Genomic DNA, 144,179 nt, shown 5'->3' on the forward strand with positions numbered 1-144,179 from the left:
TCATTCATTTAGTGACCATTCAGAGCAGAGGTGGGTTTCAGCAGGTTCTGACCAGTTCTGGAGAACCAGTAGCAGAAATTTTGAGTAGTTCGGAGAACCGGTAGTAAAAATTCTGACTGGCCCCGCCCCCATCTATTCTCTGCCTCCCAAGTTCCAGCTGATAAGGAGGGAATGGAGATTTTACAGTATCCTTCGCCTGCCACGCCCATCAAGCCACATCCACAGAACCGGTAGTAAAAAAATTTGAAACCCACCACTGATTCAGAGTTTCAACAGCACTGAAACAGTGACTTACAACCAGTCCTCCCATTTAAGACTCTCATAATATCCCGATGGGTACGTGATCAAAATTCGGCTGCTTGGCAACTGGCATATATTTATGATGGTGGCAGCGTCCTGGGATCATGTGATCACCATTTGCAACCTTCCCAGCAGGTTGCTAACAGCAGGAAATTTTATATTGAAGAGAAACTGGAAGGTATTAGCAACTGGCCACTTCTCATTTGAAAAAAAAAAAGAGAGAGGAACTTTTACATTTGAAAAAAGATATATTGGAGAAATTTAAAAGCATGCATAGAGACCACAGCTGCGATATAAGCATATCTGCAAGAGGGACCTAAAGGCCCTGGGAATGAACATTAACAACTGGGAAATCTTGACCTCCGATCGTTCAGCTTGGAGGCTAAAGATGCAGCATGGCCTTCTCCAATTTGAAGAGACACTTGTTAGGCAGGCTGAGGCAAAGTGGCAGTCCCGGAACCAGCGAAATCTGGGGGCTGGGCAGGGGACAGAACGTATCTGCCCTCAGGGTGGAAGGGATTGCCACTCTCGAATTGGCCTTTTTAGTCACACTAGATGCTGTTTTAGGACCTCTTTCCAGAATATGATACCATAGTCTCTTGAGACTGAAGGATTCCAATGACAGCAGAGAAAGTTCCAATTAAGAAGCAAAAGTAGATTTTTAAATACCATTAACTTCCTCCTCAAAGCTACATTTTATTCCTACTTTAAAAAAAATCAGAATAATGCATTATATACATAGAGTTTTGAAAATTCTGAGAAATACATTCTGAGACAAAAATACCAACTGACTGCTTGTTAATGTGTTCAGAAGCACTAAACTATTATTCTTTAAAAATGCTTCAGAACGTTTTTTGACATTTTAAAATAATCAACCGAATAATATTTATTTAATGTGTTATCTTGCTTCCATCTCAGAGATTCTAGACTGCATACGAGAGCCATGCAGACACAGCCAATGCAATGTTCAAATAAATTCAATAAAGTCAAAAAGATAACCTTATATAATAATGATAATAACATTTCCACTGTTTGGAAGATAATCACAATGTCCATGGTTATGAAGTTAATTTTATCAGCCTAAACATTTTTATTTTTTCATTTCATTAGAATTTTAGCCTTTTGGGGCAAATGTTGATTTGTTTTCTAACTTCTTCAAAAGATTGTTCTATGAATAAATTATAGGAATGAATTCAGATCTTTCTGAGAAAACGTATTTATAGCTAGCCTCAGTTCCTTCCAGGAAATAAACCAAATGTACAGAAGTGCAATAATAGGTACATTTGCTCTTGTTTAGGCAGCTCGGAGGCAATATATACAAAGGATCCATAGTTCGGGGTTCATTAATTGATTTTGTGAAGCTCTTCTTGCTTCGTTTTTTTCAGGCTGAGTTGAACTGCATATTGTATTTTTTAAGATACTGTTGTGTAGAATATGGAGAACAGTTTCTTCCAAAAATTTCAGGCTAGATTCAGGCAAGCCATTTTACTGATTTATTGTTCTAAATTTCCTGACAGTTAGAACATACAGGAAATCAGTGGAACGTGGTTTGTCTTCAGAAGTTGTGGGTCCTCCATCACTGGAGTTTTGTCACCACACTATAAAAAAGATGTTGAGACTCTAGAAAAAGTGCAGAGAAGAGTAACCAAGATGATTAGGGGACTGGAGGCTAAAGCATACGATGAACAGTTACAGGAACTGGGCATGGCTAGTCTAGTGAAGAGAAGGACCAGGGGAGACATGATAGTAGTACTCAAATATTTGAGGGGCTGCCCACAGAGAGGAGCGGGTCAAGCTATTTTCCAAAGCACCTGAAGGCCAGACAGGGAATAATGGATAGAAACTGAACAAGGAGAGATTCAACCTGAAAATAAGGAGAAATTTTCTGACGATGAGAACAATCAACCAATGGAACAGCTTGCCTTTGGAAGTTGTTGGAGCTTCATCACTGGAGGCTTTCAAGAAGAGATTGGACAGCCATTTGTCAGAAATGGTGCAGGGACTCCTGCTTGGGCAGGGGGTTGGACTAGATGACCTACAAGAATCTTTCCAACTTTTGTTATTCTATTATTCTCTTAGATGGTCTTAAAGGTTCTTTGAAAATATTCTTAGTGATACCATTTTGCATTGTTATTCAAAGCTTTCCATATCCCTCTTTCACAGCTTTATTTAACAACCTCCCAAACAATTTTCTACTTTTCTAAGTGAGCATGTTACCTTAATTTGAAAATCAAGACCATGATGACCATGAGAAAATTTCAACTTCACACCATTATTAAGCTACAGTGTAGAAAAAAGTGGAACTAGGCAAGATCTCCAGATCAGATATTATAAAACACAAGCAATGATGCAAGGGGAAAAAAAACCAGATTAATTTGAAAGTTATGAGAGGCTGAACTTGATAGGTGTTGGAAAAGAGATGATGTAAAACATAAAACTGTAAAAATCTGGAGAAATAGGTCATAAAAGAACAGTAATTCTTTTCCATCCACTTATTTCACAAAAATAGTTGAGAATGTTTCCTGCCTTCATTCTAAGTAGACCACCATGATGCCAGACAATTTTATATTGTAAAATCAAAGGAAATGTAGGTCCATCTTTTTTCATTGGTCTTGCTTCTAGAAGTTAGGAAAAGTAAGCAAGAATAATGACAGCTTTGGTGAAAAGCCCCCTCTCCTTTGGCACAGCATTGATCATCTATAAATATTAGTTTTATAGAACTTTATTTCTTTGGAGACACACAGCTATTGAATCTTTATGCTTTGTTCTCTACCTTGGGTAAAATCATCCCTTTAAATTACCTTCTTTTGACGTGATAAACAATAACCAGAGAAGGTTGCAACAGGATGTAGCAAAGTGAACATCGTATGCCAACACAAAGCTTTTGAACCATTCTGGTTCTCTGGAGAGAGTAAGCGGTAGCGAAAGATGCTTATAAAGCGCAACCATTCCATAGTTGGCACAAGTCAGACACATCAGAAGACAGATAATCCTGAAATCTGTTTTAAAGAAAGGCTTCACAGCTTTGAGGAGATCCAAGTATTGCTACATAGGACATTCGCCACCACGTTTCAGCAATTGAAGCCATTCATGATAGGAAATTCTGGGAATTACAGTCCCAAAACATTTGGAGGACATCCAGTTTGGAAAACAGAACTACAGCAATATATGAAGTGTTTCATCTCAATAGAACCTCTAGGAAAGTCCAAAAAAGATGAAAAGCTCACTCTTAGCTAGTACTGAAATCAGTGGTGGGATTCAAATTTTTTACTACCAGTTCTGTGGGCGTGGCATGGCTTGGTGGGCGTGGCAGGGGAAGGTTACTGCAAAATCCCCATTTCTTCCTGATCAGCTGGGAGTCGGGAGGCAGAGAATAGATGGGAGCGGGGCCAGTCAGAGGTGGTATTTACCGGTTCTCCAAACTACTCAAAATTTCTGCTATCGGTTTTCCAGAACTGGTCAGAACCTGCTGAATACCACCTCTGACAGAAATGTGCTTGAAGTCATGTTTTAAGTTAATTTGGAATCTTGCACTTGGATTAAATATTAGGAATTTAATCGTGGTGATCTCAGAAGATAAAAGGAAACCAGCTCCAAAGAATGAAGTCGGTGAACCAACCAGATTGACTTTTTCACTGTACTTTAATTTAAAAATAGATCTGTAATGAGCAAAAATTGTGACTAAATATTGCAGCAGGTTTTGTCAGACACTGTACATTATTACTTTTGCTTACTCTTAAAAAACAATTATTAGCAAATAGATTATTATTTTTTTGCTGTAAAGGTTTCTGACAAATTGAAGGATTGTGCAATATCTTGAATGGGATTCAATACCAATTTAGTGAGTGCAGCCTCAAGCTTCTATATGTCTTGAGATGAGACTCGAGACAGCAATGGATTGTAAGAGATGAGTGTTTACATCTGAAACCTGAAATTGTTTTCAGAGTAGGCAAGGGATCAAGGTATTCATATATCCAGGGGTGGGCTTCAAAAATTTTAGCAAGGGGTTCTCTGCCTGGTTGCTGGCTGGGCATGGCCATGGTGGGCATGGCCTAGTTGTCCTCCTGTATCATGGTGGGGAGAGCGTTTTTGCCCTCCACGTGCTCCGGAGGCTTTTCTCCAGGAGGCCCTCTGGAGGCAGGAAACGGGCCTGTTTCCGGCCTTCCTGAACTTCCGGTAGGCCCGTTTTTCACCCTCCCCGAGCCTCCACGCGTGCCCTGCACTTACTTGCATCCAAAATGGGCTGTGTGGGGACTCCTGGGAGGGGCAGGGTGGGGTGGGCGGGGCCAGCCAGGAGTGGGATTTGGGGGTTCTCCAAACTGCACAGAATCTTAGCTAGAGGTTCTCCCGGACCCCTGTGAACCCCCAGCAGCCCATCCCTGCATATATCAGATGTTCATATCTTCTGAGCTACTTTTCTTCCCCGAGCTCCAACGAAACATCAGCAATCAGGCATTATTCAATAAAATTAATATTGGCTAATGCCATCATTTAATACAATCTTTTTTACTTTGTCATTTATATTTTGTTTGAAGTAGTGATTTCCCATTGCAAGAAATGAGTCAGCCTTGTTGTTCAGCATACCCTCTGATCTCTGCTTTATCTGAAAGCAAACAGAGTATTTTAAGAAAAAGCTTTGTTGTCCTCTCAGCATCCTCTCAGCATCTACTCCAAAAAGATAAGTAGGAAATTATACCTCTCACGAATTCAGGCTTAATAGACTGAACAGGAACATGGGAGGTTGAACAGAAGAACAGAACTTTCTGTCTCTACTTTAGAAGAGTAGTACTTTGAGTAATAATGATAATGATTGTTTTCTGGAAAAAAAAATTCTATGGAAAGATTAAAAAAAAGATTAATATGGATTTAATCCAAATATTTAAACTCGTAGACTACCTACCTAGTATCTTCTAAGTGCCTACTATTCAGGCCAAAAAACATTTTGCTCCATACAATTGATTCTTTGCTCCTTGTAGCAATGTGAATCACCTTGCTGAGATACTTCAAGTTACCTCAATCCAGAAATTCCAGTAGCCATAGCAATTTTTTTTTTCCATTTAGGTTTCACAAAAGCTGAATCTTCTTCCATCTTTTACACTAGCTGAAATGAAGCGCTCAGAACGAGATGTGGTAAAGCAGTATGGGCATCTCATTTTTAGAAGTTTAAGGGACAGAATATGTTGCTTCAGGAAGAAGCTTCAGAAGGTTGATTGGCCCAAACTGTCAGCAAAACAGTTTCAAGTTTTAAACAGACCTAATTGTAATTCTGGCTGGCAATTTTAGTTATTGAAATCCCAGCATATTTGAAGAATGTTGTAAATGGGGGGAAAAAAAGAATAAACATCACAATTCTGTGAATGCCATATGTATCAAAATGACTGTCAGCTCTTCTCCCCCAGCAGCTCTTTTATGAATAATTTTATGGATCTGTATTACATTAGAAAAGAATAGAATAACAGAGTTGGAAGGGACCTTGGAGGTCTTCTTAACATCTCCAACATCTTCTTAAAAACTTCCACTGTTGGAGCATTCACAACTTCTGGAGGCAAGTTGTTCCACTGATTAATTGTTCTAACTGTCAGGAAATTTCTCCTTAGTTCTAAGTTGCTTCTCTTCTTGACTAGTTTCCACCCATTGCTTCTTGCCCTACCCTCAGGTGCTTTGAAGAATAGCTTGACTCCCTCTTCTTTGTGGCAGCCCCTGAGATATTGGAACATTGCTATCATGTCCAGTGGTGGATTTCAAATTTTTTTAATACTGGTTCTGTGGGTGTGGCTTGGTGGGCGTGGCATGGTTTGGTGGGCAGGCTTTGTGGGCGTGGCAGGGGAAGGATACTGAAAAATCTTCATTCCCACCCCACTCCAGGGGAAGGTTACTGCAAAATCCCCATTTCCTCCTGATCAGCTGGGACTTGGGAGGCAGAGAATAGATGGGGGCAGGGCCTGTCAGAATTTTTACTACCAATTCTCCGAACTACTCAAAATTTCCGCTACCGGAAATTTTGTTCTTATTGATAAGAACTCATAAGAATTGATAAGAAGAACTGAGTTCTTCTGGAACTGATAATGATGCCTTTTATCACAAACTCCAAGAGTGGCAAATATTTAATAAACATTAAAAGTAAGATTAGGTTCATACAATCACTAGAGAATATAGTGTAGTTTTTATTTTACTAATCAAGAGTTCTGAGAAATTCATTTTTGGAGTTAACAGTTTCCTATACTTGCCGTGCTGCATTGAATGTCTGAACAATTTCTGCTCAATTCAAACCGAGTAGACTACTTAAGCTACGTAAATTTCTAGCCACATATGCTCTAGTTAACTGGATACATAGAGCTGCAGACTACACTATTTCATGTAGAAGACATAAAGAGATATGCTCTAGTTAACTGGATACATAGAGCTGCAGACTACACTATCTCATGTGGAAGACATAAAGAGATAGCCATAGCCATAGCACTTAGACTTATATACCACTTCATAGTGCTTTACAGCCAGTGGTGGGATTCAGCCGCTTCAGGCCGCTTCAGACTATTTTCCTACCCAAAAACTAAGCTGCGTCTTATACTCTGGTGTGTCTTATACTCTGAAAAATATGGTAAGTAAATCGCCATTGACTTTACTTGTCAGAAGGTCACAAAAGTTAAATTGCTGGCTGGCCCCTCCCCTCCCCGCCCCTTCCAGGAGTCCCCATGCACCCCATTTTGGCTCCCAGGTAAGTGCAGGGAGGCCTCCTAGGCCCAAAAGGGGTGCAGGGGGTGCAGTGCGACCCCCCTGGCCCATTTTCACTCACAGGAGTCTGTAGGGTGGCCTACTAGCCCCAAATTGGGGCACAAGACGGCAGCGCATCCCCCCCGCAGCCCGTTTTTGCTCCCAGAGGGGTGCAGGAGGCCGAGTGCTGTCTGTCACATGCCCTAACCATCTGGTCATTAGGGCAGGGAACCGGTTGTTAAATTATTTGAATCCTACCACTGTTTACAGCCTACTCTAAGAGTCAGCATATTGCCTCCAACCATCTGGGTCCTCATTTTACTGACCTCAGAAGGATGGAAGGCTGAGTCAACCTTGAGCCTTGAACTTAATAACCGTGGTGGTCATACCTTTAACCATAATTGCTTACTTTAAATTATACTTGCTGACAAGGATGAAATCAAGTTCTTTAAATGTGGTCTCCGGAGTCCTTATTGGATATGATTTTTTTTAAAATTCAGTATTGATTTTCCTGATTCTGTTGGTTCATCTTCTTATATTTCAGAATCCAGACTATTTCTCCTGACTGGAATCCTAGAAAATCTAAGAAACCACCACGAGATGGCCAGCTCTGCAAATCTTCCTTCACATTATCCCTCACATTGATATTTATCTAGGAATCCTGATTTGGGACCATTACTCACCTCACTGATGAGCCAGCCTGTACATTGCATCATCAGATTGATTGTACCAGCATATCCAACTTCACTTGCCATGTCACCGCTTTACCAAGGGTCATGTTGTCTAGAAAGACACAATAATTGGCCTCTCTCTCTCGTCACAAGAAAAGCTGATTGCTTCCTTTGTTTACAGAAAATTGAGGATGGCAGAAACAATGCTTCACAGCCAAGAGATCCACTTGGGCAGCAGATGGTAGATATCCAGCTCAATCAAACCTACGGCAGGAGTATCGGTCCCCAGGGAAGATGTTTGGCAAAAAAGAATCCATACAGAGACTTCATCTCATATCAGACCATTTCGATTTTACCTTCTGGAAATAATTTCTTTTGATGTAACCTAGACCAGCAGCTGTGGCAGTTAAACCTTTCTATTTTTCTAACTGGGATTCTGAAACGTTAAATGAAAACAATTATTTCCCCTTCACTCCCAGCCATTACAAAAGTCCAACTGAAGAACTTTTATAGTGGGAAATAATTGTCTCCTACTGGATTCCGGATGACTGCAGGGGAAGGCAAGATAAAAAAAGAAGAAGAAGAAGCAGCTTTTAATTTTTCATTACTGAGCTAAATACAGGTAGGCCTTGAATTATGACCATAGTTGATCCCCAAATTTCTGTTGCTAACTGAGACAATCAAGTGAGTTTTGCTCCATTTTACAACCTTTCTTGCCACAGGTGAATCACTGCTGTTGTTAAATTAGTAACATAGTTATTACCATATTTTTTGGAGTATAAGATGCACTTTTTTCCCTCCTAAAAGAGGCTGAAAATTTGGGTGTGTCTTATACACTGAATGTAGTTTTCTCGAAGCTTTTTTCAGCCGTAATGAGGTGCTAATGATCTTCCAGGCTTTGCCTGCTCCCTCTGACTCTCAGCTATTCTTTAGAAGCTTTTTTTCAGTGAAGCTCTTGCCTGCTCCCTCCGACTCTCAGCTGGAGCTTTTCAGCTGGACTCTGAAGCTTTTTTCAGCCCTAACAAGGCGCTAGCGATCTTCCAGGCTTTGCCTGCTCCCTCCGAATCTCAGCTGTGAAGTTTTTTTTCAGCCCAACGAGGCGCTAGCGAGTGAAGCCGTCTCCGTGGTTTGCCTGCTTTTCTCACTGCTTCTCTCTCCAAAGATCAGTTGTGCTTTAGAAGCAGTTTTTTATCCCCAATCAGGGGATAAAACTAATGTGCTGAAGGCGACCAGACTAAGGACACTAGCCAGATGAATATCTGGTAGACAGACTTTTTTTTTTCCTATTTTCCTACCCAAAAACTAAGCTGCGTCTTATACTCCGGTGCATCTTATACTCTGAAAAATACGGTAACTAAATCCCCATTGACCTTACTTGTCAGAAGGTCACAAAAGGTGATCACATGACCCCAGGATGCTGCAACTGGCATAAATATGAAGCAGTTGCCAAGGGTCCAAATTTTGATCACGTGACCATGGGGATGCTGCAAACAGTCATAAGTGTGAAAACTACTTTTTTCTGTGCCATTTTAACTTTGAAAGATCACTAAAGAAATTTATTTATTTATTTATTTATTTATTTATTTATTTATTTATTTGTTTGTTTGTTTGTTTGTTTATTTATTTATTTATTTATTTATTTATTCAATTTATGTGCCACCCCTCTCCGAAGACCCAGGGCGGCTCACAATACACTCAAAAAATCACTATAAAAACACTTAAAAATCAAAAGCATTAAAGACATTAAAACCCATTCACATCATTCATGGCCGGATCTGAATGGTTATAAGTCAAGGGCTGTCTGTCATCAACATTTTTACTCTTTGCATGAATGCTTCCCTTCAACCCCTCAACTTCCAAATAGGATTTTGGACCATATACTGTATGGATTTATTTGATGCATTCTGTATTATTAACAAAATCAAGGAAAACAACTTGCTCATATTTATGATAGGGATTTCTCTAAATAAAAATCACAGCAAATGCAATTTGATAGGTGTAAATACAATGCACTGAATCCAAACTCCACGCCAAATTCTCTAACTTCATACAGTTAACTCTTAATTCCTGGGATTATTCCCAATACCTGGGATTGGCAAAAAGGTCCCAGATATGACTTGGTTGATTAGAATCTTTACTGCAGATAAAACCGCAGTCCCAAACACTACTGTTGGTATTACCACCACAGTCTAGAAAAATCAGAGATTTTATACATTTGCAGTGTGTTCCAGAGCTTCAGTTGAAAGTTTCTTTTTCCTGATACTCGATTTAAAATTAATGGATATTTGCTGGAATGATTGGTAACTCTGAGATGGCTATTCTCTCATCCCCTGGAGCTTTAAACCCTCCAGAAACTACTCTCTTGTGGTCTCCACAAAAGAGTAACTCCTTGTCCAGAGTTGGCTTTTAACAGAGCCAACTTCATCGTTTCTTCCCTGAAAGTTCAGGGGGCATAAAAACATAATAATAATAATAATAATAATAATAATAATAATAATAATAATAATAATAATAATAATAATATTTACCAAGAGCAGAGGGTGGTCGAGGACTCCTACAAGTAAAGCAGACTGTGGAAGAAGAAAAATGCAGCTTGAATGATTACATCCAGAAAAGTGAAGAACCAATGATTAAGGAAGTAAATAAAGGAGGCCTTTTAAAGACAACTAAAACAAAAGCAGAATATAAGAAAGAAGTAATTGAACAGTGAGCTGAAAATTGGAAACACAAAGCTCTGCATGGCCAATACTTGAAAAGTATTGAAGGCAAAGCTGACCAGAAACTAACTTGGAACTGGTTAAGATCAGGAGTACTGAAAAAAGAAACAGAAAGCTTTATTTGGCAGCTCAAGAACAAGCCCTAGCCACAAACTGCATGAAGGCAAAAATTCAACATGTTACCACCAACAGCAAATGCCACCTCTGCAATGAGAAAGATGAGACAGTCGACCACCTGATCAGTGGGTGCAGCAAAATTTCACAAACTGACTACCTACAACGCCATGACCGTGTTGCTAAGATCATTCACTGGAAATTGTGCCAGAAGTTTGGATTTGAGTACAGCAAAACCCACTGGGAACATCAGGTTGAGAAAGTTTTAGAGAATGAGAAACTCAAGATCTTGTGGGACTTTAGGATTCAGACTGACAGGCACTTGGTCCACAACACACCTCACATAACAATAGTTGAAAAGAAAAAAGTATGGTTCATTGACATTGCAATACCTGGTGATGCACGGATTGAAGATAAGCAGCAAGAAAAAATCACAAAGGACTTGCAAATTGAAGTTGAGCGACTGTGGAAAAAGAAATTGTGTGTTGTCCCGATTGTAATTGGAGCCCTTGGAGCAATACCCAAAGGGCTACCCCGTTATTTAGAAATTCTAAATTTGCCGGACTTGAACATTTTGACTCTACAAAAAACCACCTTACTCGGAACAGCTTATATCCTCCGACGATACCTTAACAGTTCCTAGTTCCTTGGTTAGGACTCGAGCTGCTGAGCTATTAACCAGCCTCAAAGGCTGTGAATCTCACTAAAGATTAAATAATAATAATAATAATAATAATAATAATAATAATAATAATAGCTATGTACAATGGCTTAACTGCTGCTCTTAGATTGGTATTATGGTCTAAATCAAGATAATAAAAATAATAACTTTGCAACGACAAAGTCGAAACTGTTTCACATTTAATATGTGAATGCAGCAAAATTGCACTAACTGATTACAAAGCTAGACATGACCGAGTTGCTAAATTAATCCACTGGTCATTATGTTAAAAATATGACTTACTTGTATCCAAAAAGTCATGGGAACATAAAGTGGAAAAAGTTATTGAAAATGAGAAGGTGAAGATCCTGTGTGACTTTTGAATACACACGTATCGTCATTTGGAACACGCCAGATATCACAGTTGTCGAAAGCCAAAACGTACAATTATTGACATTGGGGTATCAGGAGTTGCCAAAGTTGGAGAAAAAGAACTGAAAAAAAAAATCATGAAATATCGCAACCTGGCCATCAAAACTACACAGCTATGGATGAAACATGTAACAGTGATACCCATTGTCATCGGGACACCTGGTACCATGTCCAAGAATTTTATAAGATACATCAAGAAATTGCAGCTTCCTGCAATAACACCAGCAGAACTGCAAAAAACTGGGCTACTTGGAACATCGTACATCTTAAGAAGGTACTTGATTGATACCTAGGATGCTGGCAGCAACCCGTATCAACCATTAGCACCAGTCAATGGTATTTGTGATGCATTTTTGAATGTTCAGTTGACTGAGTTTCATGTTTAATGAATAAAGTAAATAACAACAACAACAATAACAACAACAACAGCACTGGAAGGAGAAACTGCAGATAGGGATAAACATTGAAATCTGTAGGTGCATTCTTTTTTTTAAAAAAAAATGTGTAAACCACAGCTGGGTTTAGATAGAAATTTCAAACACAGGCCTGCCCTGGGATTCTGTGACTCTCTGAAATCGGATTGCATTTGACATTTTTGCTTTAATAATTTTCAGAATGCAGGGGATATACTGAAATCTCACCAAATGAGCCCAGGCAGATTAAGATTCTAAACTACTGAGAAAACTCTTCCAGCGGTGTCTAATATATTGTTATCTGCATGACTTTTTTTTTTTAAAAAATGAAAGCTAGTGAAATTGCTGTCAAAAGAGCAGGCCATGCACATGGTAATAAACATTTTGCTCAAGGTTTGTTTGTTTGTTTGTTTTTTTTGAAAAGGGGAGCTTAATTTTTGGTAAGCTCTCCTATTTTCTTCATTACAGACAAAAGCATTTCCTAGGTAACTATGTGCTAGTTGACTGATTATACTTATCCTTTTAAGCACTGAAAAGGTTTATGTGCTTTACCTAGCCTTCCCTTGATATTTCTACTAAAGCTCCATTATGTAAATATAAATAAATAAAACTGATGAGTGTTCTTATAGGGGATCATTTGCCATGGACTCAGTATTTTCAAAGATTTGTCTCAGTGTAGGAGTTAATATTAAGCAGGTCCTCATACAAAATACAGATTTGGATCTTTTTTTATGATTCTACAATGGCTTGGTTGCTGCTCTTAGACTAGTATTATGGTCTAAATCAAGAGAAATTCTTCTAAAGTGGAAGCAGAGACCCAGAAATTTTTTCTAGTGGTTAAATGCATTCCCTGATTTTTCTTCAGGTGCTCAAGACGTTGTACAGCCTCTTCTTAATCCCCTTCCCCCAATAATAACCCTGGATGGTAGTTTGGATTAGCCTGAAGACTCCCAGCTACATTCTGTGGATGAGGCTGAACTTCAACTCAAGTCTTTCTTGAGCCATGCCAGCCTCTTAAGCATTACACTATGCTGGCTGTCTTACAAATGCCCATTAATCTCAGTGCTTCTGTAGGGCAGATAAATGACTGGGTATTTCTGGTGAGAAGGTAGTAGCACCAATGTCATTAGGGTGTAGTTGGCCAATGTTGGAAGCCAAATTCAGGTAGTTACATTACTAGGGTGTTAGGAAATAAGACCAGATTTAGAATACTGCATCCAGTTTTGGTCACCACACTATAAAAAGATGTTGAGACTCTAGAAAGAGTGCAGAGAAGAGCAACCAAGATGATTAGGGGACTGGAGGCTAAAGCATACGATGAACGGTTGCAGGAACTGGGCATGGCTAGTCTAGTGAAGAGAAGGACCAGGGGAGAAATGATAGCAATGTTCCAATATTTGAGGGACTGCCACAGAGAGGAGGGGGTCAAGCTATGTTTCAAAGCACCTGAAGGCCAGACAAGGAATAATGGATGGAAACTGAAAAAGAAGAGATTCAACCTACAAATAAGGAGAAATTTAATCTATAAAGTCTAAGTGACCAAACATAGCATTCTCAGAAGTATTTTATATCTCTGTGCAGAATCATCTAGACCAGCGGCACTAAGGCATAGATGAGATATTGAAACCCAAAGGAATATTTAGATTGATAGACACTGATTAGGGAATCTTCTGGGATAAGCTGAACCTACAGTACAGAAAGAAACAACAGTAACAGAGCCAAGATGCCTGTGCGGTATCAAAAAAGGAGCAGGACAGTTTTTGAAATTGATCCTTGGGGCAGTGCCAGCAGGTGCTGAGTTTGATGGACGGTAGACATTTCCGAAAATGCTATAAGAGATAAGGATAATGTTGGAAGCAGGTTATTGGAGAAATGTGACAGAATGAAAGGCTATGGAAAAAGTTCATGCCAAAGGGACATGATGGATAAACTTGATATTTCCATGACAATATCTATGGAGATTCTCGGTCATCCAGGTCATACTTGTCTCAAAGGTACTGACAATGCTAACCACCAAGCGAAAGTGGAAGGATTTGCAGTGACTGATTACAGCAATGTAGATAGAATCAAGAGAACAAAACTGTGAAGGATGGAAAGCCTCAGTGGCACCCATCATTTCTGGATATAGGCTCTATAGAATAAACAGAAGAAAGCACATTGTGGGAAGTATTGCTCTGGATGTCAAAGGTATGATATCTAATCAGTGCTATTTAGATAGATAGATAGATAGATAGATAGATAGATAGATAGATAGATAGATAGATAATTTTATTTCTATACCGCCACTCTCCCGAAGGACTGGGGGCGGAGCACAGCCAAGTAAAAAACACAATACAAATCCCAATTAAATTTAAAAATTATTAAAATTATTACATTTACGGCCAAGATTCGTTAAAACCCAAAAATTTAAAACTCCGAATTTAAAATTCCTTTACAAAGATAACCCTGCCTGTCGGAAGAGCAGGGTCTTGAGGGCACAGCGAAAAACTCGGAGGTCAGAGATTGTGCGTATTTCCGGGGGCAGTTCGTTCCAAAGGGCAGGAGCTCCCACAGAGAAGGCTCTCCCCCTGGGTGTCGCCAGCCGACATAGTTTGCAGGACAAACAAGCAGGGACCAGATTGGTGAAAATGAGCATTGGGATTCATGATGGAAGCCTCAATCCTTTTTTATGTGTTTCATAATATTGCAAACATGACCCTAAAGGGGTGGGGTTTGCAAGGTGATGCCAGGATTCTGTTTGTTTGTAGGATTCATTCTGCAACAGGATCTTGTAGACAGCCCTGGATGCTGGAATATACCGGAAGACTGGATTCCTGCACAAAATCACAAGGGACAGAACATTAAGACTAGGATGATGCCACTTACTGCTCTTTTGATCAAAATGATCTTGAAATGGTGTAAGAAATCAGGCAGCCATTCAAAGGAGGACTTCAATTATCCAGACTTGATGTGTTAAGGCCCATACGATCAGGGACTGGAAATCTAGGCAATATATAGCAATCTAGGAACTAGCGGAAGCTGGATGAATGTTAACACCTTAATTTTGCTTCATGAAAAATCATCTGAGTTGTGCTGCTTTTGGTTAGCTTTGTTTTATTTTGTTCCCTCTGTCTCTGTCTCATTTTCTTGTTCTGTGTTGATAGGCTTAGCTGGAGAAGTAGCCACTGAAATACAGGTAGTCCTTGCTTAATGACATTCAAAATAACAATGGACCTACAAAATGGAACTTATGACCTGATTCTGAAGTTTCAATGGCTGCATACATGCATGGGGACACACACACACACACACACACACACACACACACACACACACACACCAGTAGTGGGTTGCCCCCGGTTCAGACTGGTTCGCAAGAACCGGTAGTAAAACCGGCGGGAGGCTCCGCCCACTGACCCGGATGTCATCATAGGTGATCTGTGCATACAGAGCGCATGCGTGTGCGTGATGCAAACCAGTAGTAAAGGTAAGTAGAACCTATCCCTAACACACACACACACACACACACACACACACACACACACGATAGATTTTGAATGTTTGACAACTGGCTCCCATTTAAGGCTGTTTGCAGCATCCCATGATGAGGTGACTGCCCTGCAATTTTTGGTGATTTTTACCAATTTTTGGCATTTATTTCCAGTTTGTGGCAAACAATGCTATTTTAGGGACCATGGTCTTCATTTAATGACTGTAGCATTTGATTAACAAATACTGCAAAAAAAAAAAAAAAAGGTGCAAAATCAGGTGCTTTGGAGAATAGACTAGACTAGACTGAGCTGGAAGGGACTTTGAAGGTCTTCTAGTCCAGCCTTCCGCTCAAGCAGGAGTACCTATTTCAGATAAGTGACTGTCTAGAGCCGTGATGGCGAACCTATGGCACAAGTGCCACAGATGGCACGCAAAGCCATATGGGTGGGCACGCAAGCGTTGCCCTAGGTCAGCTCTGGCGGGCATGCGTGTGCCAGCCAGCTGATTTTCAGGCCTTCCGGAAGTTGGCAAATGGGCCATTTCTGGCCACCAGAGGGCATCTGGGGGATGGGGAAGTCCGTTTTTGCCCTCCCCAGGCTCCTAGGAAGGCTCTGGAGCCTGGGGAGAGTGAAAAACGGGCCTTCCGGTCCCACCGTACCATTGTATGCCAAAAGCTGGGGGAGTGCAGGGGGGTCATGCGCGCATGTGCAGTGAGGGGGGTGAGGCGCATTGAATTATGGGTGCAGGCACACATGTGCATGACACACACACACCCGTGCTCCCCCCGTTTTTGGCACACAATGGCAAAAAGGTTAGCCATCACTGGTCTAGAGACTCTGGACTCTTCTTAAAAACCTCCAGTGATGGAGAGCCAATAGATCGACTTGCTCTTCTTTGTGGCAGACCCTTAGATATTGGAATACTGCTATTCTGTCACTCCTAATCCTTCTTTTCATTAAACTAGACATACCCAATTCCAGCAACTATTCTTTATATGTTTTAACTTCCAGTCCCCTAATCATCTTTGTTGTTCTTTTCTGTGCTCTTCTTGATGGACAAGTCTGATTTAAAAATAAAATCAGTGTGGTAGGATTAAGGATCCAAATATGATGGAGAGAAATAAGATTCCCAGGGTTCTGTATATGATTTTAATGCCACCTGGACAAGTTCCTGGAACAGTGACAATATTTGAACAGTATTTCTGTTGAGCACCAAGAAAACCTGGGGGAATGAGGATCAAGATGATTAAAATTACACTCTTTCCCTTCCCAATCCTTCTGGGAAATTAATAACTTTGGAAGTAAGCATTGCATTGCATATTTTTGAACAATCAATCAAATACATGTCCTTTCCATATCCATCTTTTGACGCCTCATTAAAATGCAACGTCAAAAGTCTCTTGTTAATTTTAAATTGTGAGTGCTGGTTGACTTCCTGCCACTATTGTAGATTCATGCTACCTCAGATAAGGAGACAAGTGGAATCATGGTACAAGAGAAAGAATTGATTCCTATACTACAGAGGCAGGGAGTGATGGCCTTTTTATGATTCGTGGACTTCAACTCCCAGAATTGAATTGAAAATTGGGAGTTGAAGTCCACAAGTCATAAAGGGCCCATTGTTCCCCACCTCTACTATACTATATCCTTTAATTTTAAGATTTAACTAGAATTAAAAAGATTTTTATGCAGATGATACCACTTTAATGGTAGAAAGTGAAAAGGAACTAAAGAGCCTCTTGATGCGGGTGAAGGAGGAGAGTGCAAAAATTGGCTTGAAACTCAATATTAAGAAAACTGAACTGGTAGCATTTCACCCTTGTTTACCTCCTGTACTAAGAAACCTCACTATGTTTTACTAGAGCTGCCCTGCTTCTTTTTCTTTCGACTTGTACTGTGATTTCTAAACTATCCCCTAACCTAAATGCTCTTTATTTCTTGTCACTTGAGGTTTTTGTGTAATTTTTTCCATTTCATTTTTCGCATTTTCCTTCACGAAATACAATGGGGGGGGGGACTCCTGTTGCTTTGTTTGTAAATGTGGGATGAGTGAATTGGCCTAATTTTGCAGCAATCCTGCTGGCTTCATAATTACTGTTTTTAAGCATGATTATATTTTACCCCTTCTTTCACTTAAAATATTAGCAGTATTACAGGTTGTTATGTATTGTCTGATGGGTCTGTTCAAAGTTCATTCTCTCCTTTAGAGAGTAAGCTTCATACTTCAGCTAGTTTATGGACCAGCTTGGCCTGACTGAAATGTCATCTTTGGACATTTCCAAAGGTAAGGTAGCAAATTATGATGATAATGAAAAGCTGCAGCCTGTTGCTACGTTACCAACCACTCAGGACTGAGACGGGGATTCTGATTTGAGAGTTTTCTATCCCTGATCGAGCATCTCCCACTACAGAAGCTAATTAAACAAATAAAATCCTTCTGTATGCTGATGACCTTTGATTGTTATAGAATAATCATATCGAACAGTTCCTAAACTGATGGCTTTAAAAGAAACTTTTTGAAAGATTTCAGGTTATGGTGAACATCTATAGCTACACCTTAGGAACTCTTCTCATTTACTTTATGGTCTGGGCACGATTTTCTATGTAATCCCTGGCATATATTAAACATCTTATTTGGGAGTTTTAATTTACTGAAGAGTTTCTCAGTTGATTCAGGCATTTTATCCATTTATTTGATTTGTATTTTAATACTGTGTTTAAGATATCAGATGATGTAAGCCAAGTGGAAATAATTTTGGTCAGTGCAGTTGGGAAGCTAGGCATGAGTGACTGTCTATAAGAGCTTCCTGATCCAGGGAGGTGCACACCTGGAAACAATATCATAGAATATAAAATAATAAGAGTTGGAAGGGAAGAGTTGAAAATTATCTAATCCAATCAGATCAGATGCCAAGCAGGAGTTGTGAGTTCAAGAAGACCCCTAAATAGATCACTCTTGAATGGGGAAGAACAACCCTATCCAAGATAAAAGATGGAAAATTCCTGGATCTGGGGAGTCCTAATATTCACAACCACTCAGTCTTTGTAGGATTAAGTCAAAATTGGTTTTTCACCATCCAGATCACTCAGCCTCCAGGAATTGAGACAGGACATTGAAAGCATACTGTATTTTTCAGATGCATCTTTTCCCCCCAAAAAAGAGGGTGAAAATCTGGGTGCGTCTTATACTCTGAATGTAGCCCCACCCACCTTCTCAAACGGAGGTTTTAGAGGCTGAAAAAAGCATCAGAAATGAAGCTTCAGAAAAGAAACCCCCAAACAGAGCTTCAGAAAAGAAGCCTCCAAACAGAGTTTCAGAGGCTTTTTTTCTGAAACTCTGTTTCAGAAGTTTCAGAGGCAGAAAAAAAAGCAAAAAAAAGCAAGGCACAGAGCTCACAACCAAGGAACCTGTTGCTAAAATTCACCTCTGGGAACAGCTGATTGTGGGTATTCCGGGAGGCCGATCCACCTGCGTCTTATACTCTAAAAAAATACAGTAACTTTTAAAAATGATTTTCTGGACTTCTCATCCTTCATCCATGCATCCATGTTTAATTATTAGATTTATATTCAGCATTTTGTTCAAAAGTTCACTTTTGGACATTTATGTAGCACTCCTATTTTTTTTTTTTTACCCACAACTATTTTTTTAAATAACTATTATTTAAGGTAAGATGGACTAGGAGATAATGGCTAAGATTGGACTAGAACCGGAGTCTTTCTGCTCCTTGTCTAATATTGTAATCACACTACCATATTTTTATGGGGGGAAATGAATATCAAAACTGGGATTGAAAGAAATTTGTTTAAACTTGGTCCAGTGGTGGCTTGCCCCAGTTCGGACCGGTTCTATTGAACCGGTAGTAAAACCGGAGGGAGGCTCCGCCCACCGACCCTGACATCATCAGAACGCTTCTGCGCATGCGCGGCCCTGTTGCAAACTGGTAGTAAAGGTGAGTAGAACCCATCCCTGTAACAATGTCTTGGTCCTGTAACAATGGTACTGTCAGGTATTGAAAGCAAGCATTTTAACAGATCTGACAATCTTAGAAATGAATTGGCTTTTTCAAAAACAGCATTCTGGCAATCAAAAGACTGTATCATGGAAATGTTTAGGCAGATGCTCTGGCAAGCAGTTTTTAAAACCACTAAAATAATTCTCTTGAGTCCTCCAGCTTTCATATGTGTGTATAGAACATGAGGCAAAAACATCAACTTCAGATGAGCTTTGTGTCAAGTGGGCATCTAAGCAAGAGATTCAGTTACAGGAACACATGGGGAAAATATTTTTGAAATTGCAAATGGACATCTTTGGACATGAATGGAATTTATCAATATAATATTAATACATTTTTCACCTATTCCAAAATCTGTGGCTCACATATCCCTCATTTTCCACGTGCTTTTCCAAGTTCTATTTAGGCTTCCAATTTGTTGGTTCTCACCACTAGCAAATAATGAAATTTCTAGCAGTACCATTATCTGAAATAACCTGAATTGGTATGCTTAAATCCAGCTATTTGATGTTGCTTTCAGCATTCGCTATTCAATGATGGAAATCAGCTAGAAGAAATTGTATCTTCAAAGTCCCTTCATGATTATCAAATACACAAATAGTTTTATTTTGATTGAAGACCTTGAAGAAGTGAGCTATGGATGGGTATTCAAAGTAAGTGGGAGAAGCAAGAACAAATATGAATTTTGACAAAGCACTTCAGTTCCCTGGCTCACTACCAGAACCACATTTATTCTAGGACCTTCCTATCATCAACTGATGTCTGAAGAAAGCTGGTAGGACCAAGTGATCTGTTCTCCTTCCAGGTTATTGACTCCAAAGATCGAAAAACATTTTGGTGACTGAGAAACTGCAGATGTTTTGGAAAGATCAGATAATGGGAGAACTAAATCTTCAGCTTGATACTGGATAGAAAATAGCATAGAAGGAAATGTTAAAGGACCCCTTAGGATTCAAGTATCATCTTCAGGGGCTTGCTGGGATCCTGATTCTTGGCTTACAACTCTGGTTAGGCTAGAGCTGTGATGGCGAACCTATGGTACACATGCCACAGCGCCCTCTCTCTGAGCACGCGAGCCAGTTCAGCTGTGCCATGCATACATGCGTGCCTGCCATGGGTGCATGCATGCAGGCCTGCCAGCTGGTCGTCAGCTCTCTGCTGATCATGCTTGGGGGGCAGGATGCATGTGGGGGACATGTGGGCATATGTGTGGGGGGTGTGGGGTGTGTGTGGCACATGCGTGGGGGCAGGGCATGTGCAGGGGACATGCACACATGTATGGGGCTGCACATGCATGTGCAGGGGTGGGGCACATGCACAGGGGCCGCACACACATTGCATTTTGGGAATTCGGGTGCGCACTTGGTCTGGAAAAGGTTAACCATCACTGAGCTAGAGCCTAGTTAAGAAAAAGATCAGCATTGCATTCAAAAACCATTTAAGATTATTTTATATTCTGTCCAAATGCACAGACAATTTATTTGGCACATCGCGCTGCTTTGCCTATCATTGTATTACAGAAAAGGAGATCCAACATTTTAAAAATGTCTCTCTTTTTCTTCTCTTCAGTCTTGAGTCCTGGAGACTGCCTGGACAAGTCCCCATTTTCTTGGCAATGTTTTGAGATGTGTCTTGCTATTGCCTTCTTGCTAGGATTGTAGGGAACCACAGAGAGCTAAAGCCTGGGCGTCAGCAAACGCATGAAAAAGATGCTCAGACAAACTTTCAAAATTCGACAACTATAGCCTATATCAGTGATAGCTAACCTTTTTGCCGTCGGGTGCCAAAAGCGAGGGGAGCACAGGGGTCGTGTGCGTGTGTGCCCACACCCATAATTCAATGCCCCCCGTGCATGCACACATGACACCCTCATGCTCCCCCCGCTTTTGGCACACGATGGCAAAAAGGTTACCGGTGGGCCCAGTAGGCCTGTTTTTCGCCCTCCCCAAGCTCCAGAGGCTTTCTAGGAGCCTGGGGAGGGCGAAAACGGCCTTCCCCACTCCCATGGAGGCCCTCTGGAGGCCGGAAATGGCTTGTTTCCCAACGTCCGGTGGGCCCAGAATGCCTGAAAATCAGCTGGCTGGCGTGCACATGCGTGCTGGTTCTGAGCTAGGGCAACGCTCGCGTGCCCACAGATATGGTTCCGCGTCCCACCTGTGGCATGCGTGCCATAGGTTTGCCATCATGGGCCTATATCCAATCAAATGTGTGTAGGATGTTTTCTGACCTGATCTATTGTGAAAGGGCTGAGAGAATGACTTGCCCAAAATCACCCAGCTGGCTTGACGCCGAAGTCAGGACTAAAACTCACTCTCTCCTAGCCTTCTAGCCTGGTGCCTTAAACCACTAAATCAAATTTGCTCAACAAGTTTTATTTTGTAGTATGATCATTGCATTGCAGATTTCCTAAAAAATAAAGCATGTTGTAGCACTTCACCCATCAGGCTACCTTAAAAACAACTAATATTTCCCAGTCAGAGAATAGATACAGTATGTATTAGAATTATGCTTGATGCTGTTTTTATTACAGCATCATTATCACAGATTTTCATCTTATCAGTCTTCCTTAATGACATTTTAACTACAATTTAAAGATTTCAGGGGAACAATCTCTGAAACGAGATTGACACAGATTTGCATGAGAAACCTATAAGATACCGTTAAGAAGTGTTGTGACTCCTGTTGATGTATTTGAAGGTTGCCTCAAACCCCTTGGATAATTTGTTAGCAAGGCCATTCTTTTTTTAAAAAATGAGCCAAGTGATTTGATTTTCTTATTGAATGTCAAGTTTAGATGTAACCCATGAAGGATAGGTCTCTTTTTGTTGCTGTTGTTGTTCAAACACCATATTTAGTCTTATCTGGTGCAGATGATGATGATATCCAGTCAGTCATGTCCAACTCTTGATGATTCTATGGTCTAGGTCTCTCCACACCTATATACTGTATACTGCATGAGTCAAAAAGATGCCTGTGAAAATATCTACAGACTTCTCACATCCTGGACATAAATTGTTTCAACTTCTACCCTCAAAACAATGCTATAGGGCACTGCACACCAGAACAACTAGACACAAGAACAGTTTTTTCCTGAACGCCATCACTCTGCTAAACAATCAATTTCCACAACACTGTCAAATTATTTACTAACTGTATTACTATTATTCTAGTCATCCGTCCTATTACCTACCATGTTTCCCAGAAAATAAGATCATGTCTTATATTTTTTTGAACCCCAAAATAAGTGCTTGGACTTATTTTTGGGGACGTCTTATTATTTTGGGGTGCATGGAGGAAACCAGAGGAAATGGTGGGGACCAGCTGCGCATGTGTTTAAATATTTTTGGGAAGGGCTTATTTTCAGGGGGGCTTATTTTAGGGCATGTGCTCAAAAGCCCAATTGGGCTTATTATCAGAGGATGTCTTATTTTCAGGGAAACATGGTATCTCCTCCCACTTATGACTATAACCAGGGGTAAAATGCACTTACCTTTCCTACTGGCTCATTAATGTGCACACACCATGCACACGGACGCTGCACTCGTGCACATGCTGTCGTCAGCATATGTGCTCACTTCACTCAAGAGAGTGCTGTCATCTGCGCATGCACAAAGCCTCCTGCACATGCGCAGAAGGTCAAAACCAGGATGTGATGATGTACCCAGTTTTGAGGGGTGGAGCCTCCTGCTACCGGCTCACCGAACCACCTGCTGCCAGCACTACCATCTCACACGAGCCGGATAGAGCCGGCTGCATTTCACCACTGACTATAACCTTGTTGCTTGTATCTCTACAATTCATATAGTTTTATTTGTTTCCTAGTATGATTTGATTGCTTATTAGTAAGCTATGACTATCACTAAATGTCGTATCTTATGATTCTTGATGAATGTATTTTTTTTCTTTTTTTTCTTTTTTTTAATTTGATTTATATGCCGGAGACTCAGGGCGGCTTACAATGTGCTAAGCAATAGCCTTCATCCTTTTTGCATATTTATACAAAGTCAGCTTATTGCCCCCACAACTGGGTCCTCAATTTACCTACCTTAGAAAGGATGGAAGGCTGAGTCAACCTTGAGCCTTGGCGAGATTCGAACCTGCAGTAAATTGCAGGCAGCTGTGTTAATAACAGGGTGCTTAGACCACTGTACTACCAAGGCTCTGTACTTTTATGTACACTGACAGCATATGCACCAAGGACAAATTCCTTGTGTGTCCAATGACACTTGGCCAATAAAGAATTCTATTCTATTCTATTTTCCAACTTTCCATTGCTTCTTTGAGTTTTTTTATGCTTCGGCTGAAGGTGGAGCATGTGATTTTATGCTCCATCTTCAGCTTTGAAGGTGTCCAGCCACCAAGTTCTTTGGCAGCCTGGTTTGCATTAGTGCTCACTCTTCCAAACATAAACCCTTTCTTCAGTGAATTTTCCCACATCCAATAAGACCATCTGAAACACAGGAAGGAAAATTTGCAAAATCTCAATCTACTGCTTAACTGATGAAATGTGGCATCCCCTTGAAAGGTCAAATGCTACCCATTTCAAGGCCTTTCCTGTGTTTCATAGGCATGCATGGACATGCACAAAAGACATTGGCAAAACAATTTATATTAAAGTGAAGTCCTAAAGTAAACTGAATTAAAGTTCAAAACTACTAAGAGTTTCAGAAAGTCTTAGTAGCAACATCTGAACCTAGAGGACAGAAAAACATTTTGAAGTCAAGTTGTTCTCAGGATGTCAGAGGATCTCTTCTGACACACTTAGAATGATACATTGGCAAATGAGTCAATGTTTTGACTTAGAAATGTTTGTCACACTTGTATTCAAAATGAGTAATAGAGCTTTTAATGCACATACATATATGCTCAGGCAGTGCCTGCTTCAAAAATTATTTAGAAAAATTACTTCAGAAGGAAATACGTAAGATCTTCGACCTCCGGGTGTTTCGCTGCGCACTGAAGACCCTGTTGTTCCGCCAGGCTGGGCTATCAACATAATAATTTTAAATTGGGGTATTTTAAATTTGTGGGGTTTTAAATTGAGCCAAATTTATTTAATTATTTTAAATTTTTAATCAATGTTTTGTCTTGTGTTTTTAAATAGGCTGTACACCGCCCTGAGTCCTTCAGGAGAAGGGCGGTATAGAAATAAAATAATAATAATAATAATAATAATAATAATAATAATAATAATAATAATAATTAAGGCACGTGTGGTCTTTACCACTAAGTAATCAATTTTTTTCATGAACCTACAAAATAGATAGGGCTGCTTTAAAGAGTCAATTAATCTAACTCTCAAAAAAACCTATATATGTTTTCAGGCTTTATGAATTAATACTAAAGAAATGCTGTGCTCATGCATACTGTATATGAGCTCTGAAGCACTTCTGAGAAATCATTTTTGAAGCATGCATACCTCTAATATGCGTTTACATGGAGTTGTGGTTGTGTGTGGCATATTCCTTGTGCTTTGTGGAGAGACCTGGTGGCTCATTGCTTAAAGGGCAGCATTGCACACAAATTCTGCCCACAACCTGGAGTTTGATTCTGATGGGGCTTAAGGTTGACTCAGCCTTCCATCCTTCTGAGATCAGTAAAATGAGGACCTAGTTTGTTGGGGGCAATATGCAAATAATACTTCTACATTGCAAACTGCTCAGAGAGTGCTGTAAAGCACTATGGGGTAGTATATAAACCTAAAATCCAAATTTCTTTTGTTTTTCACATTAGAATCGTGAGAAAAAAAATGATATTTTTCCTTTAGCAGCCAATGCACAAAATATCAATTTTGCCTTTTTATTGTAGGAGGAAAATATGAAATTACTGGAAGCCTGAAAGTTAGAAATGTCAGTTGCAAGTTGAAATTTATAATAAGGTAAAAGTAAAGGTTCCCCTCGCACATATGTGCTAGTTGTTCCTGACTCTAGGGGGCAGTGGTCATCTCCGTTTCAAAACCGAAGAACCAGCGCTGTCCAAAGACATCTCTGTGGTCATGTGGCCAGCATGACTAAATGCCAAAGGCACACGGAACGCTGTTACCTTCCCTACAAAAATGGTCCCTATTTTTTGACTTGCATTTTTTATGTGCTTTTGAATTGCTAGGTTGGCAGAAGCTGGGACAAGTAACAGGAATGACAAGTTGGCAGTTCAGCGGTTCAAATCCGAAATTTATAATACAGACTGTCTAATATCCATGATTGGTGTTCAATCTTTTACACAGAAAAATGGGGTAGGGCAATTATGTGAATACATACAAACACACACACTCACCTACCAAATTTTCCTGAAAATAAACCCTCCCCCAAAAATAAGCCCTCCCTTGAAAATAAGCCCTCCCCTGAAAATAAGCCCTCCCCTGAAAATAAACCCTCCCCCGAAAATAAACCCTCCCCTGAAAATAAGCCCTCCCCTGAAAATAAGCCCTCCCCTGAAAATAAACCCTCTCCTGAAAATAAACCCTCCCCCGAAAATAAACCCTCCCCCGAAAATAAGCCCTCCCCTGAAAATAAGCCCTCCCCGAAAATATTTAAATGCATGGGCAGCTGGTCCCACCATTTTCTCTGGTTAGGGTTAGGGAGACAGAGCTGGAAATCAGGTAAGATGGCAAGAAGAGCCCCATCTTGCTCCACGTGCCACAAAATAATAAGACCTCCCCGAAAATAAGACCAAACGTTTATTTCAGGGTTCAAAAATATAAGACAGGGTCTTATTTTCAGGGAAACATGGTAGATATGATTTTTATGTATGTCCTGGCTTATTTTGAGATGCAGCCATGATAAACGGGACAAACACTTTGCATCTTTGTTTATTTCAGTGCTTCCTTAACTATTCCTTTTCGTATAATGGCTATTTTAATTTAGAATTTTTAGACAAAAAAAAACAACAGCAGAAATATACCTTTTGAACAAATGGATTGCACCCAAAGGTGATTTGGGATGTTTAACAATTTTTTTTACTTAAATGAGGGCATGTCTCTCTGTCTCTCCCTCTCTGTCTGTCTGTCTCTCTCTCCCTCCCCCTCTCTCTTTCTGTCTCTTTCTCTGTCTCTCTCTGTCTCTCTGTCTCTCTCTCTCAGAGAGAGAGAGAGATACATTAACATTTAAACTTGCTATCACATATCCCAGGCAGATGTTACTCTTTCATGCATGACACTAGCATTGTAAAATAATGAAAGGCTCCAAATATAACATTTCTATAAAGATTTCACACTGAGTGGGTGGATCTATGGTAGACAGCTGTTCTGGCTTCTGGACTGCAGCTTTTAAGAGAAAACCCCCTATTAGTTACAGTGCATATAAAGTCTTTTCAAGAAAGTCCCACTGAGTTCAGTGGGGATTATTTCCCAGACATTCAAGGTAGGATTTCAGTTTATAATCACATTTACATATTAGGGATTATTTCTATTTAATATGCAAAAGAGCATGCTACTAAATTCTTAAATACTGAGAAAACAGATTTTACAGTTATGGGTTAGAACCTTTTATTGTTCTGTATCAGATCATAATTTGCTTTCTTTCTTTATAACTTGTGCTATATAATTTTAGCTGAAGTAGAATATTCAATAATCATCCGGCTTTCTGCAGAATACATTATATCCTAAATGAGATATTAGTTATTAATTATTACAAATCTAGTGCTATACAATTTTAACAGAAACAAAATACTCAATAATCATCTGGCTTTCTGCAGAATATATCCTGAATGAGATATTAGTCAGCATGCCAATCCATAAATCATTAGCAAACTAATGAGTCATCATCGTAACACAGAGAAGCAAAAATAGAACAAAAAACATTAGTATGTACGCTGCAGTTTGGCAGTTCAATTTTCACCAGGCTCAAGGTTGACTCAGCCTCCCATCCTTCCGAGGTGGGTAAAATGAGGACCCAGATTATTGGGGGCAATTTGCTGACTCTGTAAACTGCTTAGAGAGGGCTGTAAAAGCACTATGAAGCGGTATATAAGTCTAAGTGCTATTGCTATTATATGTTTTTATGTCTAATACTAAATAATTAAGTATTTAAGGAATTCTAATCATTCTATTTGATGAAAAGTGATTCTTCTATTGGGAATTGGTCACTTATTATTAAGCTACTACTCTACTACCAGGTATGAAATCATATTGAATCCTATTAGTTGTTTCCTGACCTCTTCAAGTAGCCACTTTATTGTACTTGGGACAACTCGCCACAGCAAACTCACTGCAGCCAATTCATCAAAGCCAATTCGCTACAGACTTCATACCTGACTGAGTCCCCGCAGGTGTTATGCCTGCTTCCCGCCCTACCAGGTCCCACATCTCATGCCTCCTACCCCTCCCCCCCACCTGCCTTCACTTACCTTTTCTGCAGAATACCTTCCAAAAGGAGAACTGGCTATAGACAGAGGCCACCTGGTGCTGACCAGGAATTGGGAGTCATTTTAGGAACAGTTGCAATTCTCAGATTTCTCCCTCCGTTCAATCACTGCCATCATCTGACAGGTTTCTTAAGGTTCAGACAGGTCCATGACAAAAGCAGAAACTTCTCCGAAAATTAGGCATTGAACCATTTAAAGTTATTTAAGCCAACATTTTAAAATGAGCCCTGAAATAAACCAGAGAAGAGCCTTGGTAGTACAGTGGTTTAATGCACCCTGTTATTAACACAGCTGCCTGCAATTTCTGCAGGTTCGAATCTTACCAGGCTCAAGGTCGACTCAGCCTTCCATCCTTTCTAAGGTAGGTTAAATGAGGACCCAGTTTGTGGGGGCAATAAGCTGACTTTGTATAAATATACAAAAGTATGAAGGCTATTGCTTAACGCATTGTAAGCCACCCTGAGTCTCCGGAGAAGGGCGGCATATAAATCAAATTAAAAAAAAAAAATTAGCGAGCATAACATTTTCAGGGGATAAGGTGATGTAACCCCCTCAGTCCAATATGCTGCCGCACCATAGTGTTAATGTTGTGGTTTTTGAGAAAGGAAGTAAAAAAAAAAGAGGAATAGGGCAAAAAAGAATAATTAAAAGGAATGAATAACAAAGGAATTTACAAACACCACAGAATTAAATAATGTAAGACTAAATTTATTATATAAAGATTTTCATGTTTCGTTAATTAAGTTTATGTAGTTGAATATCTTATATTCTTAAAAACTGCAGAGTTTGGTTAAAATCCAATTTATCAATAGCAATAATCAATACACTATAAATAAAAAAATAAAGAAATACGGTAATTTCTCATTAATCATGTGAGACAGGTTTATATTTAACAGATTGCTTATAACAATCTTAGAATATTAAGATTTTATGTTAAGAGAAACTCAAATTTTGAATGTGGTACAAACTTTTATAAGGAATTATAACCCTAAAATTAATGGGATTTACTCTGTGGGCTATGTTCTTAGAATCAAGTCTTAATGTCAGTTCTATTAGATTTAGTAATTCATATTAGAGTAGGAGGGGGATGAAGGTAACCAATTATGCTAAAATTAAGACCTATTATTAATTAAGATACAAACATATTTACAGTCATAATTGCTTGGTATTATCACAACAATTTATATCAGTTTGGGCAAAATTGGATTCATTAAATCACTGATTCAGTGCAGAAATATAAAATATTATATATTACAATCAAAAACTTATTTAAGGAATTGTTATGATTCTTATCTCATTGGAGGCCTCCCAAGCATACAGTATGCTGAAATTATTCCTTTATGAAATAATTAGCACATAAGCAAGATAAGGGGGAATAGTTTTTTGTGTATTGCATTAATTATGCAAATGGTAAATTATGCAAGTGGTAAAAATCTAAGTTACTATGTGATTATGGGAGACATTGCTAACTGATTGGTTTCAAATGAATTCATAGTGTTAGAATTAAAGATAGAGAGCAACAATGATGCATTGGAACATCTGTAAGAAATAACACTTGCCTACACCAAGAACTAGTGAGACCACAAAACAGGCAAAATAATAAAAAATGAAGATATCCCCATTCTCTTCCTCTACTTGGAGACAAAAAAAATGGTTGGATTTTTCAAAACTACAGAGAACTTAGATGGAAACCTGGAGTGCTGAGCTTGAAAAAGGAGCGGGGTTTACTATCTCCTCAGCAGCCTATAATTGAGGTGCAATCTTCCCTCAAATGCTGGAGGAAGTCTATTAAATGGAGTAGATGAAATATTTGTTTCTGGAATCTTCCAATTCTGTTGCTGTCTAGCCAGAAATACTGCTCTAGGTTTGATTTATTTTCTATGTGATTCTGACGTCTCATTGTCTCATGTTATTACTTCTCTGTCCAAGTTAGGACATTGCTTTTATTTCATACAGTACTTCAGGCTGCTCGTGAAGACCTCACATCTTTGTAAAATCTTCCTGTAATTGGTCATATCCACTTGGAACTCTCTGTCTCATCTTATTATGGAGCAAAACAGCACAATCGTAAGGTGTAGGAAGTTAGCACTCACCCCTCTCCTAGGAAAATGAAATACACTGCTCAAAAAAATAAAGGGAACACAAGCAGAAGACACCCGAGATCTGAATGAACAAAATACCCTTATTAAATACTTTGTTCGTTACATAGAGTAGTTTTGTGTTCCCTTTAGTTGTTTGAGCAATGTATAAACTACTCTATGTAAAGAACAAAGTATTTAATAAGGCTATTTCATTCATTCAGATCTCGGATGTCTTCTGCTTGTGTTCCCTTTATTTTTTTGAGCAGTATATTTTAGGAAATATTAAAAGAGCAGAATATTTCCCCTAAAAGGGAGACAGAAACTCACCCCCACACCTTTGTCAATGGGCCATAAGGCCTGGGCCAGTCTAGTCTACATAAAAAAGATCTACCTTCTTCTGGCACAGCCATAATAGGAATACCAAAGCCCTTTCTTTACATCATCACCCAGCAAGAGTCAACCAAGCCTGGGACACCGGACAGCCTACAGAGTTACCCCTGCATGGCCCCATGGGAGTCTGACAACCAATCAGAATACAAGCTCAAATTCAAAAGCCCAGAGAGGGCATAAAACCGGGGCACTCTCAGCATCTCTTCCCTTTCCCCCCCCCAGGACCTCAAGCCATGTGGTCCTGTCCACCATTAAAAACCATCTTTCCGAACAACTTCCATGAATCCAATGTCTTGTTCTTCACTTGGAAACGAACCAAGATGGATATTTCTTCTGGCAATGGTCTGCTGGAACATATTTTCTTTGATTTATGCTTTTAATGTTTTATGTTTTAAATCATTGATAAGCAGCTCATCACAACTGGGCAGCTAGGTATTTTTTTTTTCCCCAAGCACTGGATGGGTTTTAATAGGTAAAGTATGGTTTTTGTTAATCTCTTTTGAGAGTATTTCCCAAGGAGAGATAGAAGCAGGGATGAGTTCTACTTACCTTTACTACCGGTTCGCAATGGGATCGCGCAGAAGCTTCTGTGCATGCACAGATGACGATATCCGAGGTGGTGGGCAGAGCCTCCCATCAGTTGTACTACCGGTTCTTGCGAACCGGTCCGAACCGGGGGCAACCCACCACTGGATAGAAGGGGTGATGATACCTTGCCAAGATGTAATATTATTGAAATTATTTCAGTTTTTGTTCTTTGACTTGTAATGGCAAAGAAAGGCATCATAAGGAATGGAGAATCCAATGTCGCTTTCACACTGGGGTTAAGAATGAGGGGCCCTGTGAGACACTCCCTAGAAGCCATAATTATTAACTATCTTAAAGCAGGAAGTAAGGCCAGAGTGTGAAGTTCTAATGAGTTTCTGGTGAGAAACATATCTACCCTTTGAACATATGGGCTCAGCCATTTGCTATACCAATGTATTCCTTATATAGATTGTTCAAGTTTTTATCTAAAAAAATAGCAGTTTGAATTAATTCTTTTATAATGGCCTTAGGACAAATAAACAAATTATTTAAGCCTCAAGCTGTAAGAAATAATTTGGCTACTGGAACTCTTATTTTCCTCTGCAGCTCATCTCTTCAGACCAGTGTTTCTTAACCTTAACAACTTTAAAATGTGTGAACTTCAACTCCTGGTATTCTGGCTGGGGAATTCTGGGAATTGAAGGCCACACATCTTCAAGTGGCCAAGTTTGAAAAATACTGCATTGGCAGAGTCATGTGGTCCTGTCCAATCTATAATTTCTCCTATAATGCATCTTTCTGTGCATTAATATGTTAGAACTGAAAATGGAATGGAATAACAACCCCCCCCCAAAATGTGTTTGTTATCAAGAATTGTGATATAGTCTGCTTAGGCAATTGACGAATATGTGTTGGCACTTGTGTAATGTAAAGGTTTCCCCGCACATGTGTGCTCATCGTTCCCAACTCTAGGGGGCGGTGCTCATCTCCGTTTTGAAGCTGATGAGCCAGCGCTGTCTGAAGACGTCTCCATGGTCATGTGACCAGCATGACTAAAGGCCAAAGGCGCACGGAATGCTGCTACCTTCCCACCAAAGGTGTTACCTATTTTTCTACTTGAATTTTTTATGTGCTTTCAAACTGCTAGGTTGGCAGAAGCTGGGACAAGTAATAGGAGCTCACTCCGTTATGCAGCACTAGGGATTTGAACCGCTGAACTGCCAACCTTCTGATTGACAAGCTCAGCGTCTTAGCCACTGAGCCACTGCGTCCCTTGGCACTTGTGTATAGGTTGGTTAACAAAATTTGTTGATTCTCAGCTTTGGAATTAGCTCTTTACCAGCAGAGAGAACATTAATCAACATGATTTTATGTGATTAAAGTTTAACTTTTATAACCTGTGAGTGCCCAGAGTCGCCTTATATGAGAGATGGGCAGCATAAAAATGTAATCAATACATTTAATAAATAAACTTTGTTAAGAATTATGTTGTTATAACTTTTATAGAGCTGTAATAATTACAGTGGTATTATAATAATGTAAAATAATTAACTTTTTTCTTCTTTATAACCACACTAGTTAATTTATTAGGATTGTTACATTTTATTTTATCCATGTTTTGAACAGTATTAATATCTGTTTTCTATATTGATTTTTGTAGTTGGATCCTTGCATACTTATTTTCTGTAAATGTTTATTTAAGTGGTAATTTTTCCATAGAGAGTTAGTTAATTTACAATAACTTAAAGGACATGAACTAAATAGTGTTTTTTCTTCTTCTCAAATGTCAATGAAGAACTATAATAAGGAAATTCTGGGCTGGAAAGTAGTTCAGAAGTTTCAGGAGAAGAATCCAGAAGAGTTTCCTACGGAATGTTTTCAGGAGGACTTTGCATAAGTATTTGTTTTTAAGTAAATAAGTAAAGTATTTGTTCAAAATACTTTAGTGATCAAAGTAACTGTTGAGTTATTATCCTTCTAAGTTAAAACAAGTAACTTAGTAACTGAAGTAAACTGTCATAAAAAAAGAAAAGGCTTTTCTTAAACTGTGACTAAATTCCTAATTGGATTATAAAGACACACAAAATTACAAAGTTAAAAAGAGCTACAAATGTTCTTACTGTACCTTAGAAAAGCTATTCAATTAGTTTAAGAAGAAAAACAGCGCCATCTAATGTCTTCAATCCAAAATATCAGCATATAACTTGTTTTAAGAGAAGTCTGGTACTTCTTGAGGAAAATATTCAGATGTACTTTTATATGCGGTATACATTATATATTTCTAATATACATTAGAAATTGGCATCTTTATGCAGTGCACTGAATTATGAATTATGCAGTGGATATACTGGAACACAATGGCTTGAATCCATGCAGTGCACTTTCCTAGTACTTAACTGAGAAGCTCAGTGGATTGGACTCCAAGGACACTTTCAGAACCTATTTACAGAATTACTACAACAAAAATAAGGATGAAAACACTGAATGAAACTTGGAAACTTCAATGCCTGATATTTGTGGAATATCAGGCATTGATATTTTTTTTAAAAAAAATTATGATGAATTACCCAGAAATGGAACTAGAACCAGAAGTGGATTGTTTGAAAGCATTTCTTTAGTTTTCTTTTCTTTTTTAAAGTTCAATACATATTTTTTTTTACAGAATTGTAATTTTCAAACAGTTTCTCTTTATCCCTATCACCCTACTAAATAAAAGAAACGTGAAATAAAAAATCAACTAACGTGGATGTGAGGTGCCATCTTGTGTTCATTTCATAGAATGCATTTATACGGAGTATACAAAATTAATGTATTTTCTATTGCTACGCTAGAATTATTTCTCATTTTCCTTGACTGGCTAGGTCAGTTATACATGTATAATAACCTGTGTAATTAAAGTGTAATTAAATTAATTATTAAACTCTTATTTTTTCTTAATCTTTACTTAGAATAAAATGTAATCAAATATGCATTTTATATCAAGTAAAAATTAATTTTAAGATTAAGAAAAAATGTAATGATGATTTGATTTCAAAGCAATTTGGTTTCAGGAAAAAATTTGTCATGTAATCTGCAACTCATACATTGTAAAAACATTTGGACCTCTCAACTCGACCATGGTAAAACAATAGATGCAATCTACATAGACTTCTGCAAAGCCTTTGATTCAGTGGTACATGACAAACTTCTGTTAAAACTAAGTTCTTACATCATTTCTGGATCTTTGCACAAGTGGATAGCTACATCCCTATCAAACAGGCAACAAGTAGTTAAAATTGGAAACGCTATATCAAAGTCTGCACCAGTTAACAGTGGTGTTCCCAGGGGTGGGTTCTAATTTTTTTTACTACCGTTTCTGTGGGAGTGGCTTATTTTGTGGGTGTGGCTTGGAGGTCATGTGACTAAGTGGGCATGGCTAGCTGGTCAGTCATTTCTGGAAGGTCCTCGCACTTACGACCAGTCCTCGCACTTACAACCTGACTCATTTGTTTGCTTTTAACACTGATCAGCTGTAGGACGGCCCTTTGAAGCCCCGCGGCAAGAGTTTAAACAGTTTTTTTCCCTCTAGTCATCAGCTGGGACTCAGGAGGCAGCAATAGATTGGCGGTGGGACCAAATAAAAGGTAAGAATAACGTGGGGGTGGGGTGGGGGGGTGGGAGGGCGGGGGGGAGAACCGGTTCGGTGACATCATATCGTCACCGCTACTGGCTCGGCCGAACCGGACCGAACCGGGAGGACCCACCACTGGGTGTTCCCCAAGGCAGCGTTCTAGGACCAACACTCTTCCTGCTTTATATAAACGACCTTTGTGTTCATATTATAAGCAGCTGCGTCCTCTTTGCCGACGATGTAAAACTATTTAACACCACAGACAATTCTACTACCCTACAAAATGACCTAGATTATGTATCTGAATGGTCAAACAATTGGCAACTCCAAATCTCTGCTAACAAATGCTCAGTCCTGCATATTGGCAATAAAAATCAGAACATCAAATACAAGCTGGGCGGAAACAATCTAAAAAATGACCCACACTCAGTCAAGGACCTAGGAGTACTCATTTCAAAAGATCTAAGCCCCAGAGCTCACTGTAACAACATTGTTAAAAAGGCATTAAGAGTTGTCAACCTTATTTTACCATGTTTTCTCTCTGGTAACGCTATACGTCTAACTAGGTGTGGGAATGCAGTGGCCATAGTACATGTATAGACCAGTTTAGCTGGTTGGACACGTGTATGGAACTTAGCACCGAACTATGAAAAGCGGGTTCAGTTGGATACTCTCTGAAGGGCCCTATTCGTTCTCTCTTTGTTCATAACATAGGCTGTGCCTGCATAGCAGAGACATCTCCTTGTAGAACATTCCTGACAACTGAGAAAGATCTCTGGTAACGGGGCCTCTCGGTTGGCAGGTGATGGATGCTGGGAACGAAGCCAAATATGATAACATAGCCAGAGTTAAGTTTTGTTTTTACCTTAAGTATCGCTTTCCTAGAATCCACGTGATTTACTGTAATATGGTAGGATGTGAAAGTTATGTCCAGATATGGAGAAAATCCTTTGTATCACAGATGTAGTATGAGAATGTATAGCTGTAATCATGCCTTCTGATATGCCCTATACCCTTGTATAATAAAAGAGGGTCACGGTGTCAGCTCTGGGCTCTCTCATCCTGAGAAACACTTGCCCTGTGTTTTTTCTAAACTGGACCCCTCATGAGAAGCCCACCAGGATGATCGCAACACTAGGGCATACAAAAACCTTTTCCAGACCTATCCTAGAATACTGCTCACCTACTTGGAACCCACACTGTATTTCGGACATTAATACATTAGAGAGGGTCCAGAGGTATTTTACAAGAAGAGTACTCAACTCCTCTGCTCGCAATAAAATTCCTTATGCCACCAGGCTTGAAATTTTAGGCCCGGATAACCTTGAACTACGCCGTCTACATTCCAACCTAAGCTTAGTACACAAGATTATCTACCATAACGTCCTATTTGTTAATGACTACTTTAACTTCAACCGCAAAAGCACAAGGGCTGTCAATAGATATGAACTAAACGTAATCCGCTCTAATCTTGATTGCAGAAAATACGACTACAGCAATAGAGTAGTAAATGTCTGGAACACTCTACGTGATCCTGTTGTTAGTTTCTCTAACCCCCATACCTTTTACCTTAAACTGTCTACTGTGGACCTTACACGTTTCTTAAGAGGTCCCTAAGAGGGTGTGCATAAGCGCACCAGTGCGCCTACCGTCCCTGTCCTACTGTCCCCATTTATATGTACTCATTTTATGTGTTTATGGGTATGTTTTGCTTATTTATATCCATTTATTTGTGCCATTTTTTTCATGTGTCCATGTCTATGTCTATACTGATACTTGTTTCCTTGTATTTGTTGACAAAATAAATAAATAAATAAATAAATAAATAAATGATATAGCAGAACAAATGACTCAACTTTTTTCTTTTCTTAACAGAATTGGCATTATTTTCCTGAACATTCGAGACTGATGTAACATATTACAGAATCTCAATGTCTTTAAATTTCTTTCATTTGATAGTTCATCTCTTAAGTATGTCGTGCTCTGTTCAAAACATGAACATTTTTAAGGCTCAGGTATCTGTTCTGGATCAACTCAAACCACATGCACCAAGACAAATTCCTTGTGTGTCCAATCACACTTGGCCAATAAAGAATTGAATTGAATTGAATTCTCTTCTCTTCTCTTCTTTACTACTACTACTACTACTAATAATAAAGATAACAATAATACAGTTTATTGATATCGCTGTAGGAGGAGATGCCAGAATCGAAGAAAAAGAACTGGAAAAAAATCATGAAATATCATGACCTGGCCATCAAAACTACATGGCTATGGATGAAACATGTAACAGTGATACCCATTGTCATCGGGCACTTGGTACCATGTCCATGAATTTTACAAAACACATCAAGGAATTGCAGCTTCCTGCAATACCACCAGCAGAACCGCAAAAAACTGCGCTACTTGGAACATCGTACATTTTAAGAAGGTACTTGGTTGATACTTAGGACACTGGCAGCAACCCTTATTAACTATTAGCACCAGTTAATGGTATTTGTGATGCATTTTTGAATGTTCAGTTGACTGAGTTTCATATTTTAACAATAACAACAACAACAACAATAATAATAATAACAATAATAATAATAATAATTTGGGAAGGCTGGTGGGCAGATCAATGGTGCTTACTCTCTGTTAAACAGGAAAACAGGATTATTTCATTTCATTTCATTTTATTAGATTTCTATACCGCCCTACTCCCGAAGGACTCAGGGCGGTGCACAGCCAAACATATACAATACAAAATTTAAAAATAGAATAAAATCGAATTAAATAATTTTGGCCCCGACAAATTTAAAACCCCAAACTTTTAAAACCAATTTAAAATTGAATATATAAAATACTAAAAGATATTTAAAATTTTAAAAATCTTTTATAAAAGAGGGGGAAAATATTATTATACCAGAATTGTTATTATTCCTATATGAAACTGATTTGGATTCAATTTCTTTTTAACTTTTTCATTAGATGTTTTTTACTGTTGTGAGCTGCCCTGAGTCCGGCTGGAGATAGGGCGGCATATAAATCACATTAATAAATATATATTTGACTAATCTTCAGGATTTCGATCAAACCTATAGCCATTTCTCAAGTATTGCTATATTCGACAGGGCTTTCCAACACAGTTCCTTGCACACTAAGCTTCCTTTTAGCTGTTTTATTTCTCCACTGACATCAGGGGGAATCAAACACGATCGCCTTGAGTGACATGACGCCTGAGCCTTCTCTATTTCCCAATTTGCACCCTGAGCAAATTCTCCATCAATCGCTCCACGGCAGGAGCGGCGGCCGCTTCCGAATACATTGCAATATATAACGCCGCCCTCCCGCCCCCCAAAGCCAACAGCGTCTTTAGCTTGCCCTCGGAAGGGAGGGCAACCTGAAACGGGGCAAAAAAAAAAAAAAAGGAAGGGAAGGAAATAGGTATTGGAAAAGGGAGGAGCCCATCAAGCCATTCGGCCAATGCGAGAGGCGAACGCAGTAAGGAAGGCGGGGATCCGGAAGAGAGAGAAAAAAAAGTAATCAGCTGTAAATCTTCCCTTCCGCTTGGAAGGGACGGGGAGTGACAGCTGGCAACCATGTTTCAGTTTTTGGTAAGACTTTGGCAAAGGGTGGGACGGCCCGGCTGAGGGGAGCGATGCAAAAAGGATAATTTTTAGGTGGCGATGCCCGGCCGAGTTTGGGTGGTTTGGAAAAGCTATGCAGGGTCAAGTCTCAGTAGCTCTCGAACGGGAATGCTCCAGGGACTGGAACTTAAAAAAAAAAAAAAAAAGCACAAAAACTTTCCCGAAGGAAGGCTTTTTTTGGGGGGGGGGCGGGGGTATCTGCCCCCCCAAAAAAAAACCACCCGAGAGAGTCGGTGCAATTTATTTAAATATAGCCTCCCACCTTCCAGTTTTAGAAGTACAGATAGTTCCTCGCGTTACTAGTCTTTCTTGTCAGATGTAATTAAGCCAACCTCCTAAAAATCGGAAAATGCGCTTTAGGGATGTTGGACTTTAAATCCTATAAGCTTTGTGCTGTTTCTTGAGCTTAACTTCCATGCGAATCTTAACTGTGGAGCTTCTTTCCAAGGATGGGTTGTAAACTTAGGTTGTAAGCATCCCTGCCCATGAAAATAATTTGTCGCTTTCCCCCCTAACCACACCTTCACTTCCTCTATATTCTGTATATGTTCCTACTTTTTGAAGAATAGAATAGAATAGAGTAGAGTAGAGTAGAGTAGAGTAGAGTAGAATAGAATACAATAGAGTAGAGTAGAGTAGAGTAGAGTAGAGTAGAGTAGAATAGAATAGAATAGAATAGAATAGAATAGAATAGAATAGAATAGAATAGAATAGAATAGAATAGAATAACAGAGTTGGAAGGGACTTTGGAGGTCTTCTAGTCCAACCCCCTGCTTAGGGATAAAACCCTACACCACTTCAGACAAATGGTTATCCAATCTCTTCTTAAAAACTTCCAGTGTTGGAGCATTCACAACTTCTGGAGGCAAGTTGTTCCACTGATTAATTGTTCTAACTGTCAGGAAATTTCTCCTTAGTTCTAAGTTGCTTCTCTCCTTGATTAGTTTCCACCCATTGCTTCTTGTTCTACCCTCAGGTGCTTTGGAGAATAGTTTGACTCCTTCTTCTTTGTGGCAACCCCTGAGATATTGGAACACTGCTATCATTTTTCCCCTAGTCCTTCTTTTCATTAAACTAGACATACCCAGTTCCTGCAACCGTTCTTCATATGTTTTAGCCTCCAGTTCCCTAATCATCTTTGTTGCTCTTCTCTGCACTCTTTCTAGAGTCTCCACATCTTTTTCACATCTTGGCGACCAAAACTGGATGCAGTATTCCAAGTGTGGCCTTACCAAGGCATTATAAAGTGGTATTAACACTTCACGTGATCTTGATTCTATCCCTCTGTTTATGCAGCCTAGAACTGTGTTGGCTTTTTTGGCAGCTGCTGCACACTGCTGGCTCATATCTAAATGGTTGTCCACTAGGACTCCCAAGATCCCTCTCACAGTTATTACTATTGAGCAAGGTACCACATATACTGTACCTGTGCATTTTGTTTTTCTTGCCTAAATGTAGAACCTTACTAGAAAAAGTGCAATCCTCATACAAACTTTTCCCAACCTTTTCTTGGAAATCTCCAGTGATGGAGCAACCACAATTTCAGGAAGTGGGCTGTTGCACTGCTTAATAGCTTGCACAGTCGGGAAATTCATCCTTCTTTCAAATTTGGGTCTCTTTCTGTTAAGCTTCCATCCATTGGTTCTTGTCTTAGTCTTAGAGAGGGAATCAACACTTATTATTCTGTGACATCCCTTCATGTACTAGAAGATTGCTGTCATCTCTCTCAGCCTTTTCTTCTCTAGATTAAACTAATCATTCATCATAGAATTTAGTCTCCAAGCTCTTTACTTTGTTTGTTGCTCTTCTCTACACTTACAGTTCTTCAGTATCCTCGTATTAAGGTGACCACAACTAGATATAGTGGTTTGGGTGTGGCCTGACCAGTATAACACAGAGCGGTATAGTAATCATAACACCAGTTTTGTGGATGCAGCCCAAAACTTTGTTGAGCTGCAACACATTGCTGGCTCATTTTCATCTCAGATCCTTTTTGGTAGTACTATTGCTAAATCCAGGTACCACTTATTCATGCATCTGGTTTTTCCTGCCCAAGTTTAGAATAACTTAGAAGCCTGGGCAGGAAAACTTCTACCATCATCCTGCAAAATCGGTGGTTCTTGATGTTCTGTAAAAAAATCATATTTGCATCTTTTTAAAAGGCTTTTGATTCTATGAAATTCAGATTCTATGAAACTTAATGTGCTAAACTCTGGTTTGTTTAAAGTACAACGACTGGATCTATATGCAGTAGTAAGTCATTATAATTGCTTATATTTTAATATATAGAATTTCTATATATAGAATTTCTATATATAGAATATATAGAATTGTTTATATTTTAATATATAGTATTTCTAATATAGAAATACAACAAATAAATAAGACTACATTTTCCAAAAGATCATAATCAGATCAGATTCTTGTAGAAACTATTGAGATCTACATATAAGGCTGATGTAAACGAATATCGTAATAGTATTTTTAATCTGCCTTTTTAATATGAATTCTTATTTTAAGAAGTGTGGAGTTAATCAGGATTGTGGCTAATATTTCTTTTCTCTATTTCCCTGGGGATGATATAATTAAGACTAGCTTTTGAAATAAATGCTATACAATTCCGCTGGATTTATTTTTAATAATATGTATATAAGATATGAATTGGACATAAAATCCACATCAAAATACAATTAGAATTAGATTACACAATGCCAACTGCACTGCAGTTTCCCTGGGGCAAAGTCTACATATGTGAACTTTAGTTCCCAGAATTCCCCAGAATTGAATTTCATGCATCTGGAAAATGCCCATGTTGTAAAACACGGGAGTAGAACATTTTATTTTTATAATTTTAAAAGAAGAGATTGAACAACCACTTGTCTGAAATGGTATAGAGCAGGGGTGTCAAACTCGATTTCATTGAGGGTCGCATCAGGGTTGTGTTTGACCTCGGGGGGGCAGGGTGTGTGTGGCCAGGGTGGGCGTGGCCAGCTCAACATCATTCATGTCGGGGGAGCCTGTGGTGGTCCGAGCGCTCTGCCAGCAAAAATGGACTCCGAGCTCTGTTTTTGGCTGCAACGGCCTCCTGCAACCCTCTGACAGCGAAAATGTGAGGGTTGCTCGTGGTCCTCCCGAGCTCCATTTTCATTGGCAGAGGCACTGCGGGCTGGTCCTTTGCTGTTTCCAGGGCAGCCCCACGGGCCAGATCTAAGCACCCCACAGGCTGGATCCGGGTCCCGGGCCTTGAGTTTGACTGATATCCCTGGTATCCAGTCTCCTGCTTGAGCAGAGGGTTAGACTAGAAGACCTCCAAGATCCCTCCTAACTCTGATATTCTGTTATCATCAGTGTCTGTAAAGTTTTGGAGACTCTAGTCTATAATCAAATTTCCCAGCTAGCTCTGGAATTTTAGCATTGAGAATAGTTTGTCTTTCCATTCCCAAGAAGCCAGCCAAACTGGGACAAACTTTGAAGAGCTGAAAGAAGCTGAACTATTTCATGATAAATGAATAGAAAGGGGGAGTGTGAAATTATATGGCAGAATAATAGAAATAAATAGGAAGTGGGAATACAGATCAGAGACAAAGAAGAAAATTCTTGTATCTTCAGAGTACAATGGATATAAGAATGTGTGTCTCATTGTCAGAGCCAATTAAATAGAAGGCCCTGTTGTTCTCATATGGAATTTTGAGGTCTGTCTTGCATTTTTGTGTAAAAACTGATTCCATTGCAAATTCCAGAAAGCATGTCAAAAAAATACGAGTGCAGTCAAGTTTTCCATCCACCACTTGGTGGAACAATTCCAGTGTGTATTTTATACTTTCAACCTTGAAACAAGAGAGCCAAGTTTGCTGTAACAGGAACAAACTGGACTTCTTGGAGAAGTAAAATACTTATCTCTAGAAAAGTAAACGTTTCAGTATCCATCCTGAAAACAATAGTATGGTATTATGTGATGATGATGAATGGTTAGTGTTGAGTTTCAGAGAGAAAGATGAGAAGTCTCAAAACCAAGCATGTTTTTGTAGAAGAGGCTGCCACTGCAAAACTCTGTGGTTGCATGTTCTTTGCATGTCCAAAAAAAAAAAAAAAGGCAGAAAATGTTTCTCATTTAATTAGTCTATAAATTATTCAAAGTGTATCTTTTCCCCCCTCTGGCTGGAAGAAGGTGGTGATTCTATCTGATTCCCTGAGATTCTGCTCAGACGTTCCCATTGCTATGAATATTTCAGAATAATAGAATTCTTTATTGGCCAAGTGTGATTGAAATTTGTCTTTGGTGTATATGCTCTCAGTGTACATAAGGAGAATAAAATACATTCATCAAGAATAAAAAGATACAACACTTAGTGATAGTCAAGGTTACTAATAAGCTATCAAATTGTACTAGGAAACAAATAAAAACAATATAAATTGAAAGATACAGGCGGCGTGGTTATAGTAATAAGTGGGAAGAGATAGATACTAGTAAGGAAGAGAAGAATAATAGTAATACAGTCTTAGTAAATTATTTGACAGTTTTGTGGGAATTAGTTGTTAAGCAGAGTCGTGGGAGTTGTAGTCCAACATGTCTAGATGGTTTATTGTTGGGGAAGGCTAAATTAAATGAAGAATAAAAATTCAGGGTTACTGCTTCTCCAGATGAGGTTATGAAAATTAATATCACATTGTACATTATTTTAAATGGGTTTTCTTCACTTTTTTTTGATCACCACATCTACTATATTGTACAGGAAATGAGATGTGAATGGCATAAAATGGCAGACTTTTGAAAACAATCATAATTTTAATGCTCATATTTTTAATAGCTTTTTCTATTCTTGGTTGTCAGTAAAACCTGCAGTTCATTCATGGCTGAGGCTGAGATTCTCAAGTGCTAAAAGCAATTAACCTCCAGACATCGGAATGTTATATTAATGTTTCACTACTCTTTCAGTGTTATGAGATTTGAAGACTTCATTACCCAGATGGAAACCATTTAAGAAGTGCACATCTAAATTAGTCCAAAACTCTTGTTTTTGGAAAACAGATGAATACAATTGGATAAATCTGTATGCGCAGGAATAAGCCACCACAAATTAACAATAGTATGTCGTACTGGACTGCACTACGAAGCTATGTTAAGCAAAGTTTTTTTATGTGATTCAGAGTTTAGTATGGATGGTCATTCACCAACATTTAATCTGTTAGTCTGACTACTCTCCCATTTGATTTTCCATGGAGGCATCTTTGAAATGCCCATGAATGTACTTAGTGAAACTCCTGCTGTGTTTCTTTGGACATAATTCCTGTAATTATTATTATTTTTTCATCTAGGGATTTAGTTACCTATGTATTATTAAGCTAGGGTTTATATGCTGCTCCAATTAGAGTGGCCCAGTATGCATCAATATAAAAGGGAATGTATATACTTTGGAGGGGATCGCGGTGGCTCAGTGGCTAAAATGCTGAGCTTGTCGATTGAAAGATCGGCAGTTCAGCAGTTCGAATCCCTAGTGTGTAACGGGGTGAGCTCCCATTACTTCTCCCCTATTCTGCTAACCAAGCAGTTCGAAAGCACGTAAAAAATGCAAGTAGAAAAATAGGGACCACCTTTGGTGGGAAGGTAACAGCGTTCCATGTGCCTTTGACATTTAGTCATGCTGGCCACATGACCACGGAGACATCTTCGGACAGCGCTGGCTCATCAGCTTTGAAACGGAGATGAGCACCGTCTCCTAGAGTCGGGAACGACTAGCACATATGTGCGAGGGGAACCTTTACCTTTTTATATACTTTGGAAGCAATTGATTTCTTTCTAATACTCCCTTGATCATGCTATGGCATGATTTTTTTATATAGAATCATGGAATCATAGGGCTGGAAAGGACTGTGGAAGTCTTCTAGCCCAATCCTCTGTGGTGACCCACCAGGACACTTAGCTCCCTCTGATAGATACTGCTGTTGAGCCAGGTACCACCTACTCTGCACCTGTGCATTTGGTTTCTCCTGCCTTTGTGCAGATCTTATTTTTCTTATCACTGAACTGCATCTTTTGGATAGGGCCCAATGCTCAAGTCTGTCAGGATCCTTCTGACTCCTGAGTCTCTCTTACAAAGTGTTAGCATTTCCCACTACCCAGTTTGGTGTCATCTGCAAATTTGATGAGTGCTACTTCAGTCCCCTCATCTAGGTCATTCATGAAGATGTTGAAGAGCGTTGGGCCCCAGGCAAAACCTTGAAGTACCCAGCTGCATGCTTCCCTCCACCTAGAAGTATGTTGGTGGGAGGGGAGCAAAATCAAGGTGCAAAACAGGTGTATTGCCTCTGCAGTGTAGTTTTTTTGCCCTTTTAAAATCTTACAGCCCCGCCCCCCGGCCATTGACATTCCTTCTGTGGCTCTGAGAGGTCCCAGTGTCTTTTAAAGCATGGTCCCTAACCCATTAACGGCCCTGGCCTAGCAATAGCAATAGCACTTAGACTTATATACCGCTTCATAGTGCTTTTACAGCCCTCTCTAAGTGGTTTACAGAGTCAGCATATTGCCCCCAAACAATCAGGGGTCCTCATTTTACTCACCTCGGAAGGATGGAAGGCTGAGTCAACCTTGAGCCGATGAGATTTGAACTGCTGAACTGCAGCTAGCAGTCAGCTGAAATAGCCTGCAGTACTGCTCTCTAACCACTGTGCCACTTCAGTCTATTCGGAACAAGGCTGTACGAAAGGTGAGCTGATGTGCATGTGCTTGCGCAGCTCAACTCATGCGAGCAGCAGGTATGTGCAGGTATGTGCATATACATGTGCGGGTATGTGCATGCTTATGTGCGCTGACCCATCATTTGCATGAGTTCAGCTGAGCACACATGTGTTCACCACCCCACGCTCGTGCGGCCAGTTCCCCTTTTTCTACCCTAGGCGGGCCACCAAGCCTCAAAGGTTGGGGGCGCTGTTTTAAAGGAAGTGTATGTTCTAGGCCACAAAAAACTTACCCAGTTATGACATCCCTCCATGGTTTGTCATTTTGGTATTATCAAGTAGAGAAGTAGAAACAGTCATGAGAAAGTGCTGACAGCTAAATAAGTGGCAATTATGCCAGTGAAAAAGGAATTTCCCTTCCCTTGTCTTTTTCTCTCACACCTGCTACTAGGAATATGCTATCTGAGATCTTCCCAAATCCTGGCCTGGTTGTTTGCACAATTCCAGTGTTTAAATTGCAAATGGTGAATAGAGGAATTATTTGTATGTAGGTTTACATGGAATTCAACCAAACCGTTTGGCAAAAACATTAGCTAAAAACACGATAAACACTTTAATGAAAATCAGGTTTTGGCCTGAAATTGGCAAAACATTTGTTTTAAAAGATAGAATGGAAAACGAATTGCATTTTTAAATTACATTTCATGTGTGGTGAGAAAGAAAAGTAAAATCCTCAGTGTTATCCTTTTTGTTCTTTCTCCAGCTCGGTTTTGCAGTTGGCAATGTAGTTGGAATGTATTTGGCCCAGAATTATGATGTAAGTATTTTTGCTGCTTTTGAAATTATGTTAAGACTTGGAATTTGTGAGCATTGCAAAGCCTGTCAAACACCAGATGATTCTGAACTCCAGTTCCCATTTTTTTTCTAGAATGCAACAGCAATAGCATTTAGACTTATATACCACTTCACAGTGCTTTACAGCCCTCTCTAAGCAGTTTACAGAGTCAGCATATTGTTCCAACAATCTGGGTCCTCATTTTATCAACCTCGGAAGGAATGGAAGGTTGAGTCAACCTTGAGCCTGGTGAGATTTGAACTGACAAATTGCAGGCAGGCAGCAGGCAGCAGAAATAGCCTGCAGTATTGCCTTCTAACCACTATTCCACCACGGCTATGCAGTGGTCAAAAGTATCAAAGATGATGGGACTTGCAATATCTGAAAGGCTATTGATTTCCTATTTTTCTACATAACCACAATCCAGCAGCTTCAGATTTGTGTAATGAAGAGAGTCCAGATCAGTTTTACATTCCTTCATCCATTCCTTCATTTCATTCTGTTTCCACATTAATCTCCTCTTACTTACATGCATGAAATAATTGTGATATATTTTGACACTTTTCCATTGAAACCTGCATTACAAGTTTTAGAATGCTATTTTTTTCTTAAGCGTTTGTCCCAGAAGGCACCAAAATTTGTCTATTGTTCCACGGTTACTAATTCTAACAGCAAAGCCTGAAATACAGAAATTAAATTAATCAATTTGTGGTCAGTCTTGCAAAGACACTAGAGTATGGTGCAGACTAGAATATAGAAGAAGATTCTTTCCTGTATATATCATGGATCCAGAGATTATCTTGAATTGACTCTGTAAACTTCCTTTATATGTTTATAGGTTCCGAACATTGCAAAGAAGATTGAAGACATCAAGAAAGACGTAGAAGCTAAGAAGAAGCCTCCAAATGATAAATGATGCTGATTTAGGCATCCTACTATTCAACATGGATGGTATATTTTAACCATCCAGGTGTCAAAACTTTATTGGCTTTAATGAATGCTTCCAGGCCTAACCTCAGAAGGCCTTAAAAAGCATTCAGGCTTAGTGTTACTATATCCATTTGGCCTCCTTGCACTTGACTTTATTCAAAAGAAAAAAAAATCCCATATCTATCTATCTTCTATCTATCTATCTATCTATCTATCTATCCATCCATCCATCCATCCATCCATCCATCCATCCATCCACACACACACACACATACACAAACTGGACTTTTGTTCTCAGTGTATTGTTTCAGTAATACTTTATATTTAGTAATAACAAGAGTCAGGAACAGAATGAAGATATGCCATTAACTATTCTGATCTAAAAAAAGATCTAACTCTACAAATATTGGTATCTATTTGTAAGATACAAAATGTCTGATAAAAATTCCCATCTTGTTGCTGAAATATGACCTTTCTATTTTATTGTTGGGCATTCCTGCAACATGTATAGTCTGCATATAGTCAGTAAATTGAATGTCAAAATGTTGAGCAGTTCATAGAGATATGATAGCCAATATGCTTCATCCATTGTTTGTAAAAATTGTAAAAAATTTTTAAAAAATTTGAACAACTTAAATGAATTGCTGCAATGTATCAACAAAAATGTACTCATCTTCTGATTCTTAGTCGGTATTTTTGTTTATAATGTTTTTAAGGGTTTACCATTCTGGTATAACTAGGAATTGATGGAGTCCTGCACTTGCATTCTGATGATGAAAATATGAATCAAACTTTGCAAATTTACTGGCTTGAATTTTTACTGTCTTGTATCTGTTGTAGCCCTTTCTTGAAACAAAGAAAGATGCATGTATTTAAAGATGGTAACTATCATTATAAATGTTTAAGAAGAGGCTGGACAATCATTGCAGATATTACATGGCCTATGTAGAGGTGAGCATACCTATTGTAGGCCCCCTCTAAATGTTTTTGTATCCTACTCTGACCGATCACTCTATTAAATGTTGTTGACAGAAATGCTGAAAATTGGCAGTATGAAACAGGGTTAGTGTGATTTTAAAACAATCTATCCCAAATTCAGGTCTCTTACTCTACTGAAACCCTTCCTTACCACAAATATCAAAATTCAAGTTTTAGCTTCCCAAGGAACCTAGAATTCTAGTTTTGTGTCCTATGCTAAATGGATTACTATATATTTACATGAAAATTACTTGAATTTGTTGTTTTCTTCATTTGTTAAACAATGCTCCAATACTATGTTGAATATGGCTTTATGGATTACCATGTGCATTCAGAAATGTGTGTATTATGACAATAAATAAATACTAAACCATTGTGAGAAATGTCAGCTTTTAAAAGATGTCCAATTGACAGTGATGTCATTGAGAACCTTTTCCCCTTGATTTGACTTTTAGTTCTCTATGTGGAATTATATTCATCATATCAAACTTGATGGGACTTTTAGGATCGCAAGAACAAAGATTCTCTTTGTATTATCATTAGTGAGACTTTGACCATCACATATAGATGCAGTGTTAGGGCATCCTTTCAATTGCCTTTTCTACAAAATACAAAGTATTTGGGTAAAATTGCTTGATTTCCCGACCAATCTAATTTTATCAGAACTTTTTTCTTTGTCTCTTTCAGAATCTTGTTTATATGGGTAGAGGGAAAAGTGGACTGTTGTCCCAATTAATGCAAATTTTCAGAAAGGAAGACTTTGAAAGATCAGTGCTAATTTTACAATAAACAGCATGAAATTGTTTCTCTAGATTGCGTATTTGTTACCATTAAATCAATGGAACTATTGCCTTATGTCATGGTCTGCAGAGCTCAGCTTTATAATTCTGGCCATCTTCTGAAATTTACAAAAGGAATTTTGAAGAATTGCAAAATTCTTTCTCATGTTTGCAAAATACGAAGGTTCAAACAGTACACATGACGGTACAAAATAAAATCTGGTTATTCACTTCCACTGAGAGTTGCCAGTTTTTCTTTGAATTACATTCTTTCAATCCCACTTAGCCAACACAAGTTCTAGGACAGTTTTCCTGTGCAATTTACGGAAGAGATACAACAGACTTGAATACTAGGAGTTTTAGAATAAAAGTATGGATTGCACATGAAATATCTTCATAAATTAGTGTGTTACCTATCAGTATACTTTGTGAAAAGTACATAGATTATATTATAAAAAAAGATGAAGTAGATCAATGTTTTTCAACCTCAGCAACTTTTAAGATATGTGGATTTCAACTCCCAGAATTCCCCTCCCAGCATGCGAGGTTGAGAAACACTGAAATAAATAAACAGAAGTCTTGTTTTATGCAAGGAAGTAATCATGGTGCATATTTTATATCCATCTGACTATCTACCTGTCTGTCCAGGAAGAAGCATAAGTAAACTTCGTAAATACATGTGGAGTTTATGGAATAAAGGAATTCAACTTAGAGTAGCGGTTGATTAATTTCACACCTGTTAAACCATAATGTTTGTGTCTTTAAATTATGAATTTTAAGGTAAGAAGGAACAAGGATTCAGCTGTTCTGGATTATATGCAGACTTATTGTTATTTGATGTGATTGTTTGGAACTAGAAAATTCACATATTTTGGGCATGTGATACAAGAAGATAAATATATTTAGGAATATTGAGGGAAGGGGAAGAAAGAGAAGGTAACAAATAACATGGATTGATGATATCAAAATTACCGTATTTTTCAGAGTGTAAGACATACCAGAGTATAAGATGCAGCTTAGCTTTTGGGGAGGAAAATAGGGGAAAAAAATCTGCCTACCAGGTATTCATCTGGCTAGCATCCTTAGTCTGGCCAGCTTCAGCACATTAGTTTGCTGGTTTTTTTATCCCCCACTTGGGGATAAAAAACAGCTTTTAAGGCACAGCTGAGAGGAAGCAGCAATGAGAAAAGCAGGCAAAGCACGGAGAGATCGCTTCACTTGGCTAGCGCCTAGTTAGGGCTGAAAAAAAGCTTCTAAAGAACAGCTGAGAGTTGAAGCAAAGCATAGAGATTGCTTCACTCACTAGCCCCTCATTAAAGCACAGCAGAGAGTCAAGGGAGCAGGCAAAGCTGGGAAGATCACATCACTCGCTGGCACCTCGTTAGCACCCTGTTAGGGCTGGAAAAAAGCTTTGAAAAAGCTACATTCGGAGTATAAGACGCACCCAAATTTTCAGCCTCTTTTAGGGGGGAAAAAGGTATGACTTATACTCTGAAAAATACGGTACTGCTATGTCCTTAGGAAAAAAACAGAATTCTCACTGGACAAAGGTCAAAGTGGCAATTCATGCTATCAAAGGCGATGAACGTCAGTTGATCATATCAAAATAATTTAATACTCATAGGACCTTAAAACAATCAAATACCATAGCATGTATAGATAATCCTTTTAATAGCAAAAAAGAAAAAGAAAAAAAAGATTTTCCTTATAAGAGTTAATATATGTGGACACAAATATTGGCATTTGTTTATGCATCTGTTGCTATAGTCTTGTCTACCAAATTTTAATTTGGGAAATTTAAACTGGTATCTATCCATATAATTTTTCAGTAATCAAATCAAGTGTTCTAATTATGCAAGAACGTTTTATTTTGTTCCGTTTTTATTTGCAAATTGTTTCCATTATGAAACTTATTTATTTCTAATCACTCATTGTAATAACCATCAGTTTTTTTTTCTTCTCTATTATTTCCAAGTAATATGCAATACAGCTCTTGTGTGTATGATGACTGGGTTTATGCAATATCCTGAACAATGTTCTGCTTAATCATATTTTGTTAAATTGGCTGGGTCCGTGCATCATGTATTATTTCAATTTATGATGGACATAATAAAGGAAATACTAACCAAGTCTATATTGAATACATGTGTTGAAAAGGATACACCACTGGCTTCCATATCACTCAGCTTAGCAGGGGAGTTGTTTTGTTGCTGTTGTTTAACTATTGTTATTACTCTGATTAGTTCTCATTTTGGGATAAAGGACAGGCCATAATAATGTTACCAATAGTATTATTTTTCTCAGCCCTGACCCATTTTTTATCTATAGTGAAGGAAATTTTAAATAGGATATACGTATAAATTAGTGATATTCTTTGCCTACATTCAGGTCTTCAGTAAAGTTAACATTTTTAAAAAATTCTTATTATTAGAGAATGAACAGCCTTTTCATGTTAGAGAATGTTGTGGGAACTCTACAGCCCAACAACACACATATATTTTAGATTCATTCATAAATTAGATTTGATGGGAGTCATGATTTTTTCAAGTTCTTTCCTATATCCAGCAAATCAAATACATAATCAGGGTGTAAGGATAGGCAAAGTTTGTCAAATTTACTTGTACCTGTTGTCACTGGAGAAAGTTGAAGAAAGAATGGATCCTATGTTATATCTAGCCATGCCCTATTATGTGTGATGCAGATTGATTTCTTGCCTCTTCCTCCTTTTCCTTCAAATTACCAAATCCAAATTACCAATTACCAAATTACCAAATCCTTACAAGAAATGACCTTGAAAACTAGGGGCTTGCACAATTCATCTAAAGAAATGCATGGCTGATGGGGATCTGAATTTGTATCTTGCCAACATTTGGCCAATCTTCCAAACAGTGCAGGTCATGTTGTTGGGAGTTGTGTGAGGAACAATTCAGAAGTGGGTTTCAGCAGGTTCTGACTAGTTCTAGAGAACCGGTAGGGGAAATTTTGAGTAGTTTGGAGAACCGGTAAATACCACCTCTGATTGGCCCCGCCCCCATCTATTCTTTGCCTCCTGAGTCCTACCTTATCAGGAGGAAATGGGGATTTTGCAGTAACCTTCCCCTGGATTGGTGAGGGAATGGAGATTTTACAGTATCCTTCCCCTGGTGGCCGTGGTGGCTTCCCCACGGCCACCAAGCCATGGCCACCAAGCCACACCCACAGAACCGGTAGTAAAAAAATTTGAAACCCACCACTGAAGTAATTACAGATACTAGCTCAGGTGTTACTGCAGTAAAGAGTCAAATATACTTTTATGCATTTCAATGAGCCCCTCAGATCTATACCTGGAAGATACTGATATACATTTAATTAATATAGTAAATAATACCTATTGTTCAGCAGAAGCCACTGAAGTCCATGTGGAAGGTTCTATCAGAAAAGCTGGCAATCAACTTTTGGTGGGGGCAAGACACTTTTTATAGTTACAGATTTAATTTAATTTAGTTTAATTAATTCAATTTATATGCCGCCCCTCTCCGAAGACTCAGGGCAAATTTCAACTTTGAAGGTTGTAGGGAAATTGTTTGGTGACAAGAAAGAAAGAAAGGGTTGAGAAATGGTATCCTTTTCTTTTTTTTCATGGTGAGAGAAAATTTATTTTTAAGGGCAAAATGGATGTTTTGATCTGGACAAAGGTTTCTCACATGAGTTTTGTAACTTTATTGTGCAAAATAAAAGCAGAGCATTTATTTATAGGTGGGTTTTGCCACCTATCTGAGGGTAGCGATGGCTCAGGGGCTAAGATGCTGAGCTTGTCAATCGAAAAGTCAGCAGTTCAGCAGTTCGAAACCCTAGCGCCGCATAATGGGGTAAGCTCTTGTTACTTGTCGCAGCTTCTGCCAATCTAGCAGTTCGAAAGCATGTAAAAAATGCAAGTAGAAAAATAGGGACCATCTTTGGTGGGAAGGTAACAGCATTCTGTGCGCCTTTGGCATTTAGTCATGCCGGCCACATGACTACGGAGATGTCTTTGGACAGTGCTGGCTCTTCGGCTTAGAAACGGAGATGAGCACCATCCCCTAGAGTCAGGAAAAACTAGCACATATGTGCGAGGGGAACCTTTACCTTTACCTTTGCCACCTATATGGGGATCGTCTTCCTTCTGGTGGAAACACCTAGGAGTGTAAGAGGACCTTTGCTTAGCCAGCCAAATTAAACCTATCAGTCAGACTGGTGACAGATGTAACCAGATAACCCTCATATCCCTAGAGAAAAAGCCTTTTGCCATTCTGTTCCTCGTAGGAAGAGTGTGGCTACCTTAAAAAAACAAGCAGACAAAAAGAAAAAGGGGAAAATATGTTTGGACATCCCCATTACAATTTCTACATACCACAAGAATATTAACAGTTTTTAGACTTTGCTTTATTACCAAGCAATTTCTGCAACAGAAACATTTGCAATGGGAAACAAAAGATGGTTATTACTTTTCTTAATGGGGAAAAAAACATAACAAAGGCAATCAGGATATAATTATTACAAGTTATGTATCATCTGTAATAGAATAAGAATACAGAAGCATTATGAAAATAGTAAATCTATTGTGAAGGCACTTAGTTACAGAATAAATCTGTAGGAATCCGAGCTGTCCCGTCACAGGATCTTTCAAGGGGAACATGCCTGATCCTTCCGGAACTCAGCAAAGTCACCCTGGCATATTTGTGTGAATCTGTAATTCCAGCAAGTAAAAACAATACTTCCAGCAAAAAGTGTTTCCATGAGGCAGCCACAATCTTTCTGAAGACTTGTTACCCTGAAAGGTTTCTTCATGGGGCATCATTTAGATTTAGAATGAATCAGCTGGAAGGGACCTTGGAGGTCTTCTAGTCCAGCCCCCTGCTCAAACAGGAGACCCTATACTATTTCAGATAAGTGACTGTCTAGAATCTTCTTAAAAACCTCCAGTGATGGAGGGCCCATGATTTGTGAAGGCCAGCTGTTCCACTGGTTAATTGTCCTCACTGTTAGGAAGTTTCTCCTTAATTCCAGGTTGCTTCTTTCTTTGATTAATTTTCAACCATTGTTTCTTGTCTTGCCCTCTGGTGCTTTGGACAATAATTTTCTGCACAACAGTTTCCCCCTGTTCTTGTGCTAAACTGTATGCAGAATTCCATGGAAAGGTAAAACTGCAGGACATCTGCTTTTATTAGGAGTTCTCTGAAAGTTATTCTAGATTCTTAAATTGAGGCCAGTGCTAACAATGCCTCCTTCTCTTTAAGCTATTTCTCAGAGCTACATGAGGATTAAGGAATTTAAGTGCTTGTATTTACAGCTAACCATAAATGCAGATGCTTTAAAATCCTTCTTACACTTATTAGTGGCATATTTTAGCCCAGGAAAGATTCCTATTCCCCCCCTCCTTCCAAATTGCAATTCCGAAGCTGTTTTATCATTGCAAAAGTAATTCAGGGAGACCTCTGTATATGGATTAAATTAGAAACCAAGCAAATGTTTTCAGTAAGAGAAAAAAAAATCATTAAAATGAGTTAGTTTATTTTTATGAAATGTTTAATTGTTTGATAATGATAATAGTGCAATACAAAAACACATTATCAAACACAGGGGTGTCAAACTCAAGGCGTTCAGGCTGGATCTGGCCCGCGGGGTGCTTAGATCTGGTCCATGGGGCTGCCCTAGAAACAGCGAAGGACCGGCCTGCAGTGCCTCTGCCAGCAAAAATGGAGCTTGGGCAGGCTGGGCTCCATTTTCGGCCATGACGGTCTCCTGCAGCCCTCTGCCAGTGAAAACAAAGCTCAGGGAGGCCGCGTGTGGGCTCCATGGCCTCCGTTTTCACTGGCAGAGAGCTGCAGGAGGCCGTTGCAGCCAAAAATGGAGCCTCAACTAGTGATGTCAAGCTGGCCACCCCCTGGCCATGCCCCCCTGGTACCCCAAGGTCAAATACAACCCTGATGTGGTTCTCAATGAAATTGAGTTTGACACCCCTGATCAAACAGAAAGGATATCTATCAGGGGTGAAATGCTCCCGGATCAAACCGGATCGCCCAATCCGGTAGCGATTTTTCCCTGTGGTTCGGTGATCCAGTAGTGATAGCTGCCCGGATGTCATTACTTCCTGGTTTTAACCAGGAAACGTGCACGCACGTGTGGTGAATGCACTTCTGAACCGGTAAGGAAGGTAAGTAGATTTCACCCCTGACATCTATCCAGTAGTTTTTGTGGAGTTTTCTTCAAGTATGTTATGTTGAACATTTTTTGTGTGCTTTCAAGTCAGTCTTGATTACTGGCAATTGCCTGGACAAGTCGATGCAGTTTTCTTGGCCAGATTTTGGAAATGGTTTGGAAACAACATTGCTTATTTCCTAAGGCTCAGTGGGAATAAATAGGCTAAGGCACCCAGTTGGCTTTATATGTAAGGTAGGACTAGAACTCACAGTCTCCTGATTTCTATCCTGATGCCTTAAGTATTAAACCAAACTGGCTTTCTTAATCAAACTTAGCAAAAGAAAATAAATAAGGGCGAGAGATGGAGAGGGAACAGTAGAAAAGCAACACGAGCAAGACAGCATTTACTGAATAGTAGAACATCCAATTTAAACATTTAAAAATAAAAGTTTAGAGACTCAAGAGACTGCATGTATAGGATGGCTTTATGCTATGAATATGAATAGAGCCCGCATTTCCACCGAGACCATCAAAATAATGTTAAGGATCCTTTATAAGAATCCTTATAAAGTAGCTTCTATGTACAGCTTTCTGCACAAACATTTACAAAGCTAACCCTTAATCTTTAATTTTATACTAGAGTACCGTGAGCTACATACATCCCATCAAATAAAAATGGAATTCCCCCCTCCCCAGTTTTCATTTAACACCTAGATGTAATATTTGACAGAACTTCAATTAAGTTATACCTTATTTTATTCCCGTTCCTGGCATAATATATAGTCAAGTCTCCTTTTTAATATATATGTACAATCATGTTGGTCCACTTTCTGGGATTTGGCAAATTTTGCCAATGTTGTCTATGATGGGCCAGTAATATTATTACTGGCTTGGGCCCAATCAGGAAATATGTCCAGTTGAAAGAGTCTAATTCCCCAAGTATTTATGGCCAATGTAACAATCACTAATCCAATGATATTGACACCAAAGCCAGCTTTGATCTACAAATAAAAAGAAAAACCAAAATAATGAGTATCAGTTTGAATAAGGGTTTACAGTTCAAGCACACCAGATCTGGATAGCTTCTGACATTTATTTTTTTTTCATAGACCAAATCCAGGGAGCATATAGATCAGCTACTTAATTGGATTAAATCATTTCCTTCTATTTCCAGATGTGTCCTCATGTTCACTTTGCCAAACCACAGCCAACAAGGCACTAACTGGGTTGAAATAACTCGAGCTCTGTCTCTGATCTATCTATGTCAGTGTTTTCAACCTTGGCATTTTTAAAATGTTATGGATACATAAAGTCTTAAAGTTGCCAAGGTTGAGAAGCACTAATCTGTATTTTCTGTCTGAGATTTCCTTAATTCTAATCAAGACTTTTTCTCAACTATTTTTGCCTTTATAGCATTTTTGACACCATTCTTTGAGAGTTGGGCTAGTGGCAATAATAGTGGTGATGGAAACCACAATTTCAAACCTATCTTGAATATCATTTGTACATTACAAATAACGTATATCTACGGTGACCACATTGCAACATTCATTGTAGTGCTTCATTGTTTTTGAAATTTATTTGATTTAATTGTGGATACTTAATACATACCATATCTTTGATTTGACAGTGCCCATAAGTGAAGACAATGGCATTTGGAGGATTGCCTACTGGTAGCATTACCGCAAAAGAGATGCACATAGTGACAGGGATCAGGGTGTATAGTGGGTTGATTTGGAGGCTTTCAGACTATAAAGAGAAGGAGGAAGACTAATTCTTTTGGTAATATGCATAACAAAACTGGAGAAACAATATTATTAGATCTAGGGTCCTGGCTTAGTATTAGACTAACATACAGATTATCTGGATTCACATTTTCTTTCAAGCATAAACGTAGAGTGCAAGACATTGGATAAATATACTGCACTGGTGGTGATAAAATTGAAATCTATGTGTATTCAAATGAGAATTCATGTAGACAATATAAGAAAGAGGTCTACCAACTATAACCAATTGTCATGTATTTTAGCATCCAAGATTGGCTATAGGCTTGGCTTGTCTCCTACCTAGATTTTCTACCTTGATAAGTAATAGGCAACATGGTTCTTGCATTATCTCTGCAAACTGCAATGCTGCTAAAGTGACAATGATTTTACAGAGATGCCATCACACAATTGTCCCCATTGCGTACTTGTGTTCCTAGGTTTGATGCAAGTATATAAATTACAGCATTGATGAGATGATAGCAACAGGATTGTGACACCATTTTTCTCCTTCTTTGGTGGCATCTTGAACTTCCTATCTCAGATGACTTTAATTTTCTTTTTTATGCTTTTTATTGAGCATTAAATGAGAAAGTGGCATACGACCTTTTAGCATCAAGTACATCAACAATAATGCTTTCGGTTCTTGCAGAGATTACAACACATTCTTCCAAACATGAAAACGGTGACAAGTCTCCAGTCCACTGCTTTGTGTAGATATGTCCTTACTGCCTCAGAAAAACTGGCCAGAGTAATAAAAAGTTCTTGATGCTCTCTCAGCTTAACTGGTTTTTTTTTGCAAACATTTCATTACCCAAACTAAGTAACATCATCAATGCTAGTAGGGAGTGGGGTTTGCTCTCATTTTTATATTCTAATGCAGGGGTGTCAAACTCACATCATCATGGTGTCATCACGTGACATTTCGTGACTCCCCCCTCCCCTTCGCTAAACTGGGCGTGGGCGTGGACAGTGCGTGATACATCTGGCCTGCGGGCTGCGAGTTTGACAGCCCTGTTCTGGTGGATTGTCTTGTCAGTGTTGGTGGGAATGGTTTTGGTTGTTCTTGGGTTGGGCTGTTTACGGTTAGCTTGTTTAGCAGTTCCTTAATTGCAATATTGCTTACTTCTTGGTCATTGGTCTCATGTTAATCTTGGAGTTAATCTATGCTGATCTGAGTGTTGATTGCTGGTGAGGAGATGTTTTGGATTTTTTTTTTTGTTTCCTTTTGAACTTGATTGTCTCTTTTGAATTGTCTGTAGATATCAAGGGCCTTCTCTGCAGAGTTTCTCTGTAGAGTGGGGAGGCAAGGAATATTGTGGATCCCATCCCCTAAGGAGATACATCTGGCAGGACCCAGAAGAAGACTCTCTGTGGTGGCCTCACTCCCTCTGGAACATTATTCCTCCAGAAACGGCCCCCACTCTGACACTTTTTCACAAGGCCCTCAAAACATGGTTTTCCTGGGGAACCCAGAGTGGGGTGGGATTTGAGGATTTGTTTTATATTTGCTAGTCCTTCCTGACTCTAGGGAGAGGTGCTCATCTCTGTTTCAAAGCTGAAGAGCCAGTGCTGTTCGAAGACGTCTCCATGGTCATGTGGCTGGCATGACTAAACGCCAAAGGCGCACGGAAGGCTGTTACCTTCCCACCAAAGGTGGTCCCTATTTTTCTACTTGCATTTTTTTACATGCTTTCGAACGTCTAGGTTGGCAGAAGCTGGGACAAGTAACGGGAGCTCACCCTGTTATGCGGCACTAGGGATTCGAACCACTGAACTGCCGACCTTTCGATCAACAAGCTCAGCATCTTAGCCACTGAGCCACCGCGTCCCTCTAAGGGGGGGAGGGTTAGGGGGTCATTATTTTTTACTTTTTATTACTTTTATTTTTTCTATAGCGTGTTTTTATTATCTGTAAACTGCCTAGAGTCACTGTGAGCAAGTTGTTGGCTATATAATTTTTCATAAATAAATAAATAAATAAATAAATAAATAAATAAATAAATAAATAAATAAATAAATAAATAAATCCAAGCTCAGAGAGCACCAAGGACCCCTCAATTCAATTCTGAGCTACTAATATTCTCCTCTATTGGTAACCAAGGTAAACTTGATAATATAATTTATTCTGGGAAGGCAGGAGGGGTAGTGGGAATAACTCAGTGGTGAAATGCTCCCGGTTTGGACCGGATTGCCCGATCCTGTAGTGATGGTGGCGGGTGGTTCGGAGAACCGGTAGCAAAAATCCCTGCTCCCCCCCATGCACAGCTGAGCCGCGTAATCATCAGAGGCTTTTTTAAAAAAAATTTAAAAGCATTTTTTGTGCAACCTCTTCGGCCGAAAAAATGTTTTTAAAATTTAAAAAAAGGCCTCTGATGATCGTGTGGCTCAGCAGGGATCATCAGAAGCTTTTAAAAGGTCGAAGAGGTTGTAGAAAAAATTGTTTTAAAAGTAAAAAAAAAATGGCCATGCCCACCCAGTCACATTACCCTCACCACCACCAAGCCACGCCCACAGAACTGGTAGTAACAAATTTTTGGAATAACCTTGTCTGTTTACTTTCTGATGTCTATGTATCTTGTGACTAGTCCATGTGAAAAAGAAAACTGCCCTCTCCAGCTGGAAATGTGCCCCTTATCTTTAAAGGATTGCCTAACCTTGTTTTAACAAATCCTAATCGGTACTCACCATGCCACATAGAATTGGGAGGAAGATTGTTATGGTTGCAGGATTGCTAACAAACTCCGTTACAATGGACACCAGCAGGCAGGCCAGCAGACTGACAGCCCAGGATGGAAGGCTACTCAGGGATAACATTTGCCTCCCAATCCATGTCGAAAGTCCAGAGGTCTGAGGGTCAAAGAAAAGATAGGTAGGAAAAACAAACAGATTCTAGTTCTTGTAGTAGCTGTTCCAAGCATTAACCCCAGTTCTGAAGGAATAAAAAAGTGGTTTTAATGCTTCCACATATTGGCAGTTAGGTAGATGAGCATCTACCCTCATTTATTGTCTTCCCTTAAGATTCTGTTAAAAAGAAGTCTAGGAAAGACTTTATGAGGAAGTGAATCAAACATGTTTCTGTCTGCTTTATCTCTCCATCATGGCGCAGTGGTTAGTATGCAGTATTGCAGGCTAACTCTGCCCACTGCCAGGAGTTCGATCCTGACTGGCTCAAGATCGACTCAGCATTCCATCCTTCTGATAAAATGAGGACGGTAAAATGAGAACCCAGTTTGTTAGGGACAATATGCCGACTTTGTAAACCACTTAGTGCTGTAAAGCACTATGAAGCGGTATATAAGTCTAAGTGCTATTGCTATTGTTAAAGAGAAGCAATTGAGAAAGGAGATGGGGTAAGCAATCATAGGGAAGAAGGATACACCAGTGACTGGGAAGAATTGTACTTAATAGGAAATGATAGCACCATTTCTTACTAGAAAACATAAAATAAGCAGCTTTCCGCACAGTCCAAACTCATCCGAAGACAAAGAACAAACTACAGTCACAATCACAATCATAAGCATCCTTTCAAATAAAAGAGATGAATTCTGTCTCTATTGCATATTTCTCAAAAGTATGTTTATCAGTGGAAATCTGGCAGACAGATTAGTTAGCGGTAAGGATAAATGTTAATAATGCAGCTATTTTAATTCCTCCAGTTCTGAAACAGGTAAGCCTGCAACTTACGACCATAATTGACTTCCAAAATGTCTGTTGCTAAGCGAGACAGTTGTGAGTTTTGTCCCATCTTAAAACCTTTCTTGCCACAGTCGTTAAGTGAATCGCTGCACTTGTTAAGTTAGTTACATGGTTGTTAAGTGAATCTGGCTTCCCCATTGACTTTGTTGATCAGAGCTTCGCAAACAGTGATCACATGATGCCGGAACATTGCAACCAGAGGTGGGATTCACATACTGTAGCAACCAGTTCGCCCAGTATCGGAAATGTGAGTGCACATGCGTGCGCTGTCACAAAACATAGCAATTCGCTCGTGTGTGCCGTCCGCACATACGTGAGACACAATGGTGGGTTTCAGCAGGTTCTGACCAGTTCTGGAGAACCGGTAGTGGAAATTTTGAGTAGTTCAGAGAACCAGTAGTAAAAATTCTGACTGGCCCCGCCCCCATCTATTCTCTGTCTCCCGAGTCCCAGCTGATCGGGAGGAAATGGAGATTTTGCAGTATCCTTCCCCTGGAGTGGGGTGGGAATGGAGATTTTACAGTATCCTTCCCCTACCATGCCCACCATATATATCCCAACATATATATATGTTTTCTCAGGTTTTCGCGGGTGTTTGTATGTAGGTCTTTGGTTATTCGGGTCTTCTCCCACATAAAATTGGAAGTGTCTTGGCGACGTTTCGATGAAGTCTAATTCGTCATCTTCAGGCTGGTGTTCTCGGCTTCATGCTTCCTGGAAGCACTTCGTCGAAACGTCGCCAAGACACTTCCAATTTTACGTGGGAGAAGACCCGAATAACCAAAGACCTACATACATATATACATACATACATACATACATACATACATACATACATATATATATATATATATATATATATATATATATATATATATATGGAAAGTCAACAGGGAAAAGGAAAAATAGTGGAGTAATAAAGAATTCATATCTATGAGTGACCTGTTGTAGTCTCCTGTCTCATTTCAAAAGCTTTTTGCATGTGATTATTTCAGATCCCTGGATGGATTCCATTCTCTGGTGGTCACCGGGCAAAGAATATGGAAAGGGAAAAATTGAATTGATAAGGAGAAGTGGGTGGATCCCTAGTATAGGTCTCCTGCGTGAGCAGGGGGCTGGACTAGATGACCTCCAAGGTCCCTTCCAACTCTGTTACTGTTACATGTTCCAATTCTGTTAATGTTACACCTTCTTTTGGATTAGGCTTTCACCTTGTTAACTTGCTTTCACCATGCATCAAGGAATAAAGCTACTGAAAGGGAAAAAGTCCCTCACACTGGAAGCATTTTAGTTTTGTAAGCAATGTAACGCGTCATCACACCGAGCAGTGTGTCTTAACCTTGGCAGTTTGAAAATGTGTGGCCTTTAACCCCCAGAATTCTGGTTGGCTGGGGAATTCTGGGACTTGAAGTCCACACATCTTCAAGCTGCCAAGATTGAGAAAAACACTGACATAGAGTATTACAATGGGTGAATATCCTGAAGTTAACTATCTTACCTTGCATCCAGCGGCTAAAGCATAACCTCCTCCAACCAGAACTACTATCTCCCACGGCATTGTTTTCTCAAAGTCCTTCCAGGTGATTATGGACTCTCCTGAGTTAACATCCGTGGACTTATTAACTTGACCTATGACAAAATAAAATACACTTGCTTTGTTTATAGATTCTTTTTGACAGATAGTAATCGCACTGTCTAAGAAGAAATATCCCAAAGGCGTTTTTTTCAGGAGGCCACTGGGATTTCTTGGGTTTTTTTACTTTTGAAGGCATTTCGCTTCTCATCCTGCCATTCTCCACTATCCTATCAGAGCTGAAGAAGCTTCTTGGATGAGAAGCGAAACGTCTTCAAAAGAAAAAAAAACAAACAAGAAAGTTCTGTTGCCTCCTGAAAAAAGCACCTTTGGGACAACCCTGACCTGGATGACTGAGAATCTCTACAGACTTCTACAAAGAAATACTTTCTCAGCAGAATGTGGAAAGCGGCAATGTCTAAGGTAAAATCTGGCGCCTATTAGAGATATTAGACGAATAAAACCAATGTAACTGGAAGGTATCAGGCTAAGCAAATGTAGTCTAAAGTAATAGATTGAAAAAAAAAGAAGAGGTTTCTGTCACAGAAGGTCATGATGTTTGGGGTACTGACTGCTAATATTGTTGTGGCCCGTCAGCGGCCTGTGCAGTTAGTAGCTGATTCAGACAGCGAGGAGGCTGGTGTGGTGCTGCGCCAGCAGCCTGGGCAGCTGGCACTTGAGTCAGACAATGAGGAGGCTGGAGAAGATGTGGTGCCAGAGGTGGGGATTCAGCCAGGGCCTTCAGAACCTCCAGAAGCTCCCTTAAGTGAAGAGGACAAAGAGGAGGAGTCTCTTCTCGATGCACGGGCGCACAGAGCTGCCAAAACGCAGGAGTGGCTCCTCAGGAGGAGGAGGTCTCCTCGAGAGTAAGGCTTGGGGCTAATTGGCACTCCCTTAGCCTATTTAAGGAGGAACGCCGACTGAAGTAATTTGCAGGGAACAACTTCGTTCACATACCTTCGTGTCTTGTCTTGATTATCTTATCAGCTTCCTGCAAATTGCTTCTGGGCATTCTGCCAACCACAGTAAGCTTTCAATATTATTCTTTGAATTCTTGGCGGCTGTTAATGCAGTTAATTAACAGCCGTTGTTGTAAAAAACTGGTTTATTTAGTAACTTGGTACCTTCTAGATATATTATAAGACCTGACGGGTTTGACATGCTTCAGGTCTCATCACTGTCATAGCACTAAGATTTGAACAGACTTTGTGTGTGCTGCGTTCTTTGGAGTCCGTAGCTGGGGCAGAACAAATATTTAGATCTGGCAATTCAATTCAATCTATTGCGGTCATAGACCAGTAGGTCAGAATTAAAATAGCTGTGTGAAAGCTGCAGTTTCCTCATCCTGCTTTTTGCCCTTAGCACTCGTAAGCTAAAATCAATCAGAATATCTATAATTCCTGGCCTATGGCAAATTGTAATTTGGTCTGCTGTCCAAATAAACATCCACCCTAAGGAGACTATCTGGGAAATAACGGTATAATGGTGACCAACAATTGTGATGTGAATAAGTGAACTGAGTTTTGGATACTGACACCAACTGAAATAAAACAATGTCAAACGTTGCTCCATATATAAGCCTTCATACCTTTCGCTTTTTTCCCAAAGCATGGCTTCTTTGCTGGAATCAAAAAGAGGAGAAAACCAAGGAAAACAGACACGGTGGCATCTGTCCGATAGCCTTTCCTAGGAAAACCATGAAACAGTTTTACAACAGACACTGGCTATAATCAGCAGATAGATTCATTTTCTGACGCATGTCCTTTTTTCCCCTTACTGGCTCCATGCACATGTACCGTATTTTTCAGAGTATAAGACGCATCGTAGTATAAGATACACCTTAGTTTTTTGGGGAGGAAAATAAGAAAAAAGCTGATTGGCAGGTGGATCAGCCTCCTGGAATACCCCCAATCAGCTGTTCCCAGAGATGAATTTTAGCAATAGGTTTCTTGGTTGTGAGCTCTGTGCCTTGCTTTTTTTATTTTTTTTTCCCTGCCTCTGAAACTTCTGAAACTCTGTTTCAGAAAAAACTTTTTTTCCTGCCTCTGAAAGCCTCCAAAACAGAGCTTCAGAAAAAAAGTCTCTGAAGCTCTGTTTGGGGGTTCTTTTCTGAAGCTCTGTTTGGAGACTTCTTTTCTGAAGCTTTGTTTCTGATGCTTTTTTCAGCCTCTGAAACCTCAGTTTGAGAAGCTGGGCGGGGCTACATTCGGAGTATAAGACGCACCCAGATTTTCACCCTCTTTTTTGGGGGAAAAAGGTGCGTCTTATACGCCGAAAAATACGGGTAATTTATTTTATGAATCATGGTTTGTGAAACAAGCCATGGCATCCTGGTTTTCACATAATTCCATGCTATAATGCCTGGATCCTCATTGTAACACAACCGAGTCAAGCTATGTCTTAGCACTGTGTGCAAAGATTTGCAAGAACGTTCTGTAATACTTACCGACTCAGGCAATTTTATCTTGCATGGTACAGAAATTATTTAAGGAACAAGAAAACAGATAAGGTAAGTGGAGGAATACTGATATTGTTCTGTATTATTGCCTCCACAACCAATGAGAAAGTGTGGATGGTGGCTTCTAGAAGCAGACTACAGATCTTTCAAAGAATATGTAGTAGTAGAGATGATAACTTAATTACCCCCAAAATCTGGTGGAAGACACATTCAGCTTTGTATGATTCTTCCAGGAAATTCCTAACTTGTGCTGCTGTTGATTTTCTCATTCAAAAGGTGGAGAAATAAACAAGAAGATCCAAGGTTTATAACAGTATAGCTGGTCCTTGACATATGACCACAATTGATCCCAACATTTTTGTTGGTAAGTGACACAGTTGTTAAGTGAATTTTACCCCATTTTACGACCTTTCTTGCCACAGCTGTTAAGTGAATCCCTATGGTTTGTTAAGTTAGTAACATGGTTGTTAATTGAATCTGGCTTCCCCACTGACTTTGCTTGTGAGAAACTCACAAAAGGTGATCACGTTTTCTCGGGACGCAGCAACCGTCATAAATATGAATCAATTCCCAAATTTTGATTACATAACCATGGGGATGCTGCAATGGTCATAAGTGTGAAAAATAGTCATGAGTTACTTTTTTCAGTGATGTAACTGTGAATGATCGCTAAATCCAAGAGCCTTGGTGGCGCAGCAGACTAAAGCACTGTTAAGTAACACCAGCTGCCAGCAATTACTGCAAGTTCAAATCTCACCAGGCTCAAGGTTGACTCAGCCTTTCCATCCTTTTGAGGTACGTAAAATGAGGACCCGGTTTGTGGGGGCAATAAGCTGACTTTGTATAAAAAAGAACACCGCTTGGGGGGGCCCGAAAGCCCTAATAAGCAGGTATATACAAAAGTATGAAAGCTATTGCTTAACACATTGTAAGCTGCCCTGAGTCTCCGGAAAAGGGCGGCATATAAATCGAACAAACAAACAAACAAACAAACAAACAAACAAACAAACAAACAGTTGTGAGCTATGGTTACCTATATTGTGGTTATCCTGTTGTTAGTCTCTCAAATCCTCATACCTTTTACCTTAAACTGTCTACTGTGGACCTTTCATGTTTTTTAAGAGGTCCCTAAGGGAGCATGTATAAGCGCACCAGCGTGCCTACCATCCCTATCCTAAAGTTTCCATTTATGTGTACTCATTTTATGTGTTTATGGCTGTTTTGCTGATTTATTTTCTTTTATTTGTGCCAATTTTTTTTCATGTGTCCATGTCTACGTCTATACTGTTACTTGTTTCCTTGTACTTGTTGACAAATAAATAAATAAATAAATAAATAAATAAATATTAATCTTATAGGAGGAAATTCAGCTGACAAATCGGGGCATCAGAAATATTGGGGATTATAGTTATTGTTTATTATATTGTTATGTGATCTTGTAATGGAGGAGTTGTGAAACTGAATCTAAACACAACCTCATGCACGCATCCTCACACACACCTCAGAGCAATGATGAGTAGGATTGCTGTAAATTTATTATTCTACCGTGTCTACATGTTACACAACTACTACGTCAGGAGAAGTTAACAAGAAAAAGATCTCAAAACTAGAATCCCTAAAAAAAATGTAAACTTAAAAATATTCCAATAAGAAAAGAAATAAAAAACAGTAGAAGACATTATTCCAGTTACAGGGGGGAAAAAAACTTTGAAGATCTGAACACACAGAAGGACATGTACAGAAGGTGAAAAGAGAGAGAGAGAGGTTATCAGACCTCTGGAATCATCCTTTTCATGCTCTACTCTGTGATGGATGATCCTAAACATTAATTTGCTAACACATGAAATGATAGCAAAGGTCAGGTTTTTGCCTGTCAGTAGTACACTGAAAAACATATAAATATGAGAAAGTTTCTGAATATGTGCTGTTTTGGAGAAAATACATGATAAATAGGCTTCAGTAATGTCATTTTGTATAAATACAGAATTGAAGATTGGTTGATGAATACAATAAAAGTTGTAGTATATGGCGGAAATAGAACATGTACGAGAATAAATAGGATGGTTCAGCACTGAGCAAGAAGTATGGTATCCCATTGTCATTTAATCTATTGTTGGACTAAAAGACCTCTAAGGCAGTGGTGGGTTTCAATTTTTTTTACTACCAGTTCTGTGGGCATGGCTTGGTGGGCGTGGCATGGCTTGGTGGGCCTGGCAGGGGAAGGATACGGTAAAATCTCCATTCCTTCCCCAATCCAGGGGAAGGTTACTGCAAAATCCCCATTTCCTCTCGATCAACTGGGACTCGGGAGGCAGAGAATAGATGGGGGCGGGGCCAGTCAGAGGTGGTATTTACCGGTTCTCCAAACTACTCAAAATTTCCACTACTGGTTCTCCAGAACTGGTCAGAACCTGCTTGAAATCCACCTCTGGTATGGATGCATAAAGATTGCTTGTAGTAACATTACATTTATGTTGGTTGGGCTGAGAGAGAGTGACTGACCCGCTTTCAGGCCTAAAATGGGGCTAGAATTCACAGACTTCTGTTTTCCATCCTGGTACCTTAGCATATTTAATTTTTGGCTTACTATTTCATATTTATTGAGAGCCAATTTGGTGTCATGGTTAAGGCCACTTCGTTTCAGAAGGAGTCAATGGCAAAACCATTTCTGGATCAACTTGACAAGAAAATTGCAGGCAGACCGCAGGAGTCAAGACTGATTAAAACACACTCCCCCTCAACCACCCCACACCCATTCATATTAACTTTTTGTGCTTTGCATAACATTGCCTACCCGGTTGTTTGGCAGTGAAGGACAAAAAATAATGGGCTGCAATTATAGGATAATTAAATTGGTTATATTTAAATCGATTTAAACTGATTAAATTTTGAAAACAAAGACTTCATAATGGTAGGGACAGTCAGATACTGGTCTAATCTAGCTAAGAATCTTCTGTTAAGTCTAGCTAATGGTCAGACTAAGCCATTATATAACGAGTTCTCTGATTTACAGTTGAGTTCTGGTCAGGAAGCCTGACATTGTGCTTCTAAGTACCGGTAGATACTTACTGTTCAAAAAAAGATGACCAGCCTGGAACAAACCCAGGCTCTCTTGTAAACCAGAGTAAAGCCATCAAGATGAAGAAGAATGCAGTCATCATCTCAGGATAGCTAGAAAAGAAATATTTATGTATATTTTAAAAGAAGCATTTAAAATAGAATCTCACAACAACTTTGTTGATTAGTTCTATTCAGAATGTAGAAGACAGCTCCTCCAATGTTGACTTCATCCATGCTGTTTCTTGGATCTTGGTCCACTGATATATACTGTAATTGAGTTGTCTTTCTCAATCTGGCACTTCCAATTATACTGAAACAGCAATAGCTGGAACTTTTGTCCAGCTATCGTGTGTGGCAATCATAGAAGTTCTAATATGTCTTGAAAATGACAGGTGTTCAGTGTAATACAATATGAAAACTGGGTACCCACAGACTTCAGACAATAATTAGAATTGCAGAAAAAACAATCGCTACCAACCTGCCTTCCATTGAGGACCTGTATAATGCACGAGTCAAAAAGAGGGCTGTGAAAATATTTACAGACCCCTCACATCCTGGACATAAACTGTTTCAACTCCTACCCTCAAAACGACGCTATAGAGCACTGCACACCAGAACAACTAGACACAAGAACAGTTTTTTCCCGAACGCCATCCCTCTGCTGAACAAATAATTCCCTCAGCACTGTCAAACTGTTTACTAAGTCTGCACTACTATTAATCTTTTCATCGTTCCCACCACCCATCTCCTTCCATTATGACTATCATTAAGTGTTGTACCTTATGATTCTTGATGAACATATATTTTCTTTTATGTACACTGAGAGCATATGCACCAAAGACAAATTCCTTGTGTGTCCAATCATACTTGGCCAATAAAAAGTTCTATTCTATTCTATTCTATTCTATTCTATTCTATTCTATTCTATTCTATTCTATTCTATTCTATTCTATTCTATTCTATTCTTACCTAAGATTTCCCAGCTTCTCATATTCTTCTTGGATTCTCTTCTCAGACATTTCTTCCCTCTTGGTCTTCTTCTTCTTGCTTATTGAGCAGGTTTCTTTGAAACTGAAAATAAATAGGAGATGGGAAAACAGAAGGAAATTAGAGTATGGAACTGCAGCAAGATTTGCAGCAAATCCATATTGGCTTTGACAACCACACTCTGGGGAGAGCTGAATTAATGCCAGGAAAAAAAAAGTTTCCCAAATGAGTTTGTTACTCAGTACTCATAAATAGGAACAGAAGGAGGTCCTTCTGTGTAGATTTAGTCATAAAGTATTTAAAGTCCTTTGTGGATTTTTCCCTAAATGAAATAGATTCATACTATAATTCATTTTGGAATTGGTGTTTCTAAGCACAACAACTGAAGAAGAGTTTTTTTTCTGAATCAGATCACAGGAGTATATAAGCCAGCATCTGACCCACATTAGTTACCATCAGCACAATTAAACAATATATACATATCTTAAATTTATTTCAATTTAACCAAAATGTGAAAGTCAAAACCAAACAACGATGATTTACATCTCAGTTTGAACTTGCATCCGATCAAGCTTTTTTGATGCAAAATTAAGCATTTTGTTTTAACTGAAGTGGTTTAAAATTTTTACTTCACTTTCCAATTCTTTTTGCTTTGAGTTTGCATTTTACATCATACCAAAAGATATGGGCAATGGCACTAACAGCTCTAACGATCCAATTATGAAAACGTCTGAAGCATGGGAAAGGAAATTCTACTGACTTGGGACAGTCTCCTTTAATAAGAATTGGGTTTTTGCTTAACTTCTGTTCTTTGAGCTACCTTATCCCATCTCTTTCAGCTTCTGGCTTCCTACTGTTATATTTTTCCCATTACTTGGAACAGACAACATAGCTTTAGGCTTCTTTAAAACTCCAATTTTTGGATTATTGCTATGTCACATTTTCAATATAATACATTCTTGAATACATTGCAGTAAACAGAATTTCAGATTAATAAACCACAAAATGTACATTTTGCAATGAAAAACATTTGAAGTTGGCAGTGCCAACAGAATGTAACTGTTCATTGTGCAAAAATCATGTTCAGACCTGTTGCAAGAGTATACATTATTTCTGATTTATTATATCTTATTTTTATTAGGAAACAAAATGTCTCAAGAGATTGATTGGAGCCCTTCCAGATAAGGCCAATGGCAGCTTGAGGTCATTGCCAGCTTCCAGCTATTTGTGTACTAGTATGAAAACAATTTCTTTCTTTATAATAATCCTCAGGGTTGCAAAACAGGCTCCTTTTTAAAAGATTAACCAAAACAAAGGATACAAAATCTAAAACAGTTGAAAACAAAACCTGCTATTAGAAACGGAAGAATACAAGAACCATTCAAGTTACCAGAACTGGGCTACAAAAATCCCAACCACTAAATTGTTTCTATATTCTGTGCCCTGATCTACTGGTTATCTGGATGTTTACAGCCCAATTCTTGTAACTATAACTGTGAATATATTATCTGTTATTTGCTGATGCTAGTCCTTGGCCTCCATTTCATAGCTTTGATGTTCCATAGTGGACACTGGGACATTTTTGGTGTAATACCAGCATGATGTGGCACTCTTACTATAGATTGGGAATGTCGATAGCAGGGGTGGAATTCACTTACTTTCCCTACCGGTTTGCAAAATATGAGCGTGCGGTCATCCGCGCATGTGCATTTGCGCCTTCCGTGCATGCGCCCGGCCTCAAAAACATGCCTAAATAGGATGGCATAGAGCCGGGGCAGGTAGGCAGTCCACCCCCACCCGCGATTTCCGCTACCGGTTCAGGTGAACCAGTCCGAACCCGTTGAATACCACCTCTGGTCGATAGATAGGGCAGGTTTCTGTCGGACCCAAAAATGAAGAATAACATGTGGTGATTCTTCCAAGCCAAATTCGTTATTGTTTCCATACCTATAGACAGAATCTTGCCAGACGAAGCACTTTATTATCTGCATCTCCCATATACTCTGGGAACTATTAAGGAAGGGCTGCCTTCAGTCTCTTTCTGCTACACATAATATCTGGACTGAGTTGTCTCTTATTCCTCTGGAATGCCCCCTCCCTCTCCTGCCTGAGAATCCAGCCTAGTACATTTCATCACTGTTTCACTTACTTGCAACCAAGGAAAAGCCAATGCATCCAGAACCAGGTTAATACCAGCATAATGAGCGAGATCGGTAAACTGAATAAGAACCAGGTTCCAAAATTCACCACATCCGAATTTGGGTAATGGCTGTAAAGAAGTTAAAAGAAATGAATAGAATAGAATAACAGAGTTGGAAGGGACCTTGGAGGTCTTCTAGTCCAACCCCCTGCTTAGGCAGGAAACCCTACACCACTTCAGACAAATGTATTCACAATTTATTTAAAGCTTCCTCGAGCATCGCCAATTCACTACCACTCTTACTCTACCTTAGTGTGGAAAGATATACAGTTTTTACAGTAATTCAATTACAACTTTATCTCTCATTCATTGAGGAAAAGAACCAAGCTCAGAGAAAACCAAGAACCTATTTGTCAGATATATCCATTCTATACCATTGTGAATTGTCTAATCAAAGGCTTATAGAGCTTCGGGCCTTTGTGAGAATATGATTACTCACAGCTCTGAGGTGACCATAGTTTATGAACAGTAATACAAGCATCTAAATTTTGCATGCTACATTCATGACAACCCTACCTGGAACTCTATGAAAGTAGGGAAGACTATAAAACAGACTAAGAAGAGAACACAAACATTCATTTCACAGGTTTCTTGGCTCCTCAAGTACTGTACTCTCTTATCTTCCATCAAACTCATGGTCTTAGATGTGAACTTTTCTATGTAGATGAACTTCATTTGGTACTTTCTAACCATTTGCAGAAAAGAATTTGAAGCAATTGTATTGAATCCAACTTTTTGCTCAATGCAAGATTCCAGATTAAAGCACTGGCAACCAATGACTGTCTAATCTCTCTCTGAACATATCCAGCAACACAGAGCTTGTCAATTCTCTTATCATTGGTTCCACTGCCAGACTGTTATCTTTAGGATTGTTTTCCCTATCATTCAGATAGAATGTGCCATTTTGTAACTTACAGCTATTGTTTTAACTCCTGCACTTTAAGATAATATGCACTAAGAAAAAAAAAATATCTCAGCCCTTTTCTAGGCAGCATTCTTTCAAGCATTGGTAGTAAAGAGCCTTGGTAGTACAGTGGTCTAAAGCACCCTGTTATTAAGACCAGCTGCCTGCAATTACTGCAGGTTCGAATCTCGCCAGGCTCAAGGTTGACTCAGCCTTCCATCCTTTCTAAGGTAGGTAAATTGAGGACCCAGTTGTGGGGGCAATAAGCTGACTTTGTATAAATATACAAAAGGATGAAGGCTATTGCTTAGCGCATAGTCAGCCGCCCTGAGTCTCCGGAGAAGGGCGGCATATAAATCAATTTTTTTTTAAAAAAAAAAAGCATGAATGGAGTGGTGCAGTGACCTAGAGATGGAGCTCTCACCTCACAATCGAGAGGCTGTGTTCGATCCTAGGTAGAGGCAGATATTTCTCTCTCTGGGCACTCTGAGAATATATCTGCTGAACAAAACTTCGCAATGGTGACAGGAAGGGCATCCGGCCATTAAAACACTCTGCTAGCTCCATTCCAGTGGTGGTATTCAGCCGGTTCGGACCATTTCAGGTGAACCGTTAATGGCGACCATGGGTGGCCCCGCCCACCTGCCTCGGTGCTATCCCGTCCTATTTAGCCATGTTTTCTAAGCTGCGCATGTGAGCAAAGTGCATGCATGGAAGGCCGGGTGCATGCACGGGAGGCACGCACGCTCTCACATTTTTGGTGCGTGGCGGACTGGTGGTAAAAATATGTGAAACCCACCTCTGCTCCATTCAATTGCCCAGACTCCACCCCACAAGGGATCGTTATGGGGAGTGGTGGGTTGCCCCCAGTTCAGACCGGTTCACAAGAACCGGTAGTAAAACTGGCAGGAGCCTCCGCCCACCACCCCGGATGTCATCATCGGCGATCTGTGCATGCACATTCCATGCGATCCTGTTGTGAACCGATAGTAAAGGTAAGTAGAACCCACCCCTGGTTATGGGGGACATTAAATGATGATGATGATTCTTTCAAGTGTGAATATATCCCCCTTCAATTTTCTCTTCTTGAGACTAAACACACCAGTTTCCTCAAATTCTCCTTTTGGATATAATTTCCAGATCATTATGTGAATGAAATCTCTTTAGCCATAATGGGGAGAACATCATGCCTGCCTGTTTCCTTAGTTTATAGTAAATATCTTGTGAAACTAATGGATAAGAAAAAAAATATGCCTGGGATCAGGATAAACACATATGCTTTCACATCAGCTTCAGTCAGAGTTTATTAATACTTACTTGTTGAAATATTCTAGGAAGATGAGGTTGGTGGAAGTACCAATGATGGTAGTGAGTCCACCAATAGTTGCTGCATAGGAAATGCTCAGTGAGAGGCATTTGCAGACCATATGATCATGCTTGGATGGATACTGCTGTTTGCTATTTTGGTCCAAATTTTGAGGTTGGGATGGCAGAACAAGTATTTGAGCCTGGGGAAAAAAGTAACACATCATTTGTGTTTGTCCATTTATTTGCTTTAAAAAAATAAACATAGAAACAAATCTTCATCCTTCTAGATCAACATTCTCCAACCCAGGGTCATGAAGAAACGTTGAGACTGCAATTCTCAGAATTTCTGGTCAGCCTGGAAATGTTGCTCTTGCTGTCTCAAATTCTGATAGCTGAAGTCACAACAAATTTGCGGAAGGCCAAGTTGGGACAAATTATCATAAAAAACTTCAAACTGAAATCACACAACTGCAATAATATTCATCAATAAAAACCAATTGTAAAACAGATTTACAAGCTTTATTTACTAATTGTCAGGGAAAAAAACCAGTGGTATAAGACTGATGTACAGTCTTTTTGTACTTAGAAAAGGAGATGCCCTAGTTCAAATTGTTCCTCAATTGTGCAATCCAGGGTGACATTATGAACAAACACCATGCCCAGCCTCAGAGATTGGTTATTGTCAGGCTAAATTGAAGAAAAGCTTTAGGTCAGGGATTAAATGTGAAATTTGTTACTGCTGGTTCTGTGGGCATGGCTTGGGGGGTGGGGTTAATGTGACTGGGTGGGCGTGGCCAACTTTTTTTAAAAAAACTTTTCAAAGCATTTTTTCTAATGCTTTGAAAAGCCTCTCTGCCGATCAGGCAACTCAGATGGGATTGTCAGAGACTTTTCAAAGCATATTTTTTTACCACCTCTTTGGCCAAGAGGTTGCAGAAAAAAATGCTTTGAAAAGCCTCTGACAATCCCAGCTGAGCTGCGCGATCATCAGAGGCTTTTTAAAAAAAACTTTTAAAAGCATTTTTTTGTCGGAAGAGGTTGTAGAAAAAATGCTTTTAAACATTAAAAAAAAAAGCCTCTGATGATCGTGCAGCTCAGCTGGGCATGGTGTGTGCGTGTGTGTGTGGGGGGGGCGGCGCAGGGATTTTTGCTACGGGTTCTCCGAACCACCCTCTGCCATCGCTACCGGATCGGGTGATCCGGTCCGAACCAGGAGCATTTCACCCCTGCTTTAGGTGCTCATACTATGCTCTCAGAGGAAAGCTGAATCATAAATGTAGTACTGGGCAAATAATATACATCAGATTGACTGCCATGTAATTTAGAATACTGGATTAGATAGGTCTTGACTTCAGAATGGGACATCTCACTACCACCACCTCTCCTCCACCACCTCACTGCTGCAACCTTGTCAAGGAACACCTATCCCTGGCCAACTCTCTCTGGAGACAACACATCACCACAACCTTGGTCCTTCCAGTTTGGTTTCCAAAATTGCTCCCCCCCCAAAGTAGCTTTAGCAACTACACATTGATTCTCTTATTGGAGTCACTTGAACATTTCTTCAAAGAGGAATGTGGCATTTGTAGCCCACTAAGTATTAGTAAACTTTAAATTCCCAAAGTCCATCAGAGCATGATCAATTAAGAGAGATGCTGGAAGTTGTAGTTCATCAACATCTGGAAGGCCACAAGCATGCAGGCATGGATTCTACCTATGAGCAGGAAATAGAATATCCTATATAAACTGATTATATAAACTATATAATCCTCCAGGGAAAGATTGAAGGCAAACGAGGTCCAGACAGAAGAACATCATGCCTTCAAAACCAAAGGACTGGTTTGGACAAAACTCAGCAGCACTTTTTCATGCGGCTATTGGCAAAAATAGGATTGCCAACCTGATTGCCAATGTCTGATGACGGATATGGCACAAGAACAACAACAAGAAGAATATAAACTAACAGTTGTCTTCACTTGTATTTACTACTTCAGTGTGTCCTGCTTGAACTTTTGATGCTTATGTTGTTTTGTTGTTCAAGGTGATTTTTTAAAACTCAGTGAATGCTGTTTCTTTCTTTGTATATTTTTGTGTTATATCTTTAACAGAGAGACAAGCAAAATATCTAACAGACAGAAGAGAAGAATGGATAAATATGATTGCTGTTGTTCTATGAAAGGAAAGGATTATTTTTTCCCTTGTTTATGAAGAAAATATTTAAATACAAAATTGAAAAGTTGAAAGCTGAAACTACATTTTGTTCTGGCCTTGCAAACTGGCTAACAGCTCATTGAATACGCTCTGATTAGAAACTTTAAAAACATGTTTATCTTCAATCGGTCTATTTGTTCTTCAAGCGACTGAGTTCCTTGCTCCATTTTTTGCTTATAAGACAATTAATCTAGAGCTACACTGCCTAGTCAATAGACAGCACAGTAGCCAACTGCACTGAAACAAGAAATCTAGTTTGCTATAAGAATTAACATCTGGAGATGATTATCTTACCATACATAGGAAATTATTGTGGTTAACCATGAAATTGCAGCATGATGGAATCTGATCCTTTTCCTGGAGCAGGCCAAATTTAATTCCATTTTTAGCTAGCTGGAGTCATAGCAGAGGTGGGTTCTACTTACCTTTACTAACAGTTTGCATCATACCCGCGCGCTCTTCTGCACATGCGCAGATTACCTATGATAACATCCGGGTCAGTGGGAGGAGCCTCCCGCCGGTTTTACTACCAGTTCTTGCGAACCGGTCCAAACCGGGGACAACCCACCACTGAGCCATAGTATACCAAAAATAAGCTATGATGTGACTAGCTAATTTCTGAAACTAAATTTTATAGGATGAAGAGTAAATGAACCTGGACTAAATGTTTGTCTCCACACAAAATAAGGTCCTCACCTGGGGTAGATGTTGCCCATTTGTTCTGGAATTCATTGATCCGATCGTGTTGGCTATCATGTGTACCCCATTCATGTTCTGAGGGACCAAAAATATTTTATTAGAAAACATCACTTTTTATCTTCTTCAATCACACACACACCTGCCCCCAAAATAAGTTTTTCTAGGAATATTTCCACAAGTTAAATTGTTTGGCAACTTGGTTAAAATAATTATTCTACTAAGAATAAGTTTTAATCTAAGGAAGGTATTTTTCTGGAAAATCAGCATATGCTTCATGACCATTTCCTTTTGTTACTTTCTTCTGAATAATGAAATTTAGAAGAACAGAGATTGCTAGTTAATAGTAGTTAACAGTATCCATGGGCGTGGGAATTCATTTTCCTATCCATTCTCATTTTAGTAAGAAGGATTTTGATTCAAAAAATGTTTTGCAAAGAAGAAGAAATTTCCTATTAACTCAGAATAAGTCTTGTTTGTTGGGGGAGGTGGTTGTATAAATATCTGGGAGTCAAGTCACATGAATTGAAATAGGCAGCAGTGATCATATACAGGTTGCTGACCCCTGCCATAGAGTTTAGTTTCTTGTCCTCCAATCATCCTCCCCACTCTTCACTGAACCTCTTCCAGCTTGTCTGAATCCTTTTAAAAATGTAGCACCCAGAACTGAACACAATTCTCAAAGTGGGGTCAGACCAATATTATTATCTAGATTACTTTAATGAAATGGGGCATGTTATTAATCAAGGAAGTGTAGGAAGTTAGCACCCATCCCTTTCCTAGAAGAATGAAATATTTTAGGAAATATTAAAAAGGCAGAATAGTATGTTTCCCTGGTTGAGAAATGGAGAAACATGTTTTAAAGACAAAGCAACTCCCACCTTCCTGCCTCCCCCCCTTTGTTAATGGGCCAGAGGCAGAAACTCAATCTTTGACAATAGGACCCATCTGCAACACAATAGCAACAGAAACTCACCACATGGCACCTGGGAAGATTACATCAGCCAGCAAGGCTAGCTAAGACCCCCACCCCCTAGGAGTCTGACAACCAATCAGGATACTCTTTGGGGGCCCCAGGAAGTTCAAAGCCAGAGAGTGCATAAAACCCAGGGACTCGCTGTATCTCGGCCCTTTTTTTCTGTTCAGGAACTCAAACCATATGATCCTGTCCACCATTAAACCATCTTTCCAAGCAGTCTCCATGTTTCCAGTGTCTTTTTCCCCACTTGGAACAGAACCCAGAAGGATATTTCTTCCTACAGAAGCAACCTCTAGCATCATTTTAAATTGCAAGAATGTTCTGTGAGTGTCCTCCATTTTGTAGGATGCCTAGGAATCTAAAATGGAGAATGCCTGTCATTCAGTGGTTTTTCAAAGGGGTGAAAATATGCCCACTTCTCCAGAATAAAGACAAATGAGAGATGTTAGAAGACATACTGTGGGCTTCCTGGATTATTTTATAACTTCCATATCTGACATGGTTCCGTTCTATGAGATTGTGTTTTCATCTGTGCTCACAAAACCCAAAATGTGGCTTAGTTTTGGACAGCAAAGTGAGGCGGGAGGAGGATTGTTCCATCATTATTTTACTATCCTGGGATAGTCCTTGGGAAAGATGTAGAGAGTTATTGAAGCACAAATTCATGCTCTAAAAATACCTTGGACTGCATCAGAGAGCTGAAATCAGCAGTTGTAGCACTACAGATAACAAAGGGGAATAAAAAAAGGACAAACATTAATAATGAATCATAGGTGTGCCATAGCATATATTCCCAGGAAATCATGGTGCTCTATATCCAATTCTATTATTCCAGCACTCCTGCAACAAACAATAAGCTAATGCTCAAATTCATGCAAGTGATGTAAGAAGGTCAAACAGGTGTTTTGTATGCCTGCCTGAGAGAACAAAAGGTGAGACCAGAGCAGTTTTGTTTACAGCTTCTTGTCTTTCTTTTCTCCAGCTCACAAAAAGTGGAAGGCTGGCTTGGCGAAGAGCTGTGCTGTTTGCACCTGTCCAATAAGCAGCTGTTACTTCCCACGTCATTGCAGTGCTGGAAGAGAACACTCAGGCTTTACAGAAATCTCTTTGTAAATTCGCTTTTTAAAAACGCACCTCAACTTTGACTCATTTTACAGAGAGGTCATTGGAGATTTGCATCCCAATGCAATTCTGTGCTTGATCTAGTTCTAGGTTTACTTCTGAGCTATGCGGAAGGAATTCAAGATGGTGGAAGCATGACAGGGACAAAGAAAGAAGGGATAATTTCCCTTGGGGTGGGAAATTATCAAGATGATTTTCTTTTCCATTGGTGATAATTCTAGAGAGAATTTGGGGGGAGGGAGGAGTATCTGAATATTAAATTGAATATTTAATATTCAATTTAAGTATTTAAGAATATGCAATGTAACAAAGTATGCCTGACTTTATCCTCATCCCTTGAGGAAAAATTCCTTCCTTCCTTCCTTCCTTCCTTCCTGCCTTCCTTCCTTCCTTCCTTCCTTCCTTCCTTCCTTCCTTCCTTCCTTCCTTCCATAAACATTAAAACAACACATGTAATTCTTTCCTCTCTTAAACCTGTTCAATCTCTAAATCTCTCTTGATATGATATAATATCTCATTTTCTGCTCCTGGTATGTTATCTCATTGTGACCTGAAAGGGTTCAAATGTCCATTAGAGCTGGACAGGCTTCATTCTTACTCCTTGTTGATGAAAATGAGCTCCAGGGAGCCTTGACCATGTTTGTCACCGAGACCTAAAATAAAAGAGACAAGAAAAGGAGGCAGGATTAAGACTGGTCTCAAGCATTGCTCAATTAGCCTGAAAAGCCTCTGGGCCCCACATGGACCTCAGAGATATTCTCAAAAAATAAAACGATGGTTGAAAATCACTTTTAGAGAGGGCCTCTAATATGCTTCCAAAATTCCAAATGTGTCCACTGATCTCCACAAATTGATTAAAGCTAAAAGGTAAAGGTTCCCCTTGCACATATGTGCTAGTCGTTCCCGACTCTAGGGGGCGGTGCTCATCTCGGTTTCAAAGCCGAAGAGCCAGCGCTGTCCGAAGACGTCTCTGTGGTCAGGTGGCCGGCATGACTGAACGCCAAAGGCACACGGAATGCTGTTACCTTCCCACCAAAGGTGGTCCCTATTTTTCTTCTTGCATTTTTTACGTGTTTTGAACTGCTAGGTTGGCAGAAGCTGAGACAAGTAACAGGAGCTCACCCCAGCACTAGGGATTCGAACCACTGAACTGCAGACCTTTCGATTGACAAGCTCAGTGTCTTAGCCACTGAGCCACCACGTCCCTTGATTAAAGCTCCTGATAAGCTATTAATAACCTTCTATTCCATCATAATTAAGGGGGATCATTAAAGATCTTGTAATTGTGGAGCATTGATTTGTTTTCCTTCAATCTGTTACTAATTTGTGAAACAACTGAAATCAGCTGCTCATCAGATATGCTTCATTTATCTGATTTGCTTCCTCTTATTTGGGTCCTGGGGAGCCAGGACTGAACCAGACAACCTCTTCCAGGCAGTTTAGTCCTGTTTATGTATTCAGCTGTGAATTAAAATTGGGCATGTATTATTTCCTCTGGCCAATTGACCATGTTTCCTGCTGGAAAGCCGAAGAGAAGCTGAGCTTGCCTTTCTTGGAATGCAAGTTTAGGTCTTTGCACATTCTGGAGTTTGGTTTGCTAGGCCTCTAGATCAAATTCAAGCCACCTTTGTACCTGGAGATTTTCAAGAATAGACTGCCCAACCTTTTGACTGGCAGGATATAAGGCAGAGGTGGGTTTCAGCAGGTTCTGACCAGTTCTGGAGAACCGGTAGCGGAAATTTTGAGTAGTTCGGAGAACCGGTAAATGCCACCTCTGACTGGCCCCTCCCCCACGTATTCTCTGCCTCCCGAGTCCCAGCTGATCGGGAGGAAATGGGGATTTTGCAGTAGCCTTCCCCTGGATTGGGGAGGGAATGGAGATTTTACAGTATCCTTCCCCTGGATTGGGGAGGGAATGGAGATTTTACAGTATCCTTCTCCTGGAGTGGGGTGGGAATGGAGATTTTAGAGTATCCTGCCTCTGTAATGGGGTGGGAATGGAGATTTTACAGTATTCTTCTGCTGCCACGCCCACCAAGCCACGCCCACCAACCCATGCCATGCCCACCAAGCCACACCCACAGAACCGGTAGTAAAAAATAATTGAAACCCACCACTGGGTTGAGGAGTGGATTGGACTAGAAAATATCTTCTAGCCCTATGATAATAAGAAAAGTCCCTTTCAGGTTTTTAGGTGAAGGCAGAGGGCATGAGTAGGCATGAGTTGCCATAGCAACTTGGACTATGTTCATCTCTCTCTCAAAGAATTTTTAAAAAAAGCAATGAGGATGATCACATACTTATTGTCTCTTTCTCTTCCCGGATGGTGCTTCCTGCAGTGCCATTCATCTCATGATCTTCCTCAGACTTCACAAGCTCCTGAAGAACTGCCTCTACAATGGGCATCACCATAGCTGTGGTGGATGTGTTGGAAAGCCACATGGATAAGGTAGTGGTGCAACACATGAAGCAAAGAAGCAGCCTAGAGTTCAAGAAAGAAGAATCAATTGGGTGTCAGTTAAAAACTCATAGTCCACATTTTTATAATTTGACTTTTTTTTGGGGGGGTGTTAAATCATGTTTTCTACTTCTTGCTATGCCACAATGGAGATTCAATTTGTATCGTCTGTGCTGAAGATGAAGGGAATTTCCATATGTACATTACTTATAATAAAATCAACAAACTTTGGTAGCCTCTGCAAAAGTAAAACAGAAGCATCAGAGTAAACAGACAAGAGACATTAAGAGAATAGGTAGGAAGAGAAAGATGAGACTGATTTCTAAACTTATTTTACTGTAATGGACTTATTCATACAGATAGTCCTTAACTGAACAACAGTTCAGTCATCTCAGAAAGCTCAAACTGCCCAAGGAGCTGCTGATCCAGTTCTACAGAGGAATTATTGAGTCTGTCATCTGCATCTCTATAACTGTCTGGTTTGGCTCTGCAACCCAACAAGACAGACACAAGACATCAGAGGATAATTAGAACTGCAGAAAAAGCAATTGCTACCAACCTGCCTTCCATTGAGGACCTGAGTCAAAAAGAGGGCTGTGAAAATATTTACAGACCCCTTGCATCCTGAACATAAACTGTTTCAACTCCTACCCTCAGAATGATCCTCTAGAGCACTGCACACCAGAACAACTAGACACAAGAACAGTTTTTTCCCGAACGCCATCACTCTCCTAAACAAATAATTCCCTCAACACTGTCAAACTATTTACTAAGTCTGCACTATTATTAATCTTCTCATCGTTCCCACCTCCTCCCACTTATGACTTATGACTGTAATTTTGTTACTTGTATCCTTATGGTTTATATTGATATTGTTTCCTGATTGCTTATTTGTACCCTATGGCTATCATTAAATGTTGTACCTTATGATTCTTGATGAACATATCTTTTCTTTTATGTACACTGAGAGCGTATGCATCAAGACAAATTCCTTGTGTGTCCAATCACACTTGGCCAATAAAAAAAATTCTATTCTATTCTATTCTACTCATTTAGTGACCGTTCAAAGTTACAACAGCACTGAAAAAAGTGACTTATGCTCTTTTTTCACACTTACAGCCAATTTAGCATCCTTACGGTCACATGATCAACACTCAGACAATAGGCAACTGACTCATAGCTATGACGGTTGCAGTGTCCCGGGGTCCTGTCATCATCTTTTGTGACTTTTTTTTATTTATTTATATGCCGCCCTTCTCCGGAGACTCAGGGCGGTTTACAATGCGTTAAGCAATAGCCTTCATACTTTTGTATATTTTATACAAAGTCAGCTTATTGCCCCCCAATCTGGGTCCTCATTTTACCTACCTTAGAAAGGATGGAAGGCTGAGTCAACCTTCTGACAAGCAATGTGGAAGCCAGAGTCACTTAACAACCATGTTACTAACTTAACAACTGCAGTGATTCACTGAACAACTGTGTCAAGAAAGTTCATAAAACGGAGCAAAACTCACTTAACAAATGTCTCGCCAAGCAAGAGAAATGTCGAGCTCAATTGTGTGGTCGTAAGTCGAGGACTACCTGTATCTTTAAAATGTCCTTATTATGCACTTATCAAATGTTTATTGCACATTTTATCAGTTGGTTATTCTCTTGTTGCAGACCACTGACTGGCTAAAGACCATCTGTTGTGGCCCACCAGCGGCCAGCGGAGCTGGTGGCAGACTCAGACAGTGAGGAGGTTAGGGAAGAACACAGGCCAGTCCTGGAGTCTGGGGAAAGCTCTGATGAGTGCTCTGAGTAGGAGGCAGAAATGGGGCCAGGGCCATCTGAAGTTATCAGCTGCCTTTGGAGTAGAATATCAGTGGGGCAGAAGAACAGCTGGAGCCTGTTCCTGATGTGCGCGTGTGCAGAACTGCCAGGAGAGGGAAACAGCTAAGGAACAAGGACCGACTTGGGAGTAAAGGCACAGGTGGACGGTGAATGAGCGTCCCATAGGGAATAAAGAGGAACGAGGGGGAGGAGAGTTTGCAGGACACAATTAGTTCAATTCATTAGGGTGAAGATCTGTTCCTGACTTCTTGCCAAGTACTGTCTGCTACAGAGTGGCATTTGGAAGATATCAGCCTGGCCACTCTCCAAGCCTGATAAAGGTCTGTAGTTGTGAAAGACTGTTTGCTGGGACTTTGCTGGAGAGAAATTCCCTTTAATCTAAATTAAAGAGGTTTTATCGGGAGGAGGAGTCTGCTTCATGACCTTGAGAGGCCTAGGTTAGAACACCATCACCAAAGAAAGCTGATTCACTCACATGCCTGGTTTTGCTCCAGCCATCATAACCATGCGCAAGGCAATCCGTTTGTGCAAATTCCACTTTTCAACAGAAGCTGCCACACAGATAACCCCAATGAGAAGCAAGGTGGTGTTCTTGACATACTCAGCAGCTACCTATGGGACAATTGAAGTCGGTGGGTAGACAGAGTAAATGAGGTACATATTATTTACAGTCACCTAGAAATTGGGTCTATTTAATTTCCATATTTCGATGCATTCCTGGGGAAGAACACTGAATCCCCACTTCTAACTATGTCTGTGAGCACCAGAGATTCGCTCCTGAAACCGTATCATGATCCTGGTTCAAATCTTAAATCTTGTTTTTTATTGGAGAAGACCAATGATGTTAAGGAAATGGCACCACGTAATTTGCTTCTCTCAAATTACGAAAAACACCGTTGCTCTTCTCCAATAAAAAAAAAAAAGATTTATTTATCTATTTATTTTATTAAATTTTTATACCGCCCTTCTCCTGCTGGACTGAGGGTGGTGCACAACCTAGAATAAAAAACACCCCAATACAAAATTTAAAATTTTAAAAGAATTAAACAAATTTTGGCCCAAAATTTAAAACCTCCCAACTAAAATCCATTTACAATTAAAAATATCTAAAGTGTGTGTGTGTGTGGGGGGGGGGGTTACGCCAGCCCAGCTTGATGAAATAGGAAAGTTTTGAGGGCACGGTGAAAAGCACGGAGATCTGGTATCCTAGGTATCTCCGGGGGCAGGTCGTTTCAGAGAGCAGGTGCTTCCACAGAGAAGGCCTTCCCCCTGGGGGTCGCCAGCTGACATTGCCTGGCTGACAGCACCCTGAGGAGTCCCTCTCTGTGGGAGCGAACTTTGAGATTCCCAGAGACTCATATAAAATAACATTTGGTTGAAGTTTATGTGCAGAGCATGGAATAGATCTTTCTTAGTGTCTGTCTACCTGTCTATTAAATTTATTTGCCATCCATGTCATTTTGAAACAACTAGTACATCCATCCACTATGAAATTCCCTTTATTTATAGGTCCAATCCTGTTGTAGATTTTATTAACGTTATACCAGATTTTGAAATATTTATTTTATTTTGAAAGCTTTGAAGAGGAAATGGTTTTTAAATCTGATATCTAATTTTAACATTTTTAAATATTTTAGCTTGGGTTCTCCTTGGAGCAGGGGTGGTATTTACTTACCTTTACTACCGTTTTGCAAATGTGAGCGCACGTGCTTGCTTCACTTGCATGCACCACTTCTGTGCATGCACAGGACCTTCTGCACACGTGCAAAACATCAAAAACGGGACACGATGATGCCTGGGTGGGTGGGCGGAGCATCGTCCCGCCGCCGCCGCTACTGATTCGCCCGAACCGGATAGAACCAGCTCAATACCACCACTGCCTTGGAGGTTCTAGCAAGATTCCAGTCTTAAGATAAATAGCCAAGTCTCCTTATTTGCTAAATAACTCCCAATGGATGTTTCCAAAGTTCCACTCAACTATCTTGGTTAAACTTTTCTTTGTTGTTGCTTATTTCCATTAGTCCTTTTTCCTTTCCTTAAGTCCCAGCTCTTGCCCTGCACTTCACAGTAATCCATGCAGATTTTTTTTTAAGTGGAAGAATTCAATTTAAGAATAGAAAAGAAAGTCCCTTAACAGCACAAAACCTTGCTTATTCCATTTTATCCCTTCAGAGGGTGGCTGAAACAAAGGCTCATATTCTTAAAAACCAAAGACCCTGTGTGGAAATGTCAGCAGGTTTTGCCCTACTGGGGAGAAAAAATACAGTATGGTTTCAAAGAAGATTTAGAAAGCACTTTGAAAAGATCTGAAGATTTGTTTTGCAGACTGCAGGGTTCGCTAGATGAGGTTAGGTAAATCGTTGTTTTTACCTGGCCTTGATTATAAACTGCCTGGAGTCCTTTGTTAAAGTGGGCCTATAAATAATTGCATAAATAAATGTGCCAGAGTAACTTAACTCTGTTCCTCTTAAACCAGGGACATCCTAGTGTTACTAATTTGATTTGGGAAGAGTTAGTACAAAGATAAATATATACTCAAGCTAAAGGCTAATTTATATTTCACCAGCAGTGACATGTGGAGCTGCAGTACTATAATGTGACAGTTCCTATATCACTTTAGATGATTTCCCTACTCCCTAAAGCAACGCCTGCATTTCATTCTGAGAAATATGAGAAGCAACGTTGGAGGTGTCACAAGGCAGTATTTCTTACACCATTGCTGGTAATGGGTGAACTATCTCTGCTGCAGCCATTCAAATACATCTATGTTGAGGGAATTTGAAAGACATGTTATTCTGTCACACTGCTATCAATTGTCAAGCTGGTTTCTCAACAGTATTTTCTCTTTCTCCTGTCAGGCGGCTTGCTCAACAGTTTCCAGCTGGTCAGGGTATAAGAACCACCATTTTGAAGGTGCTTTCTTTCTTCAAAAGACAGCTGGAATGGTTTTTTTCCCCCCTTTGAGGAGGAAGAAAACGTTTTTGTTGCAATATTTTCAGGATCAGACTCAATAAAGATAATAGAAGCTAAAGCTTTAAATATATTTCTTTTTAATTATGATAGGCATTCTATATTCACTGAATATTCAAGGTAGAAGCGACGAGAATGGTGAGGGTGGCTCCTTATATATACAAGGGGTGGAGCTAGGAATGGGAGTGGTAAGTTATGAATACATTAAAGTCCAAAGAATAAGTTAACCTCTGATGTTCCATATATACATTATTTACACATTGGAGAATAAGGCATTTACATCTGACAAATCCCCCTCTAAATGCCGGTTCGTTACACAACACCAATTACATTCTGATTCAGGACAATATAATACATATAATTTAGAAGTTAAATATTTGTGTTGTTTAGAAGGTAAGGGTTTTGTTAATATGTCAGCTAATTGTTCAGAAGTATCGCAATGTATTGCTTTAATGAATCCGTCTTGAGACAGTTGTCTCACATGCTTAAATTTTATATCAATATGCCTGGACCTTTGTCCAATTGCATCGGATCTGGATATTTCAATGGCCGCTTTATTGTCTTCATGCATAATAAATGGTAAGGTGGGTTTCTTCCAAACATCAGTGATCAGATCATTGAACCATACAAGGTTATTTGCAGCTTTGGACAAACAAACATATTCCGCTTCTGTAGTAGAAGTGGCTACTAGTTCTTGTTTACCAGTATACCAGTAAACTGGACAATCATTCAATAGAAAAACATAACCAGAAGTACTCTTTCTGCATGATGTATCACCAGCCCAATCTGCATCAGCATAACAAGTAATTTTTGGTTCTCTGTCATTATTGGGTTCCAACATTAAACAAAAATCTAATGTACCCTTCAGATATCTTAGAATTCTTTTGACAGCTTCCCAATGATACAAGGTTGGTTTACTAACATATCTTGACAATAGATTGAGAGGTAATGCAATATCTGGCCTAGTCCAATTAGATATATAAAGGAGTGAACCTATAACTGATCTGTAAAATGTGTTGTCTTTAAATTCAGGGGAAGATTCATCAGTGTTTCTAAGAAAATCAGTTTGCATAGGGGTGTCACAGGTTTTAGCATTATTTAAGTTACATTTGTTTAGGAGTTCGATGATTTTATCTTTCTGTGTAAGTTTGAATCCCCTTTTAGTTTTGTTAATTTGCACACCAAGGTATTTATTCACTTTACCCAGAGATTTCAGTGAGAAGTGTTCATTTAACTTATTTACAAAGATTTCCCTGCTCTCTTTATGCTTTCCAATGTATAAAATATCGTCCACGTAAATTAATACAAATTCAATATGATCATTACTCTTTTTTACAAAGAAACAGTTATCAGCAGTGGTGGCGTTGAAATCCATGGTCTTAAGTACTTTTACCAAGCAGTCGTACCATCTTTTGCCGGATTGCTTTAATCCGTACAGACTCTTATTTAATAACCAAATTTCGTTCTTATTAGTGTATTGACTGTGTGGTGCTCTTACATATATTTCCTTATCTAATTTTGCATGTAAGTATGCGGTCTGTATGTCATATTGGAATACGTCCAGATTGAGTGCAGATGCTACTACAAGGGCTGTTTTGACACTCTCAGTTCTCACTGTGGGTGAATATGTATCAGTATAGTCTTCTGGGTATTTTTGTGCATAGCCTTGTGCAACTAGTCTAGCCTTGTATAAGGTATTGCCTCCTTCTAAGTTCTTAATTTTATAAATCCACCTGGTACCTATAATTGTTTTATCCTTAGGTGCGATCGCAGGTGTGAATACATTTAATCCTTGTAAACTTTCCATCTCTTTTTCCATAGCTAGTTCCCATTTTTCTCTTTCTTTATGTGGAAGTTTCAATACTTCTTCATATGTATTAGGTGTTATTTGTTCTCCATTCATATGCATTATGTAATCTTTGTATTTATTTGGTATTTGGTTTCTATTGTTTCTAATAGTTCTTTCAGGCTTGCTATGGTTATCATGCAAATATCTAGCTTCCTTTTTTGTTAATGTGTCTGTCTTTATTTTATGCTGACTATTAGTCCAAGTTTTGGTTTTGTTCTTACTTTTGTTAATATTTTGATTTTCTGTTGTTCCTTCCTCGCAAGATATCGTATCTTTACATTTATTAGGAAATATTTCATTAAGGTGCAATTTTGACCAATTGGCCTGTTCATGGAACACAGCTGTTCTGGATACTATAAATTTGTTATTACTATCAATAAATCTGTACCCTTTGGTTCCAGTTTCGTATCCCATGAATCTTAATCTCCTGGATACGTTTTCTCCCTTTCTCCTCAATTGTTTAGGTATGTGTACGTCTGCAGTGACTCCAAATATGTGCATGTGTGATAATTTGGGTTTTCTATTGTACATCACCTCATATGGTGTCTTATTCACAATACTGGACCAGGTTCTATTTTGAGTGTAATTCGAATAATGTAATGCCTCTGACCAAAATTGTTTGCCTAAACCAGCATCCTCTAATGTGCACCTAATCATGGTTTGTAGTGTGGAATTTTTCCTCTCTGCAACTCCATTTTGAAATGCAGAAAAAGGATTGGACGTGAAATGTAACATTCCTCTATCCTTTAACCATTGGGAGAATTCTTTAGACATGAACTCACATCCCCTATCTGTCATAATTTGCTTTATTCTGATATTATGTTGTGTTTCTATACGTTTGTAGAATTCCTTAAATTTCTGAAATGTTTCATCCTTGTGCTTTAATGTGTAAACAAAACCATATCGGCTGTAGTCATCCACTATAGTTAGGAAGTAACGTTTTCTATAGGTAATTGAGGGACTTAATGGACCAACTAAGTCCATATGTACCAAATCAAAAATATTGTTAGTTGATCTGTTAGATTTTTTTGGTCTGGGACTGGTTTTTAGTTTGGTGGACTTACATACTGAGCATTCCAAATAATTTTCACAATTTTTTATTTTGACACCTTCTGCGTGTTCAGTCATTTTTTGTACTACAGGAAAGCTTGCATGTCCTAACTTCCTGTGTAAGATGTGAGCACACTCATCATGAATTGGTTTACCTATTTTTGGTTTCTTTTCCTTGTATGTATTTTTGTGATCATGAGTTATTCTACACTCATCATTGTCACTGTTACTGACATTTTCATCATCTGCTTCAATACAATCTTCCATATTTGAATCAATGTTATGTAAACATCTTTCTTTAGTTATCAGATATGGTAGACCTCCTTTTATCATTACAGTACCTACATTTGTTTTGTTCTTTTCTATAGTTGCTTTCCCCTTTGAGAAAACTATATTGATATCAGATTCTCTGCTTAATTTTATGGCACTTAGTATGTTGTGAGGTATTTCTGGGATTAATAATACCCCCTCTATTTTCCCTAGACCAGGCAAGGTCACATTTCCTTTGCCTAGTACTTGAACCTTTTCTTGATTAGCTACCTTTATCACAAACTTATCTTCTATAAATGAAGATAATATACTTTTGTTGTTGGTGGTGTGATTTGTTGCACCAGAATCAATAAGCCAATTGTTATTCTCATCCTGCTGTGTTCTGGTGCTGTCTTGTTTATTTAGCCCATTCAGTGACCCAGATTTCCTCTCTTTTGAATTTTCTCTACCCCCTCTACCTTCTTTGTAATTTGGTGGGCTTCTATATTTGTGTCTATCTGTGGAAGATTGTCTGTAATTATATTTGCTCCTATATTCTGGTCTATGTCTCTCTCTTGAGACTTTGGGGCAGTCTCTTCTACTATGTTCCCTGGATCCACAATTGTAGCATCTAAAGGCCTCATTATGTTTATCTTGAAAGACTACTTTCCTAAAAGGTTTGTGGTCTGTTTGGTTACTGGATCGATTTTTTTTTGAATTGTCTTCTGCTATCAATTTGTTAGATAGACTTTCTATGGATAAATATCCCAGATTAATGGTATCTAAGTGTGACATAAAGCTATCCCATGATGGATCAAGTGAATTGATAATAACACTTTTCATTGTTTGATCTGAAATCACTTCCCCCCTCAATTGTAGCTCAGCTCTTATTTTGTTTAGATTTATCAAATGCTCACTTATAGAAACCCCTGGTTTTACTCTAGAGGAAAAGAAATCCTTAGACATTCTTGTGGTTGTAGCTACGCTATCGCTGTGAAATAGATTAAACATGCATTGAATTATTTCTGATACAGTTAGGTTTGGTTTGATGCTATGATACATTGCAGGAGACACGCTAGATATTATTATGAAAAATGCTCTATGATGTAAACAATCTATTTTTAAAGTCCAAGGTCTTCTTGGAGGGCTAGTTATAAAGAATAGTAAATTTTCTTTCATGAAAATAACCTGAAGCTGTTGATACCACTCTTGTAAATTAATGCCATCAATTCTAAGTTTTGGGAAGTCACTGGGTAAGTTACCTACATTATTCTGTCCATTACTTACAACCTGGGGCAGTCCGTGATCTCTCAAGTGCAGGAAATTACAGAACGGCATTGGGATGCTTGCAATGAGTCTGCGCGGTTCTCTGGCCAGTTCAAGTCCTTCTGGGTCGCCTACGTAGTTTCGCACATGCGCGTTGTTCATTTCTTCTTTGATGGCGTCGTGGAAGGTTCTATCCCTTTCAGCTCTCTCGATCCGCTCCTCCTCAGATGAGTCGGTCTCTGGCTCGGTTTTTGGGGTTCTGGTGGTGGTGACGGTTCTTTTCTTCTTTTTGTGTGCGTTGGTATTCGATTTTGTCTGTGGTGTAGGGCGAAATCGGCATGGCTCTCTGGGCTCGGGCGTCGTCGCTTTCGAAGTCAGGATGGGAGCGTGCAGGTCTTGAGTCGCCGGTTTGATTTCTTGCTTCTTCGTAGACGTCTTGGTAATTTTCAGTCTTGGCCCAAAAGCAGCAAAAAGCGTTTTCATTGCTGATTTTACTTGAGATTTTGTTAAATCGTCTTCACTTTCTGATTTTGGATCATCTGAAGAGTTTGAGACTTCTTTCTCACTTTCTTCGTCTGATAGTGTTTTTCGCGCCAGAAATTTTGAACTGAGCGTTTTGATTGGCTCTGCTCCATTCTCTTTTGAAGTTCGTTGAAACCAAGATGGCTGCCATTCAAAATTTCGCGCGGGATCACATCTTTTCTTTTTAACAACTATTTTCTCAGTAGTCATCTCACTTACGATTTTTTGATCTTTGAGTTTTTCTTTAATGACGTTTTTCTCTCTCGCTGCTCCGCTGTTCTTCAGCATCTCCTGGAGGTCCGCGATGAGACTTTCATCATTCTTTTGGCTTTTTAGTATCTTTAATATCTCTGACCTGAGTTCGTTATTTTCTATTCCGATTTCTTTCTGGTCATTATTTTCACTCATTAGTTCTTCTTCTTCAGTGGTGTATTCTTCGGATTCTCTCGAAATCGCATTGGTGGATTCGTTGATCATCTCTTGATCAGTTTCTATTTCTTTACTGTAGGCCCTGGTGTTGGGCCTATCTTTCTTGGACATTTTTAATTACTTATTGAGTCAATTAACCATCCTCTGCTACCAGCTTGTTGCAATATTTTCAGGATCAGACTCAATAAAGATAATAGAAGCTAAAGCTTTAAATATATTTCTTTTTAATTATGATAGGCATTCTATATTCACTGAATATTCAAGGTAGAAGCGACGAGAATGGTGAGGGTGGCTCCTTATATATACAAGGGGTGGAGCTAGGAATGGGAGTGGTAAGTTATGAATACATTAAAGTCCAAAGAATAAGTTAACCTCTGATGTTCCATATATACATTATTTACACATTGGAGAATAAGGCATTTACATCTGACAGTTTTGTTTCTCATCCAAGAATAAGACACCGCTTATCTCCAATTTACAACACAGCCCTTGCAGCAGGCCCAAGAAGATTGCAGAACCAATTGTACCCTGCTTCAGGTGCCCCTGAGGCAGTGGTGGTATTTAGCCGGTTCTAACCAGTTCAGGCGAGCCTGTAGCGGCAGCTGCGGGAGGCTCCGCCCATCTGCCTGGACGTCATCATGTCTCATTTTTGATGCTCTGGACATGCACTCACATTTGCAAACCAGTAGTGAAGGTAAGTGAATACCACTTGAGGGCACAAATAAACCCTTAAGTGGCCTCAACAGCTCTCAGAGAGAGTGCTAACAACCAGATCAGAGGTGGGTTCCAGCAGGTTCTGACCAGTTCTGGAGAACCGGTAGCGGAAATTTTGAGTAGTTCGGAGAACCGGTAGTAAAAATTCCTGACTAGCCCCACTTCCATCTATTCTCTGCCTCCCAAATCCCAGCTGATCGGGAGGAAATGGGGATTTTGCAGTAGCCTTCCCCTGGATTGGGGAGAGAATGGAGATTTTACAGTATCCTTCCCCTGCCACGCCCACCAAGCCATGCCATGTCATGCCATGCCCACCAAACCACACCCACAGAACCGGTAGTAAAAAATTTTGAAACTCATCACTGGACCAGATGCCTGCAAAGAAATACAATCCTTTGACCCCCCCCCTCATCTTATCAGAACCTATCCTTCCATCTTGTCCCCACCCAGCAGAACTGATGAAGTTTCTTGCATGAAAAGCAAAACATTTTCTTCTTCTTTCTCAACAACAACAAGCCCAGTTGCTTTTTGAAGAAAAAAAGCACCTTTGAGACAACTATGATCTGGATGATTGAAAATCTCCACAGATATTTAACCACAATTTTACTTTAAAAATTGATGCCTACATTTGTTTTTTTCCCTTTGGGTTGCATGTTTTAGATTGAAAGCTTTCCTCATAAAATGCCCTAGGTCTGAAATGGTATAGGGCTTGCTCAGGGGTGGGTTCTAAATTTTTTTACTACTGGTTCAGTGGGCGTGGCTTATTTTGTAGGTGTGGCTTGATGGTCATGTGACAATTCTTTAGGATTTAGCAGAGGTACTGGTCTACCAGGCTTTTAACTGCTTGCAGAGCTGTACTGGTCTACTCATTTATTTTTGGAGGCACCAGTCTACTCATTTGTTTTCTTTTAACACTGATCAGCTGTAGGGTGGCCCTTTGAAGCCCCATGGCAAGAATGTAAACAGTTTTTTTCCCTCTAGCCATCAGCTGGGACTCAGGAGGCAGCAATAGATTGGGGGTGGGGCCAAATAAAAGGTAAGAATAATGCAGGGGGAGGGGACGGGGGGGCAGAACCGGTTCGATGATGTCATATCGTCACCGCTACCGGCTCGGCGGAACCGGGCGGAACCGGGCAGAACCCACCACTGGGCTTGCTGCCTGAACAGGGGGTTGGGCTAGAAGACCTCCAAGGTCTCTTCCAACTCTGTTATTCTGTTAAATATGAACTAGGCAGCCCCTATGGAATTCAGTGAAATGTGTAACTTAGAAATGCTGCATTCCTAAAACAGCATACGGCATTCCAATTCAATATCTAATATTGTGATACCTTTGGAGAGACAGAAGAGGCAGCTCTCCGATTACTCATTATTCCGTCTCTCTTTGTACCAACAGGATGCTACCTTGAACTATATAAGTACCAATAATTACATTTGAGAATGAGACTCAATGATGCAAGTTCATCAGGGAATGACTAGGGGGAATGAACAAGGTATGACAAACACGGATTTCACATTCATCTCTCATTGCAGGAACTCCAGTGTTTATCAAGTGAATCTTTTTCCACTCTGCAAGTATTCCTGGACAAAGAAGGACGTATTTGCCACACAGACTCACATGGGTCATGTCACTGCTTTGAGATTCTTCAATGTTCATGTTTAGGAGTGTTAAAAATGAGCTAGATATTAACTGTGCAATGAACATTTATTTTGCCATATAGGCAGATACGATTTGTTTTTTAAAAAAATGAAATCTGCATGATGTTATCCAGTATTATGATGGCTGAAATAATCCCACTTTAAAGGCAGCTCAGTTTTCACAAATGATGCCTGGTCTCGGTGAGTCCTCTATTAAATTAGATAGCTGCAGGTTCTAAAACCTAACAGAAGAAAAAGGAAAAAAAGCTTGCCTCTATACCAGGAGTGTCAAACTTGATTTCATTGCGGGCCACATCAGGGTTGTGTTTGACCTCAGGGGCCCAGGGTGGATGTGGCCAGGGCAGGCATGGCCAGCTCGACATCACTCATGTCGGGGTGCCTGTGGTAGCCTAAGCACTTTGGCAGTGAAAACGGGGTCCTGAGCTCTGTTTTCGGCTGCGATGGCCTCCTGCAACCCTCTGCCAGCGAAAGTGGAGCTGCATGTGCCCTCACGAGCTCCATTTTCACTGGCATAAGTACCGCAGGCTAGTCCTTCGCTGTTTCCAGGGTGGCCCCATGGGCCAGATCTAAGTAGCCCACAGGCCGGGTTCTGTCCCCGGCCTTGAGTTTGACACCCCTGCTCTATACATTACTGGTTAAAGCATTCTTTATTGCATTTTATAACAAACAAACCCTAAGAAACATTGTTTGTGTTTTAAAAAAAAGATTGAAATGAGGGTATTTCAGCAGGTAGTAAGTTGGTTATATATTTTTAAAAGTTCAAAGCTGGCCACCAATCACAAACTATAAATTCATGAAATGATGTATCTACCGGGGTGAATTAATTTAGCCAATTGTTGCTGATTCCCAAAAGCTAAGCAGAGTCAGACCTGATTCATAGTTAAATGGGAAAAATCACTGGGATCGACACCAAACTAGGAAGTTGAAAAAAATATCCCAAAGGAAAGCATGGCAAGCTAAGAAAATGACATGGTGGTCCAGGAGTCAAGTGTGATTCTTGGATACTTGATGTTATCCCTGGAATGAAGGAAGGAAAAAGTACACAGTTCTGACCTCACTGGACTTCATGACACCAAAGAGTGGATAGAGGAAAGCAGGAACAAGGGCTGCTGCTCCAAGGGGCACTGCTTCGGATACCCAATATATCGCTGTGACGATCAGCACATAGGCACATGAGGCTTCCTAGGGAAGAAATATAGGAATAATTAGGGTCACATGAACCTCCTGAGTGTTGTGGCCCGTCAGCGGCCTGTGCAGCTTGTAGCTGATTCCGACAGCGAGGAGGCTGGTGTGGTGCTGCGCCAGCAGCCTGTGCAGCTGGCACTTGAGTCAGACAATGAGGAGGCTGGAGAAGATGTGGTGCCAGAGGTGGGGATTCAACCAGGACCTTCAGAACCTCCAGAAGCTCCCTTAAGTGAAGAGGATGAAGAGGAGGAGCCTCTTCTCAATGCACGGGCGTGCAGAGCTGCCAAAAGGCAGGAGTGGCTCCTCAGGAGGAGGTCTCCTCGAGAGTAAGGCTTGGGGCTAATTGGCCACTCCCTTAGCCTATTTAAGGAAGAACACCGACTGAAGCAATTTGCAGGGAACAACTTCGTTCACATACCTTCGTGTCTTGGTCTTGCTTATCTTATCAGGTTCCTGCAAATTGCTTCTGGGCATTCTGCCACACACAATAAGCTTTCAGTTATTATTCTTTGAATTCTTGGCTGCTGTTAATGCAGTTAATTAACAGACACTGTTGTAAAAGACTGGTTTAATTTAGTAAACTAAGGTTTGTACAGACTTTGTGTGTGCTGCATTCTTTGGGGTCAGTAGCTGGGGCAGAACACTGAGCTGCAACTACTGGCTGATGAAATGATACAACTGAGATGTCTAAACGTTATGGATTGCTTCTTCATTTGTGCAGATTGGTTGCGCTCAAGAGACTCAATGTACACTGATGAGATTTTGACCCCAAACTGATAGATGACATCACCCAGTGGTGTCCTATAGATGTTAAACAAGAGTTTTAAGCCTGTGGCACTCCACACTGTTGGACTCCGGGTATAACATTTCTCCCTGTCAACCACAATTAAAACTGGCCTCAGGGAAAGGAGGATAATAATTACCACAAAATGGTGCCTCCCATTCCCAACCCCTGAAGCTGGTCCAAAAGGCTGCTGTGATCAAAAATATTGAAACTGGCTGAGAAATCAAAGAACATCAGGATGGACTCACCACTTAATCTCAGCTCTGTCACAAGTCATTAATTAATCCAGCCATTTTAATGCTTTAACTCTTAACATCTGGTAATTTTCTTAACATAACATCTGTTTATAAACAAAAAAAAAATCAGATAACATTTGATTTTCCTAACGGTGAGAACAATTAACCAATGGAACAGCTTGCCTCCAGAAGTTGTGGGTGCTCCATCACCCACAGCTGGAGGCTTTTGAGAAGAGTCTGGACAGCCTGAAATGGTATAGGATCTCCTGTTTGATCAGGGAGGGTTGGACTAGAAGACCTTGAAGATCCCTTCCAACCCTGTTATTCTCTTATTCTGTTAATTTTTAATGCTTTAATCCTGTAATTATTTTAATCTGTTATTTATGGTATTGTAAGATGCCCAGACTAACTTGGTAGGGAGGTGGGTGGCATACAGACTTAATAAATAAACCAATGTTGTCTCCAAATGAAACCCAAAATGATATTGATATTTGGTTTCTTCCAAGGAAGCCCAACTATCCCCTCCAGTACCTTCTCTAGAAAGGGAAGGTTGGAGACTGGACTGAAATTGTCCCAGGGTGGTTAGGTTGAGTAGGTTAGTACTAACTAGGGGTAAGTTAAGATCAAGAGCACCATCCCTCAAACCAAGAAGTAAATATATTTTATGGATTAGAGGTGGTATTCAGCAGGTTCTGACCAGTTCTGGAGAACCGGTAGCGGAAATTTTGAGTAGTTCGGAGAACTGGTGAATACCACCTCTGACTGGCCCCGCCCCCATTTATTCTCTGCCTCCCGAGTCCCAGATGATCAGGAGGAAATGGGGATTTTCCTTCCCCTGGAGTGGGGAGGGAATGGAGATTTTACAGTATCCTTCCCCTGGAGTGGGTGGGAATGGAGATTTTACAGTATCTTTCCCCTGCCATGCCCACCAAGCCACACCCACCAAGTCATGCCATGCCTACCAAGCCACGCCCACAGAACCGGTAGTAAAAAAATTTGAATCCCACCACTGATCTGGATCCAATGTAAAACACTTTCTGGGTGGCTTTAATCATGCAAGAAAGACCTGCACTTAATAGAGAAATGGCTCAGATCACCGATTGGAAGACCTTATCCATTTCCTCAAGAGTCACAAAATCAAACTTGCTCCAGATAACACTACCCATTAGAGCCTAGGAATAAATTCCAGTTTTTAATGAATTGATCAGTTTCTCAGTTCCACTCTATAAATCTTACTTTATCAGCCAGTTTGAACTAAGTTGCATATATTGTTCCTTTTCACACACTGTTCTGCAGTCTTTTCCTATTCAGGGCTGTATGCCATTGTAAAGTAGCTTATCTCTACACCTTGGATAAATCTTAATGTACTAAAATATATAGTACAAAATAAAGTGCTTCCCAGAGATTCCTTATCTTTATTTACACCGAGGCAAGAGAATGGTAAAAAGAAATCACCATGGTGCAATTGAAACTCCAACTAGCTTTTATGTGTTCTTCCGGATGTGCTTCAAGGTGTTGGTCACCACCTTTAAAGCGCTCCATGGCATAGGACCTAGTTATCTTTGAGACCGCCTGCTGCTACCGATGACCTCCCACCAACCTGCGCGCTCCCACAGAGAGGGCCTCCTCGGGGTGCCATCAGCCAAACAATGTAGGCTGGTGACCCCCAGGGGGAGGGCCTTCTCTGTGGGGGCACCTACCCTCTGGAATCAGCTGCCCCCAGAGATAAGGAGAATTCAAGACCTTGGTGCCTTCCGCTGTGCCCTTAAAACTTTCTTTTTCCAGCAAGCCGGGCTGGCTTAACATAACATTTTTTAAAAACATTTTTAATTGGTTTGTCATTTTAAATTGGGGCCAAATTAATATATATCCTTTTAAATGTTTTTAATGTTTGTATTGTATGTTTTTAGCTGGCTGTACACCACCCTGAGTCCCTCGGGAGAAGGTGCGGTATATAAATTTGAAATAAAATAAAATAAATAAATAAATAAATGTGTTACAGTACAGGACTTATAGAATAACCCTACTTTTTTCACCATAGGTTCCAGCCATAGTTACCTACTTTTGATCAGATTCCTTTTGTTGGGAGCCTTCCCTATCTCATCAGTTTTACACACCAATACATACTTAACCACTGAGAATGAGAGTGGGAAAGATGAAGTCCCAGACAGAGAAGTCCTGGCTCTTAGAAGGTTTCTTTTGAAATGAAACAATCCAATGACAACAGGACTTCTGGAATCAGGGTTTGGCTCAACCAATAGACTCTACTATACATGTTTGTCTGTCTTGACAGCTTTAAGATCCGTGAACGTCAACTTCCAGAATTGAAGAGGAAATTCTGGGAGTTGAAGTCCACTGACCTTAAAATGATCAAGGTTGAAACACACTGCTCTAGTACCTCAATAAACACACACAAAACACACACACAGAGACAGAGACACACACAGATACAAGCACACGCACACAATGCCAATACCATTAGTCATTTAAAAATACTGTTTCAACAGCGAGACTCAGACAAGTGGCAGCTGCATGCTAAATCTGGATTTGACGGAATGCATAATGCAGATCTTTCTGTGAATACATCTCTTAGAAAGCAGTGAACAATAAGAAGATCGCAAAGAGACCATTTTATTTTCATATTTCAGAAATGGATGAGGCAGTCAAAGACCTTGAAATGCCCACTCTCACCCTACTTTTTATTTCTTGATGGAATCCAACATTGTTACTCATCCACCACAAAGTGGCTTCTTCTAAGTGAGTGTCTATGTTAGAAAGAGAGGCTCTACTTCTCACTATTAATCTACTCCAACCCTTGCTTCTCCCTGGACCGAAAATCCTGGCATATGATGCTTGGTGCAAAAGCAGTCTAAGTCACTCTGGGTTGCTTTAAACCAGTGTTTCTCAAACCTTGGCATCTTTAAGACTTCAGTTGGACTTCAATTCGCAGAACTCTATGTGGTAATTCTTCCAAACATCCAATCCACAGAAAATCTCTTTGGAGTGTGCTTTGGTATCACTATGTATCCCATCTTCTCTAAGCTTGAGAAACAGAGCCTCTCAAGCATGGGATGTAAAAAGACAAGCGGTTGTGGTCCTAAACTACAACTTTCAGATGCATACACAGATATACAACACACGTTCATTCAATTCTGCATGAAAAGCATAGACCATTCCATTGTTATAAGTGGAAATTTCCTGGATTTAAAAGAGCTTTGATTGTCACTGAATGTATGATGTTGCATTAAATGAAATCAAGCCATTGGTTCTCCTTACCCAGTTGTGCCTATCTTGGCCTTGACATTAAACAAAGTGGGAGATAGCAGAGGACAGACTGGGAAAAGGAGAAAGTGAATGCTATTGAAAGAGCTGCATATTGAGTACAAAGAGCTGTTCACACTTCTTCCACCTGTCTATTGTATGGACCTCAAACACAATGGAAATAGATATCAAAATGAGATTAATTGCCAATATGGAGCATTTGTGCATATGAATGGATGCTCACTGCAGGAACAACCTTTTCATTTGATTTAGGCAACAAATCAATTAAAAAGGGTTAATGTATAGAGTTAAAACATAACTCTTAAAAAGCTGTTGGAAGAAATGTCCACCTGGGTTCAGTTTCAAGTGGGGGAAAAAAGACTCTGGATTCATGGAAGTTGCTTGGAAAGAAGGTTTATTGATGAACAGGATCACATGGCTTGAGATCCTGAGCAGAAAAAGGGCAGAGATGCTGAGATACCTGGGTTTTATACCCTCTGTTGGGCTTTGAATTTGAGCTTGTGTTCTGACTGGTTGTCAGACTCCCATGGGGCCATGCAGGGGTAACTTTGTAGGTTGTCTTTTGAGTCCCAGGCATGGTTGACTCTTGATGGGTGATGATGTAATGAAAGGGCTTTGGGCAATTCCTACTATGGCTCTGCCTGAAGGAGGTAGATCTCTGCTATGTAGAATAGACTGGCCCAGGCCTTAATGGCCCATGGACAAAGGGGGGGGGATGAGTTTCTGCCTCCCTTTTAGAGGAAATATTCTGCCCTTTTAATATTTCCTAAAATATCTCATTTTCCTAGGAGAGGGGTGGGTGCTAACTTCCTACAAAGCAAATACATGTTAAGTATGGCTGACAGGAATTAAATATGAGACTTTCTGCAAAGAAAGCTTGTGTTCAATTTTCCTCTCTCCTGGGAGAAACCAGTTTGTAAACTATTTAGCTGAATGTTATCTTCTGTCACAGCAACATAAAAATACAGGAAGAGAATCCTGAGAAATGCGGGAGATCATAATCAACTCTTCTGTGGATACAGAAATCTCATAGTAACCTTTTAATCAACGGCTGCTTAATACCTAAGACTTTAGCTTCAAGCTATGTTTTCAAGTGGTGGTAATATCTCCTGGAGAGACCACCCTGATCTTACTGGAACCGTTTGCTTTTTTGAGAAGTACTTATATTTGGCACAAAAGTTGGCTTGAAACTCAACATTAAGAAAACTAAGATCATGGCATGGGCCCTCTCAATTCCTGGCAAATAGATGGGGAAGAAATGGAGGTAGTGACAGATTTTATTTTCCTGGGCTCCAAGATCACCGCAGATGGGGACTGCAGCCAAGAAATTGAAAGAAGCTTGCTCCTGGAGAGGAAAGCTATGGCAATGTTAGACAGCATACTAAAAAGCAGAGACATCACCCTGCCAACAAAAGTGCGTATAGCCAAGGCTATGGTTTTCCCAGTTGCAATGTATGAAAGTTGGACCATAAGAAAGGCTGAGCACCAAAGAATTGAGGCATTTGAACCATGATGCTGGAGAAGACTCCTATGAGTCCCTTGGACTGCAAGGCGATCAAACCGCTCAGTCCTAGACGAGATCAACCCTGACTGCTCTTTAGAAGGCCAGATTCTGAAGATGAAACTCAAATCCTTTGGCCACCTAATAAGAAGGAAGGACTCACTGGAGAAGAGCCTAATGCTGGGAACGATTGAGGGCAAAAGAAGAAGAGAACAGCAGAGAACGAGGTGACTGGATGGAGTCACTGAAGCAGTCGGTGTGAACTTAAATGGACTCCAGAGGATGGTAGATGATAGAAAGGCCTGGAGGAACATTGTCCATGGGGTCGCAATGGGTTGGACACAACTTTGCAACTAACAACAAACAACAACAACCACATTTGCTTCCACCTTTTATTGTGGAATCCTTCCTTGATGATCTTAACAAATGTTCCTTGCCTTAACTAAAGGTTTTCTTATTTCTTTCAGGATCTCTTCTAAGTTTTTATTCAAATTGGATCTCAGGTAGAACCATCAGTTCTTTAAAACTGGATGACAATGACCAGAATTGACGAAGATGATCATGATGGGCCAGCAAAGATAATAGCAAAATTAACAGACTGAATTTCAAGAGAAGAAACACAAGAAAATAAGACTTTCCCCTAATACCATGGTACACAGTTGCACTACAATGTCCATACCTTCCACAGGCATATTGCCAACCATGCTAACTGGGGATGATGGAAACTGCAGTTCAACACATCTCAATTGGAGAAGACAAAGGTTTTATAAAAGGAAAGAGGTTCAAAATGCAGCGGTGGCTAATGGCTCAACAGACCTTTGAAACAAAAATGAATGGAGCTGAATGGAGCTGGAAATCCATGGAGGGTGGACAGTTAAATAAAAGGCAGACAGTTTATGCTATCCAGAAGGGCTGAATACCAGCAGGGTCAAAATATTCAATTAGGAAATCTCAAAAGAGGTGCATTTTGCCTTAAGCAAGCCTGATTGGCCTACTTTATATAGCTAGCTAAATAAATCACCTGGTTATCAGAAGATAGCTGGAAATAACTGATTTTTACCCTGCTTTTGATCAGACTATGACCCAGATTCTAACTGGAAGGGGGAAAGGAATGAAAGAATACCTCATACTTTTAAATGCTAACTCATTCTTTTCTCAAATAGTTTAATGAATAGTTTTCCCAGGTTAAAGTAATTCTAGATTCAATATGTGCATCCTATTACTGCCAAGAAAGTACGTCTGCAATTCTATGCATAATTAAATAAGAAAAAAAAAATCTCCTACACTTAATTGGATTTATTCCTAGTATATTGCGGCACACAGAACTATTGATTAGAGCCCTGTGACGCCCAGATTTTTCTTCCTGAGTTACTACATGGAATATAATAATGAAAGGAGTGACTCACTTTATTGTGATTAGATTCATAGTGATTATAACAATTATATAATAGTAATTATAACAATTATATTCAAAATCCACAAGCACCAAATTATTTTCATATAATTTGTGGCTATTTCCCCTTCAAACTGCATCTGTGTTCAAATTACACATAAGAAAAGAACGGCTTTAGTCAACATGTTAAGCCAAATAGTTCAAAGTTTGTGTGAATGAAAGCCCATGGAGCTAGTAAACCATACGTTACAAGTTGATAGGGAAGCTAGTTTAAACCTAAGAGGCAGACCTCATTGGTTCCCCAGTAAAAGAAAAAGAAAAAAGGTGATAAGGTGCCCCCATGGCACCTTCAATATATCCAGCTGGCAAATTCTTACCCATCTATAAGAACTCTTCCCATGATTCAGGTTTTAAAAAAGTAGAATGAAAAATGCTTTGAATCCTTCCTACCCAAAGATGAGAAATACATAATTTTACAAAATGTTGTGAATGTCTTTTTGTAGTTCTGCTAATGAGGCATGTTTTACTGAGAAATTCCCATATTGTCTGCCATATGAATATTTGTCACATATTAAGATTCTATAAAATAGAATAGAATAGGATAGGATAGGATAGGATAGGATAGGATAGGATAGGATAGGATAGGATAGGATAGGATAGGATAGGATAGGGCCAAATAATTTAATTTGATTTTATTGGGTTTTTAAATTTTGTGTATTTATGTATTTTATTGTTGGCTGTTCACCGCCCTGAGTCCTTCGGGAGTAGGGCGGTATACAAATCAAATAAACTAAACTAAACTAAACAGAACAGAACAGAACAGAACAGAACAGAACAGAATAGAATAGAATAGAATAGAATAGAATAGAATAGAATTTTATTGTCCAAGAGTAATTGGACACACAAGGAATTGGAAGGGACTTTGGAGGTCTTCTAGTCCAACCTCCTGTTCAGGCAGAAACCCTATACCATTTCAGACAAATGGTTGTCCAATCTCTTCTTAAAAACTTCCAGTGTTGGAGAATTCACAACTTCTGGAGGCAAGTTGTTCCACTGGTGAATTATTCTAACTGTCAGGAAAGTTCTTAGTTCTTCTCTCCTTGATTGATATGAACCAGGCCATGTGGTTTAATTATGATTAAGCAAACTAAAATTTAACTCAGTGTGTGAACCTAATCTTAGAGTATATCTAGTTTATTACATTTATTTTGTAATTATTACAATGGTTTTTATACCACCCAATCCAGAAATCCACTTGCTCTGTATCTATCTTTTGCATTTCAATTCTGGTATAGGTTTAAATTCTAGAGTTTGTATTTCTGAAGAGGGTTATTTTCTCGCAGACACTTCATTACTCAAACTAGGTAATCACACTGCTAGTTCTGATGATGTTACCTAGTTTTGTAATGAAATACCTGCAAGAAAACAACCAAGTTCAGAGAGCACCAAGGACATTCATCTCAACCCTGACTTTCAAATATTCACCTTTACTGAAGAGGATTAACCAATCTGGCAAGCTCTACATAGTTGGAGCATATCTAATGGAACTCCTTGCCAATGACCAGAATACTTGTGATCAATTGGATTTGAAGACTTAAAAAATCTCAGGGGCATTAAGCTGCCTAGGCATTTTCTAGTGGCACTTGGTAACAATTTAGCAATTTAAAGCATATTTAGTATTTGAGTGCTTTTGTTCGTAGCAGATAGAATGTTGGACTAGAATTGTACCAACCCAGAATCAAACTCCTATTCAGACAGGAAATTCACTAGTCATAATATCTTGGCCTGTTCTTAGGGTGTCAGGTCTGCTTCCAAAAAATAGTGGACAAGCGGTGTGTGTGTGTGTGTGTGTGTGTGTGTGTGATAAGTAGTAAAAAAATAAAAAAAATTTTTACAATTAAATTATATATTTTCTTACAAACATTTTAACACATATTAAAATAATCACTTCAAAACTTTACTTAAAATTCAAAACATCAAATATATTATAATAATATGTAAAATATTAAATTACATTTCACTTTGCTGTCATGTGTATTTTTTATTTGACTGCACAGCTTTGATCAATTCTTTGTGTTTAAAGAATAATTCTTTAATTTCAGTACAACGTTGAGAAATATTAAAAAATATACAATCATAAAGCTTTTGAATAAAAAAAATGTCCACTATTTTGTGAAAAAAAATAGTGAACATAACGTGAAAAAAGTGGACTGTCTGCTCAAATAGTGGACACCTGGCAACCTTACCTGTTCTTATTCAGAAAGTCATTTTTTTGGTGAAGATAAATAAGAGGGGAAATCAAATATATGACCTTGAGCTCTTACAGAGAAGCCAAAACATAGATATAATATAAACAAGGACTAAGGGATATTTTTTGAAAGCAAATTCTGAAGTTCAGCAGTTCCTTATTTTTTAACATGTGTGAGTTAGAGAGGAAAAGAAGAAAGCAATAGTAAGGACAAAATAATTCAGAGTGTACTTAAACTGTCACACCATGTCAGATAATTTACCTAAATGGCTAAACTATTGGTCACTAAAAATTCCTTCAAGCTGAGCTCAGCTCCTGACATACAAATGTTCTTTTTAAATCCCAATTTAGCCTAAAGCCTTGGGATTTCCTTTAAGAAATGTGCGGCAGAGTAGCACTTTGTAAGTTAGCAATGCAGGTCTTGGAAAAGATATTCAGGTGCTACAAAGATCAGAATCATGCAGACAATGTTTTTCCCTGTGACACTCTGTGGAAGTAAAAGTTAGTCCCCCCAAAAGCTGTGTTGACCTTTCTGAACTTTCATGATGGAGAAGGATCTTGAGAATACCAAGGATAGTCAAGAAAACAGGGGGGGGGGGAAGAGTTTTTGAACAAATCAACCCAGAATTCTCATTCAAGACTCAAATTATTCTATTCCAGACACAATATGTGAAGCTCTAACTTTCTGGAGAAGAATTTGATGCTGGGAAAGGTGGAAAGAAAGAGAAAAAGAGGACAACCAGCAGCAAGGTCGATGGTCTCAGTTACAATGGTGATGGGTGCACTTTTAGAAGACCTGAAGAACTAGAGTGGGGACAGAGCCTTCTGAAGAAGATTTCTTTATGTGGTTACTAAGAGTTGACACTGACTCATATATATATATATAATCCATCCGTCCATCCATTGTTCGATATCAGCAAAAGCCAACTATAAAAGGCATTGTGTTAACCAGGTTTGCTTAGTACACATAGATACAGAAATCATAAAGTTTTGAAATATCATTTTCCTCTGTTTAAATTTGATATGTTAAGGTACTTCAAAGGATAAGATAAAATATACATGAGACCTTCAGAATATGCTGAAGAACAGGCATTTGCATTTCCCAACATGCTAGCATTAGCATTTCAGCTGGATTCTTGGTTTTAAGATTTCCCATCCATTCCTTCATTCTTCTGCAGAAGAACTATAATTAAGCTTATATAAAATAGTACTTATTGTTAGGTGATGAAGTTATAATTCTAGATCTTTGGATAAAGAGAACTAGATGCCTTTGGAATCCTTGCAATCACAAGTCAAGATGTGAAAAATTATGTATTCAGAATGCTGGTTAAAACATTAGTTGCTAATAAAGATTATCCCCAAAATCCAGAGGATTTTATATCAAAATAATTTATTGCCAACATTTACAGTACTTGATGTTGTTAAGAGTTAATAAATAGAGAAGGCATGCTTCTGAAAAGCACATGGCTAAATCTGAGCTTGCTGCTGTGGGTTGTGTTTATTTTCCAAACAGCCCATTCTCATTGTGTTACATCACAAGAAAATCTTGAGATTGGAAGGATTTCTAAAGCATTGGGGCCTGTGGAGTTGAAGAGGCTAAAATGCAGAAGTGGCTGTTTGGAAAGCCAAAAAAAAAAAAGGGGGGGGAGGAAAAAGGGAGCCAAGGAAAAGGAACCTGAAATTAAAGGAAAAGGGGATTGGGGATTCTATTAAAAGATGTGCTAAGAATGCAACCAATTTATTTATGCCTTTTTATAAACTACCTTGTCCTATTAAACCTTTATGTATTGCTCTACATAATCCAATACAGAAATAAACACTATCAATAAATATTTTTATTGCATCAGAAGTAGTAATAGGGCATTGGCTTGCAAGATGGAAGCAAATTATAAGAAGGAACACAAAGACTACAAAAATCGAATGAATTCTGCTATTCTTTATTACAGAAGGTAGGTAGTAGAAGTTGGGAAACAAAATTCTATTTCTCTGCCTCCGTAAGTCTAAGACTGAAGGGTTATAATGAAGGACCAGATTGGGGACAGATATTGCTATGGTTGCTAAGAGTTGATACTGACTTTATGTCACAAAATCAAACAATTCATCAAATGGTTTTGATGGAGGGTTTCTCAGTTTAGAGGTGTTCAATATCAGTCAAAGTCAACTATAAAATGCATTGGGGTGTGAACCAAGTTTCCTGCTGTACATTCATCATAGAGACAGCAACCAGTTCAGCTTCCACTGTCAGTTCAGCATCCATTGTCAGTCACCTTAATGTGGTTTTCTTGGCTGGTTTAATGTGTTGTATAGCACATATAGCATCTTATGGGTGGTAGTGAGTTATTAGTTACTAGCACATGTAAACCCAGACACAGTGGCTTCATTAATAAACCATAGTTGAGCAAATCATGGCTTAGCATGTGTGAACAAAGGTCTATTTTGATAGAAAATATAAACAACTAGCTGAACACCCGTGCTTCACTACGAAACTATGTGCTCTGGCTTGATAAATTGACACTTGCAGCCTGAAACTTAATGTAGAATGTGTAACTCCATAGTATCAGAGTGTGCTAATATAATGCAACTGGCAGTTGGAATAGAGGGGGAGGGGGAGTAGAATGTCCCAGCCTGCAGCATCCATCGTTATTCATCTGGCTAGCATCCTGTCAGTGTGTGAGAGAGCTGAGGGGTGTTTGGAAACTCAAACAGTATTTGCTGTGTGAGCAGGAAGGAGACAGGAAGGAGGCTGAGTGTGGCTTAGCTCAACTGTTCTGTAGTAAAGCTGCTTGCTGCTGTGAAAGTAAAACTTAAAGTGAAACTCCTCTGCTTGTGTTTTCCATTTGGAACAGATTTCTTTTGAGGTCGGGAGGGGGAGTAGAACATCAGAGCGTGTTAATAATAATATAGGAAATACTAATGCTCTGATGGTCACTTCAAAAAATCCTTTCTTAGTGAGCACCTAGAAGCCAAGAGGAACATACATGGCAAATTTCAAGTTTGTAGGCTTTATGGTTCTGGAGATTTTGTGATTAATGTGTGTGTGGTTTTCGCTTTTATATATACAGATTAAAAAGAATGGAATAAAAAAAAAGTAAGTCCAAATTTAAAGTACATGATCAGGATATGACCCATTTGTACAGGACTTCCTCAATGTTTGGTCCTCAAAGTGAGTTAGACCACATTTTCCAAAAATCTCCATCATTCCCCCCAAATCTGGGACCCTTCCAGATGTGAATGGCAATGCATCAAATTCCTATGTAAGCATGGCCCCTACTATGCAGCACATCTGGAAGGCACCACAGTGCTTGATCAGATGCTCCTAAGAGGCTACAGCCCATTTCCCTCCTTATCCATTCATACCCATTCTTGTCTGTGACCTTGGGAATTCCAGGTGGCAGGCTGACTAATTTCATGTGGCAATATTTTAAACAGAGAAAACCATCAATTACCTTTGCCAGTTTATTAATCTTAGTTAAAATGTAATTGGTTTATGTTGGGTTATTTAATGGTCAATAACTATTTAACCAAGCAGTTGAATAATGAAGGCAGTTAATTATGAAGCATTTAAAAACTAACCTGTCTTGATCAGGCACAGCTAGAATCTCTTTTGATTTCTCTTGATCTGATGTAAAATTGCCCGAAATAAAGGAAGAATGGAGTACAGTAGTTTTGCTTTGCTATATAATGTTTAATTACTAGCTGCCCTTTCATTTTTGACACAGAATTCAATGTTCATGAGATTAGTCAAGCTGACCTGGCAATTTAAATTCCTCCAAAAAGCAAATGGAGTCCTAAACTGATTTTCTGTTCAGCCAATTAAATCAAACATTTTAAGGAACTATGTAGCGTCTATGGACCTATGTGAATTTAGATGCAGTTTTATCTGTGGAATCGTGAATCTGATATGGGAAGTCAAATTGATTCAACTGGGAAATGAAATCATTTTGGACATGTCATCTTCTGTACCATTTGGATTTCCAAACTGAATAACTGATTCAACCTCAGATAATTTATCTGACTTGGATTGTTGATTCAATCCAGAAAAGTGAGTTTTGACCATATTCAAAATCCAATGCAATCATCAAATTAATTCAGTGACATTTGTTTTTACACCACTGAATTGATAGCTGGGTTTTTGTCCCCAAAATGTCAGATTTTCTCAGGCCACATAACCAACCCCCCCCCCAAAAAAAACCCAAGTGGAACTTCTTCTAACCAATTTCCTTTAATTTTCTTCACCTATAGACAGAATCTTGCCAAACTAAAGCAACTATTTGCATCACCGTAGATATACTCTGAGAATTGCTAGGAAGGATCCTGCTTAATTCTCTTTCTCCTGATCAAATTATTCAAGCTTCATTCCCTCTTTGCCATGGTGGGGAAGTGGTTAGATTGCAGTATTGCAGGCTACTTCTGCTGACTGCCGACTGTCTGCAACTCGGCAGTTCGAATCTCACCAGGCTCAAGGTTGACTCAGCCTTCCATCTTTCCAAGGTCGGTAAAATGAGGGCCCAGATTTTGGGGGACAATATGCTGACTCTGTAAACTGCTTAGAGAGGGCTGTAAAGCACTGTGAAGAGGTATACAAGTCTAAGTGCTATTTCTATATAGCATTTATGGGACCTATGGTATGCAGCCTCTCCCTTCTGGGAATCCAGACTACATCTGGTATGCAGCCCCTCCCTTCTGAGAATTCAGACTACATTCTACCTCAGATTTCGAAAAGCAATTAATCAAATATTTAAACTGAATATTTCTACATTGCTAAGCATTTATTTGAAATGAAGATTATATTTATTTTTTTCCAAATAATTTACTTTTAAAGGTAAACTTAGTTTTGGATTTAAGACTAGATGAAAATATCTGCACAAAAGTTTCAGGAATATATTCAATGGCATGGGATTTCTGATTTAAGATATATGCCTAATTCTTAATTCTAAAGCAGCGGTCCCCAATCTTTCTGGGTTGGTGGCCTGGCTGGAAGGGTGAGAGGGGAACCAGGCCACGTGAGTGGTGGGCCGGCATGCATGTGTGCATGCAGTTCAACTTGTATGAGCGGCTGGCCACCGTGCATGCCATGCACATGCAGCTCAAATTGTCCAAGTTGAGCTGCGTGCATGTGTGCACATACACTGGGCTGCTGCTCATGCAAGTTGAGTTGTGTGCGCATGCATGTCAACCTGCCTCTCATGAGGCCTGGTTCCAAGTAGGCCATGGTCCAGTTGGGGACTCCTGTTCTAAAGTTCTCTTCTTCTACTACTTTGTCTGCATAAACAAGGAAGCAAAGGACATTCATAATTAGGAATTCCATGACATAGAGTGGAATGGGTCTCCTTCTTGTCATTTTGTAGGACATAAGCATCTGGAACCAATTTGTTTACAGTTCCTATTAATCTGTTCAATAGTTTCTTAACATGGCTATGTTTTGTTTTACTTTTTGTAAAGCACATCATACTTTGACCATAATAATTTTATAAGTAAAATTTTATGGGTTTTATTCAGGGCTGGGCTGCTGGGGGTTTGCAGGGGTTCGGGAGAACCTCTAGCTAAGATTCTGCGCAGTTCGGAGAACCCCCAAATCCCACTCCTGGCTGGCCCAGCCCACCCCGCCCCTCCTCTCCCAGGAGTCCTCATGCAGCCTGGTTTGGATGCAGGTAAGTGCAGGGCAAAGGGCAAAGGGCAAAAAAAACAGGCCTACTGGAAGCTCGGGAAGGCAAGAAATGGGCCCGTTCCCAGCCTCCAGAGGGCCTCCGGAGCCTTGGGAGGTCATTTTCGCCCTCCTGGAGGCTCAAGTAAAGCCTCCGGATCCCGGGGAGGGTAAACATGCCCCCCCCTGCCGTGGTGCAGAAGGCTGACTAGGCCACACCCACCATGGCCACGCTCACCCAGCAATCGGGCAGAGAACCCCTTGCTAAATTTTTTGAAGCCCACCCCTGGTTTTATTGTGGGTTTTGTCTCTAGTTTCACATATTTTCTTTCTGTTTTTGATCTGGTCTATGATTGTAATAAAAATCTATTTTGTGTATAATTTAGGTAAGAACCACCGAAGTGGCATAAATGGTCATCTTTCAACTTATGCAGAATGATGGTGAAAACTATGTAGAGAGTAAAGTTTATCTCTGCTGTGAAACCCATAAGACTTTGGGATTCTTCTGTTTGTTACTTCTGTGCTGCTTTTCTAGGGCTCAATAAAATCAAGACAGAAAGCCAACAAGGAAGAAACAATAAGGGCAGTATTTAAACGTAGAAGCAAGTATACAACTAATTAAATGGCACTAGAAACAGTGAAAAGGCACATTAAAGGCAATATTTTAGAAACAATGTTTGCAGTTGAAATCCTTTTCCACATCTCTGTACTAGACATTTCGACGTTTGTTGCTAAACTTGACACACAGAGAAGTCTCATGGACAAATTCTCATTTTTTTCCAGCAGAAAGCAGATGATGATGATGATGATGATGATGATAATAATAATAATAATACCCTGTAATAATTTCTTAAAAGCAGAACTTTCCTTTAGCAATTAAAATGCTTCTGAAAAAGCTTAATCCTAATAGAACATGCCTTGGGTATCTCATAACAAAGTATCATCTAGATCGCTACCCAGGGGTGAAATGCTACTGGTTCAGGGCGGTTCGCCTGAACCACTAGTGAAAATGCTACTGGTTCGCCAGAACCGGTAGTAGAAAAATGCTTTAAAAAGTTTTTAAAAAGAGGTTCCGATGATCAGCTGTGACAATCAGCTGTGCCACACCATTGTTGGAACTTTTTTTTTTTTTACTTTTTAAAGCATTTTTTTTACTACCTATTGCCCGAATTTTTGTGGAAAGTGTGATAGTTGGTTTTTGAGCTGTCTGTGACTCTGTGAGGTTCCTGCTTGTTGCAGGGGCCATTTTGTGTGAAGTCCAGCTGCTTTTGCATTGTGTGTGAGTGAGTCAGTTGTGTAGATTTTGTGATATTTTTGTGTAAAGTGTGATAGTTGGTTTTCCTGTCACATACTCACCAAGCCACGTCCACCTAGTCACATGACCACCAAGCCACGCCCACCAAGCCACACCCACAGAACCGGTAGGGAATTTTTTTTGAAAATCACCACTGTCTCCACCCATTAATATTTGAAGTCTTTTTCTCCTCTGAAAGGTTTCCAAAGCTTCAAGTGAATGAAAACGAAGAAATAAGTTGAAGAATTTCTCTCTGCCCTAGAGTAAAGCTGAGATAATACTGTGCAACCAAATATTCCTGATTGCCTGAGCAGCCATGACAATCAGCAACCCCCAAGATTCCTCACTATTGGCTATAAGAGCTGAGGGGTTTTGAAACCTAAAGTTTCACGAATTCCTCAAATCTATTCCACTGTTTCAGCCTCAGATATTACAGGACATTCTCTTGTAGTTATTTATTTATTTATTTATTTATTTGATTTATATACCACCCTTCTCCAGAGACTCAGGGCGGCTTACAATGCGTTAAGCAATAACCTTCATACTTTTGTATATACCTGCTTAGTAGGGTTTTTGGCCCCTCCTAAGCGGTGTTCTTTTTTATACAAAGTCAGCTTATTGCCCCCACAATCTGGGTCCTCAGTTCAGACATTGCTTAGCAAAATATTTTTCAGGCTGATTAAGGGCTGAAAACTGAAACACCAAGCCCTTGAATTAAAGCTGGAGACAAACTGGTAACATTGTTTGAGAAAAAAAAATCTGCGGCAATATAAACCGTTCCATGTTTATCAGCAAAAATACAACAGCTTTCTAAACAAATGCACGTTGAAATAATTTACAGTCGAAAAAGATTCCTTTTTCTTTTGTAAAAGATAGATTAAGCAAATAGAATTACGGGTAAATATGCAATGTTACAGACATTTAATAGCATTTTATATTAATTTACTATTTGCTGATTGTTAATGTTTGTGTGAGTTTCCGTTCATTGTTTCTTAATTCTGTCTTCATTATCTTATTTTATCTGTAGCAAAGAAAGAATCTCATTACCTTTCTTTGCTTCCCTTGTTTAAATTAGTTTTAACTGACTTCTGCTTTGTTTAATTTGCCTACTTGTTCGCTATAACCTTGATAGACAAGAGGATACTATTAATTAGCATCTCAGGTTTGTCTTCCTTTTAACATAAGTTCTTAAAACACTAGGCATTGTCTGATTAGTCATATAATTAAGACAGACTATCTTAGATGAGTTAGAAATTCTTGTTAAGTTTTATTGACAGACTGACTATTGTTTTTTTTGACTGACTATTTTCTGGCTTCAGTTGTACAATACTGTTTAAAGTGGCAAATTGATATATTCTCTTTATATATTGTACCAATTTAATGTTGCTAGCAGAATAATGGGAATGTTTTTCTAGTTTCTAATATATTTTGTAAACACTTGTCCAATTTTTATAGATTATCAGTCCCTTCTCCATATTTTTCTTCCTTTTCCTTTTTTGCTCTTTTCTTTAGTTTGTTAATTATTATTTTTAAATAAACGAAAATAACAAGTAAAACAGAATTAAAGAGGTTTCAAACATATTTATGAAAAAAAGTATATTCTGAGTTCATTGAAGCTAGCAAGTTGAAGTAAACAATACTATTTCCTTGGATGACCTTGGACAAGTGCATATTACTCTCAAAAAGAAAGTTATTTCTGGGTTGATGAAGGAAGGTTGGAAGAAGTTCAAAGAATGTATATATATAATTGCAGAGTTTAACATAGAATTCAAGGCCATAAAGCGGGCTTAGAAAATTGGTCTTGTTAGAATGCAATATTTTCATCAATGAATAACTTTTGTCAGTTCCTATGTAGGACATGGCTTACAGCTTGCATAGCGTCTCTATGCCTCTCTTAATTTTTTTCTCAGCATGTTACAGCTTCTGCCTATAAAATGGTGGTAACAACCCAATTGGAAGGTTAATGAAGACTAAGCCTAGGATCACTTCTATATCTGTAGGGTCTCATTGAGACAATTAAATGACAAGGACTCTAACATGATCTTGCTATTGCATTATATAACCCCAAACCATGTTTTCTTAGTCCTAGCTGTACAGTCTTCTTACTTGAGGCAATTTTTCTTCTCTCCAATTCATTTTTTAAATCATTGTCAGTAGCATCCCTGAAGATGCCAGATCTGTCACTTTTTACCCTTTATCTTTTTTGTCTCTGTGTCTGGTATTTACTGCCTCTGGACACTGATCTTCAATTTAGCTGCTACATCTAATAGCCAAATCAGGTTGAAAAGCTAGAAAGCAATAAGGCAAATGTTGGAGAAAGCTCAGTCATGCTGTCCAAAGACACCCTTCCCTTCCCAAAGCTGCTAGTTTCATTTCACTCTGTGAGAAGAAACCATTCAAGAAGACCTCTGCTTCCCCTTGTTTCCTTCTACTCCCATACCAGGTTCCCCAAATCTAGTGCTTTGAAGAGAGCAGAAGAGCAGAGTTGGAAGGCAACTTGGAGGTCTTTTAGTCCAACCCTCTGTTTAGTAGGAGACCCTTTACCATTTCAAACAAAATTCTGGAGGCAAGCCATTCCACTGAGTAATTGTTCTCAATTGTTGGGAAATTTGTCCTTATTTTTAAGTTGGATCTTTCTTTGATAACCTTCAAACGGATGAGATGTTACATTCACCTCCTGTCATTCCAAGCTAGCATGTCTGTGGGATTCAAGATAAGATTCTCCATGGTTTTTCATCCACTGAAGTAATTAGTACAGTAAAAGGGGATGTATGCCCAAATCCTGATTCCTGGAATAACTTTTGGAATTATATTTAAATTACTTTTACTTCCGGAACTTTTTCATCTATCAGATCATTTCACGTGGTTCATTTCTCACTTTGGGAACTGAAGGGGACATTATGAATGTTAATCATTCCCTGAAAAAAAAGACTTAATAGATATTATTTTTTCCTCTCCAAGCCTGGAAAGTCATCCCTTTCCCTATATCTATATTGAAATATAGGCATGCTAAGATTTAGTTATCCATTTAACCTAATTGATCAATAGCTCTTTTACTCTGTCTTCCATGGTCCATCTCAGTCCCCAATTAAAATTGCAATGAAGAACGTATTAAAATACTTACACTTGTTGGGTATAAGAGCGGCAATGGAAGCAGCAAAAGTGGAATTAAAACAACCAGTAGTAGGTTTCTGGCCTGGAGAAATTCCTTGGCTACTGTCATTTTACACCGCATATTGTTAGCTTGTTGATTTCCTGATGAATATTCCCAAATGGATGCTTCCAGTCAATGGTTTCTTCTTTTCCACTGGAGAATTTCCTTCCTTCAGAGATACCTCATTCAATGCATTAAGAGGTCTGTGATTTTTAGGTAGGGCCGACTAATGGTTCTTCACAACCATCACACTGTAAATACTTGAAGAACATAGTGCTCTTTGGCTTTTTGGTGATCAGGAAAATCTCCAGGCTACTTCCATGAGGCAGAACGTCTTTCCACTTTCCATCACTATTTTAAAGGAATGCAAATTGCACCTACAAAGATTCAGCTGCTTCGTTCCCCAATCACACACTGCCAGGTGTGCCCCAATTGGGTTTTCACCGTGCTAATTAAAACTTTGAAGAAAACTCACAGTTTTTCAGATTTACTTCCTCCTCTTTCTCCTTTGTGCTCTCTTGTGGTTTTTTCCTTTCTTAACTGCTTAGGGATTAGCTTCCCCTACTTACTTTTTCATCCCCACTGCTAGGAATTTCACAGCAATTCTTGCAAAGATTACATTGACTTTCAGATAAAAAAACGGAGTCTCAGCCTACCACAGCTCACCAACATGCAAGGTGGAAGAGTTTCCCACCCCCCTTTAGGCAAAACCTAAGGAGCTTTCTGGGAAAGAAATCAATGTCCTTCCATAGAACAGGCTATTCCCACCCAACTACCCCTGCGGCTTCTCTAGCTCCAATCCCAGATGCTGGACAGTGTGGCAATGTCAAGGTCAGAGAACTGCTGTGAAAATATGAATCCCTGTTGTCAGTACAACATAATGCATTGATTTCCTTCACTTTCCATCACCCAGCAGCTTTCTTTCTGAAGAATGCAAATATTTGTGGCATGAATTGTAGAAGTTATTCACATGAGGTGGATGCATCCAATGCTGGGCTCCAGCAGGATAGGATAAGATAGGAGAGGAGAGGAGAGGAGAGGAGGGAGGGGAAGGGAAGGGAAGGGAAGGGAAGGGAAGGGAAGGGAAGGGAAGGGAAGGGAAGGGAAGGGAAGAGCTTTATTTGGCCAAGTGTGATTGGACAAACAAGGAATTTGTCTCCAGTGCAGAAGCTCTCAGTGTACATACGAACAACAAAGCAATAGGAGAAGGTAGTAGGAAAGATGAAAAGGATAATAGTAATGCAGCCATACTACATGGGTAGCAGCATACTACAACCTTAGGCATAAGAGAGTGCTGTGGGAATTAGGTGTGTCGTACATGCAAAGCAACTGAGTAATAATAATCATAATACTACCAGTAAGAGGGGAGTAGTAGAGAAGATGAGAATAATAATAATAATAATAATAATAATAATAATAATAATAATGCCGCCTCTGCAATGAAAAAGAAGAGACAGTTGACCACCTGATCAGTGGGTGCAGCAAAATTTCACAAACTGACTACCTACAATGCCATGACCGTGTTGCTAAAATCATTCACTGGAAATTGTGCCAGAAGTTTGGATTTGAGTACAGCAAAAACCACTGGGAAGAAAAAAGTATGGTTCATTGACATTGCAATACCTGGTGATGCATGAATTGAAGATAAGCAGCAAGAAAAAATCACAAAGTACCGGGACTTACAAATTGAAGTTGAGCGACTGTGGAAAAAGAAATCGTGTGTTGTCCCGATTGTAATTGGAGCCCTCGGAGCAATACCCAAAGGGCTACCCCGCTATTTAGAAATTCTAAATTTGCCGGACTTGAACATTTTGACTCTACAAAAAACCACCTTACTCGGAACAGCTTACATCCTCCGACGATACCTTAACAGTTCCTAGTCCTTGGTTAGGACTCGAGCTGCTGAGCTATTAACCAGCCTCAAAGGCTGTGAATCTCACTAAAGATTAACCAATAAATAATAATAATAATAATAATAATAGTAATAATAATAATAATAATAATAATAATACAGCCATACAATATAGGTGAATATACTTAGATGTAAGACAGTATTGTAAGGATTAGATCTTCAACAGAGGGATGGCGTGAGGGAAAAAACTGTCCCTATGTCTAGTTGTAATGCCTTATAACAGCATCCCGAGGGGAGGAGTTGAAACAGTTTATATCCAGGATGTGTCTGTAGTTGTTTTATCAGCCCTCCTTCTGATCTGTGCAACATAAAAGGTTGTCCTATGGAAAGCAAACTGGTTGCAAATGTTTTTTCTGCAGTCCTATCCATTGGAGTCTGTACTTTTCCTAGTTGCTGTACCAAATCAGACAGTTATAGATGTAAAAATGACAGATTCAGTAATTCCTCTGTAGAACTGTATCAACAGCGCCCAGGACATCCAATGCTGGACTCCAGTGGTATATGGCTGGATGCACTTGTAACGTCTACAACCTTACACAATTCCAGGAATTTCTCACCACCCTGATCCGGGTTGGAAGAAAAGTATGACCAGACACAGCTTGACTTTTTGTTAAGTTCTGCTGATGTGCTCACATTTCCAAATCATGTGGATTCTGTCCTATATTTTTCTTGGTGGGTCTCCAACTCTGAGTTTTAGCTGTATGATATGAAAAAAGGCATTCGTTAACTATCACCGGGCTGGAGAAGTTAGGTAATCTGCCATGCTGCTTCTCTGCTTTCATTATGGGGTAAAATAGAAATCCAGTTTGCTTTAGTAATATCGAGAATGATGTTTTGACGACATGAGGATTTTGGAGGATACATATAGGCTTCTGGTTATAGGCTTTGCCACTTAGCCATTGTAGGAAACTTACTAGATAGGGTTTTTTGGTATAGCCCAACATGTATCCTCCAAAATCCTCATTAAGTCATTTGCTAGTCTTGATGTTTTTCAGGGTTGTCCACAGAGTGCTTAACAAAAAGTCAAAATGATAGCCATGGCACACATAAAAACAGTTTTTTTGATCATCTGTCTTTACTTTTTTTGCAAGCATACCTGAAATGTTTATTATTTCAAATTAACTTTAATGGAATCCTTCACAAAGAACATCATCACCTTTCACTCCCTAAGGGATTTTGAATCCCTACATTCTATCTCTTAGTTCCTGGTTTAATTATTTGGAAGGATTTATTTTTCAGGTAAAAACAACAACCAATTTTGATCTAATGTAAAGGTTTACAATTAAGCTAATTCTCTTTTCTTTCTTTCTTCCCCCAGCCCATTTGCTAGGCTCTCCAAGTAACAGTAACAGAGTTGGAAGGGACCTTGGAGGTCATTTAGTCCAACCCCCTGCTTACGTAGGAGACCTATACGAGGTATTCAAACCACCAACCTTTCTGATCGGCAAGCTCAGCGCCTTAGGCACTGAGCCACTTCTACACATTTCCTCTAATAAATGAACCCCAAACCCAAATATATTTTGGAATATGGCTGCTTTATTCCTTTATCTTGAAATAGTTTACTAAATAAAATAGAAAGATTGGGATGCCATCGTTATATTTTGTAACTACTGACATCATCCACAATAAAAGAGGTGGACAAAAATTTTACAAGCTGGAAGTTCTGGACTGTAAAGAGTTATTTCTAAGTTCATTGCTCTACAGGGAGTTGCATGGTATTTTATACTTGGTTTGTATATGTATTATTCAGAGAGCAAGCCAAGGCTCACTGTTAAATCAACAATACTTCATTTTGACTATGAGAGAAGTCACATAGTGCTGTGAAATGTGGCTTAAAGTTTAGCTAAGGTCTTGCTAAAAGGCTGCCTTGTGAAAGATTCACAAGCTGTGTTGAGATGAGATGATTAAGTCTAAAATCATGAGGTAGTAGTGGATATGTGCTACCATCATCTCAGGGCATACATATTCTCTAACCACCATTTTAGATTTTCAGAAAGCAGACTCTTTTTTTAATCCACTAAAAGCAAATGCAAGGTGATGGCCACTGAGGTTCAAATTGCACAAGGTAAGTCTAAAACTCAATTAAAAAGTTGTACATAATCAAAGCAAAGATTGCAGTGTGCATGTACTTTTTAGCTTCCAGTATCATGCAAAACAACAGAGCTGGAGGAGAGATCAGTGTTAACTTTGGTCAATGTAGAATGTTTTGAAAAGTCCTATCATTTGTTTTTGTACATTCATTGTTGTATGTTCACCATTTTGCACATTCAAGAACTAATGGGAGTGATGAATGAATGTTAGCGAACAGGTGTCCCAGATGACTAGTAAAAGGGTGTGATCATCAAATTACTGAAGAAGAGCGAATATGACCAATTGTAATTATTGTATAGCCACCATTCTCCTTTCAGACTCTGGAAGGTCTTACACATCATCCTAACTAGGCAACTACCAGATGCAATGAACAAGCAATTATGATAGATGATCATATAATGAACAAATCTTTATAGTACAAAACAACATTGAACACAACTTTGATTTCCAATGGATACTTCCAATAAACTATGTCACTTTAGAAAAAAGCTTTTAACAGAGTAACAGAGTTGGGAAATGATCTTGGAGGTCTTCTAGATGAGCCCTCTGCTCAAGCAGGAGAGACCCTATACCACTTCAGACAAATGGCTGTCCAATCTCTTCTTAAAAACCTCCAGTGATGTAGCACCCATGATTTCTGGAGGCAAACCATTTCACTGATTAATTGTTCTCACTGTCAGGAAATTTCTCCTTAGTAGGTTGGATCTTTGATAGGATGCATAATGAGAAATATCAAAATCATATCTCTTAATGCTTAGTTAATATTTTTCCAAAACCCATTTCTGAACTTCAGTTGCCCCTTGAAAACTGATCATGGTATCATAGATGTCTTCACTACCAGCTCTGGAGCATGGCCAGACCAGGGATGAAATGCTCCCGGTTCGGACCGGCTCGGGCGAGTAGGTAGCGATGGCGGCGGGCATTTTGTGTATGTAAAGTGTGAAAGTTGGTTTTTTGGACTTTTTGTGGCTGTGTGAGGTTCCTGCTTGTTGCAGGGGCCATTTTGGGTCTAGCATAGCTGCTTTTACCTTGTGGGTGAGCCAGTTGTGTTGTGTTGTGTTGTGTGTGTGTAAAGTGTGAAAGTTGTTTTTTTGGGCTTTTTGTGCCTGTGTGAGGTTCCTGCTTGTTGCAGGGGCCATTTTGGGTCTAACACAGCTGCTTTTACATTGTGGGTGAGCCAGTTGTGTTGTGTTGTGTTTTGTAGGTTAAAAAAGGGCAAAGAAGTGATGTCAACTTGGCCACACCCACCTGACCAACAAGCCACACCCACCCAGTCACCTGACCACTAAGCCCTGCCCACTAATTAAGTCACGCCCACAGAACCAGTAGCAAAAATTTTTAGATTTCACCCCTGGGCCAGACTACATTCTTTCTGCAATCCTGTTCTTTCTGCGTATAGACTTTATAAGGAGGATAAGGAGGAATTTAGTCTTATGGATATGGAATTCACAAATGATATAGCCTTGCTAGCTGCATATCCACAGGATATGGGTAGTAATCTGGAAAGGGAAGCAAAATTGAGCTAAGCAGTGAAAAAATGAAAGCCACGCAAGTGAATAATGCTTAAGGGTATGCATTAATGGTTGTTGGATTAAGACATCCATTTATTATTCACACTTTTGCTTTGCTTGGATTATATGTTTTAGATAGTTTCCCCTAATATATGTACTATTGCATCCAAATTTCCATAACATATTATTTTAGACAGTCAACCTTAGCACACATATTTTTTTTGGCCAAATATTAACTTCCTTGCAGGAATATGAGAAAAGAATGAAAAATACAAGCGAATTTCATTCATTGCTCCTCAACTGAAGCATGGTACAAACGTTTTGTGGGTTGATTTCTTTTCTTGGAAGTTTAGGCTGGGGACCCCAGTTCCTCAACACCTCCTTGACTAAATGAAGATTTCTAAAAAGAAAGAGAGTGAATAGGAGGAAGGAAGGAAGGAAGGAAGGAAGGAAGGAAGGAAGGAAGGAAGGAAGGAAGGACAGAATAACAGAGTTGGAAGGGATTTTAGTCCAAGTCCCTGCTCAAGCAGGAGACCCTATACCATTCCAGAAAAATAGCTGTCCAGTCTCTTCTTAAAAGCCTCCAGTGATGGAGCAGCACAACTTCTGAAGGCAAGCCATTCCACTGGTCAATTGTTCTCACTGTTAGGAAATTTCTCCTCAGTTCTAGGTTGCTTCTCTCCTTAACAAGGCTTAAGAGCCTTGGTGGTGCAGCAGACTAAAGTGCTGTTAAGTAGCACCAGCTGCCTGCCATTACTGCAAGTTCAAATCTCACCAGGCTCAAGGTTGACTCAGCCTTCCATCCTTCTGAGGTAGGTAAAATGAGGACCCGGATTGTGGGGGCAATAAGCTGACTTTGTATAAAAAAGAACACTGCTTGGGGGGGCCAAAAGCCCTACTAAGCAGGTATGACCTTCGCACCTTCCGCCGGGAATTAAAAACTTGGCTTTTCAAATCCCTTGACCTGGTCTGATGACGGGGTTTTAAGGGTTTTAATGGGTTAATTTTAAATTTTTTAGGTTTTAGTCTTCATTTTTATTGTGGCTTGTGTTTTATTGTTGTGAGCCGCCCTGAGTCCATTGTGAGATAGGGCGGCATATAAGCCAAATAAAATAAATAAATAAATAAATAAATAAATAAATAAATAAATAAATAAATAAATATACAAAAGTATGAAGGCTATTGCTTAATGCATTGTAAGTCGCCCTGAGTCTCCGGAGAAGGGCGGCATATAAATCGAACCAATAAACAAACAAACAAACAAACAAACAAACAAACAAGTTTCCATCCATTGTTTCTCATCTTGCCTTCTGGTGCTTTGGAAAATATTTTTGTGGCAGTCCCTCAAATATTGGAACACCGCTATCATGTATCATGAAGGAAGGAAGGAAGGAAAGAAGGAAGGGAGTGAGTGAGTGAGTGAGACAGGGGAGGTAGCAAGGAAGAAAGAAAGGAAGGAAGAAAGGAAGGAAGGGAGGGAGGTAGGAAGGAAAGAAAGAAAGAAAAAGAAATTCTGAAGCTATTGGTGGGTAGTTAGTTTGTCCCAACAATAAGGGCTGAATCTACTCAGAAGATTCCATTGCCTTCCTCCCTAGGTAAAGCATAACCTGCTTAACTGTGGAGGTCACAGTACATTCAGGGTAATAGAACAGCTGCTTCAGCAATAAATAGGATCCAACCTAGTTTTATAAATAAAGTTTTTGTTCTATCTTTCCTGGTTTCTCATCAGTAAGACTCAGTTATGTAATGTATTACTAGCCTCAGCACTGGGTCTCTAATTATACATCTTGATATGGTATCACTTTTCCTGACTAACAAACACATTTTATTTAAAAGTATAAGCTTTTGTGAGCAGCAACTCACTTGATCAGATGCATAGACTGGGTAGACAATCACAGGACTTAAACTGGAGTGAGATGGAAGGGGAAGAAGGGAGGAGAAGAGGGGTTAGTTATGCAGATATAGTTTTCATGTGAGAGAAGTTACAATTACCTTATTAATTAACAATTGCACTGTGCATATCTAGCATATACTGCCAAGTCTGTTAGGATATGGTTTGAGCCTAACTAGTTGTCCAGGCAATATATGTGTACTGTAACTTTAATCTGTAAATGTATTATGTTACTTTAAAGTTGTAATGCTGTACATTACATTGTACATTGTAATGCTGAGTCATGCTGTTATTAGGTAATAACTGGTTGTGAGAGTATTTAAGCAAGGTACTGTAACGTATTCAGTTTGATGATGAAGCTGATATGATATGCTACCAGAGTATGATATGCTACCATTGAGAGGAATTGCTATCTGTAATCATCGTTTGATGGATCTGCTACCATCGTGGTTTGTGAACCAGAGTGAGTTTGTTATTCTAACCAACTAATGTCTGTTTGGTAAGAAGATATCTGTAACTACTGGACTGATTTACTGACAAAGACTTGGAATTTGTTTAAAGACTATGAGACTGTTTTTCTACTATAAAGTAAGCTTTTGATAAACCAGTTTGCATAACTCTTATTCATTGCTCTCAGCAACGTTTCTCTGTGCGCTACACTCTGCTGGTTGGTAACACAACACCACTATCCTTAACATTGTCTATGGAAATTCTCAATCATCCAGGTCATGGTTGTCCCAAAGGTGCTTTTTCTTTGAAGACATTTCGCTTCTCATCCAAGAAGCTTTTTCAGCTCTGACTGGATGGTGGGGAATGGAAGGATTTATACTCCTTGCAGACAGCTGGTCGTTTGCCTTCTTTTGGAACTGTTGAAAGGACTGTGTTGTAGATTGGAGATAGATGATGTTGAAACAAAACAACCACTTCATAAGTGCACAGCATAACATAGGAGAACAAACACATCAGGGCTAAATTCAGAAGTCCATCTGCATTTAAAAGACAAAGGCCACTCTTTTGAAGACAGCAAAATCCACACCGCTGGTTTGAAAGAGGAGTTAAAGAGGCCATCTTTGTCAAAACTGAACAGCCTCTCTCAACAGAGGGAGAGGGATATGACACCATCTATCTTCAATCTACAACACAATCCTTTCAACAGTTCCATAAAAAGGCTCAGCACCCATTTGCACCACTCAGGTGACCTGATGACACAGATAAATCTCCAGGTGGCCTTAACAGCTCACTAAAAGAATGCAAATGACCAGCTGTCTGCAAGGAGTATAAATCCTTCCATTCCCCACCATCCAGTCAGAGTTGAAGAAGCTTCTTGGATGAGAAGTGAAACGTCTTCAAAGAAAAACCAGAAAGTCCAGTTGCCTCTTGAAAAAGCACCTTTGGGACATATACTGTCATCTTTCTTCATGAGATTTTGAAGTTGATCTTAAATGGAAAAATGGGGTTGGTCAAACAATTTTGGCACCTCCAGTACTATAATATTCTTGATTGGGACATTTCAATAAGTTGAGGTATGCTAAAGGATCAAAAAGTCCTCTGATTCTTCATTAGTCATAAAATGCTTCATTACAGCATGAGGGAATAAGATCAAATTGTCATCTCATTTAGCTTCGATTGGTCCCACTGGAAAAATGAGAAGGGAGAGATTCCAATACAAGTCCTCAACTTATGATCGCAATTGATACAGAACCTTCCATTGCTAAACAAGGCAGTTGTTAAGTGAGTCATCACCAATTTTATGACTTTTTGCCATGATTGTTAAATGAATCATCCCAGTTATTAATTACATGGTCATTAAATGAATCTGGAAGCCAGCTGGAAAGGTCATAACCCCAGGGACACTGCGATGGTTGCAAGTGTGAGGATTGTCCATCAGTCACTTTTTTTCAGTGCCATCATAACTTCAACTGATCACTAAACAAATGGTTGCAAGTTGTACAACTCTTCTAAGTATCTCTTCAACCGTGACTCCCTGTTTGCACGTAAGGACTTTTTAAATCTTTCTTATATCTTGGAAGAAAATTAGATAACTCCTTCTCCCTCACTACCTTCCCTTATTCTGACTATTGACAACCACTGACAATTTCTGTTCCAGTGAGGCTGCCTCATAAACTTTGAAGAATCTTCACCTCACCTTCGCCTCTAAGATAAATTGGAGAATGCTGAGGCTCCTCTATAAAGCTGCCATTACTTAACGTCTCTGCCACTAAGGCTTTATCTTACTTCATATTATTAGACAGATCCCTGAAACAATTTGCATGGATGAACAGATGATTTTACTTCTACAGTAAAGAATATTATGTAGCTTGCCAAGACCCAGTCAGAATATATGGTTTTGTGACAGGAGCCTTTGTAAATGCCAGTAACTAGTGGTTGGGGTACTCTTATAACTGCGCACAGCATTGGAACAATATTCTTACAAAGAACATTAATGAAAATAGGGCTGTTATACTAAATGTATCTCATATAGTCTCCTTCTTCTTTCTGTTCCTTATGGTCACTTTTCTCTTCCTATAAAGGTAAAGGTGTGCTAGTTTTTTCCGGCTCTAGGGGCAGTGCTCATCTCTGTTTCTAAGCCAAGGAGCCAGCGCTGTCCAAAGACGTCTCCGTGGTCATGTGGCCGGGAATGACTAATTGCCAAAGGCACATGGGGCGCTGTTACCTTCCCACCAAAGGTGGTCCCTATTTTTCTACTTTCATTTTTTATGTGCTTTTGAACTGCTAGGTTGGCAGAACAACTAACAGAAGAAGTACTGGGACAAGTAACGAGAGCTCACTCCGTTACGTGGCATTAGAGCAGGGGTTTGCAACCTTAAGCACTCAAAGAGCCATTTGGACCCATTTCCCACAGAAAACAATACACCGGGAGCCACAAAACCTGGGTGGGCATGGCCAACTTGATGTCACTCACTTCCACCAGTCACATGACCCCCTAGCCATGCCTACCGAGCCGGTCATTAGGGCAGAGAACCAGTTGTTAAAAAATACCAGGAACCACAAAATCCTTTTGAAATATCTCTCTCTCCCCTCCCTCCCTCCCTCCTCTCTCTCCCCCTCTCTGTATCTCTCTGTCTCTGCCCTGGCCACTTCTCCATCCCCTGCCATCACCCTTACCTTTTCAGGCCAGGCGAGGAGTGACTGGGAGGGGAGGGCGAGGGCTGGGGCCAGCCAGTGGTGGGATCACCCAACAGGGAGCCACAGCAAAGGGCCCAAAGAACCACATGTGGCTCCGGAGCCACAGGTTGCTGACCCCTGCATTAGGGATTCGAACTGCTGAACTACCGATCTTCTAATCGACAAGCTCGGTGTCTTAGCCACTGAGCCACCATGTCCCTCTTCCTATACAGCTCTGTAAATGGCTATCCCGAGAAAAACCAATTTAAAGCTACTTGATCTAAGGAAGATATTTTGGTTTAGTGGCTAAGGCACTTGCTTATAAGCTAGAAGACTATGACTCTTTGCCCTGCCTTTAACATGGATGCCAACTGGATGAGTTTTGTCTAGTTACTTGTTCTCATCTCTAGGAAGAAATTACTGGCAAGTTGCTTCTGAAAATGTTTACCAAGAAACTTCAAGGACTTATTTTTGTAGTTACCAGGAGTAAGGATGGTCTTGATGGACCATAACAATCCAAGTGAAAGTTTCTACCTTAACTATCTTCACAATGGGGGAAAGATACCTCCTACTTCCAAAGATTGTCACTTTTGTCATCCCACAGTGATTTTGGTCCAGTAGCAATACATCTTGAGTTTCTTTTCTTTTTCCCCTTCTCAGCCAAACAGATCAACTGCCATTAGTTGGTTCTTTGATGGACCTGAAAAAACTCCAGACTAATCTATGAGCCACACAGGAAATTCCTCAGGAATCTGACCCAAGTCATGCCTTATTCAATCACAAGATTCACAGAGGGGGAAAAGTGCCATTTCACAGCCAGTGGAGACTTTGATCTATCATTGTTTTGCAGATGTCTGAGAGCCCACATAGCGTCAATGCTAGGCTTGACACCATACCAAGATCCTGGCTCAGCTTGATGCATTGTTTTGGAAATATTTATAAATATTAGCTCTAGAACTTCCAAATGATTTTTTAAAAAGAAAATAAAAGCTGACTCTCCACAATTTATGGAAAACCAGGGCTGTCCCAAGTTATTTTATTGTTTGGCTTCCACATGACTAAGAATTCAATCTTAAATCAACGTCGATAACTAGATGATGTTCATATGACACATCAGAGATAAAATACAAGATACAAACTGCTTTGTCTTCATTGGCAATCCCACCCTCAGCACCTGCCTAATGGTAGGATTAGCCTTAAACAATTGTTTAGAAAAGTCCCAGTTGTGAAGATGGATTTTTTTTTTCTTTTAATAATATCTGATCTCTAATCACAGTGAAGTACAACTCAGGTTTTTTTTTTTTCATTGTAAAAGTAATTACGTTCTTATCTTCCGAACAGATTAGACTAAACGTAAATAGTTGAATTGATCAGATTATCAGTCTGGAATGATTCTCATTCTGATTTCTCATTTGAGATTGCAGAGAAAATTAAATCAAGAACTAACACAGTTTAATTGAGGTTGCAAACCTTTATGTAACTTAGTTGGAAGTAAGGCCTTTACTGACTTGATTTTAAATGAGGAGAATCTTTCTGCAAGGCTGGACAAGCTCTTATCAAGGCTTTTTTATCATTGATGTATCTATATACTGCTAAAATTTTCATTGTCATGACCTTTAACTGGACAGAACAGGCACCAATTTTTTGAACCAAGGTACTTCAAACCATGGATGAAATTCAAAATTTTTCCCTAACGGTTCTGTGGGTGTGGCAAGGGAAGGATATTGCAAAATCTCCATTCCCAACCCACTCTGGCGCCAGCCAGAGGTGGTATTTGCCGGTTCTCCAAACTACTCAAAATTTCCACTACCGGTTCTCCAGAACCTGTTAGAACCTGCTGGATTTCACCCCTGCTTCAAACGAACTAACTTACAGAATGCCTCCAAAATCCAGAATCCATGACTCCTGAGGAAATGAAATTTGGGAAGATTATAGTTACTTTAGTACTACTGGCTGCTGTTGCTACATTTTCAATGTCCCATGACAAATTTTTAGCTGGTCTAGCAATACCTCCCTCCTTCCCTTAGCCAGCAGCAGCCACTACCTGCCAGAAGGGGAGGGAAGGGAAGGAGAGATTTTTGATGCTTCCTGCCGGATTGCCACAAGGAAATTCAATGGGGAAGTCAGTAGGAAGTTGGAAATTGTCTAGTTGGGACTTTTTTCTCAGAAAAGGAGAATAGCAACACCAGAACTTCTAATGCAGGAAAGACTCCCCCAAAACCCCCTCCCCAAAACAGTCTAGTTTGTATCTGGAAGTAGCAGTAATCTACTTTGCAATTTTATACTACATTTTTTTCTTCAGTGTATTCTGTACTCAGCTCCCCCAGAGGAAAAAAAACCTCCAGCATGTTATTGTTTTTGAAGAAATATGAAAACAAACAGATGTTCATTTTTAAACAAACCTGAGATAATAATATCTTAATCAGAATATGGTTATACAGTAAACCTTTCCCAATGCTGTGGCAGCAAACTTTGGAAAAATCACCTTTTTAATGTTTACTTAAGCTTCGTTTCCACTGTGCTGCTGCTACTAATATATCAGCTCCAAGAGAAGAAAAAGAATGAAACAAAGAGAGAAGGAAGGAGGAAGAAAGAGATAGAGAGGGGGAGGGGGAGGGTGGGAGAGACGGAGGGAGGGAGGGAGGGAGGGAGGGAGGGAGGGAGAGAGAGAGAGAGAGAGAGAGAGAGAGAGAGAGAGAGAGAGAGAGAGAGAGAGAGATTAGTCATATCCTTTCTCTTAAATTAATCCATTGCTTCAACTCTTAACTAATGCTTCTTGACAGAAGAGGGGAGAAAGAATGTATTTTGGGGGATGGGGGGGGGAGAGATAATAGCAAGATGGAATTTCCAAAAGGATTGAGATCAGCATTTTTTCCCTCAGCTTTTAAAAGAGTCCAGAAAAAAAAATGCAAGTTTTCTGAGTCCCCCTTGTCCATCAAGAAGGAGCATAGATTAATTGTTGCATTTAAAGGATGGGGTAAAGTTTGTGTCAGCTATAATCTATACAGACATGGGAAAGACACTGATGGAAATAAAATAAAAAATATACAACAAGAGAGGATTTGCCGTCTATTGGTTACACTTAAAAAAGAAAAGGCTAGATAATTTGGAAAATGTTTTTTTAACAGATATATTAATTCAATCTGTAATGCAATGCAGAAGATTTTACAACAGATTCTCTCTAGGAGGAGCTAGAGATTAAGAAATATCTCCAAGCCTGCAGTTTGTTTCTTTTATTACTTATCAAAATGAAGAAGCAGATATATCCTTCTTATAATCAGAGTTTGTTTCTGGTGCATCACGTTCTTTGAGAAGTTGGAGCTTGGTTGGATAGCAACTTCAAGTCATGCATCACAAGCTTGTAAAGATTTATGAAGGATTCTGCCCAGGAGTCTTTTTGATGTCCTTGGGACTTAGCTGTCCTGTATGCTGTGTAGACCATCGTCAATACCGTCCTTTCAAAATCTTCTTTCTTTAACATGCCGGGGTAACCTGACAGCCTGGAACTTAATCTGCGTATTTCTGTAATACTTTTTGGGATAACATCATTACACAGGGTGTCAAACGTTATCGCCTTCCTGGTTGAAGCGAGTTCCTCATCTTTGACAGTGATTTTTAGGTCATCATCAATGTCCAGTTCACCTAGAAGAAACTGGGATGAAAGCACAGGGAAAAAAATACTTTTAAACTGGTTCTGGTTAAGTTCCAATAAATCAATACATGAGATGCCAAAATGATGTCTGGATTAACATAGAGCAAGGATCCCCCAACTCTACACTCATCGACCTTTCCGTGAAGTTTCAGAATTTTCATCAACACCCAAACATTTATTGCATGAAAATAATTGAATAAAGATTACTTTAATTGATAGTACTACAAATAATAACAGCAACTCCTTGGACTCTTGGCAGTCAATGGAACCATTTTGGAAAACCTTTGAGACTCATCAGATGCAGTGCTTTCTCCCATGAAGAAAATATATGTACATAGAAGCTATATTTCATAGACCATCCATTAGATAGAGTTGGAGTCCGCTGATTTAGAATGCTGTTTTTTGTTGAATCAGTTCTATTTATACTAACTATTCTGGCAATGGATTCTTTGTCTTTGCTTGATATTCCAGATTGAAAATTTCACTTTTCAAAAGGGAAGGTCTCAACTTCTTAGGTAACTACGTGGCACTCCCTAAAACTTACAGAAGCAGAATTAAATATTGGGAAAGTGGGCTCTTTCTCTTCCTGTTCCAAGTGACTTTCAGGTTCATCTATTCCAGCAGATTTTCCTGAACCCCTGATCACCTTTTAGATATCATTGTTATATTTACTGTTCACTAATGTATGTCATGGTATATTGTTAAAATCATTTATGTATTGTTCAAATTGCATTAACTAAGAATAGTTTATTCTGTATATTACATGTGCATTATAGGTATGATCTAAACCAGCTTTGCTGACTGAGGAACTCTGGGAGTTGAAGTCCACAAGTCTTAAAGTTGCCAAGGTTGGAGACCCCTGATCTAAACCATGAAATGAATAAATAAAATAGAATAAATTATACTTAACAAATAAAATTGTGTTACTTTCTTGCTTTGCTTACCATATATGGAATGCAGAATGAAGATATTTTTTAATAATTATTATAGAATATGGCTCATTGATTTTTTTTAATAAGCCACTTTGATAATATAACTGAAGGCTAAAGCAGATATCTAATTTATTGATTTTTATTTTTTAAATACAACACTGGAATCAGGATAAAGAGGGATGTGAAGATTTTGCTTCAGATGAGTCACCTTCAACCGCAATAATACATGAGCACACAATAGATACAAACTTAAGGTAAACCGCTCCAATCTCGATTGCAGAAAATACGACTTCAGCAACAGAGTGGTCAATGCCTGGAATGCATTAGGTGACTCTGTGGTTACTTCCCCAAACCCCCAAAACTTTAACCTTAGACTGTTTACTGTTGACCTCACCCTAATCCTAAGAGGTCTGTAAGAGGGATGCATAAGAGCACCAACATGCCTACTGTCCCTATCCTACTGTCCCCATTTACGTGTATCCTTATCCTGTATTCGTAATCATGTTTATACTTATATCTGTTATCTTATACGTGTTTGACAAATAAAATAAATAAAATAAAAATAAATATCATATCCCTGAAACCATTTTAGAATAACATCAGAAATCTGCACAATGACTTCACAAGGTTGCAGCATCTGTGATTTTCCTCATGATTTTTTTTTTTTTTGCTGCCATGAAGTTGCGTCATCTTCTTGACCAATTGCTAGAATCCCTTCCCCAGAAAAGGGCTGAATTTGGAACTGTACTTTGCCTCATACTAAACCTCAAATAGAAGATCCACATCTTCCTGAGACTTCTGAAGCACTGGGTTGAGGAGAACTGCTGAGGACCTCTTCACACGGAGAGCAGATGGGAAAAACATAGCTGAGGGAAGAAAGGAGAGAGAATAGACAAGAAGCTGTTAATGGATGCAGTTAATTAATTAGCCTAGGTGAAATGTTAATATATATTGCTAGTCCATGTATGATATGCCATGACATACATACATACATACATACATACATACATACATACATACAGGATGCAGTTTAGTAAACTTCCTTCCTTCCTTCCCCATTTTGCCTGGTAGAACTACTGTGCTTTTTAAAACATAACATAGAGGGTGGGTGGGTGGGGGACACAGTGGTGGGATTCAAATAATTTAACAACCGGTTCTCTGCCCTAATTATTTCTTCCAACAACCAGTTCACCAAATTGCTTAGAAAGTTAACAACCGGTTCTCCCGAACTGGTGCGAACTGGCTGAATCCCATCACTGGGGACACACACACACCCTATTTTGACCCTGTATTTATTTTTTGTTGTGTTTTAAAAGCCAGCACGCAGGTTCTGCTTACCCTTAGCTCAAGCTACAGCATTGCCTGTCTCTTAAAATTATTTTTCCAGTTTCCTGCAGTTTCATTCTTGCGTCGGCTGACACCCTCTCCTCTCCCTTATCACTTAGAACCAAAGCAATCCACTGAATCTGAACTGAAGACTTTTAACAGATTAGAGGAACTATATCTATATATAGCATATAAGCAAGCTGTAGAATCTATCGCTCCAAGGAGTGGAGTTGTCCATCAGTTTAGTTGGCTTTCAAAGGAGATTAGACAAATTTCTATCATGGGCTAGTACAGTAGAAGCATGGATGCAGTCTAGTTCTATATATTGAGTACAAGGAAATAATTCTTTGGACAACTGCCTTGATTTCTTTGATGTCTTCAAGTGATATTAGATATGTCTAGGGCAGGGGTCTGCAACCCACGGCTCGGGAGCTGCATGTGGCTCTTTCATCCCTCTGCTGCGGCTCCCTGTCACTCAAAATATGTGTCACAACTGCCAGTGTGTGACGCCTGCTGGCACGCGATTTCTTGAGCTTTTCGACCCATCTTTTTTTGGGGGGGGGAAGTTCAAAATGTTTTTGTTGCATGCAGAAATAAAACTCTGTAGCAGTTCTTTGATTTTATAAATGCAACACACTATAGTTTTTTTATACATAGCATAAAGGTAAAAAGCGATATATGCAGTTTTGTCTTCATTTTAGCTGTCAGAAGGGTTTTGTGGCTCCCGGTGTTTTCTTTTCTGTGGGAAACAGGTCGAAATGGCTCTTTGAGTGTTTAAAGTTGCTGACCCCTGGTCTAGGGTAATGTAGGGCAATGTAGATCTTCATAGAGCGAGTTTGCTTCTGATAAAGACTTAATTGGAGTAACATAACCCCCTCGCTTCTAAAGTTTACGTTATACTGGTTTTTTGCTAGCAATGGCTTGATAGAGCTGTGGAAAGTTCTGATGTTGTTCTTCAGAGAACAGGATATTCCATGTGTAGTCATGGATCTGAAGCAGTGGCGAAATCCATTTTTTTTTACTACCGGTTCTGTGGGCGTGGCTTGGTGGGCATGGCAGGGGAAGGATACTGCAAAATCTCCATTCCCATCCCACTCTGGGGCCAGCCAGAGGTGGTATTTGCTGGTTCTCCGAACTACTCAAAATTTCCGCTACCGGTTCTCCAGAACCTGCTGGATTTCTCCCCTGATCTGAAGCCATTCATTAAATTGACACAGTTAAAACCCACAATTTACAGTACATTTTACAGTAGATTCACCAGATTATACTATAGACATAGTGATTTAGGGGTGTGCATGCATAAACATGATTGGAAGAAATGCATTGGATCTCATGTGAGTATACAAACTTTCTGCTATTCATTAAAGCACATATATCCTTTATTCAGGCTTCCAGTTAAGTCTTAAAAAAGAACTCCTGCTTCATTGGAAGTAAGTTATATTTAAAATGTGATGGTTTAATGATTCTTACTAAAGATGGGGAGGGGGAGAGAGAGAGAGACATGGCTAACTTAATGAACAGCAATGCTTGCATCTCTATCTAAAATACTTTAGAATTCTCTTTGAACTGTGCAAAGTCATAACAACTTTTCACTTGTTTCAACAAGTAAAATATATAATAAAAATAATGCTGATCCTTCCTATAATGAGCCAGTTACAATCTGACACATTGTTCATTATATAATGGCACGTTCACTGGTCTAAATCTTCACTGTGGCCTAGAGAAAGACCTAGAGTGGGAATTCATCTACTGTAGCAGTATCTTCTTACTAGATAACATGATGTTACCAAACTCCTTTCTCACTCTACTCTTAGTTATTTTAGAAAGGATCAATCTTTCAGGAAAGAAAGGGAATTTTCAGAGGGGACAAAGTGGACTGTGGATACAGATTAAAAGGTCCTCAGAAATTTCAGCATCCAACACTCAGTTTTTGTAACTATCTTTATCCTTCTCAAATTTTGATGGGCTGTCTGAAGTAGAACTTCCTTCAACTGAGCTAAAGTTGTCAAGAACTTTGTGTTCTTAAATAGGTTCCTAAATAGATATGCTAATTAGTCTGATAGCATTGTATTTTTCAATTTAACTCAAAAGGACTTTGTCCTTCCAATAAGTTTAATTTAATTTTAATTTCTTTAGATTCTTCTGGGTATCCTGAATTAAGCTCTTGTGGGACCTGCGTTAGTTGCCAATTTGCTTCTGGGTTTATTTATTTATTTATTACATTTATATATGGTTCGAGGCAATTCTGAGTGAGTTGGCCAAAGAGGTTGTAGAAAAAATGCTTTTAAAAGTTAAAAAAAAAAAAGTTGGCCACGCCCACCCAGTCTCTGTCAGGTTTCGATGCTATCTCAAAATAAATGAATTTCCAAATTGCCCCTGGGAGGGGGGGAGGGCTGCGTTCCCGTCTATGGTGACTCAGTTCAGCAGCCCCCCCAACAAGCTACGCCCACAGAACTGGTAGTAACAAATTTTACATTTCACCACTGAGAAGGATCTTCTCTGTGCTGGCTCCCTCCCTGTGGAACATCATCTCCACAGAAATAAGTCTCCCCCCCCCAATTTGACACTCTTTGATAAGCCCTAAAGACATGGTTTAACCAATGGGTCTGGGGACCCCCAAATGATATGGAACACTTGAAGTGGTTTGTCTGATTGTGCCGATCAGGAGGGTGAATATTGGATTTGTATTTGGGATTTTATTTCTGTAAACCATCTGGGGTTTCTGTGAGTTGGTTGGGCATACACATTTTTGGAATGAATGAATGAATGAATGAATGAATGAATGAATGAATAAATGAATGATAGGTAGATAGAGAGAGAAAGAAAGAAAGAAAGAAAGAAAGAGGAAGAAAGAAAGAAAGAAAGAAAGAAAGAAAGAAAGAAAGAAAGAAAGAAAGAAAGAAAGAAAGAAAGAAAGAAAGAAAACAAGCAAGCAAGCAAGCAAGCAAGCTCTGGCAGGGCACATAGCTCCCTACAACATAATTCAATCTTTTTCCAGCCCAGGAATGTGCAACATTTCATAGGCTTGGGCATTGAAAAAACAGTCCAGCTATTTCCAAAGCTGAAATTTAGTGACTTTCCCATTCAAATGTATTGGTTGGCTATTCCTGTCCTTGTCCTTTAAAGCAGTGGTCCCCAACCTTTGTGGCTCCACAGACTGGTAGCAGCAGCAACAGTGGCAGCAGAGGGAAAGGGATGGTTTCATATGTGCAACTTAATACCGCACTGGGACATATGGAGCTTTGTGTACACATCCGTCACTTGTGCAGCTTGGTCCCAATGGCCACGGACCAGTTCTGGTAAGATGTGTAAGTGTAACAGGGTAACGTAGATTTGTGACCCAGTCTTCAGAGCCCCCCCCCCCATATATCTTCCAACACCCCTTTCATCTGTGCCTATGTTCCTGCTGGCATGTGACAACTTTCTACATTGCAAATCAACACACGAGACACACTGAAATCACCAAGTGCTAATTGCTTGGCAATTAAAACTTCAATCACCCAGCAGTTACAGTGTTTACTTATTAAACAATTGTTGGCAGTGATCCAGATGACAGCGATCAGATTAATAATTTTTCAAAGCACCATTTCATGCAACTCTTTTTTTTGGAAAAAGTTTTTTATTTTTTTTCCCTCATAAACATATCTTAAATGTACAGTTTCTTATCTAACATTTTCTTTTAACTTTCATACTAATACAATCTGTGGGGGAAAGGAAGAGGAAGTAGAGAAGGAGAAGGAGAGGAGGAAAGAAGAAAGTAGAAGAGTAGATGGAAGAAGGGAGGGAAAGGAAAGAGAGGAGAGGGAGAAGAAGGATTGTTGTAAAACAAGGGAGATGAAATGGTAGAAGAGCAACCCCGAATATACTTAAATTGTTTAGGATGAGCATTTCATGCAACTCTATGGCTGAGTCTAGCAACCATTTTGGCATTCACTTTCATAGACATCTGACAAAGATCTCCATTTGGAATTTATGTGTTAGTCTTTACCATTTGACATAATTCTTCACTGGCTTGAAAGGGAATGCTGTGGTGAGATCTTTTCCTTGCGCTGGCCACAGAACATACACTCCCTTACCACTTTAACTAGAACGTTATGCAAAGTTGGAAGTTTCCAGGAATTCTTCCTTAAGTATGATAAAGAGTGCTTGGAAATTCAAAAGTCTGAATGCTCTTTGGTAGCCTTCAACTGGTCTAGTAAACACAATGTCTTAATAGAAATGTGGGAAAATTTCGATTCTTCGTCAGTAAAATTTCCAGGGGTGAAATTCAGCAGGTTCTGTGACAGGTTCTGAAGAACCAGTAGCGGAAATTTTGAGCAGTTCGGAGAACCGGCAAATACCACCTCTGGCTGGCCCCAGAGTGGGGTGGGAATGGAGATTTTGCAAAATCCTTCCCCCAGGAGTGGGGTGGGAATGGGGATTTTGCAATATCCTTCCCTTGGAGTGGGGTGGGAATGGAGATTTTGCAGTATCCTTCCCCTGCCATGCCCACCAAGCCATGCCCACAGAACCAGTAGTAAAAAAAATTGAATTCCATCACTGAAAATTTCCTGCCTGCCTGCCTGCTTCTGCTAACTTGGTTTAAAGTGGATGGCTCTATTGACACTTACAGAGAATAGTTTTTCTCTTCTAACTTGCCCTCAAGCTAAATCACCTTTCTTGTGTTAAAGTCAGCCTTGTTCCTGTATATGTCCCAAGTTAACACCTACAAGGCTAAAGGGGATGGTTTAGATTAAGAAAATGATGTCAGAAAAAGAGTTGATGTCCCATTTCAGTAGGTTTGCCCTACTTCTGCTGTTACTTTGAACTAAAAGCCAAGCCAAGCCAGTATCACAGATTTGTCTTTCTAAAGTTGACTTTTAAATAATAACCTTTGGCTTTAGGTCTCAGTCCTAAAGCCCCAACAACTCTGTGAAGTATATAGGCTGAAAGAGAAGAATCTGGGATGGGATGTATACAACAGGCTAAGACAAAACAGACAACTCACATTACAGTGTTACATTTTGTGTGAATCTAGCGTTGACTCTTCGTTTTCAGCCTAACCTGCTAAATCATGCATATTAAATTATATTTCCATTTTCTTTTCTTTTTTTAGTTTTGGTTTAGCATGCTATGTAAACCCACCAATATGCTTTACAAACTACGATTTATGACATTGTGTTCATATATTGAGCTCACGTGGCTTATTCAAGAACTCTCATCCCAAAGCTTGGCTAAATGCATTGTACAAATATAGCCATTGTCTTCTTGGGCTACTTCCAGCACTTTTGGCCCCACCGAGTCTCCAATAATTTACTCACACTTCTTTATATTTCAGAGTTATTCAAACCCAGTTTTTAAAAGATTTTGCTCTTCTGTTCTAAGTCATGTGGGACTCTAATATAGCTATCCCCCTGAATTTTGTTCCCCGTGCAAAAGTTTTTTGGGTTGTCTTTGCCTGCTTACTTTTCACTCCACATTTTACTTGTCAATGTATTAAGGCAAAAACAACAACAACAACAACAACAACAACAACAACAACAACAACAAACCAACAACGCACGAGCCAAAAAATAAAACCAAACCCTGAAATGGAAAGAAATGTGTAACCAATACTTGACCAAGTATTTATAAATCCATGCACAAACTTTTCTTCTGATGTGACTCTTTCCTACACTGTGACATGAAGTGTTATTCTATATCAAAGAAGAACTGTGACTGTATTAATGACATTTGCTATCTTTTTTTTTTCTTCCTCTGGAAAAATTTATATGAAATAATTATTTAATCTCAACGTGTGCTAATTCGCTTTAATGATGCATTTGATTTCTGTGATGTACAGTCATTAGGACTGCTTGGAAAGAGAAGATTCCCGATCTGTTATAAGGCTGGATTTCATATAGAGCGAGTTCCAAAATTTAGACTTGCATTCCTTGCTCATTGGATGAATGGAGGCTCCTGAGGAGCCATGATAGAGAGGATCTACTTCTGCTTAGACCAGGGGTGTCATACTCAAGGCCCGTGGGCCAGTGGAAACGGTGAAGGACAGGCCTGTGGTGTGTCTGCCAGTGAAAACGGAGCCTTCTGCAGCCCTCCAGAGCTCCATTTTTGCTGGCAGAGGGTAGCAGGAGGCCATCGCAGCCAAAAACAGAGCTTGGGAGCCTGTTTTCGCTGGCAGGGCACGCAGGCCACCACAGGTGCCCCCAACATGAGTGACTTTGAGCTGGCCATGACCATGCTGGCCACACCCACACTGGCCCCCCAAGGTCAAGGTCAAATACAACCCTGATGAGGCCCTCAGTGAAATCAAGTTTGAAACCCCTGGCTTAGACCATTTTGAATTCCAGAATCTCAGGCAGATTTTTTTCAGGCTCCTGTTGCTTTTTTTTTAAAATTTGATTTATATGCCGCTCTTCTCTGGAGACTCAGGGCGGCTTACAATGCGTTAAGCAATAAGCTTTGCTTCCTGATCTTTTCCTATAGATCTTAAAAAAATTTTTTTTAAAAAAAGACAGAAACAGAATCTGTCCTCCTAAAGGTAAATACGTGTGCTGTGGCAAATGAACGATAATACTACTCCTTGATGTTTTTTGCTGTACTCCCACGATATTCTAATTATTTTGTAATTTTTGTTAATGGTAACAGTAACAGAGTTGGAAGTTTTTCTCATTGATTGCCATTCTATTTAAAATGGATTTAAAAAGGATTCACTTTCTCAACTTTTTTTCAAAAGAAAAATAATTCAGTGGCCGAATATGTAATTGAACGGTTGAATTCACCAAACTCCGTAACCAAAAGTCAACCAGAACAGAAAACTGAAACTGATTGCCCTTAATCTGTAAAGAATGCCTTAATTCTATTTACGTATTTATTTAGAAAATTTATATTGTCGCCTACTCGCTCACAGAGACTCTAGGCAGATTACAAGCAATTCCCAGAGTGACAGTAATTTTAGCAGGGGTTTCATTGAACCAGACTCTAACCCTAACCTAATTTCATTTCAGTTGCAGTCAAAATGCAATAATATATAACCTTAACCTTAACCTAATCCTTAAGAAAAAAGTTACAAAAAAAAAAAAAAGGAGAAAGCAGCAGATGTAAAAAGAAACAGCAATGAAGGGAAGAAAAAGAGATGAATGAAGCATAACTGTCTTTGCTTTTTGAAATGTTTGTGATATTCTAGTGAGTTATTTCATTACAGTGTTTTTAACCCTTGTTGATGGATAGAAGTGGCTCAGAGCCTTCGTTAACTAAAGTAAGTAAATATTTTAAAATGTTTTTGGACACTGTGCTTGCTTTATTTCAATGATAGCATTAGGATCTATGAGCCAACTGTCAACTTTCGAGTTGCCATAGGCAGGGGGGTTGGGAAGCCTCGCCTCGCAGCTGAATCAAGGAACTTGTATATCAGTCAAAACAAAGTACATTCCAGCCGGGCGATTGTCAAGGCCATCTCCAAGGAGACCCACAGTGGCTGAAGGGAATGACTTCTAAAATTGCTTCTAAAACTGGGGAATGTGACTGATGACACATCTTGGGGGAAGGGGGGAAACAGGGTCAGAGCCAAGGCGCGAACTAAGTGAGGTCAGAATTGGCTTCACTTGGTTCGTGCCAACATGGCGCTCCTAATAAATAACCAGATTACTTTTGAAGCTTGGCTTGAGGCTCATGATTTAATTAGGGCATCGGATGGAACACTGACAGCAACGAGATCTGGTTAGACCAGGGGTCTGCAACCTTAAACATTCAAAGAGCCATTTGGACCCGTTTCCCACAGAAAGAAAACACCGGGAGCCACAAAACTCCCGTGCCTCTTTCCTGAGCAGCCATAAAACTAGCATATGTAGTTGAATTAAACATTTTATTTTCTTCTGAAACTTTTCTTTTCTTGGATTTATCCATGATTGGCCTACTGGGGGTTGAAAAGCTCAATAAATTGCGTGCCGGCGGGTGTCGCACATTGGTGGTTGTGACGCATATTTTGAGCAATGGAGCCACAGCGGAGGGATGAAAGAGCCACATGCGGCTCCAGAGCCACAGGTTGCTGACCCCTGGGTTAGACTATAAGCAAATTATCATTTCTTGGCTAAAAGCCCTATTTAACTTTTTTGAACATCTGAGAGCCAATGTGTGGATGAGCAAGACCTTAAAAAAATGTGTTTTGAGAACTTTTTGTTTATTTTAATGTCTATGCTTGATTTAAGGGGGTTATCAACTGTTTTTATGTGTTTTATACCTTTAAGAAAAGTAGACAGTTGTACCCTTAGGCTTCAGAGAGGGTTCTGAGGGCCCCAGAAGAGAAACCTGAGGTCTGCAATTGGAGGTGTTGTTGCCTGTAATGGAAAGACTAATAATGATGAAATGTTTTGAAGTAATAAGACAGTTAAAAGCTATTGATGGTTGATTTTTTTTTATAGTACTCAGTTTATATGTAGACTAGGTGCAGCTCTATTCATATTTATACTGAAAAATTGCCAGGAAACATAGAAAGAGAGCCTACATTTTCAGCGCTGTGCTGTGTGTATGAATGAATGTGTGTGTATGTGTGTCTTTCCTTCAGACTTCAAGTTGCATATCCCAAAAGATTCCAGATCAAAACAAGGAGCTTTTAGAAAGTTTATAAATGGGGAACAGTATGCTTATATAGCAATACGTAAATATTATAAAGAAGGATTTGGACTAAGTAAATAGATATGAGTAGATGATTTAAGATGTCCTGTTGGTTATTACAGAAATGATCGCTGATGGGTTTTGCAATTTAGGGGTCTGGAAAACAGAATAGTTAAAAAGAAAAGGGAAAGAACAGAAGAAAGAAAGAAAGAAAGAAAGAAAGAGGGAGAGAGAGAGAAAAAAGAAAGAAAGAAAGAAAGAAGAAAGAAAGAAAGAAAGAAAGAAAGAAAGAAAGAAAGAAAGAAAGAAAGAAAGGACAAATGAAAGAGGACCACTCCATATTCTCAAATCTAAACATTGCTGCAATTTGGAGAAATAATTTGAAACCAGAACTTTCCTTGAAAATAGCCAACTCAACTTCGATATATATAAAAAATACATAGATATGCTGCAAGAAATTTCATTAGAGCAGGAAATTACCACCGTTACAGGGCATTTTGCTCCCACCATTATGGAAATAATGAGTGTCCCATTTTCCAGGCTGTCTTGTTGTAAAAAAGAAAGCGAAGTGCAGCAACTAACCTCTTCAGAGACATTGAACTATAGACAGTAGAGCAAAAATCTTTTTCTCTGACCTCTTGTTCCACCCAGTCTTCTCTTCTGCTTTGAGAATTGTTGGCAGAGAAAAAGTCCAGTTTAGTCTGATTCAAGTAGAATCAACCCTATTTCTCCCTATATAAGGAAAGATGAATTCAATAAAGTGAAGAAGCACATACTATTAGTGTTGTAAGTAATCTGCTGAAGAAAGTTTAGGAGAATTCAGCTTCTTCATAGTTTTATAGTTTCTAATATTAAATATGTATCTCAATAATAATGCTTTCCTGAAGCTTGTCCCAAAAGTGCTTTTTCAGGAGGCAACTGGACTTCCTTGTTTTTTCTTTGAAGACGTTTCACTTCTCATCCAAGAAGCTTCTTCAGCTCTGACAGGATAGTAGGGAATGGAAGGCTTTATACTCCTTGCAGACAGCTGGTCATTTGCATCCTTTTAGAGGATCCTTGAAGCACTTGGAGATTTATCTGTGTCCTCAGTAGTGCTCCTGGTTCCTGTAGCCTGCAATTTTTTTTCTCTGGAAATCCATTCCTACTCCCACACCATTCAAAGGGTGTTCATCCCAAATTCTATAGCTAAAAGTCTGTAGAGATTCTCAGTCATCAAGCTTCTTGGATGAGAAGTGAAACATCTTCAAAGAAAAAACAAGAAAGACCAGTTGCCTCCTGAAAAAGCACCTTTGGGACAACCATAACCTGGATGACTGAGAATTTCTACAGACTTTTCCTGAAGCTCACATTTGGCTAGCTGTTGTGGTTGAATTGAAAACCTCTGATAGTGCATTAGTAATTACACTATACAATAGAATTCAATATAGTTACTGCTCTGGGATAGAAGCTGTTTTTCAGCCTATTTGTCCTTGTTTTTATTGTCCTGTACCGTCTGCCAGATTATAATAGTTCAAAAAAGGATGAGATGGATCTTTAAGAATGTTTTGAACTTTCTTAAGGCAGCGGGAGCTATAAAGCTCTTCCAAGGAAGAGAATGGGCAATCAATGATCCTCTGGGCAATGATGTTAACCCTCTGAAGTGCTGTTCTATCTGCCACTGTGCAATTAACAAACCATACACAGGTGCAATAAGTTAAAATTCTCTCTATAGTGCAGCGGTAGAAGGTCACCAGCAATTTTTCATTCAGTTGTTGTTTCCTTAGAAGTCTCAGGTAGTATAATCTCTGCTGGGCCCTTTTGACCAGTGCTGCAATATGAGTGCTCCAGGTCAAGTCCTCTTTTATGATAACACCCAGAAACTTAAAACTGGCCACTTGCTCCACTCGGTCTCCCTTGATAACCAAGGGCTGGATGTCTGATCTATTCCTTCTATAGTCCACTATAAGCTCCTAGGTCTTATTTGTGTTAAGGACCAAGTTATTGTTGAAAGCAACCGGTCCACCTCATCTCGATAGGCAGACTCATCTCCCCACTCCACCCCAGAGATTTTCCAGTGATTTCAATGAGACCTCAGTAGAACTAAATACAAGATAAATACAATTGGAGTAAGTGTATTAGTTCTGCTTAGACATCCTTGAAATTCTTGCTTGACGCCAAAGCTTACATAAAACTTGCCATTTTTTTGTCATTCTTCGTTCTCAAGTGTTTTTTTTTTTGCATCTGAATGCTGAGTGCAAAGCATCCAAGTTGTCATTCCAATGCAGTGATTACTACTGTAAAACTTGGTTCAAAAAGTAAAATTTACTTCCCAGTCTTGTTGATACAGTGGTTTTCCCTCCCTTTCCTTTATCTGTAATTAATTCTGAAAAGCTACTCGGAAAATGGTGGTGAAGGAAGTTCTGATAATAACCCAGGAGAATAAAAGAAATCCAACTTTCTATTTCTGAAACAGACCATTACCTCAGACATCCCATGAACAAAAAGTAAGAATAACATTACCCCAATTTATCATATTGTGCTAAACAGCAATATTTTAGTGGTATTAATTACCCATCAAGATTAAAGCTCCCTGTAGTTATGATGACTAGCAACTATGGATAAGTAAAAAAACTCATTTTTGTTTAATACTAATTCTTACATTATTTAAAACTGGTTATTATCAACATAGCATCAGGAAATCCAATACATTCATTGTGGACTTTACTGCTTCCTGAATGGTTTAGCAATCCATTGCATATGATGATCCTAAACCAGGGGTGTCAAACTCGAGCCCACGGGCCGGATGTGTCATGTGCTTGCCATGCCCATGCCTGGTTTAGCGAAGGGGGGGAAAGTCACAATACGTCACATGATGACGCTGTGCCCTAAACTATAGTATCTTGAGAGATTAAACTTTCTGCTCTTGTGGATAGCAAAATTCACACATAGCTCATAAGGTGCTACGAGGATAGTGAAAAGGTAAGTTAATATTTAGATGGCCTAAGAAGGCAGAAAGAGACATGGTGGCTCAGTGGCTAAGATGCTGAGCTTGTTGATCGAAAGGTCGGCAGTTCAGCAGTTCGAATCTCTAGTGCCGCTTAACAGGGTGAGCTCTGGTTACTTGTCCCAGTTTATGCCAACCTAGCAGTTCAAAAGCACATAAAAATGCAAGTAGAAAAATAGGGACTACATTTGGTGGGAAGGTAACAGTGTTCCGTGCACCTTTGGTTAAGTCAAGGTGTTCCGTGCACCTTGTTAAGTCATGCCAGCCACATGGCCACGGAGATGTCTTCGGACAGTGCTGGCTCTTCGGCTTAGAAACGGAGATGAGCACCACCCCCTAGAGTCAGGAACAACTAGCACATATGTGCGAGGGAAACCTTTACCTTTACCTTTTAAGAAGGCAGAAAGATAATGGAATAAGGTCCTGAGACTTATATCTGGAGAATGATGGTCAAGAGTTCAGAGAGATCCGATTTGATAAAGAATATAAGGAATCAGAAACACCTCTGATATCCCTTGACAAGAAGTTGACTTTGATAGATATGGCTGAACGAACAGCAATAGTTCAAACCATGATGCTTTATGATACTCTAGTACCTTTGTTTAATCTCCTACTCGAACCAATATTATTACCCCAGTTATTATGCCCAGAACTGTATTCTTTTACTTTTCTTTTAGAATAATAGTAAAAATCCCTTGAAGCAAATGTGAAACATATTATTTTTTGTTCAATTATAATGTATATCCCAGAAAATATTTACTCATTCTGCACCATTTCTCGATATATGGTTGCCATGAAATGTAAAAAAAAGATGTTGAGACTCTAGAACAAGGATGTCAAACTCACAGCATCATGGCGGCATTACATGACATATCGTGATCCCCCCCCCCAATTTGCTAAACCGGGCATTGGCATGGCCACCACGTGACACATCCAGCCTGCAGGCCATGAGTTTGACAGCCCTGCTCTAGAAGGAGTACAGAGAAGAGCAGCAAAGATGATTAGGGGACTGGAGGCTAAAACGTAAAGAACAGTTGCTGGAATTGGGTATGTCTAGTTTAATGAAAAGAAGGATCAGGGGTGCCATGATAGCAGTGTTCCAATATCTAAGGGGCTGCCACAAAGTGGGGTCAATTTATTTTCTAAACCACCAGAAGGCTAGACAAGAAGCAATGGATGGAAACTAATCAAGGAGAGAACCTAGAACTAAGGAGAGATTTCCTGACAGTTAGAACAATTAATCAGTGGAATAACTTGCCTCCAGATGTTGTGAATGCTCCAACACTGGAAGTTTTTAAGAAGAGACTGGGCAACCATTTGTCTGAAGTGGTGTAGGGCTTCCTGCCTGAACTGGGGGTTGGACTAGAAGACCTTCAAGGTCCATTCCAACTCTTTTATTCTGTTAGTTATTTTCTGCTGCCAACACCTGCATGGAAGAAAGCTAAATTAACATATTAAGAATGTGCATGTGTGTGTGTGAGAGAGTGAGAGAGTGCGTTGTAGAATATTTTGGATTCACTCTGTATTTATATTCAATCTTCAGATTTAATGATTGGCTGATTTTGCTGCATTCAAATGATCTGTATTTATTTATTTTTTTTACAAAAAATGTCTCTGTCATTTGTTATTCCACAAAGAATGATTTATGCTGATCGTTACTGACATCTGTCCTTAATTTAAATAATTGATTCACCCAATTCACTTAAAAATGCTGTTACAAGTGCTGCATCTGATATTTAGCACTGAAAAAGTGTGGTTTCCTACAATATACCACAGACTAAAAGAAAAGAGGCCAATTAAGATGACCAGCTGGAAGGTTTTAACAAGACTTAAAACTTGAAGGAGTTTCATAATCATATTTCTACAGTCTGAGTCTTCTTTCTCATTTAGTTCTAACGTTAATTTGTTCATTTCGGCACGTTCTAGAACCTTCTGAATAATATGTTCCTCAGGTGGTGTGTTCTTTCCTTTCCAATATTGGGTGTAGGCTATTCTTGCTGCAGTAAGAATATGTATAATTAAATATCTAACAACCCCCTCCCCCCTGTATTTTGTCTTTAGTATTCCCAGGAGAAATGTTTCAGGTATCAAATCAATTTTTTCATTAGTTGATTCTTGTACCCAATTTTGATTTTTTCTCCAATACCTCATTGCTTCGGGACAGGACCACCACATATGGAAGAATATTATACGGTGTGGGATGATTGGTACAGGTGGATTGACAATCGAATAAAGAATAGATAATAAGTTAATATAAATATTAAGACGCATATGTAAATTATGTTATATTACGATGAAATGTATAAGAAGACTCAATCTAACCTGTGCAAAAAAATAACACTGTCTGACTAATTGTATTGTATTGTATTATAATAAATTTCAATTTAAAAAATCATATTTCTACAGTCTGACATATTGGACCAATTCAGGAAATAATATCATTAAATCACTATTCTCACAAGGACTGACTGACTTCACAAATGCCATGGTTAGTATAAAAACGGGTTGGAGAAACAGATCTCAGCTGGCTGGTTTCATAAGTAATGCTAGCCAACCTTCATTAAACTTGTCTTGTTGGGTGGGAAATTCTGGTTACTGAAGTTAGGTGATGTGAACATTGCCCACACTGGATGAAGTTATACTAAATCAGAAGCCCTGGCTTGTTTCATACATTGCATTTAGCTAAAACTGAAGAAAAAGCTCATATCCAAGCGCTATGATATATGATGCCTTGGACCAGATGTCTCATAAATCCCCTTTAATTCTGAAATTCTCTGCGTAGATTGTCTTCAGGGTTTCAAGCCAAGCAAAAGTGGCTTATAAAAAAACACGAACAAATATACGTTTTACCATATGCCAACCTTCCCTTGAAAATTCTGTGGTTTTAGGATGGGTCTCAATCATTCTGCTAAGAAATGTTTTCCGTCTTCATTGTAGGAAGTTTTGCAATAGCAAACACAGAGCCAGGGTAACAAGAAGAGGTGATATTATGCCAGGCCTGTATGCAAAACTGGGAGGGTTGGTTTAAC

At 39.4% G+C, this 144,179-nt stretch overlaps 3 protein-coding genes and 1 long non-coding RNA gene across 5 annotated transcripts in view; 1 reads left to right on the top strand and 3 right to left on the bottom strand.

Annotated features, from left to right (window-relative positions):
* Nucleotides 1–14,363: 14,363 nt before the first annotated feature.
* Nucleotides 14,364–28,058, bottom strand: LOC132712619 (uncharacterized). The gene is made up of 2 exons (XR_009623275.2): nucleotides 27,849–28,058; nucleotides 14,364–14,832 (listed from the first exon to the last, which is right to left on the bottom strand). It is a non-coding gene; the product is annotated as an uncharacterized LOC132712619 (long non-coding RNA).
* A 9,877-nt stretch (nucleotides 28,059–37,935) lies between these two features.
* STMP1 (short transmembrane mitochondrial protein 1) lies at nucleotides 37,936–48,537 on the top strand. The gene is made up of 3 exons (XM_034402705.3): nucleotides 37,936–38,071; nucleotides 45,543–45,596; nucleotides 46,453–48,537. The coding sequence occupies exons 1-3, from the start codon at nucleotides 38,057–38,059 to the stop codon at nucleotides 46,528–46,530; spliced, it is 147 nt and encodes a 48-aa protein (XP_034258596.1). The 5' UTR covers nucleotides 37,936–38,056; the 3' UTR covers nucleotides 46,531–48,537.
* Nucleotides 48,538–52,680: 4,143 nt separating this feature from the next.
* Nucleotides 52,681–113,925, bottom strand: SLC13A4 (solute carrier family 13 member 4). 2 transcript variants are annotated; one of them, XM_034403046.3, is made up of 16 exons: nucleotides 113,108–113,925; nucleotides 93,470–93,598; nucleotides 82,187–82,323; nucleotides 79,721–79,902; nucleotides 78,019–78,073; nucleotides 76,978–77,017; nucleotides 75,320–75,397; nucleotides 72,422–72,612; nucleotides 70,150–70,269; nucleotides 67,983–68,084; nucleotides 67,023–67,124; nucleotides 63,084–63,181; nucleotides 61,421–61,551; nucleotides 58,912–59,073; nucleotides 56,072–56,209; nucleotides 52,681–55,461 (listed from the first exon to the last, which is right to left on the bottom strand). In XM_034403046.3, exons 1-16 carry the CDS (start codon nucleotides 113,216–113,218, stop codon nucleotides 55,321–55,323), a joined length of 1,917 nt encoding a protein of 638 aa, XP_034258937.1. In that variant the 5' UTR covers nucleotides 113,219–113,925; the 3' UTR covers nucleotides 52,681–55,320. The 2 variants fall into 2 exon arrangements, with proteins under 2 accessions (XP_034258937.1, XP_060550487.1); XM_060694504.2 differs by lacking the exon at nucleotides 70,150–70,269.
* A 12,857-nt stretch (nucleotides 113,926–126,782) lies between these two features.
* FAM180A (family with sequence similarity 180 member A) overlaps nucleotides 126,783–144,179 on the bottom strand; it is a 21,850-nt gene continuing 4,453 nt past the window's right edge. The window contains exons 2-3 of the mRNA XM_034403271.3: nucleotides 129,018–129,118; nucleotides 126,783–127,320 (exon numbers count right to left, since the gene is read on the bottom strand). Of these exons, the coding sequence (XP_034259162.2) occupies nucleotides 126,967–127,320; nucleotides 129,018–129,118 (455 nt within the window). The 3' untranslated portion in view covers nucleotides 126,783–126,966. The remainder of the gene's footprint in view (nucleotides 127,321–129,017; nucleotides 129,119–144,179) is intronic.

Source organism: Pantherophis guttatus, chromosome 7 (assembly GCF_059756535.1).
Source record: "Pantherophis guttatus breed Tessera chromosome 7, ASM5975653v1, whole genome shotgun sequence".
Classification (NCBI taxonomy): domain Eukaryota; kingdom Metazoa; phylum Chordata; class Lepidosauria; order Squamata; family Colubridae; genus Pantherophis; species Pantherophis guttatus.

Coding starts and splice junctions, on each gene's coding strand:
- STMP1 (XM_034402705.3), top strand. Junction 45,597..46,452: donor ATTTGGCCCAGAATTATGAT/GTAAGTATTTTT, acceptor ATATGTTTATAG/GTTCCGAACATTGCAAAGAA.
- SLC13A4 (XM_034403046.3), bottom strand. CDS start 113,218: ATGCGGTGTAAAATGACAGTAGCCAAGGAATTTCTCCAGGCCAGAAAC. Junction 77,018..78,018: donor CTCATTTTCATCAACAAGGA/GTAAGAATGAAG, acceptor TGTTATCTGTAG/TGCTACAACTGCTGATTTCA. Junction 70,270..72,421: donor TTCCTAGAATATTTCAACAA/GTAAGTATTAAT, acceptor ACTTCTTTACAG/CCATTACCCAAATTCGGATG.